This window comes from Myotis daubentonii, chromosome 9 (genome assembly GCF_963259705.1).
Source record: "Myotis daubentonii chromosome 9, mMyoDau2.1, whole genome shotgun sequence".
NCBI classification, from domain to species: domain Eukaryota; kingdom Metazoa; phylum Chordata; class Mammalia; order Chiroptera; family Vespertilionidae; genus Myotis; species Myotis daubentonii.
The window spans coordinates 83,946,033-84,049,375 of NC_081848.1; the positions used below are offsets into that span (position 1 = coordinate 83,946,033).

The following is a 103,343-nucleotide window of genomic DNA, read 5'->3' on the forward strand; positions in this document are numbered from 1 at the left end:
TCCTAGCACAGTGCTCTCTTCATCACCGAGGGGAGCTAGCTGTCCTGCCCAGCTGTCCTGGCAACAGCCCCTCCCCACCCGGGTCTCCCCCATTTCCACAGGGAGACGGGCCCTCCGAGTGCCCTCCAGCTGGACATCAGCCCCCACTTTAAGCAAACCCGACCTCCCCGAGGAGCCGGCTCCTGATGCTGGAGCAGTGGAGTAGCAAAGCCAGGGGCCCGCCCAGGGTGGCCCAGGGGACTCCTCCCGGGCCTTTGCCCGACCTGGAGCTCTCGAGTGAGTGCAGCAGGGAAAGAGTTACAGGGAAACAGACCAGAGAGGAGAGGAAGAGGGAGAGGGAGAGGAAGAGGAAGAGGGAGAGGGAGAGGGAGAGGGAGAGGGAGAGGGAGAGGGAGAGGAAGAGGAAGAGGAAGAGGAAGGACAACGGGCTCACAGTGCCAACAGTTACTCGTGGTGACGGTGGCTGCCCCGGCGGCTGCCCCGGCACCCTGCTCCCCGACATCCAAGATTTGCATAAAGGGAAGGTAGACGGACAGATTGCACGGTTCCTGAGCTGCAGTCGGATCTAACTAGCCCACCTCCTGTGCAAATGGAGAAACTGAGGCTCAGGTCGGGGGCGCCATGACTTTCTCAAGGTCACTCAGTCAACAGAACTAGGGCTGGAACCCAGCCTTCTAATGCCAGGACCAGGGCCATTCCCCCTGCGCCGTGACACGGGTCACGGGGTCAGAGGACATTCTTGCGGGCTGCCACCCCTACCCCACCTGTGGGACCTGAGCCTCATGTGCCTCCTCTAAGTTCCCAGGCCCCGAGAAGGCCCACTGGCCTTGAAGGAGCCACACAGGGTGAGCGCGGGGACCTGAAGAGCTCTAGGAGGGACCACGTCTGACCCCTCTTCCTCCTCAAGCAGGAGGCAGCCCCCAAGCTCCTCCCACCCCCCACTTTCTGTTCGTCACCCTCACTGGCAAGCTGACTGCTCCAGACCCTCCCCAGCCTCCCCCCAACCTAGGCCCAGCCCAGTGGCCAGCAGAGCTGCTGGGCCAGGCCTGACCTTTGGGCCTGGTATGACATCAGCCCGGTCACCATGGTGATGGTGGCCTAGCAGCATCTCATGGGAGATGGGCCTCTAGGCTTGAAGCTTTACCACTTTCTTCCTTTCTTTAAAGTTTTAATTTTTTTTTCTGAACAAGGAGGGGAGAAAGTAAAACCCTAACCGAATAAAAAGAAGCTAAGAGGGAAAGACAGAGGAAGAGGGAGCGGGAAGGAGGGAAGAACGGAGTCTCAGAGGGGGCAGGAGCGGGGGGGGGGGGGGGGGGGGGCGGGGGGAGGGTCAGTGCCGGTGAAGCAATCGAGAAAGGCCAGCCCAGCCTGAGGAAGCTTCAGGAACATCTCAGGTGTCCGGGAACCTGAGCGTTAACCTGGAGGAGACCGAGGAAGGCGGCGTAGCTGGGGCAGGGGGCAGAGTCAGACCCAGTGAGGCCGAGGCCGATGGGAGAGCCCTGAGCAGCCAAAGCCTTTGGGCTCATACCCCCCCCCCCCCCCCCCAGCAGACGGCAGCTGGCCGGGCGTCTCGCTGGAGCGGAGGCACCGGACAGGGCGGTGCCAGGGGGAGCCAGGGCCCCGCAGCAGGGGACCCGGTGCCCCCAGGGCTTATAAAAAAAAACAGGCGCGGGGAGATGCACATTCTTTCTCCAAGAAATGTAATTTGCTTGCAGCCGGTTTTTTTCTTCTTCCTAAAGAAACCACCACCACCACGTGGGGCCCCGGGCCCTGAGCGTGTCCCTGAGTGTCCCTGGCCCCGCCCGCCCCGCCCATGCCCATTATTGCTCGGATGGGAAAGGTCTGGCCCCGGGAATGGCAGCGTGCGGGCCCCTCCTCACCCACTTGAGGCTGTCCCTGGTGACGGAGGAGAGGCACACAGTGCTCGTCCCATGCCCCGCGCCGTGCCAGCCACCCTGCCTGTGCCCATTTAAGGGAATGGAGAGTGCAGGCAGTGGGAAAGGCGCTAGGCGGCCTCCCCAGCCCTGCACCGCTCTCCTCAGTGCAGGAGGCCTCCAGGCAGAGTGGCTGCTTGTCAACCTTGACAGCTGGGAGGCTCAGGCGGGGGAGGGAGCAGCCAGATTCCAGGCACAAGCTGGGAGGAGAGAACTGGGTACAAGGCAGAGGTGCAGACCCTGCCTCCTGAGCCCCGCTTCCCCATACAAACTGGGGGGGGGCTGGGGAGGGAGGTATGTCCAATGCGCCCCGGTAGAGGGGCGAGGGCAGCTGCGGTGTGTGGGCCCCAATCCCAGTTTCCCGCTTCTATCCTGGGCACCGGCCCCTGCAGGCCTCTGCCCCGGCCAGGCCCGCCTCACCGCAGTGGCCCCTCCAGAGGCGGGGGCTCCTGCACCAGAAAGGCGTCCTAGGAGGGCCAAACTCCAGGAGGGGGGAGGGCGGTGGCCCCCCTGGGCATCCGGCTCAGCCACGTGCTGGTTCCACCGACAGCAGTGGCCCCTTTCCAGGAGGAAGCTGACCTCTCTACTGTGCTGTCAGTGCCGCTCTCAGGGGCCGGACACAGGCACAGGGGGCTGGCTGGAGCCCGTGCCCCCGGGTCTGAGGACCGCCCAGGACTGTCTGAAGGTGGCCCCCAGGCCTGCCGGTTCCCTGCCACTCCCCCAAAGTGGCCCCGCTCTGCCCACCGCTCCCACGGAGCTTCCCAGAGCCCCTCCTCCCAGAGCGGCTTTAGTCCATCACCCAGAGTACAGGCTCAGGTGCCCAGTCCTGGAGCGGCGTCCAGGGCCCGGGAGCCCCCGCCTCCCATGAGCAGGTCCTCTTCCTCATCATCCTCGAAGGCCCGCGCCGGGCGCCGGGGCGGCCGCCGGGGGACGGGCTCGTCGCGCTCGGCCATGCGCTCCACGGCACCCTCGCCCACGAGGAAGACGGTGTCGGCGACGCGTGGCGGCCCGGTGACCGGGTTGTGGTCGTAGGAGAAGACGCGCAGGGAGCGCAGCGGGCGCAGGTCCGGGAAGCCGCCCAGGCGGTTGCGGTCCAGGTCGAGGATGTGCAGGCGGCCCATGCGCAGCAGCGGGGGCGGGAACTCCTCGAAGCGGTTGCCGTAGAGCCAGAGGCCACGCAGGCCCGTCATGCGCGGCAGGTCGGCGGGCAGCGCGCGCAGCCGGTTGTCGCCCATCTGCAGCGACTGGAGCGCCCCCAGGCGCAGCAGCGGCCGCGGGAAGCGCCGCAGGTAGTTGCCCTCGATCCAGAGGCAGCGCAGGCTCTGCAGCTGGGCGAAGTCGCCGGGCAGCGCCAGCAGCCGGTTGCCGCCCAGGTAGAGGCGCGCGAGGCGCGGCAGGCGGCACAGGCCGTCGGGCAGGCGCTCCAGCTTGTTGAAGTCGAGCGCCAGGATGCGCAGCTCGCGCAGCTCCTCGATCTCCTCCGGCAGCTCGCGCAGTCCCGTGCCGCTCACGTACAGCTTCTCCAGGCGGCTCAGCGTGCACACGGCGCTGGGCAGCCGCCGCAGCCGCCGCCCGCTCAGCTCCAGCTGCTGCTCGCCGTGGCGCAGCTGCTCCTCCGCGTCCGACGGCAGCTCGTCCAGGGTGGACTCGGCGATGCCCATGGTCACGGGCCCCGACCGGGGCCACTGCCGCCGCCGCCGCCGCCGCCGCCGCCCGGCATCGCTCCGCCCTGGTCGCCCCCTTGTCTCCCCGACGGGGCCGAGGCCGCCTCGGCTCCGGGGGCCCCCCGCCCCGGCCTGCCCCTGCGCCGGGAGGGGGGCCGTGCGCGGCCGAAAGGAGGCACCCGCTTGGAGCCCAGCCGCGGGGCGCTGCGCTCGGAGGCTCGCCCTCTGGCCTCCCCGGCTCCCGACGCCGGCGGACTGGCTCGGGTTAGCTCTGACTCGCAGCTAAGCGACCCGTCGCCCTGGCAACCCCCGACGCGGCTGCCAATGAGGCAGAGGGAGGGCGGGGCGGGGCGGGGCCAAGAGCTACGGGTGCCGGGGTCCGGGCGCCGGCCAGCGCGGGCCGAGGGAACCCCAGGTCCGCGCCTCCCGAGCCCGGCGTTACGCGGGCACAGACCCGCCCGCCGACGCTCTCCCGTCGCCGCGAGCCGTTCGGTTGGCGGTCATTTGCGCCCAGGTCGGCAAGTCCGGGAAGAAGGGACCGAAGGCCAGGAAACGCCGGCGCGCACACCCGGACTCTGGGCACGTGGCTCTGGAGAAGGGACTGAGGACTGCGGTCGCCGCCGGCCCCTTCGGGACCGCCGCACGCGACTAGCTTCCCCGCGAGGGTCGCTTCAGGACAGTGACGCGGGACAGAGCGACCGTCTGGCCCTTCTCAGGGTGGGTCACACCGGAGGACTTTCGGGGACTCGGAGCCTGGCTCCGCCCGGTCCGCGCCCGGGACACCCGCCTCGCCCCGCAGGCTCCTCCGCGGTGCGCTCGCACGCTGTCTCCTGCCACGTCCCCCTGCGGTGCTCAGCGTGTGCGTGGACGGAGGATGGGCCCCCAGCGCCTCTGAGCGCCACCCGCCAGGACCACTTTCACTCCGGGACTCTGCCTGGTGCGCATGCTCCCACCACAGCCTGGCCGCCTTCCCCAGCCTCTCCCGCCCCTTCGGAGCCCTCCTGCCAGAGCTCCGGGCAGGAAGGCGCGCTCCCCTGGGTTGCGAGGCTGCGTGTGCCCAGCACTCCCGGCACGGAACCCTGGCGACGTGCTGTGGGGTAGGGATCCTCTTTACCCCAATCTTAAAGATGACGGAAGAGGCTCTGAGAGGCTTGATGAGCTGAGTGACTTGCCCAAGGTCACCCCACCGGCTGGGGAGTGGCTGGGGGCTGAGACTAGGTGGTGTGTGTGTGGCTCTGCGGCCTGTACTCCTGGCCGTGGACCAATAAGTGGAACAATAACTGCGCCTCCCACAGCGGAGCCTCCCACCTGGTGCCAAAGGCCTCGTTCATCCCATACGAGTGATGAGGAAAGTGCCCCCGGGGATCAGGCATGGGCCTCCCCTGTCCTCAGTGTGACCTTGAGACTGGCTGAAGGCGCACCCCTCCGGGCAGCACCCTGCCCTTTGACCCGCCCCCACTCCATCCCCACTGCAGGCCCAGACAGAGGGGCTCCAGGGCAGAGGGCAGAGGGCAGTGGCACGGGTCGTCAGGACAAGAGCCACGCTCCCTGCCACATGAGCTCCGCAGGCAGGCAGGGAGTGTGTGTCCCCTGCTGGCGGGGGGCCTGGCTCATTGTAAGTATTCAGTAACATGTTTTGCATACAGTGACATGCATGGATCACATATGTGTACAGGTTTTTCTTAAATATATTTTTATTGATTTCAGAGAGGAAGGGAGAGGGAGACAGAAACATCCGTGATGAGAGAGAATCATGGATCGGCTGCCTCCTGCACGCCCCCTACCATGGGGATTGAGCCCACAACCTGGGCGCATGCCCTTGATTGGGATCGAACCTGGGAGACTTCAGGCCGCAGGCTCTATCCACTGAGCCAAACCGGCCAGGGATACAGCTTGAGCTTTGACACATGTGAACACCCGTGTAGTATGGCCGCCACTCAGAGTCCCCTGGTGCTTCTTACTGTCAACTCCCACCTCCCAGGGGCAGCCATGATCCTGACCTCTATCATCACGGGTCGGTGAGGCCTGTTCTTGGGTTTCATGTAAATGAAATTATTCAGTGTGTACTCCTGCTCCTGACTTCTTTTGCTCAGATACTCCACGTAGGTGTGGGATGAATAGCAGTGGTAACAGGCTAGGGGTGTCGGGGTGACAGGGGACACAGAGGCAGGTATCGCCGGAGCCAGGAACCAGCCAGGGACACCCGTCTTGGGATGGAAACAGGTGAGATGCGGACAGGACCTCGGAAGGAGGGAGGGGCCCCAGGCAGAGGATAAGCGCAGCCCAGACACCAGAGCTGGGGTATGGGAGGGTCTGAGCCTCAGCCAGAGGGGCTTCTCACTCCTTCCAGACCTCGCCCCACTCAACACTCGCCCTTCTGCGTTGGGAGAACTTCCCGGAAGAAGCAAGCGGAGGAAAACCCAGCCAGGCTGATGGATAGGGCTGAGCGCCTCCCCCACCCCCACCCCACCCCCTGCTGCCCCTCAAACAGATTCCCCCTGAGGGAACATCCGCTGTGGAGGAGGAAGCCCAGCCAGCCCCCCTCGCCACATGCTCGGAGCTGGCACTCCGCGGGCTCTGCCTGCGCGGGCAGGAGCCACATGCCCTGCCCCTCCAGCACCCGCCCGGCTGAGCGTCCTGGGTTCCCGGGCACGGGACCGGCCCTCTCCTTTCTCCCAGTCTTTGTCTTGCTCGTTCGATGCTGTACCTTCGCCTCCCACCAGGCCCTCCTCGGCGGGTACAGGTAAAATGTGCTGGCACTCCGGCCCACGCAGGCTGGCAGCGGGCAATCTCGCTGATGAATCACGCTGGCACTGCGGGCGCCCAGTTCTTGTTGAGGCGTCACTAATGGATTAGCTCCATCCCCAGCACGGGGCCTCTCAGCCTTTTCCCACTCCCCAGGACGCAAGAAACTGAGGCCCGGGGAGGGGGGAGAGGAGGGGAGGGGCCCCCACAGCTATAGGAGTGGGCCCAGACTCTGCCAGCCTCTGCCCATTCCCCCGCGGCACCTTCCCGGAGCCCAGATCCCTCGGGTCCCCAGAAACCGCCTGGCCGTCTGGATCAGAAGCCGTAATGCCCTGCCCACCTCCAAGCCTGTATTTTGTCCAAGAAATTGGACGCGCAGACAGGAACGAAGCTCTCGGTGACACCCCCTGCGCCTGTGTCCGGCATTGATGACCGCACACATTTTGTCACACTCACTTTAAATCCACTTTCTTTTCTATGAGCAGGAAGGACACAGCACGTGTAATATAGAAGTCCCCTTTGCCTTCCCCCCCCCCGTGTCCCCCACGCCCCCACCCTCACCCGCGGACCCTGGCAAGGCTTGCTCTGGCTCCTCCTCCCCTCTGTGGGGCCAGGGCCGCTGTGGCTGCTGAGACCTGAGTGAGGTCATGGGATGTTAGCACCTGGGGCCTTAGCAGGCAGGGATGTGAGCCTGTTAGAGCCGGCCATGAAAGGTCAGGGGGGAGGGGGCTCAGCTCCCAGGAGACCACAGGCTCTGCTGGATGTCTGCAGGAAGCTGGGGGCTTCATCCCCGGAAAACACAGGTGGCAGGAACCCCCCCCCCCCATGATGTCACAGTTCCCACGGGTTCATGGTCTCCTGGGGACCTCGTCCCAGTCCTTCATTTGGCAAAAAAAAGGAACATGGCAATGCCCTTCATGCCATGCCCCCTCCTCCCTGCACCCCCGGACGCTAGGCCTCGCCGGCCTGCAGGTATTCATTCACCAAACAGCATGGCCCTGCTCGTGTGGCCACACAAGGGCGGTGACTGTGAACGTGGACATATTAATAGACCCGAAACCCTGCCTCTGCGGGACTCCCATTCCCGCGAGTGGAGATAATCAACAAGAGGCATGTCCCGCTGTGTCGGGCATCGATCAGGCTGTGGGGGAAGGAACACAGGAAACAGAGAGGACTGAGGGCCGTACAGAAACAGCCCTCAGGACAGGCTGGCATTTGAGCAAAGCTGGAGGGGGGAGAGGGAAAGGCCAGGTAGACAGATGTCCGGGGCACGAGTTCCAGGACAGGGGGTGGCAGTGCCAAGACCCCGGGCAGGAGTGTGCCAGGAGCCCTGGAGCCACAAGGAGCCCAGGCAGCAGGGAGATGGCAGGGAGAGGAAGTCTTGGGGGTGGGGGACTGCAGAGGCCTGCGGCCTTTGTGAAGGCTGTGGCTTTGACCTCTGGTGGGAGATCACTGGGGAGTTTGAGCAGAGGAATGGCCTGATCTGACATACATCTTAACAGGATCCCTGTGGCTGCTGCTGCAAGGAAGGGGTGTGTGTATGTGCATGCGTGTGTGTGTGGGGGGGGGGGGGGGTTGGGGAAAGGCGTTTGTCCAACTCATACCCCTCCACACGGTAATCTGGGTCCTTTTCCGCACAGTAAGGAGGCTCCATGTATGTGTGGGATAAAGGAACTTCGTTTCCTGACTACGTTGGCCAAGCAGGTGCTTAAGTTCCCCTGCTCCACAGGTGAGAAAACCAATTCAATGAATTCAAGTAGCTCGCCCTAGCCGGTGGTGCTCAGTGGGTAGAGCGTTGGCCTGAGGACGGAAGGGTCCCAGGTTCGATTCCGGTCAAGGGCACAGGCCTGGATTGCAGGCTCAACCCCCAGTAGGGGGCGTGCAAGAGGCAGCTGATCAATGATTCTCATCATTGATCTCTCTCTTTCCTCTCTGAAATCAATAAAAAAATTATTTTTGAAAAAGAAGGTAAATAGCTTTATCAATGTCACACAGCTGGTAAGGGCAAGGCCAGGATCCACACCCAATCCATCTTCTTGCAAAGCCCGGACTCCGTGGCGTATTGCCTCGCTCCGCCGGGAGAAATTAAAGCCACCCCGGATGCCCCAGTGCTCGCCCCCGTCCTGCAAAGATTTCCAGAACGGCCCTGCTTGGACGTTCTGACCCCAAGCCCAGGACGCAGCCTGTCTGCCCACCTGGGAGCACCCTAGCACCCGCAGAGCCAGCCTCCGAACCCCAAAGCAGACGCAGGAAGGCAGAGCAGAGGGCCCAGGGCCAGGGTCCGCCTAGGGCTGTGATCTGGGCTCAGGGTCTGCCCATTAGCAGTTGCAGGCACTGCCTGGGCCACCATTGGCCCAGAGCCCTTCGTACACAGCCAAGCTCACGAGGGTGGCTCAGCCACTGCCACCCTGCGCCCCAGGCCCCCGAGAAACTGGAGGCTACCAACACCCTGGGGATCACATTCCCCGAAACCAGAGCTCCTGAGAGCGGCCTGGCGGGTCTGCTGAAAGCTGAGAGTCCTCCCCAGCCCTCCAGGGACACAGAGCTGGAGCAGCAGAAGCCAGGAGTGACGCTGACTTGGGTCCGGACACGCCTCCCTGCGGGACACGCCTCCCTGCGGGACATGCCTCCACGCGGGGGACATGCCTCCATGCGACACGCCTCCACGCGGGGGACATGCCTCCATGCGACACGCCTCCACGCGGGGGACATGCCTCCATGCGACACGCCTCCATGCGGGGGACATGCCTCCATGCGGGACACGCCTCCATGCGGGACACGCCTCCCTGCGGGACACGCCTCCATGCGACACGCCTCCATGCGGGACACGCCTCCATGCGGACAATTCTCCATGTGGGACACACCTCCATGCGGGACACGCCTCCATGCGGAACAATCCTCCATGCGGGACACGCCTCCATGCGGATAATTCTCCATGCGGGACACGCCTCCATGCGAACAATCCTCCATGCCCGGGACACGCCTCCATGCGGGACACGCCTCCATGCGGATAATTCTCCATGCGGGACACGCCTCCATGCGAACAATCCTCCACGCCCGGGACACGCCTCCATGCGGATAATTCTCCATGCGGGACACGCCTCCATGCGAACAATCCTCCACGCCCGGGACACGCCTCCATGCGGGGACACACCCCCATGCGGGACACGCCTCCATGCGGGACACGCCTCCATGCGGGACAATCCTCCATGCGGGACACGCCTCCATGCGGGACACGCCCCCATGCGGGGACAGAAACGTGACCATCCTAATGAGTTCTGAGAGGCCTCCATGTTCCAAAATGAGTTCTGACATGGTGGCTCCTTCCTCTTGGAAGAAGCCACAGTGGGCACAGCTGGCCGCTGCCCTTACACCTTCCTGGGCCTGTGGCCAAGTCCAAGCTGGATCTTCTGCTCCAAGACCACAGACCCAGGTCCTGCCATGACCGCCAAGGACTTGCCTGGCCTGATCCCCCTCCCCGTGGCAGGGGCAGCCAGTGTCACTATCTCTGTCTTCCTGGGCACTGGCAGGCTGGCGCGGTTGGACCCGGGGCTGAGCACGGGCCGACAGATGTGGGCAGAAGTAGCTCATGCCGCGCTCATGCACAATCTCCCGCCTTTACTCTCTGCGCGGTCAAAGGTGAGCAGGCGCTGGGTCCCTGAGTCACCACGTGGAGATGAGCGATCTGACCCACATTAGACTGTGAAGCAAATGAGAAATAAATGCTAACATATTCAGCCATTTTTTAGAATTTAAATTCTTTATTGTGTTTTTTGGGGGAGGGTTGAATTTTACTTTTTTAAAAATATATTTTATTGATTTTTTTACAGAGAGGAAGGGAGAGGGATAGAGCGTGAGAAACATCAACGAGAGAGAAACGCGGATCAGCTGCCTCCTGCACACCCCCTACTGGGGATGTGCCCACAGCCAAGGTACATGCCCTTGACCGGAATCGAACCTGGGACCCTTGAGTCTGCAGGCTGATGCTCTATCCACTGAGCCAAACCGGTCAGGGTGTAAATTCTTTATTGTTTGAACTATTACATGAGTCTCCTTTTCCCCCCATTGACCTCCCCCGGCCGCTCCCACCCCCCAGCACATGCCCTCACCCCCTACTGTCTGCGTCCATTGGTTATGCTCAGATGCATGCACACAAGTCCTTTGGTTGATCTTTCCCCCCCTACCCCCCACCTTCCCTCCTAGGTTGCACAGTCTGTTCAATGCTTCTGTGTCTCTGGTTCTATTTTTGTTCATCAGTTTATGTTCTTCATTATATTCCACAAATGAGTGAGATCATGTGATATTTATCTTTCTCTGACTGGCTTATTTCGCTTAGCATAATGCTCTCCAGTTCCATCCAGGCTGTTGCAAATGGTAAGAACTCCTTCTTTTTTTACCGCAGCGTGTATTCCATTGTGTAGATGTACCTCCGTTTTCTAATCCATTCATCTACAGATGGGCACTTAGGCTGTTTCCAGATCTTAGCTATTGTAAATTATGCTGCTATGAACATAGGGGTGCATACATCCTTTCTGATTGGTGTTTCTGTTTTCTTGGGATATATTCCTAGAAGTGGGGTTACTGGGTCAAATGGAAGTTCCATTTTTAATTTTTTGAGGAAACTCCATATTGTTCTCCACGGTGGCTGCACTAATCTGCACTCCCACCAGCAGTGCACGAGGGTTCCTTTTTCTCCACATCCTCACAAGCACTTGTTTGTTGATTTGTTGATGAACATATTCATCCATTTAGACTTAAGGATTGTTTGTTACAGAATCATCCCAGACTGACCAAGATATTTCCTCTCAATTTCTTAAATGCACCAGCTTCGTTCCACCCCAGGACCTTTGCACATGCTGGTCCCGCTTCTTCCTGCTGTGCTTGGCTCACATGGCTTATCCCTTACCGTTTCAGTTGAAACCTCCCTCTCTCAGAGAATCCTTCTGGATCTCTTCCAGCCCGCCAAACTCCCATGTTATACATTCTTGAATTCCCACATTTCTCCTTCAAAGTGCTTATTCCAATTACCTATATTAATAAAAGCATGATATGCTAATTAGACTGGACATCCTTCCGGACATCCTTCCGGATGACCTTCTGGATGAAGCTGCAGGGGGGGAGGTGCCGAGGCAGAGGCAGCCGCCACAGCGGCGGGGGCCAAGCCCCTTGGGCGAATTTCGTAATCAACTAACTAACTAAGTTCATATTATTTGAAGTCTGTTTCCTCTGTACTAAGATACAAGCTCCGTGAGGGGAGGGACGGTGTTCAGCGATGCTCCATGAACCCGGCCCGGTGCCTGCCGCCCGGCACCCCCTTAGCCAGCATGTGCTGGAGGAGTGAGCACAGCCTCTGTCCCGCAGGTTCTCCGGGCGTCTGGTCCACCTGAGCTGCTCCCAACCCTCCCCGGACCTCCATTCTCACATCGAAAGAGGGAATCCGAAGCGGGACTAGGGTGAGGTGAGCAGGGCCCTTGCCCCGGCACAGAATTTAAGGGGCGGCAAAAAAAACAACACAACATCTCAATAATCAAGATAAAGAATCGTTCCATGTAATAAAGATGGGTCAGCACCGGCGCTGTGAGGGGCCAGATTGGAGTCCGTGGCAAAAGGAGAGGTCAGTAGTACTAATTCTGTCTGCATTTCAAGTGTTTATGCTTTGGCCCGGCCGGCGTGGCTCAGAGGTTGAGCGTTGACCTAGGAACCAGGAGGTCACGGTTCGATTCTGGGTCAGGGCACAGGCCCGGGTTGTGGTCTCCATCCCCAGGGGGGCGCGTGCAGGAGGCAGCAGACCCATGATTCTCTCTCATCATGGATGCTTCTCTCTCCCTCTCGGGGCCTGGGTGTCGCCACTGTGAGATGTGAACGGATGCCCCACCCTCCACAGTGCCCTGGTCCCCGCGGGCCTCCCCTCTTCCTGTGCCCCGCTCTCCGAGGGAAGCTCGGAACAGAGTCAGATCCGTGGCTTTGAGTGGCACACGCGGCTTTGAAGCCTGAGCTGAGACTATAGCTTTGCAAGAGCTGAGTTTTGAGAGAGGCGCCCTTTGTGTAGGTCCAAAAGCCTGGCTTTGAACTTGGAGAGCAGGGAGCTGACGCCGCACGGCCGGGTGGGGGGGAGCAGGCGTCACAGAAGCCACAATCCCACCCGAAAGGCGATGAAGGCTCCTGGGCAGGTGGGAGGGAAGGGGCCGAGCCGCCTCCCTGAAGGTGGATGCCGCTGCAAGGGAGGCCCCGGCCCTGCCTGCTTGGGCTGAGCCTGAGGGGGCGTGAGAAAGTCCCAGGTAGATCTGGGGGACCCCAGGGCGAGGAGACCTGCACTCACGCACACACACACACATACACGCACACGCATACTCACCCCTTTTCTTCAGCAGAAGAAAGCGAAGCCCCTGCTCATCACGGGCTGCATGATGCTGGCCCTCCAGGAAGCTTCCAGGCCTCACTTCTCACCCCCCACCCGACCCCACCCCGCCCCGGGCTCCGTGACGTGATGGAAAGGCCTGCGCTGGGAGCAGAGGCCCGAGTGCGCATGAAGCGGGGGCCTTGGGGCGTTCGCTCCGTCTCTGCTCAGCTGGACCTGGTTCTCACCAAGTTCCTTCCAGCGTGGAGTTTTACGGCTCCAAGACCTTCCTGGCGGCAGCCCTGGAAGACCCCGGCAGACCCTCCTCCGAGCCTAACAGAGGACGGGGAGGGGGGGGGGCGGGTTGCTGGCCGTCCTTGCGTATTTGGCTGTTCGGGGACCATCTCCACGGGAAGGGGGGTCCCTCCAGATGGTCAGAGAGGAAACCGGGGATCGGATTTCGAGTTTCGGGCCCTCCATCTGTGCGTGCAGCCTACCCACCCTCCTGCCGCCTTCCCGCCGGGGCCTCCGCCACCCCTGCCTCCAGTTCCCACGGACAGATGCCTTTTCCCAGCTGGCCAGCGTCAAGCCCATGAGCGGGTGGCTCTGCATGTCACCATGTGACCCCGGCCAGATGGTGCCTGTCAGCTTCCGCTGCCACGGTGCCATGACGAGGGCAGCCTCACGCGTGCCCGTGTGCGTCAGAAATGGGGTCCAATCACGTGGCACCCAGCGTCTGTCCCGATCCTGCTGTCCCGTCAGCCCTCGGGGCTCCACACCCCCACAGCCTGCCGTCAGCGCAGCACCCACCTGTGTCCCCAAACTTCCCCCAGAGGGAGGCCCCCTGTGTTCTCACTGAAAAGACGAGGCCCACGGAAAGCTCCCAGCCCCGCAGGCTGTGGGGGCTCAATAAAGGCTAATCATCGTCTTTGTGCCGCAGACTGATTTCCAGAATATCCGGGGGGGCGGGGGGGGCGGGGGCAGGCAGCCTTGGCAGCAGCTACAATTGGCACAATTGGCACCAGCTGGAAGGAGTGACTCGCCTGGTTTGCAGGTGAATGGAGGGGCAGGCAGCATCCAGGAGGCCCAGCCGAGGTGCCCTCAGGGGGGCAGCCTAGGCCTCTGGGGTCACCCCCATGCTCTCCCAGACAGGAGGGGGCCTGCTCCCCAAGAAGGTGCTGAGGGTCCTGTCCAGGGCCAAGCAGGAGGCGGCAAAGGCCAGACCCTGCAATGCACCGGCAGTGTAGCCTTTCTCAGGTCCCCACCCCACCCAGGCCTGCTCCCTCCGCTCCAGCGTCAGGGCAGCTCCTGTTTGCGAGCTCAGCACCTTATACGTCGGCTCGTGTGGCCCAGCAGGTGGGCACTGCTGTTTGGTCAGTTCAGACGCCCAGCGGCCTCCACAGCTGATGACCAGACGCCCAGGCGGCCTCCACAGCTGCCGGCGGGAAGCAGCTGCACGGGGAAGAGCTGGGATTCGAACCCAGGACGTCTGACTCCAGAGCCCGGGCCCGGCCAGCTCCAGCCCGCAGCCTGGGCCCCGAGGGAGGAAACGGACCAGAGGCTCACGTCTCCGCGGGGCAGGGGGACAGGTGCCCCCAAGGGAAGCCGCACTGTCAGCGCCCAGGCTCACCCGGCAGCACAGGGTGGGAGGGACGTGGCGAAGGCCTGTCCCTTCAACTGTCCCAGTGACCTGAGCACCACAGGGGGAGGCGCTCACCCGCCTGCTGGCGACACCGAGGAGGGCTCAGCACTGACCCAGGCCCGGCTCCGGCCCGCGGGCCTCAGGGGTGAGAGGTGAGGCCCTCGGGCTGCTATGGGGAAGCTTGGCTGGGGCTGGTCAGCTGCTGGGCACCGTGTGAGGGGAGGTCCCCTCCAGCCCTCCAGCAGGCCCCGCCCGCGGCCCTCACCGGCTGTGACGTGGGGAGTCACTGCACCTCTCCATGCCCATGCTCCTCTGGGAGATGGGACAGCCAGGCCCTGCACCCGGCAGAGGCGCCAGAACCACCCAGGCTTGGCATTGGCCCCTCCTAGATCCCCTTCCTGCCACCCCACGCCCTGGCCACCTTATCCTCACACGGCTTCTGGGCTGGGGCCCGGGACCCAAGCAGAGAGACCAGGACCCAGGCAGGGGACCCGGACCCAAGCAGGGGGGCCAGGACCCAAACAGGGGACCCAGGACCCAAGCAGGCAGGCCAGGACCCAAACAGAGATACCAGAACCAAAGCAGGGGGCCCAGGACCCAAGCAGAGAGACCAGGAGCAAAGCAGGGGGCCCAGGACCCAAACAGGGGACCCAGGACCCAAGCAGGGGGCCCAGGACCCAAGCAGAGAGACCAGGACCAAAGCAGGGGACCCAGGACCCAAACAGGGGACCCAGGACCCAAGCAGGGGGCCCATCACCCAAGCAGGGGGCCCAGGACCAAAGCAGGGGGCCCAGGACCCAAGCAGGGGCCCAGGATGAGCTGCCTGGAGAGAGGATGCAGGGGAGGAGGCAGGGCTCATGGATCACAGGGGCTGCTCAGCCCCCGCCCTTGGTGGGGTCCACACCTCCAGCCCAGGAAACCCGAAGCAGCCCCAGCTCCCATGGCCTGGAAACTGGGTGCAGGACCATGGGGGTGGGGGGCAGAGAGAGGGTGTATCAGGCTCCAGTGTCCCCGACACCCTATCTCCTCCTAGGCCAGAGAGGAGGGTGAGCAGGGAACATGAGCTGTAAGGAGACACCGATGGGGGAATGAGAAATGGATGCAGTGGATGTCTGGCCCGCTGATTTTGTGTGTCTATGTCGGTTTCTGTGTCTGTGCGTGTTGATGTGCATGTGTCTGTCTATGCGTGTTGATGTGTCTGTGCCTGTGTCTATGCGTGTTGATGTGCCTGTGCCTGTGTCTATGCGTGTTGATGTGTCTGTGCCTGTGTCTATGCGTGTTGATGTGTATGTGTCTGTGTCTATGTGTTAATGTGTCTGTGACTATGTGTGTTGATGTGCCTGTGTCTGTGTCTATGCGTGTTGATGTGTATGTGTCTGTGTCTATGTGTGTTGATGTGCCTGTGCCTGTGTCTATGCGTGTTGATGTGTATGTGTCTGTGTCTATGTGTGTTGATGTGCCTGTGTCTGTGTCTATGCGTGTTGATGTGCCTGTGTCTGTGCCTATGCGTGTTGATGTGCATGTGTCTTTCTATGCATGTTGATGTGCCTGTGTCTGTGTCTATGCGTGTTGATGTGTCTATGTGTGCCTGTGTCTGTGTGTTGATGTGTCTATGTGTGCCTGTGTCTGTGTGTTGATGTGTCTGTGTCTGTGCGTGTTGATGTGTCTATGTGTGCCTGTGTCTGTGTGTTGATGGGTCTGTGTCTATGTGTGTTGATGTGTCTGTGTCTATGTGTGTTGATGTGCTTGCGCGTGCCTGTGTCTATGTGTGTTGATGTGTCTGTGCCTATGCGTGTTGATGTGTCTGTGTGTGTCTGTGCCTATGCGTGTTGATGTGTCTGTGTGTGTCTGTGCATATGCGTGTTGATGTGCCTGTGTGTGTGTGTCTATGCATGTTGATGTGCCTGTGTGTGTCTGTGCCTATGCGTGTTGATGTGCCTGTGTGTGTCTGTGTCTATGCATGTTGATGTGCCTGTGTGTGTATGTGTCTGCATGCAGAAGCACCTCAGGTGCTCATGTGAAGACCCGTGGTCATGTACATGCTTGTTTTGTGTTTCCATGTTTCTCTGTGTGGTTGTTAGTGAGTCTAGGCCAGTGGTCGGCAAACTCATTAGTCAACAGAGCCAAATATCAACAGTACGACGATTGAAATTTCTTTTGAGAGCCAAATTTTTTAAACTTAAACTATCTAGGTAGGTACATTGTTATTAATTAGGGTGCTCCTAAGCTGGCCTTTGCTAAAAACGTCCTCCATCTGATTGAGGTACGTTCGCCAAGGTCGACCCCTTCCAACTCTCCAATCCACACTCGTCTGGTATACTTGCTTCATCTATCTCCTTTCCGAAAACCGACTTCTGCGCATGGCCACAAAGTTTCAATCGCACCATACGTGCGCGCCCGCACGTGGTATTTTGTGGAAGAGCCACACTCAAGGGGCCAAAGAGCCACATGTGGCTTGCGAGCCGCGGTTTGCCTACCACTGGTCTAGGCACACTTCTCTGCTGGGATTTTTGTATCCGTCTGTGTTTGCATGTGCATCTCCAGGGGTCTGTGTGTGTTTTCGGGTGAGTGTGACTGTGGGTGGTGGGTTGGCTGACCTCCCCTCTCCCCCCTCATGGTGGCCAGGCCTGGGTTGGGATCAACCCAGGTGGCAAATCTTTTTTTTTTTTTTTAATATATTTTATTGATTTTTCACAGAGAGGAAGGGAGAGAGATAGTTAGAAACATCGATGATAGAGAAACATCGACCAGCTGCCTCCTGCACACTCCCCACTGGGGATATGCCTGCAACCAAGGTACATGCCCTTGACTGGAATCGAACCTGGGACCCTTGAGTCCACAGGCCAATGCTTCATCCACTGAGCCAAACCAGTCAGGGCAGGTGGCAAATCTCTAGTTTGGTGACTCACCCCAATGTTGGGGGCCATGGACCAGCCACGGTGTGTGGGAATGTCGCGGGGCCTGAGTCTGGCTGGGCCTGTAGCTGGGAGACTGTGTCCCCTCTTCCCTCCCCGACATGCCACAGGGAGCCCCAGCCAGGCCACGACAGCTCCCAGGCTACTGCGGAAGACCCCGGGGACGCCAGAAAGACCTGCGGGGACCCCGGGTCAGCAGAGCTGCTCCCCAACACCCCCACAGGGCTGGGAGAGGGGAGCAGCGGCTGGACCACTGAGTCCGCCCTCTGCACGCGGGGCCGGCCTGCGAGGTGCAGGGGACGCCCTCAGCCTAGGCTGGGCTGTGCTGCCTTCCTGCTGTGTGACCTGGAGCAGCTCATGCCCCCCTGGGCCCGGCTCCTCGTTTATAAAATAAGGCGCAGGTGCCAGCAGGGCCCAGCCACAGCTGTAGAGCTGGCGTCGCACACGCGACCTGGAGAGGCAGGTGCTGAGTGGCGGCCCAGATCTGCCTCGCGGGCAGGGGTCCTGGTGCCAAACAGCCGCGGGGGGGGGGGGGGGGGGGGCGTGTACCTGCTCCCATTCCCACAAAGGGCGGCCCCGGGGACCAGCCCTTCCCGCAGCCCCAAACTCCCCTGCTGGCGTCCACGTGCCCCTCTGTATGCGCCTGTGCCATGCCAGCACGGCCAAGGGCGACCCTGAGAGGGGGCGGTGAAGGATGGAGAAAAGGCAGACAAGAGAAGAAAGCTGGGTCTGGGTGGGACGCCGCCCTCTCTGGTGGAGAGACAGCGCCCCCGCCTGCAAGCTGAGTCTTTATTTTACAGCAGATGCCACGAGGCAAAGTCAGCGCGTGGCCAAGATGGTCACAACGTTCTCGTGGGTTTCCATCCTACTCAACTACATGCACCTGAACTCTATCAAGCCCACATCACTCAGCCACGTGGGGCCACGTGTTCGGACCACAGGTTCAAGCTCACAACTGCAGCTGTTGGCTGTCACTGTGCTGGGAGGGCCCTGCCCTCCAGCTGGGACCTGCACGTGGCTTTGCCGTGAGAGGACCGTGCCCACTCATTAGTCCGAGGCTTGAACCTGCCCAGACGCTGCAGCCGCTCTCCTCATGCGCCCTCCTCCCTCTGTCTCTGGAGAGACCTTGGGGGCTCCTCCTGCCCCCGCCCTGTCCTCCCCGCTCCTTCCATCCCTCCAGTGTGGGCCCCAGAAGAGCCCAGAAGCCCGCCCGCCCCACGCGATAGACCCGGTATCGAGGCCTCTCAGCTACCCAGCTCTGCCTCCCCTCCCGCCCACCTGCCCTCTCCCGGGGCCTCCTCCGGCCCACCTGCCCGAGCTCTTAGCACAGCCCAGGAGACCCCCTGACGGGAGAGGAAACCGAGTCCAAGAGTGAAGTGCTTCGTCCTCAGGGTCACGGTGAGTCCAGCTGGGCCTCCCTGACCCGCACCTGGCCCTCGCCCCCACCTGGCACCCGGCCCCCCCTCTCTTTCCCAGCCCTCCCCCCGCCTCCTGACAGCGACGGACACGGCCCTGCTTTGCTGCTTTTTATTTCATTAGGAAAGTAACTGGGGGGGAGGGTCCCAGGGGCTCTGGGGTGGGGACAGGGACAGCAGCCGGCTCCTGCCCCATTGGCTCGGCGAACCTGTGGTGTGGGGAACGGAGACGAGGCCTGAGGGGCTCTGGGTGGTTCTGGGCACTCGCCCACCCCCTGCTCTGCGGCTGGGCCCCCAGGCAGGGCTTCCCGACCCAGGGCTTGGCCCTGAACAGCAACCCCCACATGGGGAGCAGCTGCAGGAGGGTCCCCCAACCCTTACCCAGGCCTCGGCTCAGTGGGGTGCGTTGAAGCGGCCGCAGTGCGGTGGGGGGCGGTAGAAGGGGTCCGTGGAGATCAGGGTTCTGCAGGGAGGAAGGGGACCAGAGGGGGGGTGGGCAGCAAGCCGGCCTTTGCTTCCGCCTGCGCCTCCCGAGGGGCCAGCGCTCAGCCTGAGCAGCCAGGCCACAGGCGGCCTTGCCTAACCCTGACCCTAACCCTAACCCTAACCCTAACCCTAACCCATCAGCTCAGGTGGTTGTTGGTATAAATGACATTTGTGAGGAACTGAGCCAAAAGGTGTCAGAGTGAGGCTTAACCTCAGTCCATTCAGTTGTGTGTCCCCTCCTACCACCCCCCCCAGCCTGGAGGGAGCAGGGGCAGGACGGCCTCTGGTCCCTGGGGAGGGGAGGGAGCGTGTGGGCAGGAGAAGCAGCCAGGGACGGGCTGGAGCGGAGGGAGGGAGGGAGGGAGGGCGGGCCTGCTACCTTCCCACGTGGGGGTGCAGGTGCCTCAGGCTCTCCGTGGGGGTGGGGATGGCCTCCATGCGGGTGACCGGCTGGTTGAGGGCATAGCCTCCGGGTTTCTGCGGCTGGAGGCCCCCTCGAGTCCAGCCTTCCCGGTCGAGGCCCTTAGGGATGTTCTCGAAGTACCTGCGGCACAGGAGGGGCTGTGACGGCCTCCCTGCCCCCCTCTGCAGCCCCCCTCACCTGCCTCTGCAGCCCCCCGCCCCCACCTCTGCAGCCCCCCACCTCTGCAGCCCCCCACCTCTGCAGCCCCCCACCTCTGCAGCCCCTGCCCACCTCTACAGTGCCCCGCCCACCTCTGCACCCCCCACCTCTGCAGTCCCCCAACGCTGCAGCCCCCACCTCTGCAGCCCCTGCCCACCTCTGCAGCCTCCCACCTCTGCAACCCCCCCACCTCTGCACCCCCCACCTCTGCAGCGCCCCCCCTCCCCCCGCCCAGCCCTCTCCAACAGGAGTCCTGGCTCCCACAGCCCATGGCTGCCCCGGTGTTGAGCCTCCTCCCAGGCTGAGCTCATCACTGGGCCCGGCCTGGCCCCTGTCTGACCGGCGGCCTCACAGCCCAGGCCTGGGCAGGGAGGGGCTCACCCCTGGCTGTAGGAGGTCAGGTAGGGATTGTCCAGGCCGGGCTCGTAGGGGCTCCGGACGTAGCTGGCGTTGTTCAGGCTGTACCCTGTGGGCTCCTGCCGAAAAGGTGGGCGGGGCTGTCAGGTCAGGAGCGGGGAGGGCCTGGCGGGGGGGGGGGGGGAACCCCAGGCCTCACCTTGTTCCCCACCGTCTCCCGGCCCAGCAGGGAGACATTTGTCTGTTGCACCCGCTGCGGGTGCTGGAACTGCCAGTGGGTCAGGCTGCTGCGCTCCGGGCTGGGAGGGGGCGCCTGCAGGGGACAGAGCACAGCCCGGCGGAGGCAGCCAGGATGGAGGGGGGCCAGGCAGAGGCCAGCAGCCGCACCCTGCCCAGACCCACCACCGTCCGTCCCCTCCAGCCTCACTGTTCCGTTTCCAACACACCCTCCCTTCCCAGCGCCTAGGCCTTCACCCTCCCAGGGGCTCAAATACCCTGATTCTCCCACCCCTCAGGGCCAGCCCAGGCCCAGAACCCGCCCCCCCCCCCCCCCCCCCGCCTTCTCCCAGGGAGCCCGGCCGCTTACCCTGGAGCCCAGAATCCTCTCATTCACGCGGCTGAAGCCAGTCTCCCGCTCGGAGCCCCTGGTCACCTGGGGCAGAAGCTCGGCCCCCTGAGGCACAGAGCGGCCGCTGGGGGCAGGAGCAGGCCTCCGCCCTGTCCTAACTGCCCCCAGACCCCCAGCCGTGGGCACAGGCGTCCCTCCCCGCCCCGCTCACATGAAGGTGGGTCATGGGGAGGAAGTCCACCTTGCTGGTGCTCCGGCCGGGAAGGAGGGCCTGGAAAGAGGCCGGCGGAGCAGCGTCAGCGAGCCCGCCAGCGGCCGCGGCCCCTGCAGGGCTCAGCGCGAATGGGGGTGACTGGGGTCCCAGGGAAGGGACGGGTGTGGGAGGATGAGGCGGCCGTGGCGCTGAGTGACACCAGGGGGCAGGGGGCCCGTCCGGTGCTGAGTGACCTCGGTTGGCCCCGCGGCTTCTCCTCTTTAGGCCTCAGTCTTCCCGTCCATAAAGTGGGGGGATTAGGCCGAAGGAGTAGTTTTTACAAACGCTCTTTCAGCTTGCGTTTGAACAGGAGGTTCTGCAGCTCACATGTAAACAAAGCTAGGGATTCCCAGGCCAGAGGGCTTCCAACTCCCTGCGACTCCAGGGGCGCCCAGCCCCACTTACCGGGTCCCCAGGGAGCGCCTGGGAGGGCGCCTGGAAGGCGATGGGGTTCTTGGTGGACGCCTCGGTGAAGCCGCTCTCCTCCTTGGCCCCGATGGATTTCTTCTGCAGGAGATCTGCAAAAGGCCTCCCTGTGCCCCCGGCCACCTGCCCCACCCACGGGGCCTCCAGGGGCTCAGAGGCCGGGCGGGCAGGGACCGAGCTGAACCCCCAGGATCCGGGGCGCCAGGAGGAAACCAGAATCCAGGGCCCACAGGCCAGGGGTGGCTGGGGTGCTCAACCAGCCCTGCAAGGTGACAGCTGTCCTTTGGGGTTTGGCGAGCCTAAGGCACTGAGGTCACCCCGGGGAGACGGTTCCCCCAACTGCCTGAACGTCCTTCTCCCCGCCCCCCCCCCCGCTCCCCCCACCCCACCCCCGCGCCTTCCTGGTGCTGTGCCGGCTCCCGTCCCCCAGGGGCGCTCCTGGGCCTGTCCTGGGGTCGGGGGAGGGAGGCGCAGTGGAAGGAGGTCTGAGCTCAGACAAGTGCCCACCTGGCTGGGTTGAGGGCTCCTTGAGATACTTGGAATTATACTCGGAAGCCATGAAGCGCGGGCCCTGGAACAGAGGGTGGGGCGTGGGGACACAGGGGGGCGGCTGGGGGCGGCTGGGGGCGGGGTAGCTCTGGGAACCTGCTCGGAGCAGACCTGTGTGCTGTGTCCTGAGCAGTGAGGGCCAGTCCGACACCGGGACACGAGTTCCTCTCCGACCAGGCCTCCCAGTGCCAGAATTCACGAGAGCACAGTTCCCCGGCGACCACGAAAACTACCGCCCACCCCACGGGACTCCTAGCGATGAGCAGCGGGGCCCGGGGCCCCCAGGAGGGGCCCGAAGAGAGGAGAGAGACCGAAGGAAGAGAATGGGAGTCCACGTCACAATTCAGGGCCCGGACCCAAGGCGTCCGGGTGAGGCGGGGAGCAGGGAGCCGGTGTTTAACCCCAAGACTCGCAGAAGGACTGCTTGGATGCCCTCTTGGGAATCGAGTCCTTTGCTCGCCCATTTCTGTTTATGTTGTTGCTTTTTGGTGCCCCGAGCCCGCATGTAGTGGGCTCCTTGGGGGAGTCAGTGCAGAGGGAGGAGGAGGAGGGGGAGGCGGGTCGGCCCCCTGCCCAGCCCTCAGCCCGCCTTGGGGTCACCCACTCACGTGGTGGGCATTCTCCCACTCCACGGAGCCCTTGTTCTGCTGCTGGAGCAGGGGCACGTGCTTGGGCTCCAGCCCGGTGATGCCCTGCGGCCCATAGTCCTGGGTGTCAAAATGCACCTTCCTGACCTGCGGGGGGAGAAGGGGGAGCAACCAATCGCCCGCCTGGTGAGGGCGTGGCAGTCACTTCCTGACCCCGATTCTGCCCTGGACTCCCAGGGTCTCCGAAGCAGAGGGCGGGTCCTACCCCTCTGCTCAGAGCCCTGCAGTACTCGCCGCCCTGGGAGTAGAAGCCCACGTCCAGACAGCAGCCCACAAGGCCCTCGGCCCCCCCTACTCCTCTCCAGTCCCTGCCTCCTTGCTGTCCCTCCTCACCCCAGACACCCCCACCCGGGCCCCAGGGCCTTTGCACTTGCTGTCCGCAGGGCTGGGACGCTCCTGCCTCAGATGGCTGCGGTTGAGCTGAACACTCACCTCCCTCACGTCTTTGTCTAACGTCTCCATAGCAACCTTCTCTGACCTGATTTGCAGGTGCAGCCCCTTCACTTCTGCTGCACCCCCTGCCTCGTCCCTGTTGTACTTTCCCCAGCACTGATCACCTTCAGCCATGGCAGAGGTGGCCAGGACATGGGTGGAACGGACACAGGAGTGGGTGGGTGGGTACGCGGAGGTGATGGTGATGATAGGAATGGTGGCCACCACAAAGACAGGAAGGAAGACGGGGGTGATGATGGCACATGTGGAAGTGACAGCGATGGTGAGAATGGTGGTGTGGGCCTGGAGACGGGGAAGGGATGCTGGAGATCCCGGGGATGGGGTTGGGGGTGGGGCTGGAGAAGGGCGTGGGGATGAAAGTGGAGCCACAATGGCTCCCTCGTACCCAGACATCTCAGCCTGGACCAGGGCCTAGCAGGGCAGCCCTGCCCGCTGGAGGAATCCCACTCTCTCCGGCCCAGCCCCCCTTCCACCCCATCTCAGCCCCCGCCCCCGGCCCTGGCCCAGCACTGACCTCCTTGGAGGTGGGTGCCGTGCTGGCCTTCTCCCGAGAGTAGCCAGAGCTGGTCTGGTACAAGCTACCGGGCAGCGGGCACTTGCCATCAGGCATCTCCAGGGGGCGGTAACTCTGGCTGGTGACTGTCTGGAAGCTGTCCTGGACTTGTTCCCTGCGGGCAGCAGGAGCTACCACCCCGGGGCCTGGGGTGCTTCTCTCCAGCAGCTCTCCGCCCCCCTCCAGCCCCCAGGATGCCTCGGAAGTCCTTTGGGCCCCGAGTCCTTAGGGGCCAGGCCCTGAGCCCCCCAGAGCCCCAGACCGGGGCAGGCAAGGCTCAGAGTCCCCGTGCGTGGGTGTCCGTGAGAGTGAGGCCCAGCAGGGCAGGGGCTGCGAAGGGGGTGTACAGACCGTACCCCATGGCTGGATTGTCGGGAGCATGGAGACCGGCTTGGTATGAGACCGCAGGCCGGTAATTCGATTTGTAGCCGGTGCCTTTATGACTGCCCATGCGGGGCTTGAACTCCTCCCGGCCTGCGGGGGGTGGGGGAGGGGGCAGGGAGGCAGGACCCAGGTCAGCAGGGGGGGAGCGCAGAGGGCAGGCCTTCCCAGGCAGGGCCAGCTCCCCCCACAGCCCAGGGGCCCCGCGATGGAGAAGGCACAGAGCCAGGGGCAGGAACCTGTGCGATAGGAAAAGCCTGGCCCTCTGGGACTCTGGCTGAGGCCCAGGTCAGTGGGGCAGGGTCACAGGGTGGGTCCTGGGCAGGGGCTACGGGGCGGGCCTGCGGACAGCACATGTGTGAACACGGTCCCTGCGGGGCTCGGGGGGCTGCCGTCACTCTGTGTGACAGGCGGGGGGGGGGCTGCTTCTCTCCCGCAGAGGCCTCCCCCATCCCCCTGCACAAAGGCGCCCTCACCGTAGGCTGTGCAGTAGGTGGTGGCGTAGAATTTCATGGGGTCCGAGCAGCCCCCTGAACTCGTCTTCACGTAAGGGGAGGCAGCCCCCAGGGGGATTTTCCCCATCATCGTGCTGTGGGGCAGGGCCCCCAGGGGCCTAGGAAGGAAACACACAGAGCCTGGGGGTCCAGCAGCCCAAGGGCCCCAGTTCCGGCCATGGAGACCACAGCGGAGGTGGTGGACCCCCACCCGGCTGGCCCCTCCCCAGGCCTGCCTGTGTCCACCACCCACACCTCGCACTGAAGGAAGGACTGGTCATTGTCAGCATGTGTCTCGGGGACTGGGTCTCGGTTCACTGCCCCACACCTTGGTGTGAACTCCCATTTTACAGCCGGGCAAACTGAGGTTGCAGGTGGTGAAGGATTAGCTCAGCGTCGATGGTAGGGCCAGGACCTGGGCACAGGGCACCTGACTCCTGCGCGTCCTGATCCTAACCCAGTGACGGCGAACCTATGACACGCGTGTCAGAGGTGACACGTGAACTCACTTTTTTGGTTGATTTTTCTTTGTTAAATGGCATTTAAATATATAAAATAAACATCAAAAATATAAGTCTTTGTTTTACGATGGTTGCAAATATCGAAAAATTTCTATATGTGACTCGGCACCAGAGTTCAGTTAGGGTTTTTCAAAACGCTGACACGCCGCGCTCAAAAGGTTCGCCATCACTGATCTAACCCCACATACCGTCCTCTGGGGACCGATGGCCAGCCTCTGGCCGGTGGGAACTCCCAGCACCTCCAGCTGGACGCCCACTCCCAGCCCGGGCCTTGTCTCTCCCTCCACTCCTGGGGCCTCGCCCACCTCCCACCAGAAGTTGGCTCTGCCCAACCACAGCTGCCCCACCCTCACCTGCCCGCCGCAATGGCTGTGAGGTCTGCCAGAGGCAGGCGACAGGAGGCAGGAGCTGCTCCTGAGAATCCTGGGCCCTCGGGGAGGCGGCCAGGCCAGGAGTCACAGTGGTTGCCTAGCAACCGGCGCCTAGCAACAGCGTCCCACGCCTCTGAGGCCCTTCTAAGGCCAGGGCCCTGTGAGGGGCTGACCTGGCCGGAGGGGGCAGGGTGCCAGGAGTTGTCCAGGCCAGAGCCTGCCTCCGCGGCCTCCCCCATCGCCAGCCTCCCTCTGCCAGGGCCCAGCAGAGCTGTTCTCTGAGTGACGCGAAATAAAAGATAATCCAGAGCAATCACTTCCATTTATTGAGTACCCACTTCTCAGCAGACACTTGCCATCCGTTATCTACAGTAGCTCTTCCAGGTTCGCTATTATTATTCCTCTTGTCCCATGGGGACGATGAGGTTAGGCAAGCCACGCGGCTGGAGGGCTGGCAATCAGAAAACAAGGCGGATACGCAGATGTGGGTGGGTCCAGGCTCCACTCTCAGCCTCTGGGTTAATGAACGCTTGCAGTGTTCTGCCAGCGCCAAATCCGTGCCCAGCTCCTCGGCGCGCATGAATCATTATCCCCAAGAAACCGCAGCCCTCGCGGGTGTGGTTCAACCGGATCTGTCGCCTTTGATGAGGTTCTGATCTCCTCACGCCCCCACTTCCTCCTCCTCCCCGAGGGCCGAGGGCTGTGGCTGCCTGCGCAAAGGGCTGCTGGCGGGCGGATGAGCGCGCGGACTCAGCACCCGAATGATAACTGAGGCTCAGCTTTTCTTTTCTTTTTTTAAATATATTTTTATGGATTTCAGAGAGGCAGGGGGAGAGACAGACAGAAACATCAATGATGAGAGAGAATCATCGATCGGCTGCCTCCTGCACGCCCCCCACTGGGGATCGAGCCCGCAGCCCGGGCCTGTGCCCTGACTGGAAATCGAACCGTGACCTCCTGGTTCACACACAGGTCAACGCTCAACCCCTGAGCCAGGCCGGCCGGGCTCAGTGTTTAAAGCTGCTCTTCTCAGCCTTATTTTGCAGATGGAAAAGTGAGGCCTAAGGACACATTGCCCGGGCCTCGCAGCTGGCGGAGGCAGAGCCAAGTCCGAGGCCCCTGCCCCGCTGGGAGGGCCCACTTGCGGCCCGCCCCCCCCCGTCCCCCCTCCCCCACCCGGCGCTGGCCGCTTTAGGGCTTGTAAATGCTTAACACTGGCTCTCTGGGGAGGTGGGGTGGGAGTCCTGATCTGTAGCATTTGCCAATTTCCGGGGCATAAGGACTCCTGTCTGACTGCTTTCAACCTCCAAGGCCATGGCGCTGGGCTGGGCGCTGGGAGGACAGGCTCAGGAGCTGACGGCTACAGCGTGCCCAGCGCACGAGGCCGTGGCCGGAAGTCGTCTCAAGGTTAGTAGTTACATCAGCAGGCGATGACTTTGAAGTACTTATTACCTTCATTTTAATATGTATTGATTTCAGAGAGGAAGGGAGAGGGAGAGATAGAAACCTCAGGATGAGAGAGAATCGTGGATCGGCTGCCTCCTGCACGCTTCCTACTGGGGATCGAGCCCACAACCCGGGCATGTGCCCCTGACCAGAATCCGCAGGCCGACGTTCTAGCCACTGAGCCAACTGGCCCGGGGCCCCTTGTTCGCGTGGCCAGGTTTTCCTTGTTAACAGTGGCCGAGTTCCACAGTCAGCTTGTAAATTCCCTGGAGGTTTCACCTGCTCTCATGCTGGGTGTGAGCACCCCTGCCCTCAGGAGAGGGTGAGGTGTGAATGCAGGAGGGGGGGGGCGGGGAGGGGCTGCCCCTGCTGCACTCACCCCACGACTGGGCCTGCCAGGGAGGGTGCCAGTGTCTACATCTGACCCCACAGAGGGACCCTGGACTCAGTGGGGCCCAGGGCCCCGGGAGGTGTGGCAGGCAGAAGCGAAGGCACACAGCTCTGCCCTCCAGCGAGGAGCTCCCAGCCCAATGGCCGAGGCTTGCATACGCCCCACCCATGAAGCACAAGAGAGGGCGCCTGGGGGGGCTCCCCCGGGCGAAGGGAAGGAATGGGTTCCTCAAAGTGTCTGTAGAGACGTGATGATCACCAGCAAGAACTCAGACTCTGAAGCCAGCTGGCCTGAGCCCTGCCCGCCCGCCCCCTCTTATAGCTGTCAGACTCGGTGCCTGCTCTGCGTGCCTCAGTTTCCCCCTCTGGAAAGTGGGGGCACTATTGGTAGCTACCCATGGGGTTGTGGTACGCCTAAAGCACTTGGCCCAGTGTCTGGCACACTTAGGTGGTAGGTGCCATCTTAGAGTGAGGAAGAGGCCTTGGCAAAGGTTGGGGCCCAAAAGCTACAAGCAGGCATTCCACCCGGCCCTGCCCTCGGCGAGCCAGGGCCTCAGACCCAGGAGTGTGACGGAGCCGAAGGAAGCCCAGCGCAAGAGCCTGAGAGGCCGAGCTCAGGAGCCGCGTGCCGCTCCTCAGCTGGTGGCTCCCCCGTCGCCTCCCTGACCCTGGGTCGGCCCCTGGAAGGGAGGAACACGGCGCCCACCCCCAGGGCTGGGGTGGATCTGAAACGCCCTCGGCAGGAGGCCTGCACCCGGCGGAGATGGAGCAGGGGTGACTGTCCCCCGAGGCTGGGCACCCAGGGGCGAGGGCTCAGCTGGGGAAAGCAGCCTGCAGGGGCCTGTGCCCAGGGTGCCTTTTAGCAGGGGGTGAAGCGTTTGAAATGCTCCCCTAGCGCCTGGAGGGAAGCTCTGAGCCTCTGGGGACCACCTGGGCGGGCGCCCAGAAAGACTTGGGCAGGAATTCCCCAGGCGGAGGCCCTCCCGGCCCCAACGCCCAGCAGGGCCGGCAGCTGTGGTTCTCTGCTGTGTGGCGACATCCAGCGGCCATCAGCCGGAACTGCAGGAGAGGCGCTGCCTTCCCGCGGCTGGGGATGCAGGAGGAGGGAGCCGGCGACTACATTGCCCCAGGCGCGAATGGGTGGAGGCCGCTTTGGCTCTGGGGTTGCGCCAGGCCTGCTGGGCGCGGGGCAGATCCTCTGGGAAGTGCTGAGCCTGTGGCCCTGCGCTCCACGCCACGTGGCTCCGAAGGGACAGGCTGCCCTGGCTAGATGGGTGACCTGGTCCAGGCCTGCGCAGTGAGATTGAGAAGGCGGCGCTTCCGGGGCTGAACATGGGGTTCAAGTATCTCTTTGCATGCCTGCTTTCAGTTCTTTGGGGTGTGTGTCCGGAAGAGGCGTTGCTGGGTCCTATGATGCGGTTCAAGTCCCTGTGCTGGAGGCCTGCGGCCAGGCCCAAAGGTGCTGTTTCCTGGGCCCTGAGACAAGGGGTGCTGGGGAGAGGGGAGGGGCGAGGGGGAGGGGTACAGGACCAGGTGTGGCCTCAGGGAGGGCCTGGGCTGAGCCCCCTTAGCCTTTAGCCGGGAGAGGAAGAGGAAGAGGAAGAGGCAGAGGTGCTGATGTCCAGGGTGAGCCCAGGTCACATCCCTGCTCCTTCCAGAGCCTCTTCTAAAACGTGGGTTTGAGGTCTGGCTCTGCAACAAACAGGGCTGTGTGACGTTCCTTTAGTAACCGCCCCTCTCTGGTCCTGCTGCCTGTGAAAAGCAGGGGCTGGTCCGGAATAGCAGGTCCGGCTGATGTGTTTGTAGTGGGAGATGTGTTGCTTGTTTGGGCTCAAGCCTTGGATCTCTCTCTTCAAATGGATATTGAAATGATGGCTGTCCCCCACCTACTCCTCCCCCCACCTCATCTGTGAGGCAGCAGGACCCCCAGCCCACCCTCTTTCCGGCCCCTTCCCCTCTGCCTTGTTACAGGGGAGTGTGGCCTGGCCCTCCGGGGCCTCTGGACCCGCACGGGCAGTCTCTCCCAGCCAGACCCTCAGGCGTGTCCACAGAGGCCACGGGGTCCGTGAAACAGCTCACCAAGCCCCTCATTCTGCCAACGGGAACACTGCTTCTGAGCCCAGATTCTTCTGAGGCCACCTGCAGACCTCCCCCAGAGCAGGTGCCCCCACTGTGCGACCACCTGGATCCCAGCGGCCCTGAGGCGCCCCAGGGGTGGAGCAATTTGAAGTTGGGACATGGAGTACCAGGGCACTGCCAAGTGGCAGGGGTGTGGTTATTATGGGTGTAAAGATTGGGTCTAGCCCGGCTGGCGTGGCTCAATGGTTGAGCATCAGCCTATGAACCAGGAGGTCATGGTTTGATTCCCGGTCAAGGGCACATGCCCGGGTTGCAGGCTCGATCCCCAGTGGGGGGGCCTGCAGCAGGCAGCAATCCATGATTCTCTCTCATCATTGATGTTTCTATCTCTCTCTCCCTCTCCCTTCCTCTCTGAAATCAGTGAAAATAAAAAGACTGGGCCCAGGGAGGAGCCTGCAGACGGGCCAGATGCCTTCGGCTCCACTGCGGGTTTTCCCATTTCCAGCTTCTCCTCTGCAGGAAGACTTGGGCTGGAGGGAAGGTCCACCGGCTTAGGGAGGCGGGAGAGCTGCAGGGCTGGGCTCTCCCCCCCCAATCCCCCCGTTCCCCCCCCCCCCCCCCGTAAAAATTGCTCTGGAGGCCCTGCTCACTGCACATCACCTGCAGGAACGGAAGAAGCCCCAGTCTCTAAGGGCCCAAGTCCCATCTCTCTGTCTTTCCTAAAAGGAACCGCCGCCCCTGGCGGCTGAGCGCGCTCTCCCCTCCGCCCACCGCCCACCGTGCTGGCTGGCGTCACTGCTTCCCCTGCGTTTCCCCCCCTTGGCAGGCAGGCAGGCAGGCGGGCGGCATTTCCTGGAAGAACGTGTGTTTATGTGATGGCTGTCCTGCTTCTGCCTGTTCTGTTCTTTCACTGTCTCCTCTGGGGGAACTGGTTGATCTTGCACGAGGTTTAAAAATTCATGACTCCTGGGGAAGATGAAACAAGATGAAGCAGAAGATAAGAACCTAATCCTGGCCTCCACCTGGATGGAGATATTCTGGGCAGTGATTGGGATGGGGCGGGGGGGGGGGGGGGTCAGGAGGGTGGGTTCTGGACGCACAGAGATCTGGGGTCGAATCTGCGGCCGCCGTGCAGTCGGGCTGTCTGGCTTCCTCCACTTCCCGCGGCCGTTTCCTTAGCTGTACCTCGAGGTCACAGTAGCACTCACACACTGAGGCTGTGGATTCGGGAAAAAGACTGATATTTAAGTGCTTAGCACACAGCCTGGCCTCGAGAAGGCACTCCTCAGTGTTTATGATTATTTTCCACTTCCCAGACTCCCTTGCAGTTTGATAAGGGCCACGCGACCAGTTCTGGCCCCCAGCGCTGTGGGAGGGATTGAGGGGTGCCGCTCCCAGTCTGAGGTCACTAGGAGTGGCCGTGAGTTTTCCACTCTCTGTGGGTGGGGACCCTGTGCTGGGATGGAAGAACCGAGAGACGGACGCGGCCTGGAGCCCTGCGTCACCGCATGGAGGCCCTTCGGGGAGGCGGTGGCGCCTCGCTGCTGCTTCACGCCCCCTAGGCCTGGGCTCTTGTTTGTTTCTGCAGCCTGAGCGGAGAACTGGGGGTGGGAGGACTTCTTGGGAAAGAGGTTTGGATTGATTCTGTGTTCGTCAGGGTTCTCCAGAGAAACAGGACCACTCGGATGTTTACACAGGGAGAGATAGAAATAGATTTATTGTAAGAAACTAGCTCATGCGATGATGGAGGCGGGCAACTCCCAAGATCTGCAGGGTGAGTCAGCAGGCCGGAGGCCCCAGAGAGCCGGTGGCTGGGTTCCCGTCTGCGTGTGAGGGCCTGAGAACCGGGAGGGGGGGGCGGGGGGGGGGGGTTCCCCGCTGAAGATAAACAGGCTTGAGGCCCAGGAGGAGCCGCTGTTGCTATTTGAATCCAGAGGCAGGCGATGAGCTGATGTCCCCGTCGGAAGCCAGGCGGGCGGGAAGGACGCTCTCCGATGCTGGGGAGGACCCGTCTTCCAGGCCCTCAGCTGATGGGAGGCGGCCCACCCACTTCAGGGAGGGCAATCTGCTTTGCGCAGTCCACTGAACTCACTGTTAGTCTCGCCCAGAAAATGCCCTCACGGAGACATGCGGAGGGCGACGGACCCCATATCTGAGTGCTCTGCGGCTCAGTCAGGGTGACACATGAAATCAAGCATCACATTGCGTCGTAGGGGAAGCAGAGGGATGAGGGACCTGCCGACACGTTAAGAGGATGGTAGTGGCAAGGAAGCCGCGGCCTGGTTGTTAAGTAGCCTGTCGCTGAACTACAGATGTAAAACCCAAAACCGCAAAATTCCCAGAAGAAAACACGGGGAAGACGCGCCTTCACGTGGATCTTGGCAATGATTTTGTGAATATGACCCCCCAAAAAAGCACAAGCAGCAGAGGCAAATGTCACGCAAGGGGACGACCTCAGACGCACAGCTTCTGCCCAGCCAAGGAAACACCCAACAGAACGGGAAGGTGACCTATGAACGGAGGAGAGAAAGGTTTGCGAACTGCGTATCCGAGGAGGGGTTAACATCCGAAGTGTATAAGGAACTCGTACAACTCCCTAGCCAGAGGCAAGTCGCCCAGCTTACAAATGGGCAAAGGACATTCACAGACAGTTTCCCAAAGGATACATACAAACTAGAAGCTCAGTGCGCAAAATCGCGCGGCCTCACCAGCTCACAGCCCCGCCCTCCCGCACCAGTCTTTGGTCGTCATGGCGTTAAGGCCACTGGGTTTTTATAATATATTTTTTTATTTATTTATTTATTTATTAAATATATTTTATTGATTTTTTAAAAAAATATATTGATTTTTTACAGAGAGGAAGGGAGAGGGATAGAGAGAAACATTGATGGGAGAAAAACATCGATCAGCTGCCTCCTGCACACCTCCTACTGGGGATGTGCCCGCAACCCAGGTACATGCCCTTGACTGGAATTGAACCTGGGACCTTTCAGTCCGCAGGCCGACGCTCTATCCACTGAGCCAAACCAGTTAGGGTGGTTTTTATAATATAGATGGCCAACGGGCACATGAAAAGGGGCTCCACGCCTCTGATCATCAGGGAAATGCAAACAAAACCACCATGAGATATCCCCTCTCACTGTCAGCACGTCTGTTATCAAAGACACGCGCTCAGGGCTGGCAGGGTGTGGAGAAAGGAACCCTCGTGACTATGGGCGGAGTACCGAGGCCCCTCAACATGTCTGAACGGCCCAGCCAGCGTGGCTCCGTGGCTGAGCGTCGACCTGTGAACCAGGAGGTCACGATTAGATTCCCAGTCAGGCCTGATAGATTGGACTTCATCAAAGACCCTGCTGGAAGAGTGAGTACGCAAGCCACAGGCCGGGGGGAAATATTTGCAAACGTTTCTCTGGCCACCGACTGGTATGCAGGATAAATAAAGTACATGTACAATTCAATAATAAGATGACAACAACCAAATTTTAAAATGGATAGAAGGCCTTGGCCGGTTTGGCTCAGTGGATAGAGCGTCGGCCTGCGGACTCAAGGGTCCCGGGTTGTGGGCTCGGTCCATAGTAGGGGGCGTGCAGGAGGCAGCCAGTCAATGATTTCCTCTCATCATTGTTTCTCTCTCGCTCTTCCTTTCCCTTCCTCTCTGAAATCAATCAATCAATCAATCAATCAATCAAAATAAATAAAATGGATAAAAGACTTAAACAGACACTGCGCAAAAGAAGATACATGAGTGGCCAGTAAGCACGTGAAAAAAGTACTTAACATCATTAATCGTCAGGGAAATGCAAGTTAAAACCACAGCAAGGCGCCGGTCCCTGCCCACCAGACAGGCTGATGTTGAAAGACTGACAACACCAAATGCTGACCAGGTCCAGGGGCGCCTGGCTCTCCCAGGCGCGGGCGGTGGGATGTAAAATAGCGCCTCTGCTGAGGGAAAAGTCTGGCAGTTGCTTTTTTGTTTGTTTGTTAATCCTCGTCCAAGGATATTTTTCCATTGAGTTTTAGAGAAAGCAGAAAAGAGGGAAAGACAGACAGAAACATCCATGTGAGACCAGGACCTGCAACCAAGGTACCTGCCCTTGACTGGAATCGAACCCGGGACCCTTCAGTCCCACAGGCTCTATCCAGTGGCAGTTGCTTTTCAACTAGACATATGCCTACCTACGACCCAGCAGTTCTATGTCTGGATACTGAGCGAGAGAAAGAAAAGCATTTGTCCACACAGAAAGACCTGTTTGTGGTATCTGCATTCATAACAGCCCAATGCGGGAAAGGGCGAGGCGGCCGTGATAGGAGAACGGCTGGACTGAATGCGGTAGAGTCAGACGATGGAATGAACGGTAGACGCCGACGGTGCGCTGACACAGAGGAACCTCAGAAACATGTTGCTGAGCGGAAGCAGGCGCACACGGAACAGCAGCGAGTCCAGCTACATGCAATCCGCGAGCAGGCTCTTCCGTGGCGGGGAGTCAGAGCTAGGGTGGCCTGGGGGCGCTGGGGGGGCTGATGGGATGGAGCCCGAGGGACCTTTCTAGGGCGACGGTGATTTCTGTATCTTGATAGGAGTTTGGTTGTTAAAAGTGCGCTTTTTTTTATAAATTCAGCAAATGCGTACTTACAATTTGTGCATTTCAGCCCTGGCCCGTGTTTCTCGGTGGTTAGAGTGTCGTCCTTCCCACCGAAGGGTTGCAGGTTCAATTTTTGATCAAGGGCACATACCTGGGTTGCGGGTCAATCCCAGCCCCGGTCAGGGCATGTACAGAAGGCAACCCATCCATGTGTCTCCCTCACATCAATGTTTCTCTCTCGCGCTCACTCCCTCTCCCCTGCCCCCTCTCTAAAATTTAATGGAAAACATTTTGAGAATGAACAACAACAAAAAGGTTTGTGCATTTTATTGCATGTATATTTTATAGCAAGAGACAAAAAGCTTTAAATAAATATCAAAGTCTAGTTAACAATTTGCATTCTGAAGTATTTAGGGGAGGTGTTCTGATGTCTGTAATTTTCTCTGAAATACATAAAAAAGTAGATGTTTTTATGGGTGGAGAGGGATGGAAAGACAGACAGATGTATGATCGATCAAACAGCATTAAAAAGTTAGTGGTTGCCGAAACCGGTTTGGCTCAGTGGATAGAGCGTCGGCTTGCGGACTGAAGGGTCCCAGGTTCGATTCCGGTCAAGGGCATGTACCTGGGTTGCGGGCACATCCCCAGTAGGGGACGTGCAGGAGGCAGCTGATCGATGTTTCTCTCTCATCGATGTTTCTAACTCTCTATCTCTCTCCCTTCCTCTCTGTAAAAAAATCAATAAAATATATTTTTTAAAAAAAAGTTAGTGGCAGGCACTGTCCGGTGAGGCTCAGTTGTTTGGGCATCCGTGCACTGAAAGGTTGCTGGTTCGATTCCCAGTCAGGGCACATGCCGGGGTTGCGGACTGGATCCCCAGCAGGGGGTGCCCGCAGGAGGCAGCTGATCAGTGATTCTTTTTTTTTAAAATATATTTTATTGATTTTTTACAGAGAGGAAAGGAGAGAGATAGAGAGCTAGAAACATCAATGAGAGAGAAACATCGATCAGCTGCCCCCCGCACATCTCCCACTGGGGATGTGCCCGCAACCCAGGTACACGCCCCTAACCGGAATCGAACCCGGGACCCTTGAGTCCGCAGGCCAACACTCTATCCACTGAGCCAAACCGGTTTCGGCCGATCAGTGATTCTTAATCATTGATGTTTCTCTCTCTCTCCCCCCCGGAAATGGAACCGTTATGTCAATAGCGGTCACTTGCCCAAATTAAAACGGTAACTATAAGAACAAATGCATAAAATGTTACCAAGTTTTCCCAGTATTTTGTTATTGAAAATTTCAAACAATGTTGAGTTTTGCAGCTAACACCCATACATCCAGCACTTCCATTCTGCCATTGACTTTTTTTTTTTAATGTACATTTTTATTGATCTTAACATCGTCCTTTGCGTTTTAGAACGGCTCCCGCGATGGGTAGTGACGTAGTGTGTTCCCCTGGCCCTTTTTCAAACTTGATTCTTAGGGAGAGAGGAACATTGATTGTGGTTCCACTTATTTATGCCTTCATTGGTTGGTTCTTTTTTAAAATATATTTTTATTGATCTCAGAGAGGAAAGGGGAGGGAAAGACACATAGAAACATCAATGATGAGAGAGAATCATCCATCGGCTGCCTCCTGCACGGCCCCCACTGGGCATCGAGCCTGCAACCTGGGCATCGAGCCTGTAACCCGGGCATGTGCCCTGGCCGGGCATCAAACTGTGAGCTCCTGGTTCATAGGTCGACGCTCAGGCACTGAGCCACGCCGTCCAGGCCACTGGTTGATGCTTGGTGTGCCCTGACGGGGTGGAACCTGCACCCTTGGCGTACGGGAACGACGCTCCAGCTGCGGAGCCACCAGACGGGCCCGTTGTCCGCTTTAAAGAGCACGTCTTCTCCACGGCGGGAGTGTGTGGATTCAAGGCAAGAACCAGCAAGAGCTCCAACTCTCCTTCTGTGGGGACTGGTTACAGGTGGTGATTGCTCCACACGCCTTCTCCGCCTTAGCCCTTCGAAGCCGGCTGTTGTCTCAGACACTTCACCGTTGCCTCCATCCCTCCGAACGCCTGGCTCTCGCAGACACTTGTTTCTTAAAGCCGGAAGGGCACTGCTTGCCCCCACCCCCACCCCCCATGTCACCGTACCTGCCTGGGGAAGAGGCTACCCGTGCAGAGGGCTCCTGGGAAACGGAGGTGTCCCAGGGCCGTGTAACTAGAAGCTGATCAGCACCAACTTGACAGCCACCGATGGCAGGTCCGCTGTCCCCAGGCACGACGGGCTGGACGCATGGGGGGCTGTCAGCTTAGCCCCGAGACCTGCTGCCATGTAAGGCCGCCCCGGCTCTGTGCCCTGGCACCTTCCTGCCCAGCCACCACGGAGCAGATGGGCTGAAGGGTAAACGTGAGGCTCTCAGCTCTCCCGGAGGAATCTTTCCCTGCTGATATATATTTTAAAATATGTTTTGATTGATTTCAGAGAGGAAGGGAGAGGGAGAGAGAGATGGAAACATCAATGATGAGAGAGAATCATCGATCGGTTGCCTCCTGCACGTCCCCTATTGGGGATTGAGCCTGCAACCCGGGCATGTGCCCTTGACCGGAATCGAACCCGGGACCCTTCAGTCCACAGGCCGACGCTCTATCCACTGAACCACACCAGCCAGGGCTCCCTGGTGATATTTCGAAGAGGAGCCAGGTTTGTGCCGGTGCCGCCCTGTCCGGAGGCGAAGACACAGACCAGATGACCGCCAGGCAGTGCCCGGAGCCAGCCAGAGCGGCCTCCGCGTGGCCGGGACGGACACGCTCCGTGGAAGGCGCACAGCTCAGGCAACGGTGCTTGGCTTGTGGATTTTGATGACTTCAAATGCCTCGGTGAGAAAACGATGGGAAAAGGACAGGCTTTACTGACCCAGTTTGATGCGCCTGGAGATGGGACTCGCGAGGCCACTTCAGATGGGCCGGGGCAGGGCCAGACGCTCGGGGGCCTGGCGCGGGCGGGAATGAGGTCAGCGAGTGGTGATGTGTCAAACGGAGAGGAATGAGCGTAGCTTCTGTGCGGCAGGGCCCTGGGGGGCTGCCGGCCCTGGCGGCGTGCTTATTAATTGTTGTGTTATTTTTGCTGCACTGTGGCCGGCCTAGTTTTCCTTCATGCCTAATAAAGGGAACACTGTTTACATAGCACCCCTGTGCCTGACACCGAGCAGCTGAGGCTCGCAAGGCCTGCCCTCGTGGAGATGACACAAGCCAGCAGCCGGGGAGGAAAACAGCTCCGTCCGCAGCGCCAGGCCCAGGTGGCAGTGGCGGCGGCTGGGTGGTGTGTCACGTGAGACAAAACCAGGACAAGGAGAGGTCAGACCCCTGGGAACAGCTCCAAGTGCAGAGTTGGCTACGGGGGTTGATGGCGTCAGCGCCAGGGTAGACGGGCCAGCCGCTGCCCGTTCTCGAGGCTTCCGCAGCCCAGATCTCTGTCCATAAACCGCCTGCGCAACCTTCTCCCCACGTCAACGGGGCTGAGACGCTGGCCAGGGGCTGCGGTGAGCTCCAGGGCGACATCCGTCTTCGCGTCTGCCCTGCTCTGCCTTCTCTCACGCCCGCTCCCTGCGTAGGTGAGTGCTACGGATTTTTCCATCGAAGGTCTCGTGACCACGGTCTGTTTTCTCTCCAGCCTCCGCTGGCTCTATCACAGGCTCGGCTCTCCAGCTGCGGATGAGACGGCCCTGCTCAGAGCTCTGGTGACCTTCCCGGCGCGCCAGGCGGGTAGGACACAGGTGACCCCGCCACCTACCGAGGGCTTGCTGCGTGCTGCATCCCTCTCGCCTGATGGTCACCGCTGGTGAAGATAGGGAGCGTCACCGTCCCATTTGACAGAGGGGGAAACCGAGGCTCAGGCCAACCCGTTCATCCAGCCAGGAAGCGGCAGAGGCAGGACGCGAACGTGTCACCAGTGCCGCTCTGCTTCCTCCCGCCGCCCCGGTGACGGAGTGCCCCCGGGAAAGGTCCCGGCCGTGTCCTGCCCCCTCCCATGTGACCCACAGGTCATGCCTCAGTTCCTTTGCTACAGTTTGTCAAAGTGCAGCTTTCTGTGGCCACCGGCGAGGCAGCGTGTCCCGGGAGCAGGCGCAGCAGCCTGGGAGGCAGGCTGGACTAAACCGGGCTCGGGAGTCTGTCTGTCTGTTGTTAATCCTCACCCGAGGATATTTCTCCTTTGATTTTAGAGAGAGGGGGAGAGAGAGGAACATCGATGTGAGAGAAACACAGCCAGCGGTTGCCTCCTGCACGCGCCGCAACCAGGGCCCGGGCTGGGGACGTGACTGCAACCGAGGTATGTGCCCTGGACCAGAACTGAACCCGGACCCTCAGGCTGCAGGTCAACGCTCTACCCACGGAACCACGCCGGTCAGGCAAGACGCTGGCTTTTTCACTGAACAGCTCCTTGACCCTGAACAGCCTCCTCTCTCCGAGGCCCCTTCTGTACAAGACGCGCGAGCCACTGGCCCGGAGGAGCGACAGCACGTGGGTACAGGCTGGTTGGCCTTCTCCTGAGCCAGGGCGCTGGGGCACTGAGGGGTGGGCAGGGCCCGAGGAGGCTCCAAGGGGACCCGCAGCCCAACAGTGCTGGGAACGCGTGCTGCCTCCCACCCACAGCTCATCCCTCCTCCCCCCACAGCTCATACCTCCTCCCACCCACACCTTGTCCCTCCTCCCACCCACAGCTCATCCCTCCTCCCACCCACACCTCGTCCCTCCTCCCAACCACAGCTCGTCCCTCCTCCCACCCACACCTCGTCCCTCCTCCCACCCACAGCTCATGCCGCCTCCCACCCACAGCTCATCCCTCCTCCCACCCACAGCTCGTCCCTCCTCCCACCCACAGCTCGTCCCTCCTCCCACCCACAGCTCATACGTCCTCCCACCCACTGCTCTTCCCTCCTCCCACCCACAGCTCGTCCCTCCTCCCACCCACAGCTCGTCCCTCCTCCCACCCACAGCTCGTCCCTCCTCCCACCCACACCTCGTCCCTCCTCCCACCCACAGCTCGTGATCACCAGCCATCTGCTTATCAGCTCTGCCGCCTTCCTAACCCGGCGTTACCGGGCAGGCCAGGGCTGCGAGATCACCATCCCACAAGGATCACAGCTCCGAGGGCACAGTTCAGACCGCCCCTAGCAACTAAACATTTGCAACTCATTCATTCTTAAGACACTGTTTATGTTACTCTGTCAACTGCAATAATTGTGAAGACTGCAGAAATAGAGAAAAGTTGGCTGTGGTGTTACACGGAAATGAAAGCTGTGACTGTGTCCTTGTAAAATTCTATAAACCTGCCTGTGGCTCATATGAAGTAATTGTGCGAGGACTGGGAATTTTGATTTTCCGCCTTGAAACATTCTCTAATATTCGGTTATCGTTGTTTACAAAGTGACATTTTAGAGAAAGGAAACCTGAGGAGGAAGTTGGCTGTTAGGCAGCACACACACCCACGCCCCCCGCTGTGCCTTCCAGACTCCGGCCGGGGGTCTTGGACCCGCTTCCCTGGGCAGGGGGCCCCGCTGGGCTGGAAGGGAGGGCCGCCCCCGGGCTCAGGGAGCTGTCCCCCAGCGCTGCCACCGCCGCCCTGCCAGCGCCTCTGCCGCAAGCGCTGAGCGGGCACATCTGCTTCCCTACACTGCCCTCCTGTGGCAGAGGCCGGCCAGAGCCCAGGCAGGCCTGCTGCCAGCAGCACTTTGACCAACCCCTTTTTAAAAAAATATTTCTATTGATTTCAGAGAGGAAGGGAAAGGGAGAGAGAGATTGAAACAGCAATAATTGGGGATTGAGCCGGTCACCTGGGCATGCGCCCTTGACCCTTGACCAGAATTGAACCCGGGACCCTTCAGTCCACAGGCCGACACGCTATCCACTGAGCCAAACCAGCTAGGGCTTCTTTTTTTTCTTTAAAAAAAATATATTTAATTAATTAGCTAATTTTCAAACCAGTTATTGGGCATATGTAATTTTTAAGTAGAAGGAGTAATCACAAAAACGATTAATATTGTTTTTCTTTAATCACTGTTTTCTGTAGGTAAAATGGATACACATTTATGTAATAACACAAAATCTGCTGCTTTTTAAACACCTGACTTCAGAAACACCCGTGAAAGTCAGCTCAGCATTGGTGGCTGCAGGCGAGTCGCCGTTTGAAAGGCAATTCCATGTGTCCGAGGGCCGGACAAGCAGCGCCAGCGTGAGCCCCGCACCTGCCGCGGCCTGGAGAGGTGCCTCCCTGGAGAGGTGCCTCCTGGCGGGGCGGGGCGGGGCGGGGCGGTGGGCTGGGGGAAGGGAGGGGGGCAGGGGCGACAGCGGGGCGTGGGCGAGCGCAGGCCGGGCCTCAGCGCCCAGCGGGCTTTTCGAACAGGTACTCGAGGTCCGGGGCGCGCAGCCGCTGCTCCTTGTTTTTGTTTTTCGCGAAGTCTCTCAGCAGCGCCAGGATTTCATTTTCAAATATTTCTGGTGCCGGTTTTGCTTCTGCAAGAGAAGAGCGGGCAGAGCGACCCATGTCAGTCAGCCAGCAGGTAGCGAAGGATCTGGGGGGGAGTGGGGGGCGCAGCCGGCAGCGCGGACGCACAGACCGCCCCGAGCGCAGGCACGGCCACGGGTGCCGGCGACTAGCTGGACGGGGCGCTGCTCGGCTGGCAACGTGCCTCCGCGGCTGCCGACGGCAGAGCCGGTGCAGCGGACACCGTCGGCCGCGAGGCTGAAACCTTTACCGTCTGGTCTTTTATAAACAAGGTTCCCGCCCGCAGCCGGCCTGTCCCAGCTCCACGGCCCGCCCTGCCCTGCATTTGGTATTTCCGTTGTTCTCGGCGACTGTGTTTTCCTTTCTAGCCTGTAAACTTCCCGAGGCACCGGTCCTTGGTGGTAGCGGCAGAAAGTAGGAACTCGAGTCGCTTAAGCAAAACGGGATTCGCTGGAAGGCGAGTGGAGGCCCGCAACGCGGACATGAACCCAGAAGCAGGTCGGAAGGGACGGAGGCATGGAAAGCAGAGGTGAGGCGGCCAGCTTCAGTCTAGGGGGGCGGTTGGCAGGGCGCAGCTCACCTCCAACCTTTCTTTCCACCCGAGACCCTCAAGATTCAAACGACAAGCAAAGCCCCCCCCCCGCCCCCCCCTCCCCGGGAAGCTGCGGTAACGTGTGCGGGAATCGCCCTCCCTCCGAGGCTAACACGCCGCCAGGAGGGCGTTCCTCAAGGCCACGTCTGGTCCCCCTCAGCACAGGGCCCAGCACCCGGGGCCAGGCCTCGGGTTTCTGCAATGATCAAAGCAAGATCGAGGGGCTCGGGCCCCCAGGGTGTGACGGTGGGAGAGAGCACGGCTCCCCTCCCAACAGGAAGCCAGTGGACTGGACTCCCGCGTCCTCATGAGGCCATCGGCGCTGAGGTCACAGACCCCGAGCAGAGTGAAGCCTATGGGGCCCCCAGGAGACGGGGACCTGAGCACCGAGGAGGCGCCGGGCAGGACACAAACAGGGCGAAGCCTCGAAGCCTCGGCTGAATGTCAATGAGCCGCTAAAAGCCGCTGTGCGCTAGCCACTGACACGGGGGAGTCCCGCCCACGGACGCGGGGGAGTCCCACCCACAGACAGGTTCTCTCACCCGAGGAGGCTCCTGACAAGCCTGGGTCAGGACGGGAGGCTGGAGAGAAAGCCTCCCTCAAGGACGCAGGCCCAGGGGAGGGGTGCAGACCCCACGGCGAAGACAGCATGAAGCCCGGCCCAGGCCTGCCTTCCGCAGAACAAACGCCTCCGGGAGCAGGTGAGCAAACCCCGGGCACACGAGGACCCCTCTGGGCTGATGGGAGGGTAAAGGAAAAGCAAGTCCTCTCCTGGGGGATGAGCAGGTGGGTCGCTGAGAAGGCCCGCCCCTCGGACCCAGGGCCACAGGGACTGAGCTGGGCGGGGCTCACAGAGACCCCCCCTCCCCCTCCCGCTCCCCCTCCCCCACTAACAAGCACCAAGTAGAGAGCAGCAGGCTCTCCAACGGGGGAGGGAAAAGCAGGGAGAGAGACTCCCTCTGAGGCACAGACGTGCAAGGAAGGCTGGACGCGGAGGGTGAACAGCAGCACTGCAGAAACACCCTCGGAAGTTCGGTCCCGCCCTAGCACACGGTCACAGTAGGGCTGGTGGTGCACCGAGGGGAGCCAGAGCAACAATACTCCAAAGTGAGCTTCACTCCTCACCCGACTGACCCCCAAGCTAACAGCCGGACACACACAGGCCACTTCTAGGCATAAATACTACCTACCTCAGTCTTCCTGGTCTTACGATGTCTAACATTCAACACACAATGAGGAGACACACACACACACACACACACACACACAGTCAAGGGACAAAGCAATCCACAGAAACAGACCAAGGGATGACCCAGATGTTAGACTCTTAGGGAATTTAAAGCAACTATGACTAACATGTTAAAGGCCCTAGTGCAGTGGTTCTCAACCTGTGGGTCGCGACCCCTTTGGCGGTCGAACGACCCTTTCACAGGGGTCGCCTAAGACCATCCTGCATATCAGATACATTACGATTCATAACAGTAGCAACATTACAGTTCTGAAGTAGCAACGAAAATAATTTTACGGTTGGGTCACAACATGAGGAACTGTATTTAAAGAGCCAGAAAGTTGAGAACCACTGCCCCAGTGGAAAAAGGAGACACAAATGGATGAACCGGTGAGGAACTCCAGCACAGGTGGAAACTGTAAAAGTGAAAGGGGAAGGTTAAAAATAAAAGCAAGCAGCCCTGGCCGGTATGGCTCAGCTGGAGGGTCGTCCCATGCACTGAGGGGTCACTGGTCAAGGCACGTGCACGGGCTGCGGGTTCGGTCCCCGGTCAGGGTGCTGGGGTGGGTGTGAGAGGCAACCGATGTTTATCTCTCACGTCGATGTTTCTCTCTCTCCCTCTACCTTCCTCTCTCTCTGAAATCAATGAAAACATATTTAATAAATAAATAAAAATAAGCAAATAAGCAGAATGACCTCAACAGGTCCATCCTGAGATCTGACATAGTGAACTGAGGGTAGGTCCATAGATATCATCCAACACAAATTACCCAAACTGATGCATAAAAAAAAAGAGTAAGAGACACAGAACAATCCAAAAACTAAGAAATAATATTCAACAGTCTAACCTAAGTGTAATTGGACCCCACGTGCCCAGAGAACCCAAAGCAGGATAAATACCAAACACAAGCATCTAGCATATCACATTCAAACTGCTAGAAGCCAAAGATAAAATGCTGGAAACATTCAGAAAGAAAAGATACATTATATACAAAGGAACAAAGACACAGCAGACGCCATGCCAAAAACCAGGCAGACCAGAAAATGGCACATGGTAACACTAAGGGAATTTGAAGCTGGTGGTACAAGGTAACCAAAGCAACAACCACCCAAATCCAGCTCAACTGAACAGACTGACTCAGTTCTCCAGCCTAGCAAAAAGTGTGCCCCTATAATGTGCGGAAAAATTGTGAACCTATAACTCTATATCCAGTGAAAATATCTTTCAAAAACGCCAAAAGCAGCAGACCTACATTACAAGAAATATTAAAGGAAATTCTTCAGGAATATGATGCCAGATGGAAACATGGATCTACATAAAGAAATGAAGAACTCAGAGATGATTAAAATAAGGTAATATAAAATACCAGAGGCCCGGTGCACAACATTTGTGTACTGGGTGGAGTCCCTCAGCCCGGCTTGTGCCCTCTTGCAGTCTGGGACCCCTCGGGGGATGTCCAACTGCTGGCTTAGGCCTGCTCCGCATGGGGAGCGGGCCTAAGCTGGCAGGTGGACATCCCCCGAGGGGTCCTTAGCTGCCGGGGTTCTTGTTCCGGCATTAAGAAGGAGTTCAGCAATCTGGATAAGGGCTATGTGTAACTTAATAAAGAGTCCAGAGACGAAACATAATTTTGAAAGGCATTTGGGGGGTCAGAGGAGCTTAACTAAAGAAACTAAGATCTCCTCATCTCAGGACGCCTTGCTTTTTATTAACACAATTTGTCCTAAGATGAGGCGGAGATGTACGCATCAAAGGGTCAGGCTTCATATACAGAGGCCATTGTCAGATTATCAGGTTTTGGAGAAACTGCCTTCGGCTGTTCAGGTGTTTGGCCAGTAGGAGGCAATAACATGTAGATTAAGATGCCCTTAGCTGTCTGGCAGCAAGCAATTATCCTTTTCAGGTTTGGGGAAATGCCCTTCAGCCACTCGATTCAGCCCTGCTACCTGGAATTGGCTTCTGGAACTTAGCACTGCCGCGGAGGTGGGAGAGGCTCCTGCCACTGCCGTGAGCCCGGCTTCTGGCTGAGCAGCACTCCACTCGTGGGAGCACACTGACCACCAGGGAGCAGCTCCTGCATTAAGCGTCTGCCCCCTGGTGGTCAGTGCACGTCATAGCAACTGGTCATTCTGCCATTCAGTCGATTTGCTTATTAGCCTCTTATTATATAGGATAATGTAATTATATATTATATAAATGTTACATATTACATTATCCATGTATTTACATATAAGATACTATGTTATAACTTTTATATATATATATATACATATATATATGCTATCCTTTTCCTTATTTTAAATTGCTCTGTAGATAATTGTCTGAAATAAAACAACAGAAATGTAGTGTAGGCTTACAGCATAAGTAAAAATAGAAGGTATGACAACAATAGCACAAAAGATGGGAGGGAGGAATTGGAGTGAGCTACTGTAAAGTTCTTACATTATACATGAAGTACTATAATATTACTTGAAGGTAGACTGCCAGCCCTAGGGCAATCACTAAAAAAATTATAAAGAGAGGTATAAATAATAAAGGAAAAGTGGAGTAAAATTTAAAATACTCATTTAAAAAACCCCATGGAAATAGAGGGGAAAAGGAACAAACAACAGATGGAAGAAATAGAAAACAAAATGATGGTAAATTTGAATGCAATCACATTGATAATTAATTATATGTAAATGACCAAAACATACCAATGAACAGATAGAGATGATAAGATTGGACAAAAAAAATAAAAACTAAGTATGCTGTCTGCAAGAGGCTCAACTTAAAGTAAAAGAACGGCGCACAGGCTTGTGAAATCCCCGCCTGTGAGCACGCCCGGTCATGTCGCTGCGGCACAGTTGGCCTTGGGACAGGGAACTTTTCCAAGTGGTTTTGACCTCATCACATGAGCTCTATTAAAAGCAGGGTTTTCTCCAGGAGGTGACAGAAGGGGAAACAGGGTAGCTTTGAAGCCTGAGAGGGATTCCTTGTGAGGGAGGCTCCACTGCTGAGCTGGAGGGGCCACAGGGCACAGATCTGAGAGTGGCTTCCAGGAGCTGAAAGAGATCAACAACTCACAAGACCATTGGGACTTCAGTCCTACAACCTGAATGAGTTTCCAGACTGTGAGATCTGGGCACAGCTCTGAGCTAACAGCAGGGGTTGTTTGAAGTCACTAAGTTTGTGGGAGTGGTGGGGTGGAGGGTGTCAATGAGGGGGGGGAGGGGACATCTGTAATACTTTGAACAATAAAGATAAATTTTCAAAAATAAAGTCACTAAGTTTGTGTTAATTTACTACATAACAACAGAAATATAGATGGAAAAACATACCATGCAAACACTCATCAAAAGCACGTGGAGTGACTAAGTTACGATCAGATACTTTGGAACAAGGAACACTATCAGCAATAAAGACAGGCATTATCTACAATAATAAAAGCGTAATATGCTAATTAGACTGGACATCCTTCCAGACAACCTTCCTGACGAAGCCGGGGCTGCAAGGGAAGCCCAGGTCTCGGGTGCCAGAGGGAAGCCGGTGTCAGCAGCCAGGGGAAGGAAGACCTATTCTTGCATGAATTTTGTGCATCAGGTCTCTAGTATAATGATAAAGGGGTCAATTCATCAAGAAGATATAACAATCCTAATATGTCTCCACATAATAACAGAGCTTCAAAATATATGAAGAAAAACTGAGAGAACTGAAAGGAGTAATAAATCCACAATTACGGATGGAGATTATACGGTCCTCTCTTACTAACAGATAGAACGAGTACCGAGGAAATCTGTCAGAACAGAGGAGACATGGACCTGCAGAACGGCTCCTATTTTGTGACGCACATTGAGTGGGAACAAAAACACAGGAGACCCAGAGGGTGCGAGAACGGGTGAGGTGTCCGTTTCTGGCTCCAGTCCCAGCCGAGTCTTTCCTCAACCTGCCTCGGAGACCTGTGCAGTCTCACTAAATTCCCTTTCTGCTTACGTTACACAGAACAGGTGTCTACTGTCTGCACACAAAGAACCTTAACTAAGCAGACAAATGTTACACACTTTGGAAAAATGAACAGTGTCTGGTGAATGTCTATTTGCACGAGTAAAGCGGGGGGGGGGGGTGAGGGGGGGGGGGATTGCCTAGGATATAATCCCAGACTCAAATCAGCCCAAGTCACCCTATTTCTCACATTCCGCTTGCCTCCCCCCGTACCTGTAGCCCAGTGGTAAATATCCCAGTCATTACTGGGCTCATTAATCAGGCGATCATACAGGTTCAGCTGTTTCTCTGTCATTTGATGCAGATATTCTTTAGCAAAGAGGCTAAAAACGAGAGAGAGAAAGAGAGAGAGAGAGAGAGGAAGAAGTTAAAAGGCCGGTCGTCTCCAGCCACAGAGCAACGGCCCCCAGCCCCGCCCCCACCTGAGCAGGATGCAGTTCTCCAGCATGCCCCGCTTCCGGCTCTCATACAGCAGGCGGGCTCTTTTGGTCTCTATGGGCTCATCAGGTCGCTCCTGCCACGGAGGCAGAGGGATTTCAATCATATCCTTCTGGGAATCTGACGGGCTGTCACCTCTGTAGAAACGGCTGAAGGACGTCACGGTGGGCAACGGAGACACGAGGTGCTGCCTGGACAGAGCAAGCATCTGAAACAAACAGACCACACACATCTTTTTAGCATCCGACCCGTCACCCCCCACACGCACTGGGCGCCAAGCGCGTCGGATTTCAGCCAGTCCTCCAGAAGCTTCGCTGAGACTGGCCCCACGTTACAGCTTAGAGGCCCAGGCGCGGGGAGGCGAGAACACGAACCCAGGTCCCTCCGACGGTAACTGCAGTCAGACCCGAAAGCCAGCCTGACGGCCAACACGTTCTTGCCCTTCCAGATCTTCAGCGGAGTGCGTGCTCCCGCGATGCATTGTCCCTTGACCGTGTTAAAATCTGAGCATGCAGTGACGGCATGGACCCTAATCCTCCAAGCGCTCCCAACCTGGAGAAGGGCAAAGCCTCTGATGCCAGGAGAAGGTGTTCATGTCAGCAAGAGGGCAGGACAGGCAGCCCCACACTCTCCTGCTCCCGGAAACCATCAACTCCGTAACACACGGACCGGTTCCCTTCATGAGAAATCCCGAAACCAGTGAAGAGGCTCCCAAACCCCGGGCAAGCACAGAGCAGCTGCTTCAAAGCTGGAAGGAAAAGCCATGGCGGTCATTCATCTCGGTCCCGCCCCCTGGCCCAGCCTGGTCCGACTGAAGAAAACCCTCAGCTGCTGGTGTCTCCCCCAGGAGAGAAAGGGGAGCCCGAGACATACGCCCCGCACGCCGACCTCCCGGGGGGCCGCCAGACTGGCTAGTGTTTGTTCTCTCTGAATCTAAGCGCTCGCAGGAGATGGCACCAGGTTGGGTGCTGTCGAGAACAAAGGCAAGGGTTTGGTGGACTGGCCCGCACTCCCCCACCATGGCCCCTGCCCCTGGCCCAGCATAGAAGGAGCAGGAGAAAACCCCAACTCCTGGCTTTTTAAATAGAAATGTATTAAACTCCCCAACCAAAATACATAGAGTGGCCGAATGGACAAAACAATGAGATCCAACTGCCCTGGCCAGTGTGGCTCAGTTGGTTGGAGCATCGACCCGTTCATGGAAAGGCTGCAGGGTCAATCCCTGGTCAGGGTTCCTATGAGAAGGCAACCGATCTATGTTTCTCTTGCCCATCGACGTATCTCTCTCTCTCCTTCCCCTCTCAAGTCGATAAGCATGTCCTTAGGTGAAGATTTAGAAAATAATAATAAGTAAGACCCAACTATATGCTGTTACAAGGGACTCATTTTATTTTTTTATTTTATTTTTTTAATATATTTTATTGATTTTTTACAGAGAGGAAGGGAGAGAGATAGAGAGTCAGAAACATCGATGAGAGAGAAACATCGACCAGCCGCCTCCTGCACATCCCCCACCGGGGATGTGCCCGCAACCCAGGTACATGCCCTTGACCGGAATCGAACCTGGGACCCTTCAGTCCGCAGGCCGACGCTCTATCCACTGAGCCAAACCAGTTTTGGCAGGGACTCATTTTAGATGTAAGAATACACATGGGCTGAAGTGAAAGGATGAGAAAAACATATTCCATGCAAAAGTGAGCAGAATGACCCTATTCATCTCAGACAAGACAGACTTTTAATAAAAAACTCTCAGGGGGAAAAAAACCTGTCAGAAGATAAAGGAGGGCATTATCCTATATAATAAAAGCCCAATATGCTAAGTGTCTGGTTGTCCAGTCAGCCGTTCAACCAATCAAAGCGTAATATGCTAAGGCCGCTCAACTGCTCTCTATGATGTGCACTGACCACCAGGGGGCAGATGCTCCATCTAGTAGGTTAGCTTGCTGCTGGGATCCTACGGATAGGGACTGAGCAAGACAGGCCAGACATGCCCTGGAGCGCTCCCCGGGTCCCTCCCCACCAGGGGGCAGACGCAGTGAGCAGGTGGGAGATAAGGATCGAGGGGTCCCAGACTGTAAGAGGGTGCAGGCCAGGCTGAGGGGAACACCCCCCCACACCACCCCTCCCCCCACACACACATACACACACTCCAGTGCACAAATTTCGTGCACGGGGCCTCTAGTGTACTGATATAAAGGGCAATTCATCAGGAAGATATAACAATGATAAATACACATGCAATCAACACCAGAGCACCCAAATACATGAAGCAAACATTGACCAAATGGAGAAATAGCAATACAATGATAGATTTCAATACCTCACAGAGCATCCAGGCAGAAGGTCAATTCGGAAACAGAGAACTTGAACAACACTACAGACCCAACTGACCAGACAGACATAGACAGAACATTCCACCCACCAGCCCCGAGCATATGCTCTGCTCAAGCACACTGGGCACTTGCCCCCGGGGAGAGCCCAGGTGAAGTTACAACACGGAGTCCAAGGAGCTGGAAATTATACGAGACCTTCTCTGACCACAATGGAAGGAAACTGGAACGTGCATAAGTACGCGAAACCAACACTCTTAACCGATGGTTCAAATGAGTCGAAGAAGAGATCAGACGGGAAATCGGGAACTGTCTTGAGACAAAAGACACCGCATACAAAATGCTATTGGGTGCAGCAAAAAGGAGCACTGACAGAGGTGGACAGGAGTAAACACCTACACGGAAAAGGACGAGAGGCCGTACGATGCGGCGTGCGATCGTGCCAGGTATCAGGAAAGACAAGAACAGAGACTGGGGCGCCCTGAGGACCCCGGGCCCCCCTCTCCCCCGGGGAACAGGTGAAAGCCGCACGGGGCCGGGCAGGAAGGCGGATCTAGCTCATACACTACAAGACGGGCACCGCGGGCTCGGGAGGGGGCGGGGGCGACTGGAACCTCCTAACTTTGCGAGAAGGACCTCTCCTTGGCCTGCCCCTGCCACGGGCCGTCAGCAGCTGGACGCCGCTCGCGGGCTGAAGACGGAGGAGGAGGACGAGCTCAGCGCCCGCGGCGGCCCGCCTGGGGCCCCACAACCTCCACGCTCCTCACCCTCGTCAGAGCCGGCAACACAGCGGCTAGTGCCATTTTGCCCCGACCTGGACCGGAAGCCGGTCCCCCGGCCACTTCCGGGAACTCCCGGAGCCGGAAGACACTTCCCTGCGTGGGACGGAAGTGGCCGTGCGTCTGACGCCCCTGGCGGAGGGGAGGGGGGAGGCGGGATCGGGGGGCCGTGAGCGGTTCGCGCGCTTCGGGCCTAGTCCGGACTCGCCGCCTCCGCCGCCATATTCCCGGTAACGGGGGCGCGCGGCCGGGGGCCGGCGGGGCCGGAAGAGGGCTCGGGGCCGGCGCCGAGGCGGGGAGGGGGTCGGTTGAGTTTGGGGCCGTGGGAGTCGGCGGAGGGAGGGAGGCGCGGGCCTTTGTGGGAGGGGGCTGCGCGGCCGGGGCTGCGGGAGGGAGCGGGGCGGGCCTAGCCGGGGGCGAGGACTGGGCCTGGGCGGGGAGCGGGGGCGGCGGGAGCTCCGAGAGCCGCGGGCGCTCGGACCCGGGCCGCCCGGGGCCTAGGCAGGTGCGCCGGGCGGCGGCTGCGGGCTTGGCCTCGGGCGTTCTTCGCAGCGCCGCCCGCGGGCCCCCGGAGCGGAGGCCGGGACTGGCCCGGGGCGCCACGGCCAGCTGCGGCGCGGCTCGGGCCGGGCCCGAGGGTGATGGGCAGCGAGCCCCGCGAGCCGGGGCGGCCTGGGAGAGCGAGGGGCGGCGCGAGGCCGGGGGCGGGGCGGGGCGCGGCGGGGGGGCCGCGCTCGGGTGCCCGGCGGCTGCGTCTCTGGAGACGGGAGGTTGGCAACCTTCGCCCTCCGTCCACCCCGGGACCCACATGCCCGCTAACCCTTGCCTCTTTCTGGGTATCCCAGTGGCGTCTTCCTTACTTTGTCCGTGTCCCGGGCTCGCGATCTGCCTTCCGGAGCCATGTCCGAAGGAGTGGACCTGATTGACATCTACGCCGACGAGGAGTTCAATCAGGTGAGGGGTCGTGGGGAGCTTGGGGACCCCCCCGGGTCGGCCGGGAACCACCTCCGGCCACTTGCAGTGGCTCCAGGTTATGCCAGTCCTTGGGGGTTTGCCGCCTGCACACGCCTCCGCCTCTGCCTGCAGCGCCGACCTTCCAGTCTTCCGACCATCCGGTATGTTAGGTTCATCCGCAGGCGTAATTAGAAAGGCTTTGCTTTAAGAGCAAATAAAAGTCAGGTTTAATGGAGTGGCGTGTGCATCAGCCTGTGGAATGCGCTGCCCCAGGAGCCAGTCGGGTGTCTTGTCTCAAAGACGGACCACACTTAGAAACAGCATCGCGCTCAGCGTTCGCGGGGCTGTGCTGCTGTCCGTTCCTTTGCGATGGTCTCCGGCTGCAGCAGGGAAATAGTGGTCAGTGCCCCCTCTCTCCCATAAGGCAGCGCAAAGGCACGGCATACAGATACTCTCACTTTCCATTTCAGCTGCATTCAGGTTGTTTTCGTCTGTAACTAGCTTGGCTCCAGTCTGAGGGAGGCATCTTGGTGTAGTACGTTTTTTTGATGAATGGAGTTGTTGGGGACCAGCAGTTAAAAAGCTAGTGTAGACCCACCTGCATACCTAAGTTGGATTTATTGGTGCTTTTATGTGACCTCAAGGAACGTTATACAATGACTTTCCTTGAAACGATAATCTCATATTGATAGTCATTGGATTCTGAGCTCTTGAGGTCACATCTCAAGAATGTTGCAAAGTCTCTATTTAAAACTTCGTGTCTTGCCTGGAGTGTTTCAGCACCATTCTACTTGAGTAAGCTGGTTCTTGCCATTGGCATCGTTTTACGGGTGCACATTAGGGCTTGGAGAAAGGGTAAAAGGACCAGCTAGAGAAGGAAAGTATGCTGCTTGGACTCTGGCTTGGATATGAGGCAACCGAAGAGGTTGAAATACATGCTGGGGGTTTTTCCCACTTGGCATAAATTTACATTTAAAAGCCTTTTTAACATAGAGATTTTAAAACACAAAATAAGGATGTAGTGACCTTGTACCCATTGTACAGGTTCACCAGTTATACCTTTTTTAAAACGTGTTTTTTTATTGATTTTAGGGAGAAAGGAAGGGAGAGGGGAGAGAGAGAAACATCGATCAACTGCCTCCTGCAAAACACACACACACACACACACACACATGTACATACGTACATGTGTGTGCAATTGAACCCGCAACCGGATGTGCCCTCACCTGGAATTGAACCACTGACCTCTTGGTACATGGGATGATGCTCAACCAACTGAGCCACACAAGCCAGGCACCAGTTATACTTTTTTTTTTTAATATAATTTTATTGATTTCAGAGAGGGGGAGAGAGAGAAACATCAATGAAGAGAGAGAATCAATGATTGGCTGCCTCCTGCACACCCCCCCATTGGAGGTCAAGCCTGCAACCTGGGGATTGTGCCACGACTGGGCATCAAACCATGACCTCCTGGTTCATAGGTTGAGGCTCAACCACTGAGCCACGCCAGCCAGGCACTAGTTATACCTTTTAATAGTCATTTTCTGGTGTCTCCTCAGGTAAACTGGATGCGTCTACATGTGGCTGTTGATTGACTTACGTACATGAAAAAAATGTTAATTTCAAACAAGTCAAATACTATGGGTAAAAAGAAAGGTTTAGTATAATAAGTAGGTTACAAACCACTGCTTTCCTGAGTTTTCCATGCTACTTTGAGTCAGACACTCATTACCTTTTAACAAGTTATGGTTTGTTTTTTAAATACTTGATAGAAAGAAAAGGAGACTCCCTGGGTGGAGTTGGCTCCCTTCTGTGGGTGGGTAACAGCGCTGCTTTGGGAAAGGGGCAGGAGGGGGTCCTTGACCATAGGTCTAGCCACCGTTGGCCTAAGAAAGCGAAATTTCAGATTTCCTAAACAGTGTAAGTTGTAGGTCAGAGACAAGACACAGGCCTTGTCCAGAGGTCACTGCTTTGTCAGAGTAGAAGACCTTGGCCTCAACCATCCGGTTCCTCCGACCTCTTACTAAAGGAATTTTTATGAGTCTGATAAGCCAAAGATGGTGTGTGGGATCTAGTAGACGTTTATACCAAACAGACAGTATTTGGTGCGCAGCAAGTTGAGGAAAGTGTAGATTTTTAATGTTTTGGGGGAGGAGTGCTTTTTACCCCCGTCAGTGAGTTAATTTTTGGCAGAAATGGTTTTAGTGTTATCTGGAGGCTGCTAAAGAGTAAAAGCTCTATCTGGCTGGAATTGTCAGAAGCAGGCTTAGGCTGGAGGCAGTTATGCGGATAGTGCTTTAGAGTGTTTTAAGAATGTTCTTGATTCGCCCCAAACTGGCCCATGCTCAAAAACTCCATCACATGTACTTGGTTCCCCAGGGAAATGCATTTCCTAGATGGGACCCTGCGGTGTTGACCCTGATCTCTCACATGTGCTGCAAAAAGCCTCTTACGGCGGCTTTCCTCCTGCTTCACAGGGAGTCCTGAGACCCACAGCTCCTCTCTGGGCAGCCGCTGCAGCTGCCTCTCTCCTGAGTGTCTTGTCTCCGTTCCTCGGGCAGGACAGGCAGGCGCTGGGCACAGTCTGCCCAGTCCCCTTCTTAACGCCCATCAGCAAGGGCGTATTGAGCTGCTTCTGTTCGCGAGGCCCTGAGCGGGACTGGTGGGGGCACGGAAGAAGCGTCCGTGTGCTCCAAAGGCCTTTGTGGCGGTTGAGGGGAACGGAGAGTGACGGGGAAGGAGGCTGCGAGGTGAGAGCTGTGGAGATGGTCATTATAAAACCTGAATTTGTAGCTTTGGTTACAATGAAAAGAAGCAATGCTATCAAGTAGGTCACTTTGAAAAAAATAAATCCTGGGCTTATGACTTCCCTTCCCTCAGATATCAAGGAAAGGGGCCGGAGGTGAGCATGCAGTTGCGGAATTATTACTTAAATTTAAAATTCTGCTAGTTCTCTTGTTAACCAAGAAGCTTTATGAGACAATCACAGTTCTGTGAGATAGTCATTCAGTATTAAATACTGCCTTTTTAAGTAAAAAAAAAATTTTTTTTTAATAAATTTTAATTGATTTCATAGAAGAAGGGAGAGGGAGAGAGAGATAGAAACATCAATGATGAGAGAGAATCATGGATCGGCTGTCTCCTGCGTGCCCCACACTGGGGATCGAGCCCACAGCCTGGGCCTGTGCCCTGACCAGGAATCGAACTATAACCTCCTGGTTCATAGCTCAGCCACTGAGCCACACTGGCCAGCCTTGTTTATCTTTTTTTTTAAGTAAAAATTTTATTGTTAATTTGTAGAATTAGGTTTTGCCTTAACCTAATGCATCACTGCATCAATCATCCACTTATTTGGTAACCAGAAAAACTTCAGGTCGTTATCTGTTTTTTGTTTTACCAACCGAAGAAATAAAATGAATTGATGTCACTAACAGATTGAAATCCAAATCCAAATTGATACCTTGTTTCTTCAGTAAAACTACTGCAACACAATCCTCAATAGGCCTTCCTGTGCATGGGAACAGTTCCCATCACCCTCTTTGAACCGAAGCTCTGTGGCCCAGAGAAACCATGTCAGTCTTGTGACAACTTTGACTTGTTGCAGCGTTTTGTGTTTTGTGCAGTGGTGAGGGGACCCGTGCAGCAGGGCCTTCCGGGACTGATTGGCCGAGGCTTACGGTATGGCGACATCCTGGCCACGCGTTTGCCCTCTGAGCTACCCGAGTCTGCATGTTAGTTTGTCATCCAATTATCAGTGGCAATTTTTGTGTTACAGCTTTTGGACACACATCTCGGAATCACAAGTACTACATGGAAGGAATTCCAACTTGATTCCACTGACGATCCAAGATGGTGTGTTTTGAGTTGCATTTCAAAATCCTTGATTTAAAAAAAAAGCCGCCTAGTAGGAGGTTGTGCTCTCCAAAGATAAGATCATGGGGGAGGATCGAGTGCTTTCTCTACCTTTAACCACAAGGGTAAATTACCGTAGGTGGTACATGAACAAATAAGTGACTTATATAAAGTTGGGATAGTTTGAAACAGAAGGTCTATGAAATATTTACACAAAATACTTGTCAGCGTACCCCAGCTTTGTCTGCTTTATTCAGTCTATTACCACCTGCACTCGCAGTGTTAGCGTCTCTCTTTTCCACACACACCATTTTTACGCAAGATCCTTATTTACTGGTTTGCCTAGAACAGTCTTCCAGTCCTTGTCTGACTGATTCCTTCTCTTGCCTTTAAGCTGCCCCTAAAAAGTTTCTCTTGCCACTCTCTTTCTGACATTTTTACAAGGTTTAAACTCCTCCCCTGTGGGGTTTCTTAGGGCAGCGGTCGCCAACCGGTGGTCTGTGAGGTCCGAAACGTTGGCGACCGCTGCCCTAGAGTGTTTGTGATCTTCGAAATCACTGACCTGCCTCAGGAAGGGGAGCCTTTCCCCTTCGCTAGCAAAACACCGTTATCTCGGTGTGCATGTTTCCATTGCACTTCAGATGAGCTGAGAAAATCAAAGATTGTTTCCAAAAGTGTGTGATGGCATGTAGGCCTGAGTGAATTCTGTGCACGGCCAGTGTGGCTCAAGTTGAGTGTCAAGAGGTCACCGGTTGGATTCCTGGTCAGTGCCTGGGTTGTGGGCTCGATCCCTACTGGGGAGCATGCAGGAGGCAGCCAGTCGATGATTTTTCATTGATGTTTCTTTCTGTCTTTACTTCTCCCTTCCTCTCAATCTAAAGCAATAAAAACATATTTTTAAAAAATGATTTTTGTAGTGAGTCTCACCTCTCTAGTCTCAGTTCAGAATCAGCAGTTCTTGTGTTGATATCGAAGGGAGACAGTCATTAGAGCGTCCTGTCCTGAGTTCTTTAGACAGGAAATGACTCTTCAGGGAACTAGACAAGTTACCTAATGTAGGTTTTTCCTTTATTTCCTTTTTTAAAAGGCAGCAATGGCATGAATGAGCTGTGGCTTCCGTAAAACACTTCAAACTTCTGTCTCTGTCATTTTGGCAGCTTACTCTTTAGCACTGTTTGAATGTTAGAGTGTTCGCTGGCAAAATACTTCTCTGATCCTTTAAAAAAAGATCTGAGCCCTAACCGGTTTGGCTCAGTGGATAGAGCGTCGTCCTGCGGCCTGAAGGGTTCCAGGTTCGATTCCGGTCAGGGGCGTGTGCCTTTGTTGCGGACACATCCCCAGTGGGGGGTGTGCGGGAGGCAGCTGATCGATGTTTCTCTCTCATGGATGTTTCTAACTCTCTATCCCTCTCCCTTCCTCTCTGTAAAAAATCAATAAAAATATATTTTTTAAAAAAAAAAGATCTGAGATAATGACATTGCAAAATCTGAAACATTAAGATCCCTTGATAGTTCTTGTGGTTTTAGGGTTTTTGGTGTATAGTGTTAGTCAGCTTGGACTTCCATAACAAAATAATAAAAGCAGGGTGCTGTGAACAAGAGATTTATTTCTCACTGCTCTGGAGGCTAGAAGGCCAGAGTCAGGTGTGGGTTCTGGTGGGCCCTCTTCTGGGTTGTAGACGGCCGGTCTCTTACATTCTCACAGTACGAAGAGCAGAGTGAACAGCCTCTCACTGACTCTTACAGGGCCCTAACCTCATCCATGAGGGCTTCGCCCTCAAGACCCCGTCTAACCCCAATTCCCCTCCCAAAGGCCCCTCCTGATACCGTCCCACTGCGGAGTAGGGTTTCAGCATCTGCACAGGGGCGGGCACACAGACATTCGTCTAGGCCAGTGGTCGGCAAACTCATTAGTCAACAGAGCCAAATATCAACAGTACAACGATTGAAATTTCTTTTGAGAGCAAAATTTTTTAAACTTAAACTATATAGGTAGGTACATTGTTATTAACTTAATTATGGTACTCCTAAGGCTTTGGAAGAGCCACACTCAAGGGGCCAAAGAGCCGAATTTGGCTCGCAAGCCGCAGTTTGCCGACCACAGGTCTATACCAGTGGTTCTCAACCTTGGCTGCACATTAGAATCACCTGGGAATCTTTTTAAAATCCTAATTTCTGGGCCTCATCCTCTGGAAATTCTGTTCTTTGTTATGGGGAGGGGCCACAACATTAGTAACAAAGAAACAGAATTACCGGAGGATGAGACCCAGAAATCAGGATTTTAAAAAGATTCCCAGGTGATTCTAATGTGCAGCCAAGGTTGAGAACCACTGATCTATACAGCAACATGTCACACAGGCAGCAAGTTTTTTTTTTCTTTTTTTAATTATTTTATTGCTTAAAGTATTACAAAGAGTATTACATATGTCTCCTTTTTTCCCCCGTCCTTGACAATCCCCTGGCCTCCCCTACCCCCCAGTGTCTTATGTCCATTGGTTATGCTTATATGCATGCATACAAGTCCTTCAGTTGATCTCTTACCCTCCCCTCCTGCCCCCCAACCCTCCCCGGCCTTCCCAAGGCAGCAAGTTTCTTACAGCAGCGGGCGTCAGCCTCTCGGACCTCACACACCGCTGTCTTCCAGAATAGACATTTATATCGTAAATGCTCACTGTGACGTAGCTCATGGGATGGATACATCTCTTTTCTGAGCCTGATATTTTAGAGCACTTTGGTTTGGATCATTAAACATCTCTGGTATTGCCCAAATATATCCCTTCTATAGGTGTCCTGGTAATATATTGGATCTGCATGTCACTTGAGAAATAGAACTTAGTGAGGGAAAATTCCCCCAGAGTTATTACCTTCCTTTTTACTTTATTTTTTAATGTTTCTTTGATGGTTATTAGAAAGATGGGGTTGTGTACTATGAGTTTTAGAGCTTCCCTAAATCATTTGTGTAAATTAAATAATTTAAACCAGTAATTTCCATTATTTTTTATGGTTTGGTTCCCATTTTAACATGCCTTTCCCTGCTTTCTATTTCTAAATAATATTCTCTATTTCCTATTAAATAGAATAATAAAGTTTGTGTAACTCTTGATTTTGAAAACGCATAAGATACTGAAATTTTCATTAGTGTGTCTTAGACTTGGTGTTTAGAAGCTAAGCTCATGGATATCAATAGTGTGTCCTTACAGTCTTATTTAATCATCATGTACCTTTTAATTCTCACAGGTGCCTGGAGCTAGAATCCTTGCAGACAACTCACAGGGTCTTAGAAGAAAAGCCCACATGAGCTAATTGAGTGAAATAGTTTTAAATGAGGAAGTTCCCAGAGTAGGACAAGGAGGCTCTGTCCGTTCTAGAAAGTGTGTGTGGGTTCCAAGTAAACTAGAGTGAATAGAACGGACACAACGAAAGGTTTGCAAACCCGCCTTTGCCGGCCCCTCATCTCTTAGGACCCAGAGTTCAACAATACAGATCAGATCGATCTGTATGATGACGTGCTGACAGCCACCTCACAGCCCTCAGATGACAGAAGCAGCAGCACGGAGCCACCTCCTCCTGTTCGCCAGGAGCCGTCTCCCAAGCCCAATAACAAGACCCCTGCGATTCTGTACACCTACAGCGGCCTGCGCAACAGGCGGGCTGCTGTGTATGTGGGCAGCTTCTCCTGGGTGAGCTGGGTCACCTCAAAGGCCGGGGGCGGGCCGGGGGGAGAGCGCTGGGAGGTGATGGCATTTTCAAAGACCCGTGTTGCACTGCTTTGTGCTCTGATGGGGTTGGATTTCTTTTTCCTGGGATCAGGTTGGATTGATCTCTGAAAGAGAACTATCCTGAGGACGTTCTGATGCCGAAGAACGCAATGATTAAGTGGGTAGTTGCTTTTTCTGTCATCTTGTTACCACCCCTGACCCTGGGGCTTTATGTCTAGCAGGGTCATCTGTGGGATGAGATTTCAGAGTGAATACCTTGAACTCTTGGTGGTCATTAGATGGTCCTGTGATAATGATGGGTGACAGGGATCAAAGGCCTTGATAGCTCTAGTGCACTCGGGGTAGGTGGTGATTGTTACTCTGCAAGTTGCTGTGTGACATGTTTTGGGGCTGGTGGGGGGTGGCGGGGGCTGTTTCCAAATTAGGAAATGTATACGCTGGGGGGAGTTCCTGACCACGGTCAACGCTGCATATCAGATCTGTAATTAAAAGCTGCTAGTGTCAGCGTTTGAGCTGATGACCAGCCAGCCCAAATGGCAGTCAGAGTTAAACTAGGTCTGACTCTGACTCTGGCGGTGGGGACTGTGGCAGGCGGGTGTTTGGACTTCTGTGTGGGGAGGACAGTAAGCCAAGCCCGCACTAACTGAAGTACTGATGGGCTCTGGGGTTTCCTGGGGCGGTCCTGGCTGTGAATAGGGTCCTAGGTTTGGGGGAAGGGTTGGGGGTGGGGGGCAGTGTAGCTCCTGACATTTCTTCCTTTTCCATTTTGCCGGCCCCAGTGGACCACAGACCAGCAGCTGATCCAGGTTATTCGCTCTATCGGAGTCTATGACGTGGTGGAGTTGAAATTTGCAGAGAATCGAGCAAATGGCCAGTCCAAAGGGTGAGGTCTGGGTTTGAGAAGCTCCTTCTAGTTTGTAACCGTTGGGATAACAGGTCTGCGCTGTATCTTGGCCCTGGATTTTAACCCCTCCCACCCCTGGCCCAGTTCACTGCCTTGGTTTTGGCAAATTGCCTTAGAATGGGGACGTGGCTGCAGTGTAGTAGAACATCTATCCATTGAGGGGCAAAGAAAGCTGACTTCTAATTTCAAGTAAGTAGGCAGATTACAGACTGACACCTTTTTGTTGTTGGTAGTTTGTGTGTGTGTGTGTGTGTGTGTGTGTGTGTGTCTCCAGTAATAGCAAGATACCTTTTGCTTTGCCAGTGGAAGAAAATTTGTTCTTCTGTTGTCTAGTAGCTCTCACTCATTTTTAATGCTTCTTCCTCAAGGTATGCTGAGGTAGTGGTAGCCTCTGAAAACTCTGTCCACAAACTGTTAGAACTCCTGCCGGGAAAAGTTCTTAATGGAGAAAAAGTCGACGTGAGGCCAGCCACCAGGCAGAACCTGTCACAGTTTGAGGCACAGGCTCGGAAACGTGAGTGCGTCCGAGTCCCAAGAGGGGGTACGTGGAGACCATCTGTACGAATGGGGGAGGCTGTGGATTTGTTTTCTGTGGTGTAGGCTCAGCCTACAGTGTGAAGGAATTTGGGGGAGGGGAGGGGGTGGTTGTGGGTGGCAGTGTGGGCAATAAGTCGGCCCAAAATGAGGCCTGTGGTTATACTTTGGTTTTGCCACTAAGTCATGTGACTGGGCTCATTTCCCTTCTGAACTAGATACATGATGTTTAAAGTTCCTGTCAACTCTAAATTGTGTGTTTCTGTCTAAAAAACAATTCAGTGTATAGTGAGTGAATGGGCTTTATTTTAAGACATGCCTCTCTATAAATCATTAAGAAGGAGCCACCCTAATATAGAAGTAAGGTATGTAAAGATGGCTGTAATCTATATATATAAAAGCCTAATAGACCAGCCAACTGTCCGACCAGTAGCTATGATGCGCACTGACCACCAGGGGGCAGATGCTCAACACGGGAGCTGTCGAGCTGCGGTGACTTGGCAGCTGTGGTTCTCGAGTGACTCACCCAGAACCAGAGAGGAAGGAGCCTGATTCTGGGGTGTGTCACCCGAGAACCGCCCTCTCACAACCCGGGGCCCTTCAGGGAATGTTAGAGAGCCAGTTTCGGCCCCATCCCTGCAGGCCAGGCCGAGGGACCCCACTGGTGCATGAGCCCATGCACCTGGCCTCTAGCCCATTGGCTCCCTGCTTCAGGTCTGGCCCTTACAGAAACTTTTCGACTCAATTAGCTAAATGATGGGACATGCAGGATCTACTGGCTGCAGCCCCGATGTCTGGCGCCCGCACCGGCCCATCCACTTAATACCGATTTCCAGTGGAGGTGGCGAATTTTCCCGCTACCACTCTCGGCTGGGATACTGGCCGGGGCTTCCCTCCTTCCGGGCGGACAGTAGCACCAGTGGCAACCTCCCGGGACGGAAAGCAGCGAGGGTGCAGCTCAGGTGGAAAGAAGGAGGTTCCTGCCGCGGTCACAGGACTCTGCCTGGGGGAAGGGTCTGGCGGGAGCCTGACATTGGGCAGGGTCCTGCCCTAGGCCGACTAGATTCCAGGCTAAGTAAATCCTGTTTGCTAAATAATTGCATTTTGCAGCTAAATGCCCACAAGGCGTCAGTTACTGCCAAACTAGGGTAAAGTGAGATGAAAGAAGCAAGACAGCTATAGAGAGAAAGTGACATAGTATTGGGAGAAGAGAGGAGGGAGCCTGATTCCGGGTGCCTCACCTGAGAACCCCCTCTCACAATCCGGGACCCTCTGGGGATGTCGGAGAGCTGGTTTCGGCCTGATTCTCCCAGGCCAGGCTGAGGGACCCCACCAGTGCACGAATCTGTACACCGGGCCTCTAATGTCATAAACCAAGATTGGAAGGATGCTCTGTAAGGAATTGACCTAAAGATGTGCTGGAGCCCATCTGTAGTAAAAGGCAGTTTGGCTCAGTGGATAGAGTGTCAGCCTGCGGACTCAAGGGTCCCGGGTTCGATTCTGGTTGAGGGCACATGCCCGGGTTGTGGGCTCGATCCCCGGAAGGGGGCATGCGGGAGGCAGCCTATCCATGATTCTCTCTCATTATTGATGTTTCTATCTCTCCCTCTCCCTTCCTCTCTGAAATCAATAAAAATATATTTAAAAAAAAAAAAAAAGAGATGTGCTGGAGAATGTGAATTTAACAGTGTTTCTCCAGCATTTTCCAGGGGTGCCCTTTCAATTGCCAGATATTAGTCTGCTTGGCGAGTATTTCTTATTAGAAAAGAAGGTTGCATCATAATACCCTAGCGCCACGCTAGCATCTCTTAAGTGCATCTTACTCCTTTTATTCGACTACTCACCAAGCCACCTGCTGATACTGATTTGGTTTCCAGCTAGGCTCTCCCTGGAAAGAGAATGCACTGACCAGCTGCTGCAAGTGTTCGGTCTGCTTGGCAGTTCTGGTTCTCACTGTAAATGAATGAATTGGCCTTGTGGTCTGTGAATCGGTCTCTGGTGAGTTTGGTTCATAGGAGTCAGTCTCCTAGGCTCGATCCCCGGGTGATCTGTTAAAATGGAGTTTCTGGGCCTGGGACGCCTGAGGACCGGAGCTGGGATTGGCCCGACCTCACAAGGCGCAGCCCCCTGCAAGGCCCTGCCTGGACACCACCTGCCTTGACTTTCCTTGCACGGGGCGGGGGGGAGGGGGGGGCAGCTCCTCTCAGATGGTGCCTGGCATTGATGGGGGTCCGCTGGGACCGGGTAGTGATTGGCCGTTTCTCTCTTGCATGGGAACAGCTGTTCCTTTACCAGATTGAGAGCTTAGCTGGATGTGGTCTGAGCTTCCATGGCCCTGCTGTAGAAGGCACACACTTTTCTTCCTGGACAACTTGTATTTTCAGTCCCTTCTGTTTTAGTCTTCCTATAAAACAACCTTCAGACTTTTCTAAGGTGCATCATTTTACAGCTGCGTCAGGGGTAACATTCCTACCTTCACGTGGCTGTTTATTCCTTGGTGTTACCTTTCTTTGCTGAAATGTTGATGGTGACTGAGTGGTGTTTTTCTGTGTCGTGGACTTGACCTCTGTTAACTCGCTGAGTACAGTTGGTGGACTTCCTTTGGTTAAAAATGGTTGTTACTCTTGGGATTTGTAGCCAAAGATACAAAACAACCTGTAGATGAGGGGACAGGAGATGGGAAGGGGGCTGTCAGAGCTCACACTCACTAAGACCTGTTCTTCCTTCAGTGGGAGAACGTGGGGAATAAGCGAGGGGTCCTGTGATTGAGACATAGAAAGGCGGCGCTGTGATGGCGCTGCTGGGAGGCTGCAGTAGAGGAACCGCAGTGGTGCAGGGTGGTGGACCCCCCTTCTGCCGTAGCCGGAGCAGGGTTCCTAGCAGGTTCTCCTCTTTCCACACGTGCCTGCTGCCGGCGTCTTTCTGCCTCGGAGACTCCCACGCCATGCGATCACGCTCTTCTGTGGGATTCCACGTTGGCCAGGCTTTCCGTGGACCACTACGCTGGGGTGAGGGGACAGATGTAACCGAGTGACCTGAAAGTGCCAGAGGCCCGCTTTCAGCTGCATGCAAACACGCTCTGAGCCCCTGTGCACAGCACCACATGGCGTGCTCTGATGGCGTTCCCGGCGCCCTGCCCTGTGGGGCGGAACATGAGCCATTGAAATGCAGGGGGAGTGCCCGCATTTGAGGCATGTTTTATTCCACGCTTTTGCCAGGAGTCTCTGTTCTCAGTTGTGTGCCATCTGCTCATTCTCTGGGTCGAGCTTTTCTTGGCTCATCTCCCACTTCCTCTTACCTCCCGGTCTCCAGTCTTCTCTTCGTTGCGCCTCTTTTTCATCGCAATGACCGCTTTTGGTACCAGGATGAAGTGTCATCCATCCCAGCCCTTCCTTCTCTCCCCACGTTCCCTGGTTAAAGCGCCTTGGCAAGGAGGCATTCCAGGTGCGCAGAGGATAGAGAAGGTTGGCTAGGACCAGTCCAGGGAGAGGGGCGCTGAATTCTTCTCAGGGGACATGGAATTTCAAATCTGATTGAACCCTGCTGGACAGTAATGAACAAACTTCAACACTGTCATTTTCTCACGGGTGATTAGGCTCCTTCTGCACTGAAAAATACAAGACAAAGCTAAGGATAAGTAACGTGAAGCACTGATGGTTCTAGAGAAAGAATATTTTTGACATACAGAATTTAAGGTGGTACTGCCTTCTGGGTTTATAATTAAGTTGCCTCAGCTTTTTCTCTGATGCCAAAGAAAAGGCAAGAGATGACACTACCTTCTTTTTCAGCCGCTGCTACCTTCTCAGTAGGTGTCCGATGACCTGCCGGAGGATGAACTGGTCCTGTGGGTGTGTCTGAAGCGGGGCAGTGACAGTAGTTGTTTTGCTTCATAGGAATACCTCCGCGGGCCCACTCCCGCGATTCCAGTGATTCTGCTGACGGACGGGCCACGCCCTCTGAGAACCTTGTGCCCTCATCTGCCCGTGTGGATAAGCCCCCCAGTGTGCTGCCCTACTTCAACCGCCCTCCGTCAGCCCTCCCCCTGATGGGTCTGCCCCCACCTCCAATTCCACCCCCACCACCTCTCTCCTCAAGCTTCGGGGTCCCTCCTCCTCCTCCTGGCATCCACTACCAGCATCTCATGCCCCCTCCTCCTCGATTACCTCCTCATCTGGCTGTACCTCCCCCCGGGGCCATCCCACCTGCCCTTCACCTCAACCCAGCCTTCTTCCCCCCACCAAATGCTACAGTGGGGCCTCCACCAGATACATACATGAAGGCCTCGGCCCCCTACAACCACCACGGCAGGTAAGAACTACCTTGTTCCTTTCACAGCTGAGCCAGGTGTAATCGGGTGGACAGTGAGGTAGTTTCCCTCCGAGGAGGAAGTGAGCACTGAATTCTGTGCTTGTGGGAAGCTGTAGTCATAGTGTTGAGTCCTGGGAAATTCTTATCTATTAGATAATGTTTTTATTTGATGCTTTGTTTGCATCTTACTTCTTGACCCAAACCATGTCCTTTGTACCCCTTTTTAAGGGGCTTAATTAAAAAGAGTAGCATAGGTGGCTGTTAGGCTGTGAATGTCTAGCACTGTTGTTGGGTCATGCCAAAAGTATCCAAGTCTAGGACGTAAATCCTGTCTTTGAGGAGAACATGAACACACAAACACTGACCAGGCAGAGACCATGTAAGAAATGACACAGGAGAGCATCGTTCAGAGCATGGTATGACAGAGGGTGGTAAAGACGATCCGGGGTGTGGCAGTCAGGCTGGTGTTGCTTCTGTGCAGCCGGGACTCGGGCCCTCCGCCCTCTACAGTGAGTGAAGCAGAATTTGAAGAGATCATGAAGCGAAACAGAGCAATTTCCAGCAGTGCCATTTCCAAAGCAGTAGCTGGAGCCAGTGCAGGTAACGAACTCTCCCCTTTGCTGCCTTCTCCTTGCCTTCTGTTTTCCCATGTCTCCAGGCCTCGTCATTTCCATTGGCAAGAAATTCAACCAGACAAAATTGGAGCACCGTTAGGTTCTCAACCGTTAGGTCCTCGGGAGGCACGGCTGGCCTGGCTGGTGTGGCTGAGTGGTCGAGCGTCGACCCAGGAGCCATGTCAGTATTGAGTGGGCATCGCCAGAAGCCGTGACTCCTGAGAACCTTTGGTTTCTAAAAGGAGATGACACAGGAAGTTTCAGGGTTCTGGTCCAAGTTTCACTTTATGACATTAGCCATATTCACATGAATGTAAAGGTAGACTATCCAATTTCCAGGTTAACCCCAAGTATTATCTATTTTCCATAATTTCTCAGCTTTGGCTGCAAAATTTAAATCCACAGAGTAGGTTAAAGACAGGAAGTGTACATATTCTCTTTTTATTTTTCCCTCCAGAAAATCTTCATTGGCATCTGAATAAATCTTCTTAAATTAAAAGTAACCTGCTCAGTGCAACAAGTCAGATATACATAGGACTAGAATGAAAATAATCATTGTTCTCCACCAGTTCCTTCATCCCAAGATGATCAAAAACCAGATCTGTCTCCCTCTATTTCTGTTGTTCTCATTCCAGTCATTCAAACCACAACTATTTATTGGAAGCCTGTGAAATGGGCAGAAACGTCCTTCCCTGGTGGAGCTGGCCTCCTGGTGCCTGGCCTCCTCCAGCTCTTGTTTTATTCTCCCTGCCTGTGCCGAGGAGCTGCCAGTCCTCATTATCCCTGGACCTTGTCCGGTCTCCTGCGTTCCTTGCATTGCCTTCTGTCCTTACTGCTCCTAACGCAGCTCAAAAAAGCTTTGTGGTCCTCGCTGGTTTGGCTCAGTGGATAGAGCATTGGCCTGCAGACTGAAAGGTCCCAGGTTCGATTCCGGTCGAGGGCACATGCCCAGGTTGCGGGCTTGATTCCCAGTAGGGGACGTGCAGGAGGCAGCCAATCCATGATTCTCTCTCATCATTGATGTTTCTATCTCTCTCTCTCTCGCTCTCCCTTCCTCTCTGAAATCAATTTTAAAAAATATTTTAAAAAAATAATTAAAAAGAAAACAACAAAACATTTGTGCAAGTCCCCACCCTGTGACCACTTTCCCTGCCAGGCATTGCTCAGATTCGGGGAGTGAAGGGACTAATTCTTGGTGGTAGCATAATTTAAATAAGCAAAGAGGTAAAAATTTAAAATACGCATGTGTATGTATGCATGCTATATACGTTTTAGATATACATTACATGTATGTATACATATGTCTGATGATAAATTTAAGACAGTTTAGTCAGATATGCAGTGTTAATAAAGTCCTCTGCACGGCCCCCTTACAAGTCTGCCTTTTATAGTTTGTGTCGATCCTCCATATGTGTGTTTGTGCATATAACAACATATATGTAATTTTATTGTTTTTACAAAAATGAAATACTGTCTTGTAACTTCAAATTAATATATTCTGCACGTCTGTTACATCGTGTGAAATAATGACATTTACTAAGCCCTTACCTTGTGCCTGGCACTGTGCTAAGCGCTTTACATTGCTTCCTTTGTTTACATACAAGTTGACCTCATGCTTTTTAACAACCATGTAGTAGTCTGTGGAACCACTGATGGATAATTATGTAGCCAGACTCTGTTGAAGGAACTTCAGGTTGTTTCTAATTCTTTGACACAGCAAACAACGCTGAAACAACCGTGATTAAACTTATCCACAGTTGTGAATAGAAGTAGAAAATTTTTAGAATTCCTGGGTCAAAGGTATGCACATTGTTTATTTCAATGGATGTTGTCACACAGCCCTCAGACAGTGCTGCACCAGTTCATACATCCACTAGCGGTCTCTGAGAGCGTCTGTGACTGCAGACGTTGGAACGTAGGTACCCTCTAGTGGACGCCTCCACTCCCGCCTCTTCTGTTGGCTGCGGGGCTGCGGGGCGGCTGGCGGCTCTTGTTTGTGTCCTGAGGTCTCCTTTGTCTAGTTCACCGCCTCTGCTCACCGTTGGCCTTTCCCATCCTTCCCGTCAGGGGATTACAGTGACGCGATCGAGACGCTGCTCACGGCCATAGCTGTTATCAAACAGTCCCGGGTCGCCAATGACGAGCGTTGCCGTGTCCTCATCTCCTCCCTTAAGGACTGTCTTCATGGCATCGAAGCCAAGTCCTACAGCGTGGGTGCCAGCGGGAGCTCGTCCAGGTGAGCTGATGGCTGCTCCAGTGGCGGCCAGCCCCGAGCGGCACTCTTCAGGGATTGGCAGGGGGACAGAAGGAGCCGGGGGGTCTGGCAAGGCCCCGGCTGAAGGAGCAGACCAAGCCCTCGTATTTCAAGGGGAAGAAATTACCCTCACATTTGCAATAATAACTGTTAGCATGTTAGCTGAGGCAGTGGGTTTATTTCGGGGGAAAGATAGACTGGAATAGCCAAGAACATGGGCGTTGGAGCCACCCATGCTTGGATTTGAATCCCAGTTCTGCGCCTAACTCTGTGTGTGACCTTGAGAATGGAATTACTCAACTTTCCAAGTCTCATTTTTCTCAAAAAAGGGGGTGGGGGCTCTAGTAGTACTAATCTTACAGACGTGTAAAGATCAGGTGAGACGATGCATGGACAGCTCTGAGCACTGTGCCTGATACATTAGTAAGATCTCAGCAGATTTAACTGTTGTCATCTTCCCAAAGATGACTAGTCCTCAGAGGACCAACACTGTCAGACAGTGGGTCTGTGATAGAGCAGAAGGCAGGTGTAGACAAGGCTAGAAGACACCAGAGCACAGCACTTAGGGAAGCAGTGTGGTCGGCCCTCTGAGCGCGGCTCAAGGATCTTTCTAACAGGAAAAGACATCGGTCCCGAGAGAGGTCACCTAGCCGGTCCCGGGAGAGCAGCAGGAGGCACCGGGACCTGCTTCACAATGAAGATCGGCATGACGACTATTTCCAAGAAAGGAACCGGGAGCACGAGAGGCACCGGGACAGAGAACGGGACCGGCACCACTGAGAAAGGTGGGACGCAGCCCCATTCTTGCCTGGTGGACGGTCTTTTATGAGAGAAAATTACTGATGGAAGGTTTTTCTCTTTTTATGTGTTATTTTTCTATTTATTGATTTGAGAGAGAGGAAGGGGGAGAGAGAAACGTCGTTTGTTGTTCCACTTATGCATTCATTGATTGTTTCTTATATGTGCCCTGACCGGGGCTTGAACCCACAGTTGTGGCCTATGGGGATGATGCTCTAGTACCAGCCAGGGCTCTTTTTTAGAGCAAATAAAGGAAATGGGCGGGCTTTCGGTTTAGTAACTGAAAATCCAGGAGGGCAAATTTCCCGCTTGTTAGGAGTCTCACACTGAGACGGGCCTGAGATTAAGATATTTTTTGTTTGTTTCTTGGCTGCCTTGCCTGGTATCTGACGCAGCAGGCATAATGGCTAACTAAGAGCAGTGTCTGCGGGCAGTGCCAGAGTGACTCCCACTCCTCCGGCCGTATTGCTTTCTGTTCCACAATTTCTCACTTTTTGAATGAAGGTAAGAAAAGCAGTTGTCTCATTAGATTGCTGAGTGTTCAGTGAGGTGATCCATAGGCAGTTAGCACTCATATACCTGTCACATAGCAAGCTCTTAATAAATGATAGCCATGTCATCAGCATTGCTATGCATTAACCCCACCAAACTTTCAGGTAGAAAATGGGGGAAGTTGACCAGTACAGAAAAGTGAAACCATTGCCTACTTATTTGTTTAACAGTGCAACATTAATGCTTTTAAAAATTGTCTACTAAAAAGATTTTGAAAATCAAGATACTTTTTTCAAAGAGAAGAAAGCTGACCTGAAGAAATTGTAATAGCTTTGGAGACTGCGGAGGATACTTCAATGGAAGGATATATTTGTTTAGGGGAAAAACGTATTTTTTTCTTTTTTTAAAGCAAAACAAAAGCAGGAGAGTTGGGGTGGGGGAACCACATGAACTCAGGTAATTGGAACATTGAGTTCGGCTTGGTTGGATCCAGAGCGAGGCATGTGGCATCACGGCTGCGAGTTTGACACGCTTGGTCTAAAGGCGAGGGTGGGGAGCATCCAGCCTGTAGGCCACACGGGCCTGCAAAACCATTTGGTCTGGCCCTGCCACAGCATTGGGGAGAGTTCATTACATGACCACATATAGCAGGCTAATGTTTAAAAACGTATTTTTACTGATTTCAGAGCAGAAGGCAGAGAGAGAGAGAGAGAGAGAGAGAGAGAGAGGAGAGAGAAACATCAGTGATGAGAGAGAATCCTTGATCAGCTGCCTCCTGCACACCCCACACTGAGGATCGAGCCTGCAACCTGGGCATGTGCCCTTGACCAGAATCAAACCTGGGACCCTTCAGTCTGCAGGCTGATGTGCTATCCACTGAGCCAAACCGGCTAAGGCTGAACCTGAGACTTTTAACTGTCATTTTGCTTCATTTCTTCCAGCTATAAAATAGGGCTGTTTTTCCCCAGTACGCAGATGATTCAATTGGAATAACTGAAAAATTCTGTGAAAACAGGCATTGGGCTGGTTGCAGGCATGTTTGACAAGATGAGGAAAGTGAACTCTGAGGAGGTTTCAATCCCCCAGTTTCTCTCATGTTGGTTACTCCATCCAACCCATAATTTAATCCAAGAGAACTGAATCAGACACCCCAACAATGTCAGTTTCTCATGCTCATCCTAATGCAGTGGTTCTCAACCTTCTGGCCCTTTAAATACAGTTCCTCATGTTGTGACCCAACCATAAAATTATTTTCGTTGCTACTTCATAACTGTCATGTTGCTACTGTTATGAATCATAATGTAAATATCTGATATGCAGGATGGTCCTGGGCGACCCCTGTGAAAGGGTCGTTTGACCGCCAAAGGGGTCGTGACCCACAGGTTGAGAACCGCTGTCCTAATGGCTCATAATTCCCTCTGCAGTTACCAAGTTGTGACTTAGGAGATTTCACGTTGGGCAGATGGTACGTGGGCCTCATTTATCTCAAGAACTTTGCAAACTCTATGTAAATGTTTTTTAGTTAGAAAACAATAGTGCCCAGCCAGTGTGGCTCAGTGGTTGAGCGTTGTCCCATGAACCAGGAGGTTAGGGTTCAATTCCTGGTTAGGGTACATTTTCAGGTTGTGGGTTCGAATCCCCAGTAGGGGTCATGCAGGAGACAGCCAATCAATGATTCTCTCTCATCGAAGTTTCTATTCCTCTCCCCCTCTCGGAGACTTCCCCTCTCTGAAGTCAATTTAAAAAAAAAGTGCCTACTTTATAAATGGTAGCTATTCTTTTTTTTTTTTTTAAGAAAATAATAGTACTTATATTGTGCAAACGGGTGTTCTCTGAGCAAAAAGTGTGTTGTATCAAGCATCGGCAATAGGTCAGCAGCCCTCTTCCTCAGTACAGGCGCCACCTCTGGGCCTGGAGTCTGATTGCCCCACTGCAGGACCCTCGCTCTGTCTGCGTTCAAACATTATCACCAAAATGTAGCCGTACTCTCTTAAGAACTGGGCGCTGTGGTTTATTTCAGCTGATGCACTAGTTATCCTCTGCATCTTGTTCTGTAGGGACAGTTCCCAAAGTACATTTCTTTCAGGGTGTATGTGTGTATGGTTTGGAATTTTAGGATATTCTTCTATCAGTGGTTTTTACATTTTGTGGTTCTCAGCTCTTGCCTCATTATTTTAGAACCTTCTCCTATTTGATGTTAATCATTCTCACCTCATTGCTATCTTCCTGGTTCAATGGAAACTGAGCTTTCTGTTCAATTTTGATCCAGTGCAAATATTCAGAAGCCCAAATGGTGTGACATTGAGAAAGCATTGAAGGCTTCAGTTTTCCCCACAGAAAATGGGACAAAACCTGCGTGTGGAAGTGTTTGGAGAAGCCAGAGGAGAGAGGCCACACCTGATTCTGGGGCTGAAACTGCTGTTTCAGAGTAGAAGGATCACACAGCTTGTGGGTGTCTTGTTTTCTGTGTAGCTCCTTCAGCGTACACCAGTGCATACATAAAGGGTGAGCGTTTGTGTATTAGTGAAATTCTAAGCCTGACTTTAATCCCCCCTTTTTCATTTAGCTATTGTTTCTATATTATACTAGAGGCCCGGTGCACGGAATTCATGCACTTGAGAGAGGGTGGTCCCCTCAGCCCGCCCTGCGCCCTCTAGCAATCCAGGAGCCCTTGGGGGATGTCCAGCTGATGGCTTAGGCCTGCTTCCCTTGGGCCTAAGACAGCAGTTGGACATCCTTAGTGCTGCTGCAGAGGCAGGAGAGGCTCCCGCCACCACGGCTGCACTCGCCAGCTGTGAGCCCAGCTTCTGGCTGAGCAGCGCTCCCCCTGCGTTGAGCATCTGCACCCTGGTGGTCATTGCATATCATAGCGACCGGTGGTTCTGCCTTTCGGCCAATTAGCATATTAGCCTTTTATTGTATAGGATGATCAGGTTCACCAAGCTCCCCCTGCAAATTGGTATTGTGCCATGAGAACAAGGGCTGAGCGGACGAGGGGCCTTCAGTTAGGTGGAGATGTGACAAATGGCTGTAGAGGGTCTTCACTGGGCTCTTAACGCTTCTTGGATGGTGACTGCTGGTTACTGCCTTAACTTCTGCACTCTGTGGCCTGGCCTGGCCAGGTCATTGCAGCTGGGGGTTACTGTGCTGCTTGGCCCCTCACCCACAGCTGTCATCTGGGGAAAGACTTAAACATTTCTTGAGTTTCAGTACAACTTATACCACCTCTGGCTATGTGTGTGTGTGTGTGTGAATGTGTGTGTGTAAGAGAATGCATGTGTGTGTGTGAATGCGTGTGTGAGAATGCGTGTGTGTGAATGCGGGTGTGTGAATGCGTGCGCACACACATACTCATAGAATCCTGATTGAACCAGGGCTGCTTCAAGAGAAGAAAAGCTTTGAGTTTCCTGTGTGAGTACATGCTCTCTGTTAAGCCTCTTAGAAGCTCGGAGGTTAGTGGGTTTGGTTATGCACACGGGTGGTGTCACCATGTGCCTCCCATTTCCATCCCCTCCCCTTAAGGTAAGCTGTGACTTGCTCAGAAGAGATTTCCTGAAACAGAATTTAAATTCACCATGTTCCCTTGTAACAACTTTGCTTGAAATGTTGTAATTTCCATATTTTTCCAGCCCAAGTCCCTTTTTGAGACTTCATTTCATTGTCTTTGCCCACCCCCCACCTTACAGTAAGATGTCACTACTTTTTTCTCGTTACCCAGTAGCTTCTCCTCCAGCCAGTCCCTCACTATTCACAGTGCCAGACACCCAGACAGTCCTTTCTTTCGCTTTCCCAGGCCTGCATTCTCTCTCTGTCTGCATCCCCTACTTCATATGCTGTAACTTCAGAAAATGCCTGGGAAGTCAGTGAAGCCCCCGTTCATCCGAAAGTCACTCTGATGTGTGTTCTCTTCTGATGTTCTTGTTGCAGGAGTCGGTCGGAAGCAAATGTTTTTTAATGGACTTGCATCTCCTCACCTCGATCAGGACTAAAGGACGGAGGCCGCTCCACCCCTTCCCTTCCCTCCAAGCCCCTCCCCCCCAGACACCCAGGGAATGCCCTCTGCCCACAGGATTGAAGACTGCGGCCCTCCCAGTCCCACTCCTGTTTGCTGGGGAAAGAGCCTAAAGACTGCGTGGTTGGGAGGGGAGGCAGACAGGAAGAGGCAGGTCCAGGCCCTGGTCTCCGTAGAGAATGGTGCTTTGTTCAAGGAAATGTGAGTTTCTGATTCTCCAGGAGCAGTTGAGTGGTGAGGTCCATGGGAAGACTTCCTTCTCAAAGAAAAGGAGTCCTTCCAGTGGGATCTAGGAGAGCAGTGGGGGCGCCAGGGGGTGCCCAGGTCCTGCCCTCAGCACTAGGTTTGATGGGGCCAAGAGGGTCCAGACCCCTTGCTAACACCACTTTGTCTAACTCCTTTCCTGCCCAGCCCTTTGAGGAGGGACCATGAGAACAGAAATTCATGAACAGCTTCTCTTACTCTTGCTTTTCCTTCTTACGATTGACGGTTTGTTTCCCTGGCCTCCCAGGCGGACGCCTTCCTGCTCCTGCCACTCAACTTCTCCGAGGACTTGCCCTCGGGTGTGGAGCAGGCCCAGGGGGCGCTGCCTGCTGGGAGCCCCCTGTGTGGAGCAGGCCCAGGGGGCGCTGTCCGCTGAGAGCCCTGCGGAGCCAGTGCCCTCCCTCTGCCTCCCGCTCTGCTCAGGGCTTGGTTGCCTCTTGCAATAACCAGCTCTACCAGGTGTTCTGTTCCCCGGGCTTCACCATTTCGCACGGGAGCCCTTCCCCGAGGGCTGCTTCCTTGTTTTAGAGGAAGGTATTGCCGCTGGGAGTGGGGGCGGCGGACCTCAGCAGCGCAGAGCCCTGGTGCAGTGCCAGGATGGGAGGAGGCCCGGCAGGCAGGGCACGGCCTGCTTCCATCGCCTTGCTTCTGTGTTCGGGTTTGATGTAAGCACGGGCTTGCACCCCCAGGTACCAGTTTCACTTATTGGGGGGGAACCTGACACTAGCAGACAGGTTAGTGTCTTCCCACCGTTTGACTATTGACCTCTATCTCCCCGTGCTCTGCCTGGAGGTACTTCCTGCCTCTGATGAGCAGGGAAGAAGTGGAGCCCGACTTGGAGCTCCGTGTTCTAAGGACCACCCTGGGGCCATTTTCCGCACCGGCATGGAATTGCTTTTCCCGTAACATCTACATGTGATGTTCTGATTGCTGAGGAGGCAGCAGCCACAGGGCCCTGCAGTGCCCAGGGGGCGGTGGGTGCTGTTTGTGCATCTAGAGGGCACGCGGCATCTAACGAGACGTGAGACTTGGCGTGTGAGGTGTAGGGTCATTGGAGACCCTGGTGGCTCAGGGAGAGACTGAGTTGAACTGAACCCTCCTCTCCCCTGCACGTTTCTGACCCCGCCCTCCAGTCCCTGAGGGCGGGCGTCCCCCAGGGCTGGAGAGGCACATCCCCTGGGACAGGCTACAGGTTGTAGCTCCTTTCCCGTCCCAGGTCCCATCCCCACCGCCACCTCAGAACATGGCGCCCTGCCTGCGGTCCGAGTGCGAGGTACTGGGCGTGTCCTCGAGAGCAGCTCCTGTGTCTACAGCGTAGAGACCCAGTAAGGGGACGGTGAGGAACGTATAGAGCGCAGGAAAGCCGTTTACCCGGGAGCTTTTTCTCCCCATTTTGTTTTGTTTTTATTCAATGACACCATTTTTAGTTTTGTTTCCTGATAGCAAAAGGAAACCCCCATCCTCAAAAAGGCCACGGCCCGTCCCCCTGTTGTCGGTGATTTGTTTGTCCTTCTGATAGGTTGAAAATTGTGTAATAAACTTGATGACGCTGTCAATCTTTTATACTGCATTGTATTTTTTTCCTTTTGTAACAAAGTATTTTTAATAAATGGGGTGTGAGCTGTTTTATGGATCTGCATTGAATAGATTTGTTGAGGTGTCGGGCATGGGCATGGGCTAATGTAGAGGCTGGAGTCGCATGCAGGGCGTGTGGTGGCCTGTGGTGCACCTAGGAGGCCTCTAGTGCAGACCTTTTTCCTGAGCCACCGGAACAGTCTGTTAAAGACAAAGTCCAGGTCATCCTTTACCAAGATTCCTTAGATTTACTCCCAGAAGAAATGTCCTCCGTTGGACAGTTGTCCTGATGTCAAGTTCAGGAAGGGAAGTGTCCCCAGGAGTGGGAGGGTGATGGCTAGCGCCTCCTTCCATCCACTGATCTGACTATGGACAGTCAAGATGAAAGCCAGAGCAGCCCTGCCTTCCACACAGGGAGGTTTTAAGAACCAGAGAGATGTGAATGGACATGGATCGTGAGCTGAACTATGAAGTACAGGTTCGGAAGCAGAAGTGTGATCCTAGGGTTCCAGACAACTGGGCTTTTAAAAAGCCAGGCGAACCGCGGAGAGTTGTATGACCAAGATGAACCAGTGTATAATGTGCACTGGGACCAGTAAAGGCGAAATCTGTAAAAATAATTTTTTTAGAGATTTTTTTAAAATATATTTTTATTGATTTCAGAGAGGGAGGGAGAGATAGGAACATCAATGATGAGAATCACTGATCAGCGGCCTCCTGCACGCCCCACATGGGATCGAGCCCTCAACCCAGGCATGTGCCCTGACCAGAAATTGAACCGTGGCCTGGTTCATAGGTTGACGCTCAACCACTGAGCCACCACAGCTGGGCAAAACAAGGCATCTTTACGCAGAAGGGAAATTTGCTAGCGGGTCTGAAACTTGGGAAGAAAGTAGTTGGGGCTGCCTCGGTTCCAACCTGTCCCCCTCCCGCGCCCATCCACACCCAGTCTAGAAACCCACTTATGCCCAGGTGGTGTGTATATAAACTCCCGTGTGATGCCAGCTGCTGGAGAGAACGGCCTTCGTGTCACCCAGGAAGTGCTGTGGTGGTGTAGCGGGACTGTCTTACCCTGGCTGGCTGGCTCAGTCAGGGAGAGCCTTGTCCTGTCCACCAGAGGTTGTGGGTCCACTTCCCAGTCAGCACATAGGAGAGGAAACTTTTCACCTCAATGTTTCTCTCCCCCTCTCTCTAAAATCAGTAAAACAGACCTTCTGGTGAGGATTTTTTAAAATGGTACTGAGCCCTACCTGGTTTGGCTCCAGTGGATAGAGTGTTGGCCTGTGGGTCCCGGGTTCGATTCCAATCAAGGGCGTATACCTTGGTTGCAGGCTCCTCCCCAGCCCAGGCCCTGGTTGGGGCGTGTGCAGGAGGCAACCAATCAATGTGTTTCTCTCATCGATGTTTGTATCTTTCCCTCTTCCACTCTCAAAATCAATGGAAAATACCCTCAGGTGAGGATTAACAGGGCCTGACCTTTGGGATACCTCTAGGTCAGTGGTTCTCAACCCTGGCTGCACGTTAGAATCACCTGGGAATCTTTTTAAAATCCTGATTTCTGGGCCTCATCCTCCGGAAATTCTGTGTCTTTGTTAACCAATGTTGTGGCCCCTCCCCATCACAAAGAAACAGAATTTCCGGAGGATGAGGCCCAGAAATCAGGATTTTAAAAAGATTCCCAGGTGATTCTAATGTGCAGCCAAGGTCGAGAACCACTGCTCTAGGTTCAAATTCCAACTCTTAACCTCAATGCCTTGGGACACGTGTTAACACCTGACTTGATTGCCTTCGGCCTCGGGGTCGCTGCGTGGACTAAACAGCCTGCCAGGCACTGGACGAACATTTGTTCCCTCAAGCTGCTGCCGTGGAGCGGGAATCTGAAGCTGTGTCCTCACTGCTTCCTGTGTGCGGCCGGACCTCCGCCCCTAGAGACGGCCACGCGGTCACCACCTGACCGTCTGGACGTGCGTGTGGGTATCCCAGCAGCCTCTGCAGCTCCTCGGTCCTCGCCACTGTCTCGGGATGCCGGCGCCCACGGTGGCCAGCAGCGCAGCCTCTGACCAGTCCACCGGAAAGGCTGGCTGCGCGGATCCTCCTCGGCTGCCTGTCGCCTGATGCTCTGCTCTGTGTGACTGTCCACAGGTGGCTCCAACACGCCTGGGAAGAACAAGCACCCACGGAGCCATCCACGGGAACCACGGGAGCTAGGCTTCCAGGCAGCCACGGGGTGAGAGGGGCCTCCTGGTTCTAATCCTGCCGTTGCCAGCCAGCGCGCTCACCCTCAGGTGGTACCTGCTGCGTGATGAGTCACTGAATTCAGCCTGAAACTCGTGACACGGATTCTAGATTCCAGCTGTTTATAACCAGTTGCACGATGCTTGGCAATGTTGCTTTCTCATCTCTATGCCTGCATAGTGGCAGATTAGGTTGAAAATTGATCTCTAAGTCCCTTTGAATTATCAGCTACCTCTACACTTCCCCCTGAGCCTTCCATTCCTTTGTCTGTGCTGCTGGGAGGGTGACCTTAACCACGGAACCTCTACATCAGCGGTTCTCAACCTGTGGGTCGCGACCCCTTTGGCAGTCTAATGACCCTTTCACAGGGGTCGCCTAAGACCATCCTGCATATCAGATATTTACATGACGATTCATCACAGTAGCAACATGACAGTGATGAAGTAGCAACGGAAATAATTTTATGGTTGGGTCACCACATGAGGAACTGTATTTAAAGGGCCAGAGGTTGAGACCACTGCTCTACATGAACAGAGAGTTGTCCAGTTTAAAGCCAGCGTTTTCTTCAAAGCAGGGCTAGAGAAAGCAGTGTGAGAAGCAACAGGACATCAGGACGTTAGTGGGGTTTGTGATTGAAGTGTCAGGAATGTCCCTACTGGGTTTTCCGATTCTGTTCCAGGGCTGATGAGACCTGCCCGCTGGTGTCTGGACGGACCCCGGCGCAGTGAGGCGGCCAGGGCACAGAAGGGATAGAAAACAGGAAAAGCTTCGGTGGGCCGGACAGTGGGATCCTGCGCAGGATGAGAGGGGCCTGATCACGGGAGGTAAGCAGAGGGCCATCGTGGGTTGCTTATAGGCCTGTTACGTTTACTGAGTACGGGCAGCTACTCTAGGATTCGTCTCAAAGGGGCCCTTGACTCAAAGTAGTGGATTCTGCCATGGCTCCTGGCAACTTCTTGGGAGTAAAAAACAAAATGGCCACTACCAAGCAGATGGGGAAGTTTTAAAGATGATTAAAGTATGTGCTCCTTTTGTGTTAATTTGAAATTTTAAAATATTGGTAAGTTTAGAATATGCTGCTTGCAATTACTCCCGCCTCCCCTGCAAAGGAGCTGCAATCCCTGTGAGGATGAGAGGCAGGCGCTGGCTCTGGGTGGGGGGTGGGGGAGGGGTTGGGGGGGTGAGGGGGCTTTGCAGGGTGACAGGCCTGAAGGAGACATAGAAGCCGGCAGAGCCTCTGGGTCCCTGACCTCAGCCTGGGAGCAGCCGCTGGGAGAGCCTACCTCCTCCCGGAGTGGGTGAATTTCTAGGTCCCACAAGGAAAAGGCCGCACAACAGAAAATACATATTTATTATAAAATAATGTTTGCTTCATGATGGGATAGAAAAATAACACTGAGCTACTAAAAAGGGCTGGCGCTCAGGCCCCACAGGATGGAGGCTGCGCCCCTTGGAGCTCCGTGCTGGTGCGGGACAGGCGGGCACGGCACACGGGGTAGGGAGTGGCTCGGGCCCTGTGGAAGCCAAGGAGCCCACATGGGCCACACGAGATGCTCTGGCCACGATGGTCAGCGAGGAGGACTTGCGGTCAACAGGAGCCGGGCCTGAGGATGGCCAGGACGGGGACCGCCGTGCCCCTCCCTGTGCTGGCGTGTAGACAAGTCTCTCCGGCTGATGGTCCTGTCTGGTCGGTGCCCAGTGGCCTTATGCCCGGTTTGTGGCCCAAATGTCTGTGCTGAGGAGAAGCTGCGACTCCCCCTCGGACCACGTGACCCGCCCTCTCTCGCTGGTGTGGCTGAGGTCCCAGAAGCGCGAGCGTCTCAGCCGCTGAGGGCTGCGGGCTGAAATGTTTGGACTTCAAATCCTGTCCACACTGATGACAGAGAGAAAGACACACAATGTTACAAGACCAGTGAGCCAGAGCAGGGGCCTGAACTGCTCCAGATGCCATGCCTCCCGGCCCCAAAGAACTAGGAATCGCCTCGTATCTCTTCCCTAAGGGGTAACGTCTACCCTCCATGGGAAAGGCAGCCCACAGACACCCTTTCCCCCTTAAAAGTCTACGAGGCCCCTCCAGCTCCAGAAACCAGTGAATCCCTCCCCAGGGTGGCAGGGGAGCCCGGCCCTCGGGGGGACTGTCCCTCACGAACCTGGAGAAGGCGGCCAGCGTGAGCGCCTCCAGCAGCAGCTCAGAGCCACAGAAGAGGAGCAAGATGCCGTTCATGACGGCTTCCAGGCGGAGCACGTAGGTCTGCAGCAGCAGGTAATACGAGGCCATCAGGGCAGATGGGAGGGTCAAGGCCACACTAATGGCGAGGGGCATCTTTCGCCGGCAGAGGTTTCCCTTCGAACCTGTCAGACACAGCAGGGGTCACCTCCAAGCGGCCTCCCTCGCCCGGAGGAAAGGCGGGTGGGCCGCGGCGGACTGGCGAGGCAGAGGAAGCCGTCCTGCGTGGGGACGTGCGGCTTTATAAAGCGGTAACAGCAGAGGCGTGGAGTCATTCACCCAAAGGGCCTGCTTCCAGGCTGGCTCCCGTTCACGGGGCGCTGGATCTTTATTGGGGGGAAATTTCTTTTAATTATAAAAATAACATAATCATTGAAAACTTTTCAACTAATATACAGAAAATAATTTTGGAAAATATAGAAAGACCCATGCTCACTCCCTGGAGAGAGCTACTATTAGATGCACACAGTTTCAGATTTTTGTATGGTCTGTACTCAGGTTATTATGATAAAAACAATCATTCTCTAATATTGTTTTGCAACTTACTGATCCCCATTTAATATAAGCTAGACTTCTCTCCACACACATTACCTTATTCTTTTTTTAATGGTTCTAATGGTTTCATTGAACTAATTCTGTGATTTATTGAGTTGGTCCTGTGTTGCTAGATGTTTAGGTTGTCTCTAGCTTTGATGTCACACAATCTGTGGCAACAAACACTCTGACAGATCGTCTGCATATTTGCGGATGTGTTTGTTTTTTCAACCAGTTTTAGAGGTGAAACGGTTAGGTCTAAGAATACAGATTTTACAAGGTGAAACTATTAGCAAGAAGGATACACTAATTTATATTCCCAGAGAGTCTGAGGACATAGGTACCCGTGAGAGTGTGGGACTACAGGCCCCGTTCCGCATGCCTGTTCTCACACTGGGTGTGGGGGCCTTTCTCACCTGATGGGTGAAAATACTCTCGTTTCAACTTCTATTTACTAGTGAGTGTGGCATTTTGCCATGTTTGCTGGTTCTCTGTGATCACCCTTGTGAACTGCCTACTGGTTTCCTTTTCCAATTCCTAAAATTCGGTTGCCTTTGCCCTGGCAGGTGCGGCCCAGTTGGTCAGAGCGTCGTCCCACACACCGAAAGGTGGCAGGTTCAGGTCTGGTCTGGGCGCGTGCCGGAGGCAACCAGACGCTTTCTCTCTCTCTCTCTCCCTTCCTCTCTCTAAAACCAATTTTAAAAATCAGGTTGTGTTTCCTTAGTGGTTGATGTGCGCCTGCACCTTTTCCTTTGTTAACGTATTGCAAGCATTCTTTTTTCTCTTTTGAGTATAACACGTTTTCAAAGAGGAGATATTCTAACTCGGAGATTGGCTCTGTATTCCTGGGGATAGAAAGTTTGTCTGAAGGAAAGTCGTGTTCAGAGAAGCGGAGGGGAACTGAGCGCCGATCTGTACAGGCACGCACTGTCCCGGACATGGCGTCACAGCCCCATCTATTCCCCAGGCGCCGGCAAGAGGAACCAGGCCCTTTATGGTAGTCAGGCAACCGGGAGGGAATTCTCTCATAGCCCTACAGAGCAACAGACAGGCAAGTCTTGACCCAAAACATAAAGCAGTTTGAAACTTCAGAAAGGGAGGAACGCGCTATGCCGCCAGATCCGATCTCTGGTGAGCCCAGGCTTGTGCTTTTCTTGTTAATCAAGTTACAGATACCAGCTCGTCTCATAAGGAACAGGGGTGCCCTCTGGACAGCGCTCACCAAAAAACAGCCGAATCACTTCAATTCCGAGGGAGAGGAGCAGCATTGCCACGTCCAGCACCAGATTGGCTGTTGGATACGGTAGCAGGAGACCTGCCAATACAAAGGCCGGAGTTTGCCAGCACCACGACAGCCCCCGCAGGGACTCCCGCGCTTGGGATTAAAGAGGACAAGAGTCTTATCAGCTTTCCACGAGCTGGTCGGGGAGATGTGGGCAGGATTTAACCTGACGCAGGATCAGTTAACTCACAGGGCAACGTGTCTGTTAGGGGCAAGCTTCTGATGATGGAGTTTTTGTTGTTGTTTTTTTAAATATATTTTTTATTGATTTCAGAGAGGAAGGGAGAGGGAGAGAGAGAATCATGGATCGGCTGCCTCCTGCACACTCCCTACTGGGGATCGAGCCTGCAACCTGGGCATGTGCCCCTGACCGGAATCGAACCCAGGAACCCACAGTTCGAAGGCCAACGCTCTATCCACTGAGCCAAACCGGCTAGGGCTTATGACGGAGTTTTACTTCCAACTCCAAAAGCCTATGGGACTCCACTCTCCAACATGATCAGGTGGACATGGTACATCGGCTGCTGAGTTGTTCTGAGAGTCACCCAGGGGCTTAAACTGAAAGTGGAGGTCACAAAGAGGGGGGGGGGGTCGGAATGGAGGTGCCCACATTCCCCAAACTCAAGAAATTATTTTTTCAAAGTATTTTATTGATTGAGAGATATCAATTTGTCATTCCATTTATTTATGCATTCATTGGCTGATACTTTTATGTGCCCTTGACCGGGGACGGAACTGGCAACCCTGGGGTATGGGGACGATGCTCTAACCAACTGACCTACCTGGCCAGGGCCCCAAACTCAAGAAACTCTGGCTGACAGGCCCCCTAGGAATGGCTCTCCAGGAAGCTACGCCCTGCCTTTCTGGGAGGAGGAGCAGAAACGGGGCTGAAGTCGGGAAGGGCTTTGGGGACAAGGGCAGTCAAGCCCATGCCTTACCTTTATACAGAAATATGAGGAGTTCCAGCAGGAAGTAGGTGGCATAATACCAGCCGTTCAGAAAGAAGAGGATTTCCAGGGGCGTGGAGGACAGCCGTTCACCTGCAGCGACGGGCAGAGGGGAGGGTGAGCGGAGGCGGCTGACCTCTTAGACTGGTGTGTGTCCAACTTGGGAAAACACGAGGTCGCAGCCGGTGGGAAGGGCCGCTTGGGACCCTGCGGTGGCTGGCAATGGGGCTGGGGGTGTCGGCATAGGACGCGGAGGGGACTCCCTTCAATCCCTTCTTTCCTCGGAGTCAAACTGGACTCTCGGCTTCGGGGTGGAAGTCACGGCCCCTCGGAGGTCTAACCCGTCACGCTCTGGAGGGAGGGGGGGGGAGCGGGCGCAGGGCGCAGCACTGTCTGCTTCGGGGTCACTCAGCTCGCTTATCCGTCACAGCCTAGGACGGGGCGGCCTCTGAGACCCTCCCCGAGCCCTCCGGCATTCAGGACGGGGGGCTGCGAAGCCCGCTTCGGACAGGGAGGGGCAGCCCCTAACGCCGAGGTTGGAGGGCGGCCAGGGCCGGGGGCTGAGGGGATCAGAGCCACTCACACACCTCCGGAGCTCACCTCGCGCCGCCATCCTCGGTCCCCATGGAAACTGCATGCGCGGCCGCCGCCGCTCGGGAGCAGCGAGGCGCTACCGGAAGTAGGGACTGAGCGGCCCCCACTTCCGGCCCCTCTGCCCGCCGGCGCGCTCTATGGTCAGCGGGCCCGGAGGTCTGTGCTGGTGGCGTGTGTGCAGGGAGTAGCGGCGGCTGGGGACTTGGGCTCACGGAGATTTGAGGAACCGCGGTCGTCACGGAGCGGTCGGCTGGACCCGGGCAGGGCAGCTCTCGGGCTCCGGCCCCCCCCCCCCCCCCCCCAGTTACAAGGCATCGGCTGAAGTGGTCAGTTGTGCCCACCGGTGTGGCTCAGTGGTTGAGCGTGGGCCTGTGAACCAGGAGGTCACGGTTAGATTCCTGGTCTGGGCACATGCCCGGGTGGCGGGCTCGATCCCCAGCAGGGGGCCTGCAGGAGGCAGCAGGTCCATGGATGTTTCTATCTCTCCCTCTCCCTTCCTCTTCAGCGGTTCTCAACCTGTGGGTCGCAACCCCTTTGGGGATCGAACGGCCCTTTCACAGGGATCGCCTAAGACCATCAGAAAACACATATATAATTACATATTGTTTTTGTGATGAATCACTATGCTTTAATTATGTTCAATTTGTAACAATGAAATTGGGGGTCACCACAACATGAGGAACTACTAAGGGGTCGCGACATTAGGAAGGTTGAGAACCGTTGTGACTTAGATCAATAAAAAATATATATTTTGCTCTAGCTGGTGTCGCTCGGTGGATAGAGCGTCGGCCTGCGGACTGAAGGGACCCCGGTTCAATTCCTAGTCAGGGCACATGCCTGGGCCCCAGTGTGGGGCGTGCAGGAGGCAGCCGATCACTGATTCTTATCATTGATGCTTCTATCTCTCTGTCCCTCTCCCTTCCTCTCTGAAATCAATAAAAATATATTTAAAAATATATATATTTGAAGTGGTCAGTTGTGGCCATGTGACCACAGGACCCTCGCCCCACGATTCCCTTTTCTAACATCGGTCTGAACAGGAGGAGCGGTGTGCCTGGCGGTTAGGGGTCATTTGCCTAGCGGGCAGCCTGGGGGGGCGGGGGTTGGAGCACAAATCGGAGCACGTGATCAGCACGTGACCCATAGGGAGCTCGCGTGGGGCGGGGGGGGGGGTCGCTGAGAGGACAGAGGACTCGCGGGAGTGGCGAGAGGTTCCCAAGAGGCGCCTGCAAACGGGGTTTTGAAGCCTCAGCAGGTGAGCAGTCCAGGTGCTCCCGCCGCGGGGAGCAGGAAGGAGAGGGTGTCGAGGGGCTCGAGCTGTCTTGGCTGTCAGCGTGGTGGGTCCGGTAGGGGAGGAAGCCGATGGCGCTCAAACCAGGTCATCTGAGTCGCCAGAGTAAGGACAGCGCTGTGACCAGCCGGCCACCGTGGAGGTGGGCGTCACTGTCACGTCCCAGGAAGGGACAGGGCAGAGCGATCCCGCACCCGGAGAGCAGTGGGCAGGTGTCTCACTTGGGGAGAGGGTGAGAATGCCCCGGTAGGACGGTCCTGTCTTGACAGGTGGAATATTCACCTCGAGGGAAGCTCGAAGGTGTGTGGGTGCCCACGGAAGCTGGGCAGGCGAAACCAGACTCTGTTGTCTGTTTTGCCTCTTGGCTCCACATTGACCTTCAGCTCCCGCGCTGCGATGCTGGCCTGGCCTTGGCACCTGCCCCGTGTCCGCGAGGGCACCTCCCCCCTGTCCGCGAGGGCACTGGCGGGCCTGGGGGAGGGAAGGGCTCCTCTTCCCCTCGGAAGCCCTGGTTGCTTCTGGCTCGGGCGCCAATTATCTACCAGCCTCGCAGGTGCCGGGGCCACGGGCCACCAGGTGGCGCCCTGCTCCAGCTGCACCTGGAGCAGGTTCTCCCAACCGGCTGAGGCCGGCCAGGTCCTCCTGTCCAGGATGCTGCCTAGGCCAGGCCTTGCGCACGGGCAACGGCAGCTCCCTACCCCTGTGCACCTGGCCCTCAGCCTTGTTTACTGATGCCCTGGACCGTTTTCCCAAAGCCCCCCTGGCGTGGGCTCTGTACCCACAGCAGTGCCTAGCTCCCTCCCTCAGCTCATCCACTTTGGCTCTTCTCCCCAGAGGGTTGGTTCCCATTACCTGCCACGCCCCGTGCGGGCATCACACACTCCAGGCCTCCTGCACACAGAGCTGCCACCCTTGGCGCACCTGCCCACCAGCCGTGGCTCACCTGTGCCAGGAGGGTTGTTTACAGTCCTCTGGTTTTCAGTTAATTTGTTGTTAATTTTTATCACCTCTGTATGTGGTGTGTGGTTTTTCTCTTGGCACTTTCAAGATTTGCTCTTCATCTTTAGCTTTCAATAATTTGACTGTGATGTGTGTAGGTGTGGCCTTGTTTTTTATTTTATTTTTGTGTATATTTTATTGATTTCAGAGAGGAAGGGAGAGGGAGAGAAACATCAATGATGAAAGAAAATCATTGATCAGCTGCCTCCTGCACGCCCCCTACTGGAGATCGAGCCCACAACCCCCACATGTGCCCTTGACGGCAATCGAACCTGGGACCCTTCATTCCACAGGCTGAGGCTCTATCCACTGAGCCAAACTGGCTAGGGCAGTGTGGCTCTTTTTATAAATAAATAAATAAATAAATAAATATATATATATACTAGAGGCCCGGTGCACAAAAATTTGTGCACTTGGGGGGGGGAGGGGGGTCCCTCAGCTCGGCCTGTGCCCTCTAGCAGTCTGGGACGCCTCGGGAGATAACGACCTGCTGGCTTAGGCCTGCTCCCGGGTGGCAGAGGGCAGGCCCAATCCCTAGGTGCAGCCCCTGGTCGGGCTCAGAGCAGGGCTGATTGGGGAGTTGGGGCGCCGCCCCCTGTCACACTCAAGGCAGGGTCGATGGGGAGGTTGTGGAGCAACCCCCTGTCACACACAGAGCAGGGCCCATCAGGGGGGTTGGGGCTCTGTACCCTGTCACGCACAGAGCAGGGCCCATCAGGGGGTTGGGGTGCTGCCCTCTATCACCCACAGAGCAGGGCGGATCAGGGGGTTGGGGAGCCGCCACTCTCACACTCAGGGCAGGGCCGAGGGGGAGGTTATGGCTCTACCCCGTCACACACAGAGCAGGGCCCGTGGTGGGGGGGAGCGCCCCCCTATCAGGCACAGAGCAGGGTGGATAGGGAGGTTGTGGCCCCGCCCCCTGTCACACACAGAGCCGCAGGGCGATCAGGGGGTTTGGGTGCTGCCCCCTGTCACGCTGATTCCAGTGCCGGGAGGCCTCACGGCTCCGCTGATCCCGGTGCTGGGAGGCATATTACCCTTTTACTATATAGGGTAGAGGCCTGGTGCACGGGTGGGGCCGGCTGGTTTGCCCTGAAGGGTGTCCTGGATCAGGGTGGGGGTCCCCACTGGGGTGCCTGGCCAGTCTGGGTGAGGGGCTGAGGGCTGTTTTCAGGCTGGGGGTGACTGAACTCCCAAACGCTCCTTTTTTCCTTTTTTTTTAATTCTGGGCCAGCTTTAGCTTGAGGCTTGGCTCCAGCTCTTAGGCCTCCGGCTGAAAGTAGGTTTCTGGCCTTTGCTTACAATGTTGCGAATCTGCTGGCTGAAGTTGGGCGTATTCGTTACAATGTTTCTTAAACTGCCCGCTCAGAGGCAGCGGCAGGCGGGGAACGTTGGTTTCCTCCGTCACTGAGGCAAGCAAGCCTCATGTCAGTTTCAAGCTGCCTGGCTGCCGGCCGCCATCTTGGCTGACAGTTAATTTGCATATCTCGCTGATTAGCCAATGAAAAGGGTATTGGTCGTACGCCAATTACCATGTTTCTCTTTTATTAGATAGGATATATATATATTATATATATATATATATATATATATATATATATATATATATATATATATATATATATATATATATTGGTTTGAGAAAGAGAGAAGAAGCATCATTTGTTGTTGAGTTATTATGCATTTCTATATGTGCCCTGACCTGGGATCAAACCCATAACCTTGGCGTATTGGAACAAAGTTCTACCCGACTGACCTACCTGGCCAGGGCCGCCTTTCTTTCTTTCTTTTTTGTGTGTGGAGTATCTTTAAGAAATCTTTCTCTGCCCAGCCAGTGTGGCTCAGTGATTGAAGTCACGGTTCAATTTCCGGTCAGGGCACATGCCTGGGTTTTGGGTTCAATCCCCAGTAGAAGGTGTGCAGATGGCAGCCAATCAACGATTCTCATCATTGATGTTTCTCTCTCTCCCTAACCCTGCCTCTCTCTGAAATCAATAAAAAAAATATAATCAATAATGTAGCCCTATCGCTGGACGTGCTAGTGCTTCTCTGATGCCCAGGCATTGTGCAGGAGAAAGCAGAGTGCCTCTGGATGTTTCTTCCCTTCTTTCCTCTGCTAGGCAGGCAGAACGGGGGCTGTTCACCTGGGTCCACTCGGGGCCTGAGGGTTGAGGCCGCACCGTGACTTTGATGAGCTCCAGTTCCTAGTGAGCAGCCCTCCTGAGCTCTCGCCTGAAAGCCCTGTGTCCCCGCCCCCGCCGGCCCTGGGTTCTAATCACCAGCGTGATAAGCCTGCCAACAACTCCGTTCTGCTTTACAGAGGTTTGAGGCTGGGCTTCTTATAGCCTCTGTCCCTCACAGCTCCAGAATTCGGCCAGCATCTCGAGGAGAAGTCGTGTGACGTGTTCCGGCTCCTCCGCGTCCCCTCTCGTGTCCCCTCTCGTGTCCCCTCTCATGTCCCTCCAGCAGTGAGACCACGAAGCTCAGCTGACTTCCCTGTTCCCTGGCGCAGCCCTGGGGGGGGGGGGGGCATGCCTGCCTCTAGCTCCAGCCCGGAACCAGCACGTGCCCCGGGCCAAGCCTGCTGGTGGTCAGGCACCGGGCTGGGCCTCTCCTCCTTACAGCTTTGGGCCCCCGGCCTGCCTCACTGAGCAGTTCCCCGAGGCCTCTTAAAGAGACGGCATTTGTTTCTGATCTGCTTTCCCTACTTCCCCATCCCCGTACCATCAGCCGGAAGCAACTCCATCCGACTACAAGCCTCTCGCACTTTTAAAGTGTTTACTTTCTTTCTCGGAGCTTTGCAAGCTGACTGTTCCTAAGGAATCAATTTACGTCGTATCTTAAAAACATACTCCTACTGCTAAGCAACAGAAAACAACAGAAACCCAAACCATGTTATGCCACAGCCCCCGTGACCGTGACCGTGCTGTGGGGAGACCACACGTACGTACGTACAGCCGTCCGTGGTATCTGCTGAGCGCTGGTTCCAGGACCCCTCCCCCCGGCAAACACCAATCCCAGGGATGCTCATCCCCTTCTGTACGATGGCATAGTGTTTGCACGGAGCCTACGCACTCCTGTGGACTGTGTCATTGCTGGATTGCTTACAATACCTCATCGATGCGAATGCTATGTAAACAGTTGTTACCCTGTATTGTTTAGGGAATAATAACAAGAAAAAAGCCTGCACCTGTTCAATGCGGTCAGGCACGATAGGCCTAACGACGTAATACCCTCAGCAACAATGTATCGTATTCCCCACCCCGCCCCCCACTATTTTCATCTGCAGTTGGTTCGAACTATGGATGCGGAACCCATGAATATGGAGGGCTGACTGTAGTTGAGGATTTGAAATACATGAGTGGGATAGGATTATGGCAATTTATTTTGTAAAATGTTTCTGAAATATTACAGAGTCTATGAGAAGGACATAAATAAATGTCGGTTGTCAAGGGGGGAGGGGCAGAACCCGGGGGCGGAGATGCAGGCGTGGGAAGATTAGCTGCGTAACTCGTTTCACACGTGAACTGTGTGCATGTGGGCCCCCCGGTTCCCCTCTGTCCCTCGGCAGTGAGGCCATGAGCTCAGCTGGCCGTGTCCTGGCTGCCGCCCTGCCCTCTGCCTGGGCAGTGAAGGGAAGTGCACGTCTCAGAGACTCAGGGCCACAAAGGGCTGTGAGAGTTTTGAGGAAACAGGCATTGGGTTGCACTCGCTGGCTTCCAGCGGAAGAGGACAGTCCAGCCCTGATGTGGAGGCGCAGAAAACTGCCTTTCAGGATATTACTGAGCAAAGGGATTATACTTCTGCAAGATCCTTTAGGAAAAGATCAGCTATTAATTATTTTTTGTATCGATGAAGGGATAGTAGGTGTAGATGGCGGCTTTGTTAGGACTTTTTAGATCACTTTTTCTGACTATAGGACATGGATCTTAGACGATGTGTTTGGGCATTGTACCTTTTTAAAAAATGTTTTGCTTTGAGAGAGGAAAGGAGAGGGAGAGAAATATGGGTCGGCTGCCTCCTGCACGCCCCCTTCCGGGATGGACGAGTGCCCTGACCGGGAGTCCAGCGGGTGGCCTCTGGCGCAGGGGGCAACACTCAACCACTGGGCCACACCGGCCGGCTGCACCTTTCTTTATAGATGTTAGTGTTGGCAGCACAGCAGGTTATTGCCGGCGGTCTCTCCTCACAGCGATATTCTAGGCTTCCACACGGGGGTCAGCACACGATGGCCGGGCAAATCCGGCCTGAGTGCCCGCGCTGGGATCAGCTGGCTTTGCCTCCTCAAGCTAAGAATAGAACGACCTTTTTACATCGTTGAAAAAAATTTTATGACACATGCAAATATGAAATTCAAATTTCACGTCCTAAAATAGTGTCGCCGGAGCACAGCTGTGTGCATCCGTTCCTGTGTCAGCTGTGGCTGCTTTCCTGCATAATGTCGAGTCGCTGCAGCAGACCTCATGGCCCTCAAACTGAAATATTTACTCCCTGGTCCCTCACCAAAGGACCTTGTGCTGGTGCCTACGGATAACAAGTCTCATGGAGCCCCTTCCTGGGGGTGGCCTGACGATGAACGGCCCTGCCTGCAGCCAAGCCTTTTGCCAGGAGACTTGAGTGCTGCTTTCCCTCTGACCCTGGCACAGTCACAGGACCTGCTTTGACCAACGGGGGTCAAAGAGACACAACACAAGCAGAGGCTGGACATGGCCTTGCTCACGGGGGCTTTTTCTCCTGCTCCTCGGCCACTGTCACGTGAACAGACTCAGCGAGTCATGGACGGGTCATGTGAACCTGAGTGAACAGCCCCGTCATCCCGGCGGAGGCAGCCTGGGTTAGCCAAGAGCCACGGGGCCGAGGCCATCACGCTGCCTGGCTGACCCACAGCTGACCAGACTCACGAGCGCGCCCAGCAGCAATCACCCGACTCGGCCAGGCCGCCTGACCCCGCCTCAGGAGCCGCGTGACCGTCTGTGGCTGTCTGCGCTGAGTCCGGGGCGGCTCCTCACACGCTGTCCTGGCAACAGACAACTGAGACCCTGGGCACACGGACTTAAAAACTGTCTTTTGCCAACACAGGCTAAGGAACATGTCTGCTCTGCTGAGGGCAGTTCAGGGACCTGACGGGGCAGAGTCTGAAGGAAGCACAGAAGTCTGGGCTCCAGGGGTGGGGCGGGGTGGGGCATCATTTTGAATTCCTCCAAAAATACCGTGTACGCATAACGGGACTTGATAAACTGTATTATATGTGTATGCTCTGTGGCCCGAGCTGCCCACGGGGCGAGGCTGGGACTTGGCCTGCCTCCTACCAGGAAGGGGAGCGACCTAGACCGACGGACGCCACCATTTCTGGACAAACTTCCATTTATTTCCTATTTATAAAACGTAAGAAACAGGAAGGGCCTTGGGCACAGAATCTCAACGTCCCAGGCGTGGCCAGTCAGCAGCACAGAAACACCCCTCTGTGTCGCCTGGTCCTTAGTATGTGGAGCAGAGCGCAGATGCGGGGAGTTCCCACGGATAAAGCTGAGGGCCCTGTGAGCAGAGGGGGGAGGAGCGGGCAGAGCCAAGAGGGGCCGGGGGGCTAGGCATGGCCTGGAGTCTGCACGGGAACCTGAGTTTGCAAGAGGGAGGATCTTGCTTCTCGGCTGCTGGACACAACTGGCCTGAGCCTGCCGGCTGCGTCCCGGGCCCGGAGCCATCGTCCCCCTCGCAGATCCACACGTGGCCCTGCCAGGCAGGAGGCGCCCATCAGTGTGACGCGTCACCTTCGGACTTGCGTGAACTCCTTGCGCAGCCACACAGAGTCCTGGTAGAAGCGAGGGTCGCCCAGTCTCACGGCCGTGCGTTTGTAGAAGTAATAGTATAAGACCGCCGCTGGGGGCGAGAGGAGGAGGCCGGGCCCCTGAGGACTTGCTTCAGCGAGAACGGAGCCCCAGGAGGCTGCGGCCTCCTCCTGACGCCCAGGGACTCCCCGCAGCACGGGCAGCAGCCCCGTTGTTGGTGTGGCTGTCCCCCGCCCCCCACCAGCTGTGGGGGCTCACCAGCCAGGACCCAGGCCCTCACCGCCAGAGCCGCAGGGGGACCGCGGGGGCCTTACCGAGCCTCTGGGACACAAACAGCGTTTGCAGCCCCTCTGTCCACACAAAGCGGTCGGAGTCTTTCCAGCGTGAGTTCTGCGGGAGACGGGGCAGGACAGGGCAATGGCCGGAGCGGCCCCAGCGCCTCCAGCTGGGTGAGCTGCAGAGCGGCCGCTGGTTCAAAGTCAGGCTGATCTCCCCCTCTTTCCACAGGCCCCCAGTGGGGGTCCTCAGAGTGCCTCAAGCGCCCTTTTTTGCTGTGAAGCAAATCTGCTTTGAACGCTGAGGGGGGAGGTGTGAACTACGCTGGTTATACCCTCAGCCCCACAGCCCCGCCCGGAGAAAGGCCACACTAGCAGCCTCGGGGCACCACGTCCGTGAAAAGCTCCGGCTCAGGCTGTCAGACGAGGGCTCGGGCCCCGCGGCGTAACACGGGCTTCCCAGGACACGGCCGGGACCCAGAGCAGGGACCAGCTTCTCTAGGAAGCACCTGCGGCCTGGCACAGCCGGCCCCCTCCCCCCGAGAAGGTGGCTTCAGTGCCGAGGTGACCAGACGCCCGGAGGCTGTAATGCGCCCTCAGAAGGCGACCTGAGGAACCCCGGGACACCCGAGGGAGGAAGCCCGTCAGGCGGAAGGAACCGGGAACCACGAACACTGCGTCTGCTCTGCGCCCATCGAGCGCCGAGGAGGCACCTGGCGTCGGCTCTCCGGGGGCGACGGCGGCGCGGGGGCCGAGGCACAGACGGGCAAGCAGCGCTCTGGCGGGGCTCTTTCCCGTGAGACACCGGGGCCTATAAATTCCCTGGGTCAACACCCACCCAAACGGATGAGATTCAACGTCCCGTTCTGGCCCCAGGAGACCTGTCCGGGGCGAAGGTGAACTGAACGTTCCAGAAGCTGGTCTCCAACACGGAAGGTCGGGCAAAAGTGCCTCAGAGGCTCACACTCCCTTCCCCTCTCTGACCCAGGGTCCGGGCGATGTGCGAGAATGAGGCCGCCCCGAGGAAAGCTATTCCCGGCCCGTTAAGGATTCAGAGGTTCGCAGCTCCCCGCTTACCATGACCCAGACGTGGAGGGCGATGCTGAGGGCGAAGTACACGGCCGTCAGGACGATGGTCCCCTTGAACTTATGGAACAGAAGGCTGACCAGGCCGGCCTGGAAGACGAACGTGTTGAAGAACATGAGGAAGATGATGATGATGTTGAAGAGGATCGCGACGTCCTGGATGCTGCAGGCAAACGCAAGAAGGCACAGCCGGGGCGGCCGTGAGGGCCGAGCTGCGCTGGGTCCCGAGGGGCACCCAGGCGCTGTCCTTCCCGTGACCCCTCCTCCGAAGCCCCCCCCCTACCCCGGGGGAGCATGCGCTCTGGGCCCCAAATGAGAGGAAGCTGAGGCTCCCACTGGCCGCGCGGCTAGTTGCAGCCACAGACAAGGCGTCCTGCTGACACGCTTCCCTCCCGGAGCCCCCTGGGCGCCGTGGGCAGCCAGTCCCTCCCTCTGTCCAGAGCCGCCATGCCGGGCACACAGCCGGGCACACAGCCTGTCCTGGCAGACGCTCCCATCCAGACGGCAAAGCGCCCGCTGATCTTTGCACGGCTGTGCCTCAGGGCCGCCCAAGTCTCAGGTGTCCCTCTTCACAAAGACTTCCTTCAGCGCCGTCAGCCAAAGGGCCCTCCCTCCCGCCCTCCCCCGCTACTGCATGTCCACTGCAGGACACATCACTAGGTGAAATGACCCTTTTAAAATATGTGTATTCCCTCTCCACCAGAAGGGAACTCCACGGGAGCAGGAGGTCGGGGTCGCCACTGTGACGAGCGCGCCGTCTGCAGGCCAGGGCACCGCTGCATGGAGGACGGTCACGCCTAAGACTGCACTTTCCCCCCCGCCCCCGGAACGGCCTCACCGAGTCTCCACACGTTATTGTGAAGGGAAATGCCGACGGCTTCCATCGTGCGAGAGTCGCATATTTTATGAATACAACTGCCCTTTAGTGTGCCATCTTGCCATCCTCCTCATGGCCACAGGAGGCAGTATTTCTGCTCACAGATGCAGGAAGTGACAGGGTTAGCAGTCAGACCCGTGCCTATGTGAACTGCTCCGTCTCCCATGCCCGTGTCAGAGGGAGAGAAGCAGGACCGGTGGCGTCCCCCTGGTCCTCGCACTTCCCTCCTCAGGTTCCCTATTAGTCACTCTTAAGGCCGGACTGTCCCGGCCTCAGGCCTCACGCTGCGGGTGGCTGGCTGTCAGTCCCACCCACTGAACTCACATGAACAGCACCAGCTGGATGACGGGCCCCGAGCGGAGCAGCTCCGAGAAGGAGTTGACAAAGAGGTCGTAGGTCAGCAGCAGGAGCTGCAGGCAGAGCACCAGGCTGTAGCCGCTGGCCTGCAGCATCTTCCTCTGCTCTCGGCCGGCCGCCGAGGGCGCATTCCACGTCCCCCAGGAAGCGCCCGACTCGCCCGGCGCCCAGGGAGAAGAATCAGAGCCGTTTCTTTTACTCCTTTTACTCTAAGACAAGAGCCTGTTGGGGCAAAAAAAAGAAAAAAAAAAAAGTGGTTAAAAGTTCATGAATACAATGACTATTTCCCGAGGACCTAGAGGGTGTCCCAAAATTCACGCAAGAAGTAATTTTGATAGAAAACACAGGTTTATAATTAAAAATTGTAAACTTTTGATGGATTCATAAAGTACACAGTACAGGGTTATGTATGGAATAGCATATCGGGTAAATGGCCTCCACGGCTTTGCTGGCACATGCGCACTCTTTTGTTACTGCCTGAGCAGCCGCATTTTCGAAGAAGCATGGTCCGATGGTGCCTCCAGCCCAAAATTCACACCAAACAGTGACACGTTGTGGACGCATTTGTTTCTCAACAATCACTCGTGGATTTTCTGAACCCCAAATGCGACAATTTTGTCGATTAACCAAGCCATCAAGATGAAAATGAGCCTCATCGAAATTCAGCCACATTTATGCAAAACGGTCATGGAAAATTTCAACAAAAGAGTGCGTCTGTGCCAGCAAAGCCGTGGAGGCCATTTACCCGATACGCTATCCCATACATAACCCTGTACTGTGTACTTTATGAAGCAATAAAAAATTTACAACTTTTAATTATAAACCTGTGTTTTCTATCAACATTACTTCTTGCGTGAATTTTGGGACACCCTGTATTATGGGCCAGGCACCACGCTAGGTGCTTGGATACAGCCGTGAACAAACCCACCCCCACCAACAAACCCCGGGAGGCACTCCCTCCGGGCACCTCACCCGGCCCTTCCCCCGTGCGCCGTGCTGGGAACTTGGACACTCAGAGCTCTTCCAACCACTCTGAGGCCAAAGGGCTCCAGGAGCACACGAATGTCTGGTCGCGTAATAATACCGATTCTAATACTGATACTTACTGCGGCTGCAAGCCTTTACATGTGTGCTGGGACCAGTCTAAGCACTCCTATTGTTTAAATCTCACAAAGGAGAAGATACTCCCCATTTTACAGGTGGGACAACTGAGGTCCAGAGAGATGAACTGATCTGTCCAAGGTCACACTGCTAGAAAGCGGCAGAGCTGGGATTCGGATCCAGGCAGTCTGGTCTGGGTGCTCTTACCTGTTGCACAAAGCGGTCTCTTACATTACTGACAGGCCGATATGGAATCAGGCGGGAACAGGTTGGCACAGGAGAAGTGGGAAGTGGCGCAGGCAGAAAAAGCGGAGAGGAGACGGTGCTCTCCCGCAGAACTGCGTGTAAGCTTATGGGAGCAACACAGTGGGCACCAGGGAATGGAAGCTGGGCCTTTATTTCCATACTAGAGGCCCAGTGCACGAAATGCGGGGGTCCCTCAGCCCAGCCTGTGCCCTCTTGTAGTCTGGGAGCCCTCAGGGGATGTCCGCACTGCGCTCACCAGCCAGGAGCCCAGCTCAGGGCTTCTGGCTGAGCGGTGCTCCCCCTGTGGGAGGACGCTGACGACCAGAGGGCAGCTCCTGTGTTGAGCGTCTGCCCCCTGGTGGTCAGTGCATGTCATAGCAACCGGCTGTTCTGCTGTTCGGTTGATTTGCTTAATAGCCTTTTATTATAGGAGGATATGACAAGACCCAGAAGTTGCTCTGGGGGTGTCCTGTGACCACTCTATCTGGATTAAATTTATGAACAAATTTCAAAATGCTCTGAGGTGGCCCGGCCGCAGTGGCTCAGTGGTTAAGCTTCGACCTATGAACCAGTAGGTCATGGCTTGATTCCTGGTCAGGGCACATGCCTGGGTTGCCGGCTGGATCTCCAGTGTGGGGCGTGCAGGAGGCAGCCGACTGGTTATTCTGTCATCATTGATGTTTCTCTCTCTCCCTCCCTGAAATCAATAAAAATATTTTTTTAAAGCGTTTTGAGGTGTTAGAGATTGAGACTGAATTAACATCTGTAAAATGCTTTACAATGTACAACTCTTTCCAGACTTACTACTTTGTTTCATCCCACACCGCCTGCGCAGCAGCTGTTAGCGTGCGTGTACCCGCATCTCACAGAGGCTGAGGGTCAGGAGCCTCGCCCAGCTCGCCTGCTGAAGGCCCGCCCGCTGCGGGCAGGAACGTGGTTTCTCTGCGCCCAGCTTCCTCCTTCATCAGATACTGGAAGTTATCGCGTACTCACCAGCACCGAGGCAGCTCCTCTGCAAGGCGGGAAAGCACGACCCCCATCCTGCAGGGCAGAGTTCAGGACACCCGCCAGCGGGCAGGGGAGTGGAGCCGGGATGCCGCCGCCCGCCGGCCCGCTTTGCCCCAGGGCACGCCCCCTCGCCTCCCCGAATCCGCTTTAACAACGGGGCTGCCTCGGCAAGAAGCCAAAACCCAAACAACAACAAGGCGCCGACTTCCGGACACTTTCTCTGCTAGCCCTCAAGCAGCGCACCTCAAGCCCCAACGTCGGTTGTCATGGAGACACCGTCCTGGCTTCCGGAAACCGGTTCAAATTCCGGAAGTGGAGGCGGAGGTTTCCTCGGCCCGCTCTGTGGACGGCCGGGTGGCCATGTTGGGGGCCCCGCTTTCCTGGGCCCGCGGAGCGCCAGCCCCTGGCGGGGGTTTCGCTGGGCCCGAACATTTCGGGGAGTGAGGGGCAGGGCGGGCCCGCGACGGCGTTGCCGGCCCCGGGGTCCCCGGCCTTGGGGATGGGGGTGGGGCGCCCGCGGCGGAGGCGGCGGGGGAATCAGCTGCTTGGCGCGCGAGGGGAGGGCGACTCCGGACTTCATTTCCCAGGCGGCCCCGCGCGCGACCGGGAGTGCCCTGAGCCTTTAAATGGTCGACGCGGCCTCGCCAGGCTATTCAGGGCCGTGGTGCCCGGTGCGTGCGGGTCTCGCTGCTGTTCTGTCTCAGTTCACCAGGGACCCTCGAGAACGGCCGCCGGGTGGCCGAGGCGGGTCTCGGAGACCCCAGACTCCGCTGCGTCCCACCGTGGTTCGGGGGTGAGAGCCCGGGCTGGGAGTTCCGGGACCCGGGTTCGAGCGCTGCCTTTGCTGCTGCCCAGCTTCGCACTGTCGCGGGCCTCGCCCGGCCTCAGTTTCCTCCTTTAGGGAGGGGACACCGCCCTCCGGGCCTTCCTCCCACCCGCGGTGGCTGTGCCGACACGAAATCTCTCCAGAAGGCGCGTCGGCAGTGGAGCCGGGCGCCTTGGTTTTCGCCCGCGCTTGGCCGGGGCGCCTCCGTCCCGGAGGGGAGTCGGGTTGGCCCCCGCGGCCCCGGGATGGCCCTCGGACCCCGGAGCCAGCCCCCCGCACCGTCCGAGGGCGGGTCCGCAGTCACTGTGCTAAGGGGGGCTTTGCTGGTCCGCCTCGGGGCTGGAAGTTGGGGGCTCCCGCTCCCGAGCCCTGGCCGCCCTCGGAGGTGAGGAGCCCCCCAGTGCGGGGAGCGACCAGGGTTCCTGCGCCAGCCCAGCTGCTCTCCTGGGCCGAGTCCCATTTCTTCTCTGGAGCCAGCGTTTTTTATTATTTTTTTATTTTTTGAGAGGACGTTCATTAAAGCTGGGGTCCGTGGAACACGGACGGAGGGGCTGAGGGTGGACGCAGCGCAGGAGAGAGCCGAGGCCGAGGCGGCTGCTTTGGCTCCGGAAGGCGGAGGAGAGGGGCCTTGGAGACGTTCGGGGTGAGCCCGGGACGAGCTGCCGCTGCCCACTGCTCTCCTGCTTGCAGGTCTTGTGGGGACCCTTAGGGTGTAGAGAGCGAACGTACGCGGGGAAAGGAGGGGTGCCGGGCTCGAGCGTTCAGGACTTGAGCTTCCGGATTCCTAGAGCCCCCTCCACCTGGGGAGGGAGAGCAGCAACACGACTGTCCTCTCTCTCACCCATTTGCGTGGCAAGGTGTACAGGCGACATTGTACGCGTTTGACACGGAGCCTTTTCCCGTCTAAGCGCTGCCTGGGCCACGCAGGCGTCTCTCCCTCGGCTGCCCTCGCTTTGCGGCGCTTCGGCTGTTGCATTTCTTACAAAGGCAAGGCCCTCCACCTGCAAAAAGGTTCCGCCGGCTTTATTGCGACACTGGCCTTGCTGTGGTGTCAGGGAACCAAACCCACCAGGTCCCCTGGCTGCGCCCCAGGTCTCCCAGCCGGTACCGATCCTGCCCGCCGAGCTGTGTGCAGCCTGGGAGCCGCCCGGGAGACGGAGAACCCTCCTGCCGACGCCCCAGGAGAGGTTTAGGCTGGCGAGCAGACCCCTTAAGTCGGGGCAGCAGGCCTCACCCCAGGCCACAGCGGGCTCCCCTGAAGGGCCTGCGCGTTCTTAAGTGGCTGAAGAGAAGCGAAAAGGGTAAAATGTGAAGATGATAAGAAATTAGTCTTCGTGTCCGTCAGTAACGCTTCTTTGGAACACAGCCATGGCCCTTTGGGAAGGCGTCGCCTGTGACGGCTCGCACTGCGTCGGGTGTCGGGTGTGACAGCCCGGACGGCCTGCCGAGACTGAAATGTCTACCATCCTCCCTTCACAGAGGAGGTCTCGGCCGGCTCTGAGAATGGGCCCCCGGGAAGCGAGGGCGGAACAGGAGGCCACGCCTCGGTGAGCACCTCCTGGACCAGCACCGCCTGCCCTCTGGGTGCGTGAGGGGGTGTTCTCAGCGTCTGATTGCCGCGTCCCCGAGTCCTTCCCTGTCCTCTGTGTGGCTGTATCTCAGGCAGAGGGAGGGCTTGTCCATGCCCTGTGCCCTGTGCCCGGTTCCACGCCGGCCCCAGCGCAGTAACAGGACCTCTGCCAGGGCGTGGGTCCAGTCCCTTTTGGATTATATTCTTTTCTCTAACAAAGGAAAATGCTGAAAGTAGATGTTTGACGGGTGGAGCCCACTGACCAAGAGCTCCTTCTTGCTGACTTTACCCTTCCTGGGGGGCGGGGTGGGGTGGGGGTGACTGAGCCTCTGGTGACCCGAGGCTAAGGGACAGCTCTGAGCTCCGGGTCGAGGAGGGAGGAAGCTGATGGCTTGATTGTGGCCTTCGGGCCTCGTGGAAGCTGGCTTCTTTCCCCAGACCTCAGTGACCTTTATCCGAGGTGATTGCAGCTCGGATCGCCGCCTGAGAGCTGTGTCTGCTTCTGCTTAGGTGGACACCTGGCTGGAGAGAGCTGCCTGGCCCAGAGTCAGGGCCACTGAGAGGCCTGGGCGGCACGAGGGCCATGAGCCTGCGGTTTTGGTTTTTGTTGTTTACATATTTTTATTGATTTCAGAGAGGAAGGGGGAGAGAGAGAGAGGGACATCAATGGTGAGAGAGAATCATGGATCGCCTGCTTCCTGCACACCTCCGACTGGGGATCGAGCCCACAACCTGGGCCTGTGCCCTTGACCGGAATCAAACCCGGGACCCTTCAGTCTGCAGGCCGATGCTCTATCCACTGAGCCAAACCAGCTAGGGCCGAGCTTCAGGTTTTCGCTGGTAGGTTTTTTCTTAGCGACGACACTAAGGAAAGTGTCATACTTGACTTTCACTGTGTCCCTACATACATCTTCTCACTCCCTCCGACAACCTGTGGCCAAGGAAAAACATGGGCCCTGAAGGCAAACGGGCCAGGGTTTGACACTTCCTGCCAGTGACCGGGTCTTAGCGCCGGCGAGTCCTCCTCCTGAGCCTCCGTGTCCTCATCTGTAAACCGGGAGGCACCTCCTCGCAGGCTGGCTAAGCGCAGCCCCCGGCGCCGTGTGCGGAAGGGTCCACTGAGTTACGTCCTCACCGCTGTGCCCTCTTCCAGCTGAGAAGACTGAGTCCTGCGAGTGCTGCGTGCCTGCTCCAGCGCCTCGCCCGCCTCGCCCGCCGCCGCTCTGCCCGGGTTTAAGGTAAGGAGGAAAGGGCTCTCTCCTTGCGAGTTTTGCCTCCCTTAGGGCCCCTCTCCCCTCTGTGAGCTGGTTCAGTGCCACGTTTTGGTGAGCCCGTGGGATGTGTGACTGCCTGGAGAATGGGCCCGTGCTCCCTGCCCATTAGCTGAAGGCAGTGGCACTGCCCGCTACGCCCCACGCCCACCTGCCTGACTTGTAAGGGCAGCTGGGGGCCTCGCGCCCTCCAGGCCTGGCACCAGAGCTGCTTTCTGAGTTACCAGTTCGGGTGGAAATACAGCAGGTCCTCGAAGAATGTCGTTCCATTTAACATGGACGAGGCGCTGTGGGGACTTCACTGTTTAGAACAGGAGGCTGGGGTGAAACGCTTCGTCGTCTGTCAGCTCACCACAGTTCCCACCGACCGTGTCAGGTGAGGACACACTGTCAACTCCTGCTTTCTAGAGCGTGAGTTCTCGCTTCCTCTTTTCTCCTCTGGACTTTCCCCAGAGGAAGAGAAAGCGGAAGGCTCAGGCCTGGGGATTAGCCGAGGCCTCGCCCAGTTCAAGGTGTGGAGTGTGGGAATCCGGAGGGAAGGGAAGGCCCGGCCCACAGAGCTCACCCTCCGGAGAGCTGCTGTGTAGAGCGGGGCCCAGCGCGTCCTCCCGGCCGGCCGTGGTGTGGTCCAGCCGGAGTTTGATTCCTGCCCCTTCTTGCCGTGAGGAAGTGGCTCTTTATCTCCGGGTCCTGTGGGCCCAGAGCCCTGGCACCGGCCACAGCAGAGGAGACGCCACTCGGGGCCAGCCCCAGGCCTGCGGGGCGCCCTGTGTGCTGCCAGGTCTGGGGTGGGGCCTCAGTCACGGTCCCTACCCAGGGGTCCGGCCTCGCGGGGTGGTGCCCAGGGGAACTGAAGTGTCCACCCTCCGGACCGAGCGTGCGGTCGTCGCTGGTGTGGGTGCACTGAGCGGAGGGACACGTGGCTGCTGCTGCTTCTAGGAGCCTGCCCGGAATGGCCGAGGGACGCTTTTACCTGTCGGTCCTGGCGCTGTCCGCCCTGGGCTCCGTGTGTGTCCTCTTCACCGTCTATTGGATGTGGAGCTGGCACGGTGGCTTTGCCTGGGATGGCAGCATCCTCACGTTCAACTGTCACCCGGTGCTCATGGTGGCCGGCATGGTGGTGGTCTACAGCGCTGGTGAGTGAGGTCAGCGTGGGAGACGTGCCGGGACCGGCCTCTGTCACTGTTGGGCTCAGGGCTTGGGTGTCGGGCGGTTGGTCTGCCTTTGGGCCCAGGTGTCAGTCGGAGGAAGAAGCAGTGAGAATGGGGCACGTGGAAAGGGCAGCTTCCCAGGTATTTTCTAGAAAAGGGGCCAGGGAGTAGGGTCAGGCTTTGCAGGCCGCGTGATGGGTGTTGCAGCGACTCAGCTCTCTCTGTGCTGAGAGTGGCCGTGGAGGACAGAAACACGTGCATGGCTGTTCCAGGAAGCTTCCTTCACAGAGATGGGCGGGCGGGGCTGGGCCTGGGAGCTGCAGTTGGCCGTCCGGCTCTGGGAGCAGGAGGTGGACGCCTCTGTTGGCCTAGAGGGCCCTGCATAAGGGGTCTGCTTACTCCTGCCGGACCCATCTTGGCCCTGAGCGTCCAGAGCTGGGCTTGGGGCCCAGGAGGGCCTCCTTCCCCCACTTGTAAACGGGGACGGGGGGCACTGTGAGAGCAGCCTCCCCGTGTGCTTCAGGTCATCACCCCATTTTGCTTTTACAAGCAGCTTGTGAGGCGGGCTCTATTGCTATCCCTCCTCCAGATGAGGACGCTGAGATTAGAAAGAGGATCCGGGTGGCTAGGAGGCGGAGCCAGGATCTGGACCTGGGTCACCTCACCGGCAAACCGGCCTCCAGACCACCTTGGGTATCACAGTGACGGAAGGGCAGGTCCAGGAAACCTGTTCCTCCCTTTTTATCCCTGTCCCTTCTCTCCTGCCTTCACGGCTGGCTGGTGTCGCGGAAACGATGCAAGGACAGAAGACGCCGATGCGTGTCCTGGCATTTCCTCCCTCCCTCGTCGGAGGCGGTGCGGGGACAGTGGGTCATCCCCGGATGTGGGGCGCGCAGAGGGGAGGAGGCCGAGCCCTGACTGCTCTCCCCGGCAGCGTCGCTGGTGTACCGCCTGCCCCAGTCCTGGGTGGGGCCCAAGCTGCCCTGGAAAATCGCCCACGCGTCCCTGCACCTGCTGGCCTTCGTGCTGACCGTGCTGGGGCTGGTGGCCGTCTTCAGATACCACAACAACAAGCACATCGCCCACCTCTACTCCCTGCACAGCTGGTTGGGCATCACCACCGTGTTCTTCTTCGCCTGCCAGGTGGGTGCCCTGCCCTCCTTAGGGTTCCCACCGCCGGTCAGCCATGGGCTCTGCTTGGGGCTTCACTTGCATCAGCCCCGAAGGACAGGTGCGGGCCCTGGTCTCGCTGATTGCGTGGAGGCGGCCTTTGCAGGCACACCCTGTAGGCGGGCCTTTGAAAGGGCCATGGAGACTCTGGCTCCGGCACTCACCCTGCGCCCATCACCCTGCTGGCCTGCGGTTCCAGAGCGCCGTGAGCCAGGGGTGATGAGCCAGGACGCAAGGAAGCGGGGGCCGGCAGGATGACTGCAGGAGGGGCTTGTAGCTGCGCAGTCATGAAAGGTCCTTGTTTGTGTGGGAGAAACAGGTCACAGCGGGGACGCGGCGCTGGGGCAGTTCCCGGCGGGAGGTTTGATGGGAGCGGAGGGAGACGGTCCCCTGCCCCGTCGGCGGCGCCTGTGGTCACGGCGGCTCAGCGCCTCCTCCCTGCGGCTCAGCGCCTCCTCCCTGCGTCGCAGTGGCTCCTGGGCTTTGCCGTCTTCCTGCTGCCCTGGGCGTCCCTGTGGCTGCGCAGCCTCCTCAAGCCCGTCCACGTCTTCTTCGGGGCCGCCATCCTCGCTCTGGCCCTGGCGTCCGTCATTTCCGGCATCAATGAGAAGCTCTTCTTCAGCCTGTGAGTGGGTGGGCCCTCTGCGTGGAGGGGAACGAGCAGGGCCTTCAGATGGCTCCGGTCACAGCCCTGCCGAGGGGGCCTGGGGGCTGGGCGTCCTGGTCTGGAAGGCAGCGGCCTTTCTTGGTGAGCTTGGCAAATCGCTCCGTCGGGATGTGGCCAGCATCACCCAGACTCAGCACCTGCTGCGCCGAACTCTTCTGGCGTGCCCTCGGGCTGCCCTACGACAGTGCCACTGTCGGGGCCACTTACAAATGAGCTCCTCTGGGGAGGGGCGCCCTGCAGGTATCTGTGGGGCTGGGGCTCAGCAGCACGTCAGCACTGCGGGTCCCGTCCCGGGAGCTCGCCACCCTCTGCGTGGCCCTGGGTCTGCGCCGGGCGGGGACCGGGGAAGTCTCTCGGGCCCACGTTTCTGGTCACCCACAGGAAGAACGCCACCAGGCCCTACTCCAGCCTGCCCGGCGAGGCGGTCTTTGCCAACGGCACCGGCATGCTGGTGGTGGCCTTCGGGCTGCTGGTGCTCTACGTCCTGCAGGCCTCATCCTGGAAACGCCCGGAAGTGGGGATCACGACCGAAGGACAGGTGCGGGCCCTGGTCTCCCCGGCCAGGCTCGGGGAGGGCTGGGTCTAGAATGGTCACCAGGAGAGGCGTGGGGCTTACCAGGAAGACTAACCCAGGAACATGGTGGGGGACCGGGCAGCTGGAAGGTGGGGCACTGGTGTCAGGCCAGCCCATCCCCGCCATCGGAGCAGATGCAGCTGCCCAGGCTCCGGGGCTGCCAGGCGAGGACGGGGGTTACTCCCTTCCCCAGATTCTTGTGGCTTCCGGAGGGAAAGTGTGGCCTTACCCTCCCCAGGGGAGCCTTGGGCGTGAAGAGGGGTGTCGTCACTTCTGCGTTCCCAGCTCGAGGCTGGTCTCGCGGGTGCTTGCGGACAAGCTGAGTACTTGGAGCAGGTTCTGCCTGTTGGCACTCGGCACCTGAGGGGTGGGGTGAGGGGGTGTCAGGCTGAGGGGCTCGGGCTTCCCTGAAAGATGTTGTGACTTGGGGACTGAAGGTTGGGGTCTCTGTGAACAGCTCAGACCTGGTGTGATGCCTGCAGGTCAGGGGCCATTTTGACGTTAGGCCTCTAACCCTGTGCGCCTGCTATCTTCCAGCCCCTGTTGCGTGAAAGGGAGTGAAGCGAGAAGGGATGCAGGAGCGGTCGGGGTGCGTCTGGACTCCCTCAGCACCTCTGCTCTACCTGGGGCTCCCGGCGGTTTGCCGAGCCCCCACCTCGCCCGCCCTGTGGGCTGCTCTCTCCGCCACGTGCTGCCTACGCGTCTCTCGGTGCTCTGACTTCTGCCTTCCTTCCTGGCATCGACTTGTGAGGTCCTCCCTGTACACAGGCCCTCCCTGCCCTGGCTGCTGGCGCACTACTGCTCCCTGGCTCAGGTCCAGCCGAGCTGGTTCCCTAGACACCTCGGGAGGTGGTGGCAAGTCCCAGCAGCTCCGATGGCCCGACTCCAGCGCAGTCTAACGTGAAGTTGGCTCTCCCTGGGACGGCACCCGCCATGGCTGGACCCTGGACTTGAGGCTGGGAGGGAGGGGATGACAGAGCAGCTCTGCAGGGAAACTGAGGCTGCCTGCTCTTCGCCGTTCTGTTCATGTCTCAAGTCCACTGTGACCGTGTGGCGCCATCGCTTCCTGTTGCCGCTACAGCCGGGACCTGGATCCGGCCTGTCCCCGCCAGGCAGCCAAGGGGCCTGGAACCTGCTGTCCCCAGCTGTCCCAGCGGGGAGGGCTGGCAGGGGTGCCTTACTCCTTCGCCAGGCTAGGGCTCCCCTGCCTGTCCCCGGCCACCACGACACGACCAGTGTTGGGTGCTTTGTCCCAGCAGAGCCGAGGACCACGGCCACCTTCGCAGGTTTCTGCCGAGCACGAGAGCCTCACTGCT

General features: G+C 56.6%; 7 protein-coding genes across 18 annotated transcripts; 2 read left to right on the plus strand and 5 right to left on the minus strand.

Annotated features, from left to right (window-relative positions):
- Positions 1-1,677: 1,677 nt before the first annotated feature.
- Positions 1,678-3,595, minus strand: LRRC10B (leucine rich repeat containing 10B). Its single transcript, XM_059710482.1, has one exon. The coding sequence runs from the start codon at positions 3,593-3,595 to the stop codon at positions 2,747-2,749; it is 849 nt and encodes a 282-aa protein (XP_059566465.1). The 3' UTR covers positions 1,678-2,746.
- A 15,450-nt stretch (positions 3,596-19,045) lies between these two features.
- Positions 19,046-24,532, minus strand: SAXO4 (stabilizer of axonemal microtubules 4). Its single transcript, XM_059711250.1, has 12 exons — positions 24,424-24,532; positions 23,923-24,040; positions 23,528-23,681; positions 22,522-22,647; positions 21,872-21,935; positions 21,344-21,456; positions 20,897-20,956; positions 20,704-20,790; positions 20,317-20,430; positions 20,142-20,236; positions 19,518-19,682; positions 19,046-19,115 (listed from the first exon to the last, which is right to left on the minus strand). Exons 1-12 carry the CDS (start codon positions 24,530-24,532, stop codon positions 19,046-19,048), a joined length of 1,275 nt encoding a protein of 424 aa, XP_059567233.1.
- A 15,060-nt stretch (positions 24,533-39,592) lies between these two features.
- On the minus strand, positions 39,593-49,759 carry SDHAF2 (succinate dehydrogenase complex assembly factor 2). Of its 3 annotated transcripts, none has more exons than XM_059710487.1 (4): positions 49,663-49,759; positions 46,550-46,773; positions 46,341-46,450; positions 39,593-40,333 (listed from the first exon to the last, which is right to left on the minus strand). In XM_059710487.1, the coding sequence occupies exons 1-4, from the start codon at positions 49,696-49,698 to the stop codon at positions 40,197-40,199; spliced, it is 507 nt and encodes a 168-aa protein (XP_059566470.1). In that variant the 5' UTR covers positions 49,699-49,759; the 3' UTR covers positions 39,593-40,196. The 3 variants fall into 3 exon arrangements, with proteins under 3 accessions (XP_059566470.1, XP_059566471.1, XP_059566469.1); XM_059710488.1 differs by lacking the exons at positions 39,593-40,333; positions 49,663-49,759 and adding exons at positions 43,614-45,190; positions 49,510-49,643; XM_059710486.1 differs by lacking the exon at positions 39,593-40,333 and adding an exon at positions 43,619-45,190.
- An 18-nt stretch (positions 49,760-49,777) lies between these two features.
- Positions 49,778-74,007, plus strand: CPSF7 (cleavage and polyadenylation specific factor 7). Of its 3 annotated transcripts, none has more exons than XM_059710484.1 (10): positions 49,778-49,904; positions 50,520-50,628; positions 57,941-58,159; positions 58,978-59,081; positions 59,471-59,643; positions 63,530-63,944; positions 64,426-64,544; positions 66,626-66,794; positions 67,430-67,597; positions 72,030-74,007. In XM_059710484.1, the coding sequence occupies exons 2-9, from the start codon at positions 50,575-50,577 to the stop codon at positions 67,590-67,592; spliced, it is 1,416 nt and encodes a 471-aa protein (XP_059566467.1). In that variant the 5' UTR covers positions 49,778-49,904; positions 50,520-50,574; the 3' UTR covers positions 67,593-67,597; positions 72,030-74,007. The 3 variants fall into 3 exon arrangements, with proteins under 3 accessions (XP_059566467.1, XP_059566466.1, XP_059566468.1); XM_059710483.1 differs by having other exon boundaries at positions 49,785-49,904; positions 59,471-59,616; XM_059710485.1 differs by having other exon boundaries at positions 49,829-49,977.
- A 3,514-nt stretch (positions 74,008-77,521) lies between these two features.
- Positions 77,522-82,104, minus strand: TMEM216 (transmembrane protein 216). Of its 4 annotated transcripts, none has more exons than XM_059710490.1 (5): positions 81,779-81,904; positions 81,170-81,271; positions 80,172-80,264; positions 78,339-78,540; positions 77,522-78,061 (listed from the first exon to the last, which is right to left on the minus strand). In XM_059710490.1, the coding sequence occupies exons 1-5, from the start codon at positions 81,813-81,815 to the stop codon at positions 78,046-78,048; spliced, it is 450 nt and encodes a 149-aa protein (XP_059566473.1). In that variant the 5' UTR covers positions 81,816-81,904; the 3' UTR covers positions 77,522-78,045. The 4 variants fall into 4 exon arrangements, with proteins under 4 accessions (XP_059566473.1, XP_059566475.1, XP_059566476.1 ...); XM_059710492.1 differs by having other exon boundaries at positions 81,766-81,894; XM_059710493.1 differs by having other exon boundaries at positions 81,762-81,780.
- Positions 82,105-89,411: 7,307 nt separating this feature from the next.
- Positions 89,412-95,210, minus strand: TMEM138 (transmembrane protein 138). Of its 4 annotated transcripts, none has more exons than XM_059710503.1 (6): positions 94,784-95,210; positions 93,550-93,751; positions 92,411-92,665; positions 91,201-91,372; positions 90,163-90,238; positions 89,412-89,939 (listed from the first exon to the last, which is right to left on the minus strand). In XM_059710503.1, exons 3-6 carry the CDS (start codon positions 92,536-92,538, stop codon positions 89,827-89,829), a joined length of 489 nt encoding a protein of 162 aa, XP_059566486.1. In that variant the 5' UTR covers positions 92,539-92,665; positions 93,550-93,751; positions 94,784-95,210; the 3' UTR covers positions 89,412-89,826. The 4 variants fall into 4 exon arrangements, with proteins under 4 accessions (XP_059566486.1, XP_059566485.1, XP_059566487.1 ...); XM_059710502.1 differs by having other exon boundaries at positions 94,598-95,210; XM_059710504.1 differs by lacking the exon at positions 93,550-93,751.
- Positions 95,211-99,061: 3,851 nt separating this feature from the next.
- Positions 99,062-102,745, plus strand: LOC132241578 (lysosomal membrane ascorbate-dependent ferrireductase CYB561A3). Of its 2 annotated transcripts, XM_059710500.1 has the most exons (6): positions 99,062-99,246; positions 99,405-99,601; positions 100,551-100,759; positions 101,257-101,411; positions 101,835-101,991; positions 102,565-102,727. In XM_059710500.1, exons 2-6 carry the CDS (start codon positions 99,418-99,420, stop codon positions 102,586-102,588), a joined length of 729 nt encoding a protein of 242 aa, XP_059566483.1. In that variant the 5' UTR covers positions 99,062-99,246; positions 99,405-99,417; the 3' UTR covers positions 102,589-102,727. The 2 variants fall into 2 exon arrangements, with proteins under 2 accessions (XP_059566483.1, XP_059566484.1); XM_059710501.1 differs by lacking the exons at positions 99,062-99,246; positions 101,835-101,991 and having other exon boundaries at positions 99,418-99,601; positions 102,565-102,745.
- The last annotated feature ends 598 nt before the right edge of the window (positions 102,746-103,343 follow it).

What these genes read in the sequence shown, in the direction of transcription:
- LRRC10B (XM_059710482.1), bottom strand. Translation starts at nt 3,595, where the DNA reads ATGGGCATCGCCGAGTCCACCCTGGACGAGCTGCCGTCGGACGCGGAG.
- SAXO4 (XM_059711250.1), bottom strand. Translation starts at nt 24,532, where the DNA reads ATGATGGGGAAAATCCCCCTGGGGGCTGCCTCCCCTTACGTGAAGACG. An exon ending in AGAGGATTCTGGGCTCCAGG is followed by an intron (nt 20,431 to 20,703) that starts GTAAGCGGCCGG and finishes TGTCCCCTGCAG; the next exon opens with GCGCCCCCTCCCAGCCCGGA. An exon ending in GGGAGACGGTGGGGAACAAG is followed by an intron (nt 20,237 to 20,316) that starts GTGAGGCCTGGG and finishes CCTTTTCGGCAG; the next exon opens with GAGCCCACAGGGTACAGCCT.
- SDHAF2 (XM_059710486.1), bottom strand. Translation starts at nt 49,698, where the DNA reads ATGGCACTAGCCGCTGTGTTGCCGGCTCTGACGAGG. An exon ending in GAGAACTGCATCCTGCTCAG is followed by an intron (nt 46,451 to 46,549) that starts GTGGGGGCGGGG and finishes TCTCGTTTTTAG; the next exon opens with CCTCTTTGCTAAAGAATATC. An exon ending in TATTTACCACTGGGCTACAG is followed by an intron (nt 45,191 to 46,340) that starts GTACGGGGGGAG and finishes GATCTCTTTCAG; the next exon opens with CTCCTGGAAGCCACTCTCAG.
- CPSF7 (XM_059710484.1), top strand. Translation starts at nt 50,575, where the DNA reads ATGTCCGAAGGAGTGGACCTGATTGACATCTACGCCGACGAGGAGTTC. An exon ending in CCGACGAGGAGTTCAATCAG is followed by an intron (nt 50,629 to 57,940) that starts GTGAGGGGTCGT and finishes CTCATCTCTTAG; the next exon opens with GACCCAGAGTTCAACAATAC. An exon ending in CGTCCGAGTCCCAAGAGGGG is followed by an intron (nt 59,644 to 63,529) that starts GTACGTGGAGAC and finishes TTTGCTTCATAG; the next exon opens with GAATACCTCCGCGGGCCCAC.
- TMEM216 (XM_059710490.1), bottom strand. Translation starts at nt 81,815, where the DNA reads ATGCAGTTTCCATGGGGACCGAGGATGGCGGCGCGAG. An exon ending in CCTCATATTTCTGTATAAAG is followed by an intron (nt 80,265 to 81,169) that starts GTAAGGCATGGG and finishes TTGTATTGGCAG; the next exon opens with GTCTCCTGCTACCGTATCCA. An exon ending in AGTGATTCGGCTGTTTTTTG is followed by an intron (nt 78,541 to 80,171) that starts GTGAGCGCTGTC and finishes TGTGTCTGACAG; the next exon opens with GTTCGAAGGGAAACCTCTGC.
- TMEM138 (XM_059710504.1), bottom strand. Translation starts at nt 92,538, where the DNA reads ATGCTGCAGGCCAGCGGCTACAGCCTGGTGCTCTGCCTGCAGCTCCTG. An exon ending in CCCTCCACGTCTGGGTCATG is followed by an intron (nt 90,239 to 91,200) that starts GTAAGCGGGGAG and finishes CGTCTCCCGCAG; the next exon opens with AACTCACGCTGGAAAGACTC. An exon ending in GTTTGTGTCCCAGAGGCTCG is followed by an intron (nt 89,940 to 90,162) that starts GTAAGGCCCCCG and finishes TCTCGCCCCCAG; the next exon opens with CGGCGGTCTTATACTATTAC.
- LOC132241578 (XM_059710500.1), top strand. Translation starts at nt 99,418, where the DNA reads ATGGCCGAGGGACGCTTTTACCTGTCGGTCCTGGCGCTGTCCGCCCTG. An exon ending in GGTGGTGGTCTACAGCGCTG is followed by an intron (nt 99,602 to 100,550) that starts GTGAGTGAGGTC and finishes TCTCCCCGGCAG; the next exon opens with CGTCGCTGGTGTACCGCCTG. An exon ending in TGTTCTTCTTCGCCTGCCAG is followed by an intron (nt 100,760 to 101,256) that starts GTGGGTGCCCTG and finishes CCTGCGTCGCAG; the next exon opens with TGGCTCCTGGGCTTTGCCGT.